The 144,179-nt window shown below is 44.8% G+C and overlaps 1 long non-coding RNA gene across 2 annotated transcripts; it reads right to left on the reverse strand.

Moving 5' to 3' along the window:
- Positions 1–64,585: 64,585 nt before the first annotated feature.
- Positions 64,586–120,426, reverse strand: LOC142740620 (uncharacterized). Of its 2 annotated transcripts, none has more exons than XR_012880820.1 (3): positions 120,361–120,426; positions 106,458–106,602; positions 64,586–64,836 (listed from the first exon to the last, which is right to left on the reverse strand). It is a non-coding gene; the product is annotated as an uncharacterized LOC142740620 (long non-coding RNA). The 2 variants fall into 2 exon arrangements; XR_012880819.1 differs by lacking the exon at positions 120,361–120,426 and adding an exon at positions 119,367–119,446.
- Positions 120,427–144,179: the final 23,753 nt, after the last annotated feature.

A 144,179-nucleotide genomic window follows, 5' to 3' on the forward strand; every position in this document is an offset into this window, starting at 1 on the left:
CACGTGAAGACAATCATCATCATCAACTCACATGATTTCCTGGACTATAAGAAGGCCCCAGCCCTTCTGATCCTATATTATTTCTTAAAAAAGCGTTTTTAATTAGCAAAAGTAGTAAAACATAAACAAATATATAAATTTGGCATCACTGTAATCGTACCGACCTGCACAGTAAAAAACAGTGGAAGAATTGCTAACAGTTTTCTTTCCACCCCCCCCCATTTTTTAAAAAAATACTTTTTATATACACCGCACAAGGATACCATTAACCCCTCCCCAACATCCACCGTATATACCATGTTCCAAATTATTATGCACATTGGATTTAAGTGTCATACACATTTAATTATTAGTTTTTCAATTAAACTCATGGATGGTATTGTGTCATAGGGTATGTTCACACGGCCTATTTACGGACGTAATTCGGGCGTTTTAACCCCCGAATTACGTCCGAAATTACGGCTTGAAAGCGTTGACAAACATCTGCACATTGAAAGCAATGGGCTGACGTTTGTCTGTTCACACGAGGCATATATTTACACGTCGCTGTCAAAAGACGGCGCATAAATAGACGCCCGCGCCAAAGAAGTGTCATGTCACTTCTTCAGACGTAAATGGAGCCGTTTTCCATGGACTCCATGGAAAACCAGCTCCAGTTACGTCCGTAATGGACGCTGCGTTCAAGCGCCTGCACATGCCGTTACGGCTGAAATGACGGGGCTGTTTTCTCCTGAAAACAGCCCCGTAATTTCGGCTGTTACGGACGCTGCCGTGTGAACATACCCTTAGGGCTCTTTGGATCATTGTAATCAATGTCAGACACCTGTGATAATTAGTTTGCCAGGTATGCCCAATCAAAGGAAAACTACTTAAGAAGGACGTTCCACATTATTAAGCAGGCCACAGGTTTCAAGCAATATGGGAAAGAAAAAGGATCTCTCTGCTGCCGAAAAGCGTGAAATAGTGCAATACCTTGGACAAGGTATGAAAACATTGGATATTTCAAGAAAACTTAAGCGTGATCATCGTACTGTGAAAAGATTTGTGGCTGATTCAGAGCACAGACGGGTTTGTTCAGATAAAGGCATAATGAGGAAGGTTTCTGCCAGACAAATTAATAGGATTAGGAGAGCAGCTGCTAAAATGCCATTGCAAAGCAGCAAACAGGTATGTGAACCCGCTGGTGCCTCTGGAGTCCCGCGAACCTCAAGGTGTAGGATCCTCCAGAGGTTTGCAAGTGTGCATAAAGCTATTATTCGGCCACCCCTAAACAATGCTCACAAGCAGAAACGGTTGCAGTGGGCTCAGAAATACATGAAGACTAATTTTCAAACCGTGTTATTTACTGATGAGTGCCGTGCAACCCTGGATGATCCAGATGGATGGAGTAGTGGATGGTTGGTGAATGGCCACCATGTCCCAACAAGGCTGCGACGTCAGCAAGGAGGTGGCGGAGTCATGTTTTGGGCTGGAATCATGGGGAGAGAGCTGGTAGGCCCCTTTAGGGTCCCTGATGGTGTGAAAATGACCTCTGCAAAGTACGTAGAGTTTATGACTGACCACTTTCTTCCGTGGTACAAAAAGAAGAACCGTGCCTTCCGTAGCAAAATTATCTTCATGCATGACAATGCACCATCTCATGCTGCAAAGAATACCTCTGTGTCATTGGCTGCTATGGGCATAAAAGAAGAGAAACTCATGGTGTGGCCCCCATGTTCACCTGACCTCAACCCTATTATTGAGAACCTTTCGAGTATCCTCAAGCAAAATATCTATGAGGGTGAGAGGCATTTCACATCAAAACAGAAGCTCTGGGAGGTTATTCTGACATCCTGCAACGATATTCAAGCAGAAACTGTCCAAATACTCACAAATTCAATGGATGCAAGAATTGTGAAGGTGATATCAAAGAAGGGGTCCTATGTTAACATGTAATTTGGCCTGTTACGTTTTTTTTGATTGAAAGAGCTTTTGATTTCTGTAAATATGAACTCCTGATGCTGCAAATTCAACAAATTACCATTTTAGTTCTCTTTACAACCTTTAAAATGTTTTTCTCTCTGTTGTGCATAATAATTTGAAACAGTGCATTTTGAGTTTTTTACTTCTAAAAAAAAATCTGTTATCATTAGGAGATTTGTTCAATAAAATTCGCATTATACTCCAATGGTTGATGGCTTGAAGATTATACTGACTGTCATTTGCATCGACTATTTAGGAAAATCAGCGAAAAATAACATTTGCATAATAATTTGGAACGCAGTGTATATGGCGCATGCCGGGTGGGGGAGTATGGAGCGACACTTCCGGGTAATGAGTGGGATCCCGCTCTAACGTGATCCCGCTCGTTTAACCCATTAAATGCCACGGTCAATAGCGACCGTGGCATTTAAATGACTAAAAACAGGGGGGCGACCCCCTGTAGCGTTCCAACGGCCCCCATGGCGAGATTGGGGGGTGCCGTTAGTTGGCATGGCAGCCTGGGGGCCTGATGAAGGCACCCAGGTCCGCCATCTTTGTACTCCTTCCTCCAGCAGGGCTTCATAGGAGACTGTCAGAATCTCGATATAGTGCAATACCTTAGTATTGCAGTATATCGTGAAAGCAGTCTAACGATCGCTGGTTAAAGTCCCCTAGGGGGACAAGTAAAAAAAGTAAAAAACAGTAATATAAAGTTTTTTTTAATAAATAAAAAAAATAAAAAAATTAAAAGTTAAAAAAAAACCTTTCCCATTTTCCCTCAAGCATAATGTAAAAAAAATAAAAAGCTAACATAACTGTTATCGACACGTTCCTAAAAGTCTGAACTATTACAATATAGCATTATTTAGTCCACACGGTGATCGCTGTAAAGAAAAAAAAAAGAAAAATATCAGAATTGCTGTTTTTTGGTCACTTCATCTCCCACAAAAAATTAAATAAAAAGTGATCAAAAACCCTTATGTACCCCAAAATGGTACCAATAAAACTGGCTATATGCCTATTAGGCTATGCCATTGACACGTCCTAATAGATTGCCTGCCAAAGCATTATATCTGCGATCTAAAGATCGCATAGTGAAGTCCCCTAGTGGGACTAAGAAAATAATAAATGTTAAATAAAAATTATTAATAAAGATTACAGCAAATTAAACAAAAAACATTTTTTTCCCATAAAAAGTGCTTTTATGTAGTAAAAGTGTAAAAAAAAAATAAAAGTACACATATATGGTATCGCCGCGACCATAATGACCCAAACAATAAAGTTAATATGTCATTTAAAACGCAGGTGAACGCCATAAAATAACACAAAAAACAATGGCGAAATTGAATTTTTTTTCCATTGTCCCCCAAAAAGTCATAATAAAAGTTAATCAATAAGTCCCATGTACCCCAAAAAAGTACCAATGTAAACTACGTCTCATCCCACAAAAAACAAGCCTTCATATCACTACATTGATGGAAAACGTAAAATGTTTTAGCTCTTTGAATGCGACTATAGAAAAAAAAATGCTTCGTCATTAGGGCCTAAAATAGTCTGGTCACTAGGGGGTTAAACAGAATAATTAAACATGTATTGCCAGCAGAACGCAGTGATGAAAAAACATAAGAAATCCATGCGTCCTCAATGTCCAAAATAGCTGTGTCCTGAAGGGGTTAGTTAGTAATGTACAGTATATTTAATGTATAAGTAATGTCCTTAGTGTACAACCTGACATACATCAACTTTATGCGTCATTTACCACTTTTAAGACTTCCAAATTCCCCTGTAATATATTACTATCCTATTGAGTTTCTACTGTGTTAATAACCCTACACTGCTTGGCACAGGGGTGGGATTAAAATTTTTAACAACAGGTTCCCTGTTTTCCAGACGAGGATATGCAGGGGGGGGGAGTTCACAGTGTTTTGCGGTGTATCGCGCTATTGAAAATTATTCTAATAATAAAATAAAACAATTATTATATTCCAAATACCCGCTACATTAAAGTGGACTCTAAATAAAGAGATTCCCTGTCCAGAATGTTTTAGTGTGGATTGGCACACTATTTTTATAATTACATAATCATACAGACCTACCCACACATTATATTAAACTCATCCATTATGTATAGGCCTATATGTGCACATTCAATATGCTAAGCGTGCTCAGCCCATTTACTTAGGCTGTGCACATGAGAAGAGTGGAGGACAGTGCGGCATGCGCAGTAAGCCGCGACAACTCTCCCAGCTAATGCACAGATACGGTGCCTGGAGCAAGCTCAGTACATATATACAGCACCAGAACAAAGCTCAGTGCATATATACAGCACCAGAACGAAGCTCAGTACAAATATATAACACCAGAACCAAGCTCAGTACATATATACAGCACCAGAACAAAGCTCAGTACATATATATATTGTTTTGAGCTTGGTTCTGGTGCTGTATATATGTACTGAGCTTGGTTCTGGGGCTGTATTTATGTACTGAGCTTTGTTCTGGTGCTGTATATATGTATTAAGCCTTGTTGTGGTGCTGTATATATGTACTGAGCTTTGTCCTGGTGCTGTATTTATATGCAGAGCTTAGTTCTGGAAATGTATATATGTTTTGAGCTTCTCTTTGGTGCTGTATATATGTACTGAGCTTGGTAGTTATGATGAATATAACTCCAGAACCAAGCTCAGTACATATATACAGTATATACATCACCAGAACCAAGCTCAGTACATATATACAGCACCAGTAAAAATACAGTTAAGTACAGAGATAATTTGCAAATTTTGTTTAACCCCTGCCATATAAGTTTGTACGACATAAAACTACAGCTCCCAGTATAGCCAGAACGATGGTAAGGATATGCTCGGAGTTGCTGTTTCACAAAAAAGAACGATACACACATCATCTCGCTGCAGATCATACAGTACTGAGCAGTCACAGGGAGAATAAACATTTACATTTAGTGACTCACCGGTGACGAATCTTCTCAGATATTAGTCGTTCTCTTTACTTTTCCATCTGGTCCAGAACTCTATGATGCCTCCTAGCCATGACCCATTTCTGCGGAAATGGGTAAATTTGCTGCGCAGGTGTCTTCGGAAGCTCACTTTTCAACATTTTTGCACCTATAAACAAAGAGCAAATTCTTATGGTACCACACTCTATGCCCACAAATATAATAGTATCATTCACTGTGTCCCCGAATATAATAGCGCTAGACACTGCGCCTCTGAATATAATAGTAACATACACTGTGCCCCTGAATAAAATAGTGTCAAACACTGTAAAGTAATCCACCACACACAGTGCCCCCTGTAGATAGTGCCCCTCATAGAGCTCTCTGTAGATAGTGCTCCCAGTGGAGCCCTCTGTAGATAGTGCTCCCAGTAGAGCCCTCTATAGATAGTTCTCCCCATAGAGCCCTCTGTAGGTAGTAGCATTCCCTGTAGATAGTGCCCCCTGTAGCGTTCCCTGCAGACAGGGCCCCCTGTAGCGTTCCCTATAAATAGTGCCCCCTGTGGCATTCACTATAGCGTTCCCTGTATAGTGCCCCCTGTAGCACTCCCTGTATAGTGCCCCCTGTAGCATTCCCTGTATAGTGTCCCCGTAGATAGGCCCCCATGTGGTGTTCCCTGTGGATAGAGCCCCCTGTGGCGTTCTCTGTGGATAGAGCCCCCTGTGGCATTCCCTGTAGATAGAGCGATAGAGCCCCTTGTGGCGTTCCCTGTAGATAGAGCCCACTGTGGCGTTCCCTGTAGATAGAGCCCCCTGTGCCGGTCCCTGTAGATAGGGCCCCATGTGGCGTTCCCTGCAGTTAGAGCCCCATGTGGCGTTCCCTGTAGATAGAGCCCCCTGTGGCGTTCCCTGTAGATAGAGCCCCCTGTGCCTTTCTCTGTAGATAGAGCCCCCTGTCGTAGTCCCTGTAGATAGGGCCCCATGTGGCATTCCATGTAGATGGGGCCCTATGTAGAGGGAACGCCACATGGGGCCCTATCTACAGGGACCGGCACAGGGGGCTCTATCTACAGGGAATGCCACAGGGGTCTCTATCTACAGGGAACGACACAAGGGGCTCTATAAAGGTGATAGAGTTTAGACACTCTATGGGCCTCACTAACGACCTGGCATTTATCGCTTGTAATGGCCCCACATTTTACCCCTTAGTGACCAGCCTATTTTAGGCCCTAATGACCAAGCAATTTTTTTCATTTTTCCATAGTCGCATTCAAAGTGCTCTAACTTTTTTATTCTTCCGTCAACATAGCTGTATGAGGACTTGTTTTTTGCGGGATTAGTTGAACTTTTTAATGGCACCATTTTGGGGTAGATATCATTTTTCGATTAACTTTTACAAATTTTTTTTTTTTCGGGGGAAAAGAAAAACATCAAAAATTCCAACATAGTTATATGCGTTTTAAATTCATGCCGTTCACTGTGCGACATAACTAATGTTACCTTTTTTCTATGGGTCAGTACGATTACGACGATACCACATATGTGTAGGTTTTTTTATGTTTTACTGTTTTTGCACAATAAAAACACTTTTTAACTAAAATTATTTATTTTTACATCGTCGCATCCCAAGAGCCGTAATTTTTATTATTTTCCGTCAATGTAGTTATATGAGGGCTTGTTTTTTGCAGGACAAGATGTAGTTTTGATTGGTACTGTTTTGGGGTATGTGGGACTAATTGATTACATTTTATTATGACTTTTTATAGGGCAATGGAAAAAAATAGCAATTTCGCCATTATTTTTTGCGAGTTTTTTTACGGTGTTCACCTTGCGGTTTAAATGACATATTCTAGAACGGAGAACAAAAAACATGGCGCCACATAGTGCAGGTCACACGGTGTATAGAGAAAGCAGAATAGGTGGTATGAACTCACCTATTACAGTTGTGCTATAGCAGGCACAACACAGGTACAGGCAATGGATATGTGATGCAGCTGCAGCTAGGTTCAAAAGCTGGAAAGGGGATCGCTTAAAGTAACAGATAAGGGAATAGAAAAAATTGGAACCACAATGAAGCGCTGCTAACACCAGGATGGAGTAGTGCAGAATTTATGTTTAACCCCTTAATGACCAGCCTATTTTAGACCTTAATGACCAAGCCATTTTTTAAGATTTTCCATCGTCTCATTCAAAGAACGCTATAACATTTTTATTTTTGCGTCAACATAGCTGTATAAGGTCTTGTTTTTTGCGGGACAAGTTGTAATTTTTCATAGCACCATTTTGGGGTACATAGAATTTATTGATTAACTTTTATTAACTTTTTTTTGGGAGGGAATAGAAAAAAATCTGCAATTTCGCCACACTTTTTTGCGTCCTAAATTTACGCCGTTTACCGTGTGGTATAAATAACACAATAACTTTATTCAGTGGGTGTTTGTGATTGTAACGATACCAAATTTGTATAGTTTTTGTATGTTTTACTACTTTTACACAGTGAAAACACTTTTTTTCAAAATTATTTGTTTTTGTGTCACCATAACTCTTTTATTTTTTTTATAAGTTTAAATAACGATAGACAGCAGTGTTAGGGCATGAAAAAAACGCCAAAATGGTGTCAGACAGCCTCCATGACATCATCACAGGTCAGATATAAATAAAATAAAAAACACACACAAAAAAGAACAACACATACAGTGAAGGAAATAAGTATTTGATTTTGTAAGTTTGCCCACTGTCAAAGACATGAACAGTCTAGAATTTTTAGGCTAGGTTAATTTTACCAGTGAGAGATAGATTATATAAAAAAAATAAAAGAAAATCACATTGTCAAAATTATATATATTTATTTGCATTGTGCACAGAGAAATAAGTATTTGATCCCTTTGGCAAACAATACTTAATACTTGGTGGCAAAACCCTTGTTGGCAAGCACAGCAGTCAGACGTTTTTTTGTAGTTAATGATGAGGTTTGCACACATGCTAGATGGAATTTTGGCCCACTCCTCTTTGCAGATCATCTGTAAATCATTAAGATTTCGAGGCTGTCGCTTGGCAACTCGGATTTTCAGCTCCCTCCATAAGTTTTCGATGGGATTAAGGTCTGGAGACTGGCTAGGCCACACCATGACCTTAATGTGCTTCTTTTTGAGCCACTCCTTTGTTGCCTTGGCTGTATGTTTCGGGTCATTGTCGTGCTGGAAGACCCAGCCACGAGCCATTTTTAATGTCCTGATGGAGGGAAGGAGGTTGTCACTCAGGATTTGACGGTACATGGCTCCATCCATTCTCCCATTGATGCGGTGAAGTAGTCCTGTGCCCTTAGCAGAGAAACACCCCCAAAACATAATGTTTCCACCTCCATGCTTGACAGTGGGGACGGTGTTATTTGGGTCATAGGCAGCATTTCTCTTCCTCCAAACACGGCGAGTAGAGTTAATGCCAAAGAGCTCAATTTTAGTCTCATCTGACCACAGCACCTTCTCCCAATCACTCTCAGAATTATCCAGATGTTAATTTGCAAACTTCAGACGGGCCTGTACATGTGTCTTCTTGAGCAGGGGGACCTTGCGGGCACTGCAGGATTTTAATCCATTACGGCGTAATGTGTTACCAATGGTTTTCTTGGTGACTGTGGTGCCAGCTGCCTTGAGATCATTAACAAGTTCCCCCCGTGTAGTTTTCAGCTGAGCTCTCACCTTCCTCAGGATCAAGGATACCCCACGAGGTGAGATTTTGCATGGAGCCACAGATCGATGTCGATTGACAGTCATTTTGTATGTCTTCCATTTTCTTACTATTGCACCAACAGTTGCCTCCTTCTCACCCAGCGTCTTACTTATGGTTTTGTAGCCCATTCCAGCCTTGTGCAGGTCTATGATCTTGTCCCTGACATCCTTAGAAAGCTCTTTGGTCTTGCCCATGTTGTAGAGGTTAGAGTCAGACTGATTAATTGAGTCTGTGGACAGGAGTCTTTTATACAGGTGACCATTTAAAGAGGCTCTGTCACCAGATTTTGCAACCCCTATCTGCTATTGCAGCAGATCGGCGCTGCAATGTAGATTACAATAACGTTTTTATTTTTAAAAAACGAGCATTTTTGGCCAAGTTATGACCATTTTCGTATTTATGCAAAGCCTCATTTGCATAAATACGAAAATGGTCATAACTTGGCCAAAAATGTTCGTTTTTAAAAAATAAAAACGTTACTGTAATCTACATTGCAGCGCCTATCTGCTGCAATAGCAGATAGGGGTTGCAAAATCTGGTGACAGAGCCTCTTTAAGACAGCTGTCTTTAATGCAGGCACCAAGTTGATTTGGAGCGTGTAACTGGTCTGGAGGAGGCTGAACTCTTAATGGTTGGTAGGGGATCAAATACTTATTTCTCTGTGCACAATGCAAATAAATATATATAATTTTGACAATGTGATTTTCTTTATTTTTTTTAATATAATCTATCTCTCACTGGTAAAATTAACCTAGCCTAAAAATTCTAGACTGTTCATGTCTTTGACAGTGGGCAAACTTACAAAATCAGCAAGGGATCAAATACTTATTTCCTCCACTGTAGCAAAAACAGTAAAATACATTTGGTTTTTAAGATGTATCTATCTTTAAAAATGACTACTAAAAAATACCTATAAAAAATACATTAGTGGGAGGAATAATCTGTTAAAATTTAATGAAAATAAATAAACTGCGGAACGGTAATCCAAACATGCAATGAAAAAACATCATGGGAATAAAGAGTACTAATTAAACACTAATATATGGCATATATATTAAATTAAAAGCAAAACCAAAAGAAATATAAGTGGTTAATACTAACGGCTAGTACCAGGCAACAGTTCGCAGGCAGGCAGACTCAATTAAGCGTCCCTGGCATCATAGCAACACCAATCGGCTGTCAGCCGAACTACGGTGGCTCATGAGGAAGGGGATGCAGAGACTGAGGGAGACAGCGTTCGTACATCCCTATCTTATCGGAAACAGAGCAACATCAGGTAAGTAAACACACTTAGATGTAGCAGGGGGCAGATTGTGAGAACTACTGGGTGTGGTGAGAGCAATTAAAACGGAGTAGCCGTAAGGAGTGGGTAATACAACCAAAATAGTAAAACATGATGGATTAATTGATTATTACTAATTATTACAACTGGAATCAAAAGACATTTGGATTCACACATAGCAAATGCAATTTACGGATCAAAAATTAAAAAGATGATAAGAAGTATTAAAAGTAATCAAACCATAGTTAAAAGTATCAGCAAGATCATTAAGTACCCCTGGGCTTAAAGTGGCCATTTTAAAGATCCAATATTTTTCTCTTTGTTTTAGGCCTCATGCACACGAACGTAAAAACTCCCGTAATTACGAGCCGTAATTACGGCCTGTAATTACGGGCCCATAGACTTCTATTGGCCACGGGTACCTTCCCGTATGCTTACGGGAAGGTGCCCGTGCAGTTGAAAAATATAGAACATGTCCTATTTCAGGCCGTAATAACGGCACGGGCAGGCCCATAGAAGTCTATGGAGCTCCCGTAATTACAGGTGGCTATGTGTGTGAACCCGTAATTACGGGAGCGTTGCTAGGCGACGTCAGGGGATAGTCACTGTCCAGGGTGCTGAAAGAGTTAACTGATCGGTAGTAACTCTCAGCACCCGGGACAGTGACTACCGCTGGAGTTAATATTATTAAAAGTTATCTTACCCAGAACTCTTCTTCTTCTTCCTCCAGTCCGGCCTCCCTGGATGACGTTTCATCCCATCTGACCGATGCAGCCAATCACAGGCCAATCACTGGCTGCAGTGGTCACATGGACTGCCGCGTCATCCAGGGAGGTCGGACTGGATGTCAAGAGAGGGACACGTCACCTAGACAACCGCTTGGTAAGTATGAATTTCCTTTACTTTTACTGCGGAAAGGGCTGTCCCTTCTCTCTATCCTGCACTGATAGAGAGAAGGGCTGCCGATTAATGCAGTGCAATTTTGCAGTGAAAACTTGCCTGTAAATATGGGTGGAATACTGGTGACACCGGACCGTAAATACTGGTGCAATACGGGTCGAATACGTGTGACCAAGGACCCGTATTTACGCCAGTATTTACGGGAGGACAAAAATACGTTCGTGTGCATGAGGCCTTAGTCTTACGTATCTATCCAGTATATCAACACTAATCTGTTCGATCGGAGTGATAGAGATGACATTAAAATTGCAATTATGTGCTCCCGTAAAGTGTCTAGAGACACTTTGTTTAAGAAAACCAATGCGTGTATTAAAACGATGCTTATTAATTCTGCATCGTAGAGTCTGTACCGTCCTCCCTATATATTGTAATTTGCAGGGGGCATTCCAGTAGATATATAATAAAATCACTGCCACAATTTAAGAAGGTTTTAATAGGAAAACTCTCACCATTGAGGTGTATGTTTTGGTTTGGTGGCTAATATTAGCACAGCATAAACATCTACTATGATTACAACGGTAGGATCCTTTGAGTAATGGAAACATGCTCGTACTTTTAGTATTTATTGAGCGCAATCTGCTGGGAGCTGATATGTTTCATAATGTCTGGGACCTTCTAAAGGTAATCAGTGGAGCGTCAGGGAGCTCATCTTTCAAATAAGTGTCGCTTTTGAGTATATGCCAGTGTTTATTAAGCGTGGTTCTTATGATTTTATTACCACTATTGAAAGCTGTTACAAAATTATGTTTACCAAACTTGGACTCATCTCTAACCAAGGGGGGTGCATGAATACATGAATCCTGGGAAAGTATCGTCGCTCTTTTTTGAGCGCCTTTAATGAGGTTAATCTGAAAACATTTTTCTTTAAATCTTTTGGACAGTATTTTACATTCCTGAAAGAAATGCTCATTAATGGAGCAATTCTTACGGATACGTCTGTACTGTCCAAAGGGTATATTTTTTAGCCGGGCAGGGAGATGAGCACTTTGAAAATCCAGATAACTGTTGACATCCGTAGTTTTGAAGTATGTATGTGTAACTAATGATCCGTTAACGTCTTTGCTAATGGCGAGATCTAGGAAATTAATATGAGTGGGAGAAAAAGAATGTGAAAAAGAAAGGCCATGGTCATTATTAATTAAAAATTGGATAAAATTATCAGCTTCAGCAGAGGTACCATTCCATATAAAAAATGAATCGTCTATATAACGTTTATAAAATAAAATATTGCTTGTAAACATAGGGTTAGCTAAAATATATCGCTCTTGAAAATTCACCCATATAGAGGTTGGCGTACAATGGTGCAAAGCGAGAGCCCATGGCTACGCCTCTGACCTGTTTGTATATGGAACTATGGAATGTGAATACATTGTGATGGAGAATAAATTTTATACAGTCAGACAGAAATGTTATTTGGTTATTGGGTATCGAGGGATTGGAGATCAAAAATGATTCGATAGTGGCAATTCTCTTATCATGGGCAATGTTTGTGTAAAGAGATGTGATGCAGCTGTTAAAAAGTTGAGGGTATGTTCACACGGCCAAATTTCAGACGTATACGAGGCGTATTATGCCTCGTTTTACGTCTGAAAATAGGGCTACAATACGTCGGCAAACATCTGCCCATTCATTTGAATGGGTTTGCCGACGTACTGTGCAGACGACCTGTTATTTACGAGTCGTCGTTTGACAGCTGTCAAACGACGACCCGTAAATTTACTGCCTCGGCAAAGAAGTGCAGGGCACTTCTTTGCCACGTAATTTGAGCCGTTCTTCATTGAAATCAATGAAGCACGGCTCAAGGTTTACTAGCGTCTCAGACGCCTCGTAAATTACGAGGAGGAGCTTTTACGTGTGAAACGAGGCAGCTGTTAACAGTCTGTCTTTTCACACGTAACTGCCTCTCAGCGTGTGAACATACCCTAAGGGATAAGAGATTATTAGTAGTGTTGAACAGACGTAATTCTCTGATGAGCTGCGTTGAATCTTTAAGATAGGAAGGTAACGTCAAAACAAAGGGCTGAAAGTGTAAATCGATGAAGTATGATAAAGTGTTAGTTAAAGATCCAATTCCCGAAATGATAAGTCGGCCATGGGGGGAGGTGGAAGATTTATGGATCTTGGGTAAGTGGTATAAAAATGGGACAGAAGGAAAAGAAACGGTCAAAACGTTTTTTTCTTTTTTGTTTATTAGACCGTCAATGAAGGCTGTATCTATTAACATGTTATAATCTGAAGTATATGATGGTAGTGGATTGTGTTCTGATTTACAGTAGAATGTTGTGTCAGACAACAAACGAAGAGCTTCATTCAAATAAGTCGTTCTATTCTGCACCACAATTCCTCCACCTTTGTCTGCAGTTCTAATGACTATAGCATTATTCATCGCTAATGTCTTAATAGCTTTTCTTTCCGAGGGATTCAAATTGTCAGTTGGAAAATTGTATGTATCTAAAGTTTGAAGGTCATTATTGACTAGTGTTGGGAATGTCTCTAAAGCCGGCCCACGATGGTAGGTGGGGTAGAAGTTTGATTTAGTATGTACATCAACAGAAAGAGCTTTGGTGTTAATGTTAAGTGTTGGATCATTAGTAGAGGAAGTGGGAGTAATTAAAAAATAACGCGAAAGTGTACGTTTCCTGATGAACCTGTTTAGGTCCATAAACAGTTCAAAGCTATTGGGCCGGGATTTAGGACAAAATGATAAGCCTTTAGACCGTAGATTGATTTCATTGGAATTGAAAGTATAATTTGACAAATTTTTATCGTGTTAATTTGTTATTTTTGGGTTTTACAAGTGGTTTTAGATTTATTCCTTCCTCCTCTACATCCTCTGCGTTGGTGTCTATTTTCCTTTTGGTTTAAATTTTTGGGATTGTTGGGAAAAAAAAAGTTATCGGCTGAATTTTTGGACTTTTTATTATGGGTAATAGTAGGGTTGTGGTTTGAGATATTGCCCCTGAAAATTACAATATATAGGGACGACGGTACAGACTCTACGATGCAGAATTAATAAGCATCATTTTAATACACGCATTGGTTTTCTTAAACAAAGTGTCTCTAGACGCTTTACGGGAGCACATAATTGCAATTTTAATGTCATCTCTATCACTCCGATCGAACAGATTAGTGTTGATATACCAGATAGATTCGTAAGACTAAAACAAAGAGAAAATTATTGGATCTTTAAAATGGCCACTTTAAGCCCACTGGGGTTCCTGCTGAAACTGCCCTTGACTGACACTTTTTTAACTATGGTTTGATTACTTTTAATACTTCTTATCATCTTTTTCATTTTTGATCCATAAATTGCATTTGCTATGTGTGAATCCAAATGTCTTTTGACTGCAGTTGTAATAATTAGTAATAATCAATTAATCCATCGGTCATGTTTTACTATTTTGGTTGTATTACCCACACCTTACGACTACTCCGTTTTAATTGCTCTCACCACACCCAGCAGGTCTCACAATCTGCCCTCTGCTACATCTAAGGCCTGATTCACACAAACATGTTAAACGTCCGTGGGGCGGCCGTTGAAACAGTGGCCGTCCCACGAACCTATGTAATTCATTGTGGCCGTTCACACAGCCGTTGTTTCAATGGACCGTGTAAAGGGTCCGTGCGAAAATAGGACATGTCTTTCCTTTTCACGCATCACTCATCCCTCCATAGACTCTCAATTATGGTGGATGTGTGACATCGCGTCCCGCAGCTCTCAGCACGGATGCACCTCGGACGTGAAAAACTGCAGTTTTTCATGTCCGAGATACGCAGCACTCGTGTGAATCAGGCCTAAGTGTGTTTACTTACCTGATGTTGCTCTGTTTCCAATGCTGATAGGGATGGACAAACACTGTCTCCCTCAGTCTCTGCATCCCCTTCTTCATGAACCACCGTAGTTCGGCTGACAGCCGATTAGTGTTGCTAAGACGCCCAGGACGCTCAATTGAGCGTCTGCCTGTGTATCTCCGTAGCTGCCTGTGAACTGTTGCCTGGTACTAGCGGTTAGTATTAACCACTTATATTTCTTTTGGTTTTGATTTTGGTTTAATATATATGCCATATATTAGTGTTTAATTAGTACTCTTTATTCCCATGATGTTTTTTCGTTGCGTTGCTTGTTTGGATTACCGTTCCGCAGTTTATTTATTTTCATAAAATTTTAGCAATCAGATTATTCCTCCCACTGATGTATTTTTTATAGGTATTTTTAGTAGTAATTTTTAAAGATAGATGCATGTATACATCTTAAAAATCAAATGTCTTTTACTGTTTTTACTATGTGTGTTTTTTTAAAATTTATATCTGACCTGTCATGATGTCATGGAGGCTGTCTGACCCCATTTTGGCGGGGTTTTCATGCCCTAACACTGCTGTCCATCATTATTTAAACCAGTGTCTGTTTCTTCACTGTTTCTGACCTGATGAAGACGCCGGTGCGCCGTTGAAACGCGTAGTCCTTATCAATAAATGGATTCTTAAACATAAATTCTCCACTACTCCATCCTGATGTTAGCAGCGCTTTATTGTGGTTCCAATTATTTTTATAAATTACATATTAACTTTATTGTTTGGGTCATTATGGTTGTGGCGATACCATATATATGTAGTTTTATTTCTTTTTTACACTTTTACTAAATAAAACCACTTTTTATGGAAAAAAATGGTTTTATTTATTTTTTTACTGTAATTTTTATTAATAATCTTTATTTCACATTTATTACTTATTTTTTTAGTCCCACTAGGGGACTTTACTATGCGATCTTCAGATCGCTGCTATAATGCTTTGGTATACTTAGTATACCAAAGCATTATTGCCTGTCAGTGTAAACCTGACAGGCAATCTATTAGGACGTGTGTCATGGTGCGGGCTGTGGACCCACTGGGCCGTACCACGTAGCGGAAAGGCAGCTGGCCAACCAGGTACAATACAATGTTTATAGCCCAGAAAGGGTACCTGTGGCAATGTAGACAGTAGTGGTGATTCAGGCTTAAGATAAGACTCCGGCAGCAGGTAGACACCCAGTGGATGTAACACAGTAGATGCATCAGAAGACACAGCTCGACTTCAACTCTAGACGGCACAGAGGCACGGTAGCACAGGATACAGGGCACAGGTAGCAGGAACGGGTAACACTGGGAACTGGAAAACACTAGGAGACCGTTTGCAAGACAAACTTTAGGTACACAACAACATTCAGGCAATGATCAAGAGGGCAGAGCCCTTTTTATATTCCAGCAGCATTCTGGACTGATGGCAGATCTACTGCAATAGTGCGCGCACTGGCCCTTTAAGGCCGTGCACGTGCGGGCGCGTGCACCCTGCGGGAGACAGTCTCTGAAGCAGGAAGTGAGTGCCGGCGTCTCCCAGGATGGAGATTCCACCGAGAACTCACATGTCCATGGCCGTCAGAGGGTAAGTCAGAACGACGGGCCGCGTCCATAGACGTTACAACGTGCCTCTGGCGTGTCCTAATAGGCATATGCCCAGGGCAGACCTGGGGGCCTTTATTAGGCTCCTGGCTGCCATGAAACCCCATCGGAGGCCCGAAATTTAATTTGCGGGTCACCGATGGGTGACAGAGGGAGCTCACTCCCTCTGCAAATTATTTAAATGCCGCGGTCGGTAATGACTGCGGCATTTAACGGGTTAAACGGTCGCGATCAAAGTAAACTTCGATCGTGGCCAGTGGAGCAGGAGCCCGGCTGTCATCAGACAGCCGGGTCCTGGCTCCAGCCTGCACGGGACACCCGTGCAGGGCTTAGACTGGGCCGCCGTGAAAAGGCGGCGTCCTAGCCTAAGTCCCCTTTGTGACCACCGTGAAAAGGCGTTAAGGGGTTAAGTTGCAATGAAGTTTAAGATAATCTTTCAATAGACACTTATAATGTAGGGATATCAACTTTCTCATACCCCCCGCATAAGCTTCTAGATCCAGAAATTATCTATGTGTAGCAGATTTTATATGTACCAGTTGACTTCCTATTAACAGCATACCAAATTTGTAAATTTTGATAAAAGCTACTATGTGATAGCACATAATCCTGTTTTTTTTTGTGAAAAGGATTTATCATCTAAAAAAGATGTGACATAACATTCTCCCCCTGCTCGTCCATGCTTTGAATTTAGGGAGTTCATTAATCTCTGGGTAAAGAAGGTTTGGCCATATGGGTGTAAACTCTGTATATCACATTATGTTTGTTAAAGGCCTGTCCTTACAAGATATCTGATGTACGTCGAATAGGGTCGGAAGGCTATTAGAAAAACATTTGTAAAAAAACAGCAGGAAAGTTATGGGCAGTACCCAGCAAAAAGTGTACAATAGATCCGATGAAGACTTCTAATATCTTTAGAATTTATATCAGGACACATATGACCTAATATTTATTGAGTTACCCTATCAGTCCTGTGGAAATACTATGGTCTTTGGCACTTGGATACTCAAGTAATGGCACATTGCCAAATCTTGTCTAAATCCAAACTTTTGAGGGTCTCGATTGCTAAGTAAAGGTGCTCAAAATAGAACATTTGCCTCCTGAATATGCCAGCAAAAACATCTTCTTATTGCCTGGAAAATCTAAATCATCTGTCCCTTTCCCTTAAGGAAAAATGTCCCCTTAGAATGATCTTGTTCTTGTTTCATCACATGTTTAAGTGTGAAATTCTGCCTAATACAAAATGTACTAACTCTTACGACACAAGTTTGGCCCAGCACCTAGAACTTTATTTATGATGTCATTAGGAATTTGATATCCTACTGATCTTTCTGTTATGCTTTTTTGGCATTCTGAAATGTTGGCACCCTGCTAAACTGCCTACACCCTAGATGCCTGAGCTGATACATTTCGCAGCCAGTAAATCAATCTCACCAGGCTTGACATTTTTAAAGTGACCGTCTATATGTATATGAAACAACTCTTAGCTTTGCTGTTGGATGTTTACAATCTTCTCTTGAGACCCTGAGCCGGTTGTAATGAGCTTGCAGATTTGTTCTTGCCTGTGACTCATTGTACTATTGTTTTTGGTTGTATTGTACGCACATGTTAGCATTGCTGTCATAGTTAAGAGGACAACCTACATTGTGTCATATGTAGGGGTGAGGCAGCCGAAAAAGAAAAACAGGTGCGTCCAGCTAATAAAGGTCTTCAAGACGTAAGAACAACTATGAAATGTATACTTTATGACCAAACTAAATAAATACTTATGTGATCTAAAATAAAGTACTCAACACAAAACAAATGTGAAGAAATAAAGTAAAACAATGTGTTAATAGAATAAATGTGTTTTTAATTTAATATTTTTAACATTCAAACATATAATATGCATAGAATATTAAAAAATTATTAAGAATAAACTCTTAAAGGGGTAGTCTCAATATGGCAACCTCTATAGTGTAGCAGTCTTCAGAAATCCCTGACCATCAACTGTTATAGTCGGGGGCAGGGCCGCCATCAGGGGGGTATTAGGGGTACTGATTTGAGGGGCCCGGCCAAACCTAATTGAAAGGGGGGCCCGGCAACTGCCGCGACTTGCCTTTGGTAGGAAAAAACAGGCCCTTGCAAAGGGGCCCGTTTTTTTCACCGAAAGAATGTCATGAGCTGCGGGCCCCCCTCTCATGGGGGCCGTCAAACACCGCCGACCGATCACGCGCACCCGCAAACTCCCTCAGAATTTTTAGGCAGATTTTGACCTGCCCATACTATCTTGCTGCGTTTCTTTGCTACGTTTTTTGCCCGCGGCGATTGAGGACAGCAGACAAAAAACGCAGCGAAAAATGAATTTTCTGCCTCCCATTGATTTCGATGGGAGGTCAGAGGCGGAACAGCGGCAAGAAAGGACGTGCTGCTTTTTCTTTTTTCCGCGACTGGCTCCCATTGATTTCAGATAAAATCAATGGGAGGCGGTTTTGGAAGTTGTTTGGTGCTGATTCTGACGCAGTGTCCGAGTCAATATCAAGGCCCAAAAACTCTGTGAACTGGGCCTTATTGTTAGGGCTTATTCAGACGAACGTGTAATACATCCGTGCAAGGCGCGTGATTTTCACGCACCTCGCACGGACCTATGTTACTCTATGGGGCCGTGCAGACTGTCAGTGATTTTCACGCAGCGTGTGCCCGCTGCGTAAAACTCACGAATTGTCCGATATTTGTGCATTGTTCGCGCATCACACACCCATCGAAGTCAATGGGTGTATGTGAAAATCACGCCCAGCACTCCCGCAGCAGTATAAACTATGAATGAAAACAGAAAAGCACCACTTGCTTTTCTGTTTACAAACATACAAACAGAGTGTCGTAATGATGGCGGCTGCGTGAAAATCACGCAACCGCGCATCATACGCTGCTGACACACGGAGCTGTTATGTACCTTTTGCATGCGTAAAATGCCACATTTTTTGCGCGCGCAAAAAGCACACGCTTGTGTAAATCCGGCCTTTGGGTAGGAACACACTAGGCATGAACACTGCGGATTTTATGCAACACATTTTATTGCGGAAAATCGGCAGCGTATTACAGTCGCAGCAGAGGGGATGAGATTTGAACAAATCTCACCCACACGCTGCAAAAAAAATTGACCTGCAGTGTGGCTTTTTAAGCCGCAGCATGTCAATTTATTCTGTGGAATCGCTGCTCCTCTGTTGCGGAAATGCTGCGGTTCTGCCGCAAAAATCACAAATGAGAAAAAAAAAGGTACTTTTTTAAATTTATAAAGAAGTTTAGACTTACCCCGGCCGTAGTCCTGGTGACACGATCCTCTATTCTTAGCGCAGCCCGGCCTCCTGTCATGACGTTTCATCCCATGTGATTGCTGCAGCGGTCACATGGTCAACAGCGTCAACCCAGGAGGCGGGGCTACGTTCAGAAGAGAGAGATGCGTCACCAGGACTCCGGCCGGGGTATGTCTAAACTTTTTCTTCCCTGCAGGATTCCCGCAGCGGACATGCCTCATGAAACCTGGGCCACTATTTGGTGCGGTTTTGCTGGCAGAATTCCTTGCGGCTACCGGGGCGGATAAGCTGTGTAGTTTTACTCAGCGTATCCGCCTAGTGTGTTCCTACCCTTATGATGTCGCTCCTGGAGCTGCTGCCTGTCTCTAAATAGGCAGTTGGTCCAGTAGAATTTGCAATTATTTTTTTCTGTGAACCAGCTTAAAAAAATACAAAACTTTTGTGTTAGGGCCCGTTCACATCACCGTTCGCTTCCGTTCCGGGGTTCCGTATGAGGTTTCCGTTGGGTGAACCCCGCAACGGAAAGTGAAAGTGACAGCACAGCTTCCGTTTCCGTCACCATTCCGGTTTTCGGTTTTCCGACGGAATCAATAGCGTAGTCGACATCATAAGGGTAGGAACACACTAGGCGGATATGCTGAGTAAAACTACACAGCTTATCCGCCCCGGTAGCCGCAGGGAATTCTGCCAGCAAAACCGCACCAAATAGTGGCGGAGGTTTCGTGAGGCATGTCCGCTGCGGAAATCCTGCAGGGAAAAAAAAGTTTAGACTTGCCCCGGCCGTAGTCTTCTGAATGTAACCCCGCCTCCTGGGATGACTCTGTAGACCATGTGACCGCTGCAGCAGTCACATGGGATGAAACGTCATGACAGGAGGCCGGGCTGCGCTAAGAATAGAGGATCGCGTCACCTATACTACGGCCGGGGTAAGTCTAAACTTCTTTATAAATTTAAAAAAGTACTTTTTTTTTTCTCATTTGTGATTTTTGCGGCAGAACCGCAGCATTTCCGCAACAGAGGAGCAGCGATTCCACAGAATAAATTGACATGCTGGGGCTTAAAATGGCACACTGCAGGTAAATTTTTTTTGCAGCGTGTGAATGAGATTTGTTCAAATCTCATCCAGTCTGCTGCTACTGTTATACTCTGCAGATTTTCCGCAATAAAATGTGTTGCATAAAATCCGCAGTGTTCATGCCTAGTGTGTTCCTACCCTAAGGCCGGATTTACACATGCGTGCGCTTTTTGCGCGCGCAAAAAATGTGCCATTTTGCGCATGCAAAACGTCCATAACAGCTCCGTGTGGCAGCAGCGTATGATGCGCGGCTGCGTGATTTTCACGCAGCCGCCATCATTACGACACACTGTTTGTATGTTTGTAAACAGAAAAGCAAGTGGTGCTTTTCTGTTTTCATTCATAGTTTATACTGCTGCGGAAGTGCTGGGCGTGATTTTCACATACACCCATTGACTTTTATGGGTGTGTGATGCGCGAACAATGCACAAATATCGGACATGTCGTGAGTTTTACGCAGCAGACACACGCTGCGTGAAAATCACTGACAGTCTGCACAGCTCCATAGAGTAACATAGTTCCGTGCGAGGTGCGTGAAAATCACGCGCGTTGCACGGATGTATTACACGTTCGTCTGAATAAGCCCTAATAATAAGGCCCAGTTCACAGAGTTTTTTGGCCTTGATATTGACTCGGACACTGCGTCAGAATCGGCACCAAACAACTTCCAAAACCGCCTCCCATTGATTTAATCTGAAATCAATGGGAGCCAGTCGCGGAAAAAAGAAAAAGCAGCACGTCCTTTCTTGCCGCTGTTCCGCCTCTGACCTCCCATCGAAATTAATGGGAGGCGGAAAATTCATTTTTCGCTGCGTTTTTTGTCTGCTGTCCTGAATCGCCGCAGGCAAAAAACGTGGCAAGATAGTGTGGGCAGGTCAAAATCTGCCTCAAAATTCGGTTCCAGGCAGTCGCGGGTGCGCGGGCGGTCGCGCACGCTCGCAAGTGCGCACGCGCGGGAGTTTGCGGGTGCGCGCGATCGGTCGCACGGGCGGTGTTTGATGGCCCCCATGACGAGAGGGGGGGCCCGCAGCTCATGACATTCTTTTGGTGAAAAATACAGGCCCCATTGCAGGGGCCTGTTTTTTTTCTACCAAAGGCAAGTCGCGGCAGTTGCCGGGCCCCCCTTTCAATTAGGTTTGGACGGGCCCCTCACATCAGTACCCCTAATACCCCCCTGATGGCGGTCCTGGGTAGCATGATATAGCGCTGGACGGAGTACCGTTAACAGGCGGTGCCACGGTAGGGGGGCCCAGAAAATTTAGCTGTATGGGGCCCTGAAATACCTGATGGCGGCCCTGGTCGGGGGTAGTACCTTTTGACCATACATACAGATGGTCACCCTAAAAAGGCATGTAGACAGGGCCCCTTTAAGTAAATATATAGGTTATACCTCTAAATGAGTCTTTACAGATTTTCAACTAAATCCTGTCAATATACAGACCAACCATTAAATAACATTATACACATTTCAATCACATTAGTCAATCATTTATTCATAAAATAATCTAGTTTTCAGCAAGTGGTATGACCCGCTTGAGTAGCAGTGACATCAACCAAATATTTACAATGGCGTGAATTCTTTACTTGGAGGACTTTTGGCCCGTTGGCCCTTAAGGAATTTCTTCAACACACTCTATTGCAGTTTCTTCCACAATGTTTGGAATATGCTCTGTAGTTTTCCTCATTTATTCCAAAATAAGATATTTAAGGTTTTTGTTTTGCTGGAAGACTGACTTTCGTCCTTTAATTCTCAAATGGATAGGTTAGCACTCTTCTGTAGGATTTTCTGGTACAATCCAGAATTCATAGTTCCATCAATATTGAAGGCTTTTTTGGCACAGCGGCATAAAAACAAACCCAATCCATGACATGCCTAGGGTTCGAATAATGTTCTTATGTTAGATTGCAATGTGAATTTTTGACGAATCCATCTAAGGGGTGGGTTAATCTCTCTTGGAGCCCAAGGGAGGACCATGAAGTGTTGAATTTAAATTTAATGGCTGTGTGTTATCTTTTAATCCATAATTGTGCCCCACAATCCTTAATGGTGCTTTATGGGCCTGCTTACTCTGCTTACCCCTTGTCTTGGTCCAGATCCAAATAACTTTCTATCAAATTTTAAATGTACAGCAATATTCTTCTTGAAGTGTAGCCATTCCTGATAGTAATGGTTTACCTGATAATAGACTTATGAACATTGACATAAGTCAGTGCAAGACAAGCCCGTACATACAATAATATCCTGAGGTTCTCTTTTGATCTCCTGGAGTATTATATTGAATGACCACTTGGTAAGAGTAGCAAGGCTCCTGCATTTTCACTTTTTGTATGCTAAATGCTAATTGACTAGTTGATTAGGGATGTCGACATTGTTTTAAAAGCTTTTTCCAACATGAGGAGCATTGTTAACTGTTCCCAAACCTGTGTAGTGAAAAAGCATTAAGGTTAGGTAGTAAAGAATCGGGTTTATCTGCATACAGGGATGTTTCCATCTCGGACATTTATGGCACATCTACAGAATATGCCATAAATGTCCGATAGATGCTGGTCCCACCTCTGGGAGTACCGAAAACAGCAAAGCACAGCATGCTATGCTGTTTCCCTAGCTTTTGAGTTCCAGAAACAGTGTAGTTCGCTGTGCTACGCTATATCCGTAACTCCCTTTTACTTCTTAGGGAGTTTTGTAAACAGTGTAGCTCAGCAAGCTTGGCTGTTTTTAATTACTTCCAGCCTCTTCTTGGATTCAGTAGCAGATATCAGAAGTGGACATGAAACTCTGAAATAACCTATAGTCAGAGTTGGATCTATCTACAGGCCCAGTAGACCCGTAGACCTGGGCTTATAGGCAGCCCTGGGAAAAAGCTCAGACTGAAGTAAATATTTACATATGAATAAACGGAACAATCTTTGGATTTTGGACCTCTGCACATTTATCGAGCAATGTCTCAAGGACACTCTGCGTGACACCACTTTATCCATGGCTTATGCTATTAAAAGGGCCCACAGGGTTCCAGCCGGTCCACTACCTGCAGGGGCTCCCGGTCGTCCATTCCTAGCCCGCTCACTTAGCAGCAAGGACCTTGATGCAATTTTACAAGCAGCCCGGAATATGGGAGAGATTCTCTACCAGAATGCGACCATCTCTAATTTTCCTGACTTTCCTGCGGCACTTCAAATGACCTCTTTTCACAACTTAATTGGAGATACTCCATTGCGGTGTAACAATGTCCTGAAACATTTAGAAGTTCTTCCTGAGGTTCCCTATTGGTCGCAACTTGGAGTTAAGCTATTATCTGACCTCTATGATTATGATGAACCTCTCTTATTCAAACAACACCAAAAAAAACCCAAATATTAGATAACCTATCACAATTCTATAGTTTATTACAGCTGGAAACGCTTTTACTAGCAAAGAAGGCTATCGGATTGAGATCGATCGAAGGCCTCCGAGATGTTCTACCAAAGGGGAATTGGTAAATATTGTATTTTCATTTGAGAGAATTGTCTTTATTCATGGAAAATGTCCACACAAGTTCCAAAAAGTAAAAGGTGCGTGGTGCCATTAATCACTTACAGCTTAGCCAGCAAAAAATGTAATCTCTTTAATTTAAGATCATCTTACCCAGAGATCCTAGTCCATGTCATCTTGCAAATAGGGTGTATACCTACCCTATGCCTCTCCTTACTCCCTTGAACAGGTGATGTTTCTTATCTCGCTGTACTTCCATGGATCCTTTACAATATTTATGAGAGTATGTGTAACACCCATGGCCACGGACTGTCAGGACTATTCACCTCCTGATGTCCGCAGCCATGGATCAGTGAGCACTGGTCCGCATCTCCTCAGGAGACACCATTGCTCACTTCCACTTCACTCTGCTGTGTCCCGTAGTGTGCGCGTGCACGCTCTTGCCCGGTCTTAAAGGGCCAGCGCATGCACCTGAATTTGATACCGAATTAGGCCATACTCACCCTGGACTATAAGAAGGGCCCTGACCCTTCCTGCATTGCCTGAGCGTTGTTGTCGTTTACCTATGTTCAGCTTTGCAAATGGTCCCTTTAGTGTTTTCCATTTCCCAGTGTTCTGGTTCCTGCTACCTGTATCCTATATCCCATGCTATCTTGGTCCAAGTGCCGTTTAGAGTTGGAGTCGTGTTGGGCTGTGTACTACACCTTCCTGGTTACACCGCACCTGGTGTCTGCCTGCTACCAAGGTCCCATCCGAGCCTATCTTCGCTACTTTCTGAAGTTACCACAGGTATCCCTATCTGAACTATAGACTTTGACTTGGTATCCTGTTGGCCAGCTGTTATACCGTCAAAGCGATACGGCCCAGTGGGTCCACGCACCGAACGTGACACTATGATAAGTGCTTCTCTTTTGTAAATTGAAATATAATACTTTTGTGTAATTATTTTGTATTTGTGTGATTCTCTTTCAATAAAATGAGCATACAAAAAAACACAAAAACAATTGGCTAAAAAGGACTTTTCTGTCTTGCTAGGAGATCTACTTCCCTATCCACTTGTTTTTATGTTTATGTTATTTGGACAAAAACAATTGAAGACAGTTCTAAGTGCTGTAAGATGGTGCCCATGGGGTTGCCACTTTTTAGCCCCATACTGCAGGTATGAAAGTATAGACCGGTCATCATAATAGTGTTCAATCGGATACCCCTCAATACTGATACTATGGAATTACTCTATAATATCTCATTGTGGCTTCTATAAAAGTCATGACTTCCAATCGGGAACATGCTCATTTAAAGGGGTTGTCCGGAAATTATTATTGATTGCCTATCCTTAGGATAGGCCATTAATATCAGATCGGTGGGGGTCCAACTCCTGGAACCCTCGCCGATTAGCTGATTGATGGGTCCACGGCGACGAACACTACGGCCTTTTTAGAGTTTACAGGCACATCCGGAGCGGCTGTGCCTGGGATTGCAATTCCGTCCCCATTGAAGTAAATGGGACTCCCAGGCACAGCAGTGACTGATATGGCTGATTTATGTACAAAAATTACCTAACCTTTGGTATATGCAAAAAATTATAGTATCAACACTTGCAATAAAAACAACAACAATTTGCCCATCAATAAGGAACTTAACCCCTTCAAGACTGAGCCTGTTTTATCCTTAATGACGAAGCCGATTTTTCAAATCTGACATGTGTCACTTTATGTGGTAATAACTTCGGAATGCTTTTACCTATCCAAGCGATACTGAGATTGTTTTCTCATGACATATTGTACTTTATGTTAGTGAAAAAAAATTGGTCGATAAATTCAATATTTATATGTAAAAAAACACCAAGATTTGGAGAAAATGTGCAAAAATTTGCATTTTTCTAAATTTAAATGTATCTGCTTGGAAAACAGATAGTAATACCACACAAAATAGTTACTAGTTTACATTTACCATATGTCTACTTTATCTTTGCATTGTTTTTTGAACATTCTTTTATTTTTCTAGGACGTTACAAGGCTTAGAACTTTTGCAGCAATTTCTCATATTTTCAAGAAAATTTCAAAAGGCTATTTTTTTATGGACCAGTTCAGTTCTGAAGTGGCTTTGAGGGCCTTATGTATTAGAAAGTCCCCATAAATCACCCCAGTTTGAAAACGTCATCCCTCAAAGTATTCAAAACAGCATTCAGAAAGTGTTTTAACCCTTTAGGCGTTTCACAGGAATTAAAGCAAAGTAGAGGTGAGATTTACAAATGTCATTTTTTTTTTTGCCAAAATTAATTTGTAATACATTTTTTTCTGTACCACAGAAGGTTTTACTCGAGAAAAGCAACTCAATATTTATTGCCCAGATTCTGTGGTTTTTAGAAATATCCCACATGTGGCCCTAGTGTCCTAATGGACAGAAGCAAAGGAGCACCTAGTGGATTTTAGGGCCTCCTTTTTTTTAAATATATTTTAGGCACCATGTCAGATTTGAAGAGGTCTTGTGGTGCCAAAACAGTGAAAACCCCCCAAAAGTGACCCCACTTTGCAAACTACACCCCTCAAGGAATTTATCTAGGGGTGTAGATAGCATTTTGACCCCACAGTTTTTTTTATTACATTTATTTGAATTAGTATGTGAAGATGAAAATCAACTTTTTTTCTCATATAACTTAATTTTTTCAAATTTTTACAAGGAATAAAGGAGAAAAAACACCCCAACATATGTAAAGCAATTTGTCCCTATTATAGTAATAACCCATATGTGGTAATAAACTGCTGTTTGGACCCACAGCAGGGCTCAGAAGAGAAGGAGCACTATTTGGATTTTGGATTTCTGATTTTGCTGGAATAGTTTTCAGTGCCGTGTTTGCAATGTACTGGAGGGACCAAAACAGTGGAAACCCCCCAAAAGTGACCCCATTTTGGAAACTATACCCCTCAAGGAATTTTTCTAGGGGGAAAGTTAGCATTTTGACCCCACAGTTATTTTGCTGAATTCATTGCAATTAGCCTGTAAAGGTAAAAATATTCTTTTTTTCTGAAATAACTTAGACATTTTTAATTTTTACAAGGAATAAAGGAGAAAGCGCACCCCAACATTTGTAAAACAATTTCTCATGATTATGTAAATATGCCATATATGGTAATAAACTGAGGTTTGGACCCACAGCGGTGCTTAGAAGCGCTATTTGGCTTTTGGAGGTCAAATTTAGCTGAAATGGTTTTCGGGTGCCATGTAGAATTTGCAAAGCCCCTGAGAGACCAAAACAGTGGAAACCTCCCAAAGGGGCCCCATTTTGGAAACGACACCACTTAAGTAATCTATCTAGGGGTATAGTGTGCATTTATACCCCACAGGTCTTTTGCAGAATTTATTAGAATTAGGCCGTGAAAATGAATATCAACAATACTTCCACTAAAATGTTGAATTTTTTCAATTTCACAAAGGTTTAAGGAGGAAAAAGCTGCCTAACATTTGTAAATCAATTTCTCCAGAGTACGGCAGTACCCCACATGTGGTCATAAATATTTTTTCATTAGAAAGTAATTAACCCTTTCCAGACTGATCCATTTTTGCTTTTTTATTTTTGTTTTTCCCTCCCCGCTTTCCAAGAGCCATAAGTTTTTATTGGTACCATTTTTTGGCACATACAACTTTTTCAATACTTTTTCTAAAAATTTTTGGTAGAGACAAGGTGACCAAAAAAACATCGATTTTGCAGTTTTAAAAGTCTTTATTTTTCACGGCGTTCACCGTGCGAGTTAAATAATGCTATATTGTAATAGTTTGGACTTTTACAGACACAGCGATACCAGTTTTGGTAAAAAGTAATAGGGGGGTGCTGCCCCTTATTTAAACAATTTCTCTCTTCTCTCACAGAATATATTCTGTGAGAGAAGAGGGAACAAACCGCCGCTATTTTTACTTTGTTGAATAACGGCGATCACGTGACCGGCGACCGGACAAAACGGTCCTCGGTCTGTGCTCCGAGGCCTCAGCTACCTCCGTAGCTGAGTCTACAGAGTTTAAGCACCTCCCGGTGGCGGTATCTTATGCCAAAGCGCCGCCGTGAGAAGGCGGCGCTCTGGCATTAATAACCTTAATTGCCGCCGTGAAAACATGTATAGGTGGTCATTAAGGGTTTAAGCTTGCATAATACATTCTGAATTGCAAAAGTACACTAAGGTGAGAATGCAGGAAAATATAATGTTGCTTTTTTCCAGAGGTGAAAGGATATGTAAACTTTTCAGCTATTTTTTTTTAAATTGGTCTAATGCATCTATAAAACAAAATGCAGACCTATGCTTTGCCGGGCCGTTTCCGGGGAGGAATTCAGGATTGAAATCTAGAGGGCGAAAAAAACACAAACAATGGTACCACACGCGCTTTCAGGTTTGAAGGTTTTAGACCACTTGATCTATTTCAGCAGTTTTAATGGCCTTTTAGATATTCTAGACCAGGGGTCTCAAACTCGGCCGGGTAAGTGGGCCACATATAGAAAAAATGGGAAGTTAACGGGCCGCATTACTTTAAAATTTGATACAATACAAAATTATTGTTAATCAATTAGTTGTTTGAACTACTATAACACTATATTACTATAATAATAATACTACATTACTATAATAATACCACTAGGTTTAAAATTTGAGAGATTTCTCCACGTGCTTAATTCAACAATCCAGTTTAAGTGTCGCTAAATGCAGTCTGGCGGGTCAGTTAGCAGTGTTTGGCAGACACACATGTCAAGATTGGGCAGCCCCTTTTCAGTGCCACAGTGCCCTCTGTGGATGCTGCCACAGTGCCCTCTGTGGATGCTGCCACAGTGTCCTCTGTAGATGCTGTCACAGAGTCCTCTGTAGATGCTGCCACAGTGCCTTCTGCAGATAATGCCACAGTGCCCTCTGCAGATAATGCCACTGTGCCCTCTGCAGATAATGCCACAGTGCCCTCTAGATAATGCCACAGTGCCCTCTGTATATAATGCAACACACCCCTAGATAATGCCACAGTGTCCTCTTTAGATGCTGCCACAGTGCCCTCTGTAGATGCTGCCACAGTGCCCTCTGTAGATGCTGCCACAGCGCCCTCTGTAGATGCTGCCACAGTGCCCTCTGTAGATGCTGCCACAGTGCCCTCCGTAGATTCTGCCACAGTGCCCTCCGTAGACGCTGCCACAGTGCCCTCTGCAGATTCTGCCACAGTGCCCTCTGCAGATAATGCCACACACACCCCAAGTAGATAGCTTCATTGTGGCTCCCTCTAGAAGTGGAATCCCCAGCCAGAGCGTTTCCGACGCTTTGGCTGGGGATTCCTCTACTGATGGAGCCCCTGACGTCACTGTCCATACACAGTGATGTCAGGGGAACCTCCTGGACTGGAATGTAATATCAGGGGCAACCCCAGAGCTGGAGTCCCGGAGCAGAGCACTAGTATAGGCTCTGCGCCTGATCTCTGGGGAAGCCATTAATACCAGTGTCCATATATGGACAGTGATGTCAGGGGCTTGCCCAGAGCTGGAATCCCGGAGCAGAGCCGCTTCTAGCTCTCTGCCTGGGATTCGAGCTCTGCTCCTGACATCACTGTCCATATATGGACATGGAAGTCAGGGGCAACCCCGGAGCTGAAGTCCCGGGCAGAGCGCTAGTAGGTTCTTCCTGGGACTCCAGCTGTGCTCCTGACATCACTGGCAACAACAATGTCAGGGAATTCCACAGAGATCCGGAGCAGAGCCGATACTAGCGCTCTGCCCGGGACTCCGCTCTCGGGAAGACCCTGACACACTGTCCATATATGGACAGCGATGTCAGTGAATTCCACAGAGTCCCGGAGCAGAGCCTATACTAGCGCTCTGCCCGGGACTCCGCTGTGGGGAAACCCTGACAACACTGTCCATATGTGGACAGCGATGTCAGAAGATTCCACAGAGTCCCAGAGCAGAGCCTATACTAGTGCTCTGCCTGGGACTCCGCTCTGGGGAAGCCCCAGACATCATGTGTCCAAACATGGACACCGATGTCAGAGAATTCCACAGAGTCCCGGAGCAGAGTCGATACTAGCGCTCTGCCCGGAACTCCGCTCTGGGGAAGTCCCTGACACACTGTCCATATATGGAAAGCGATGTCAGGGAATTCCAGAGTCCCGGAGCAGAGCCGATACTAGCGCTTTTCCCGGAACTCCGCTCTCGGGAAGCCCCAGACATCGCTGTTCATATGTGGACAGCGATGTCAGGGAATTCCAGAGTCCCGGAGCAGAGTCTGTACTAGCGGCTCTGTGTCCCGCGGGCCGCAGATGACAGCCCCAGGGGCCGCATGCGGCCCGCGGGCTCCGTGCTTGAGACCCCTGTTCTAGACAATCTTGTTAGACACATGTAAGGCCCCATGCACATGACAGTGTTCGTCCGTGTCAGCCATTTCCCGGACACACTTGAGCAACAATATATTGGTTCCTAGCCAATGTTAACAGCAATTCTTGACTTTGATCCTTTTACTTGTATTTCTATTTCACAGTAGTGGGTGACAGTAGCAGCTGGTCAGAACTTGGGCTTTTCAGCCATCACAGTGGGCTGCAGCAGCAAATCAGGTTCGTTACACACTAACGGGATTCATTATTCTATTTCCATCTGTTCCTTTGATGCAGGGGGAAAACTCCTGCTATGTGGGGGGCTCTGTACATCTAGCTCTCTGGCCTAGACAGTATTTCTTGCTGTAGCAGGGACCTCTTTTCATACATGTGGCACATGCCACACTTCCACTCCTTTCTTACCATCCCCCTTTTATCTACATTCCTGAGTGGTACTGCTTATAACACAACCCCTGCATGCAGCAATGCTGATAACTCTTGGGAAAGATTAGGAAATATTAATTTCCAATCATGCATCATGGGACCTAACTGTAACATCCATGCCCATGGGCTGTCGGGTTTACTCACACCTCGACGGCCGCAGGCATGGTCTGGTGAACGCTGGCCCACATCTCCTCCACAGGAGATGCCAGTGCTCACTTCCGCTCCACTCTGTTCGTGCCCGATCTTAAAGGGCCAGTGCACGCACTTGAATTTGATACAGAATTAGGCTATACTCACCCTGGACTATAAGAAGGGCCCTGACCCTTCCTGCATTGCCTGAGCGTTTTTGTCATTCACCTACGTTCTCATGAAATATTTGTTTAAAGAGAACCTTTGACCTCCCCATACATGTGCATCTGAGTGCACTCAGATATGGACAGTGTTACAGCAAGAGCTGGAGAGAGAGTGTGCGCGCAAACGCTCTTACTCTCACTCTTCAGCTTTCAAGATTAGTGTTCTGCCGAACTGGCAAGGGGGCGTGTCACTGCTACGGACAGTGTAAGAGCTGTGGAGAGGAGAGTGCAATCTCATCTCTTCAGCTCTTGTGAGAGATCAGTATCGTATTGTCTGCCGAACTGGCAAGGGGGCATGTCTCTGCTACGGACAGTGTAAGCGCTCCCCAGCTCTTACAATGTCCGTAGCAGAGACACGCCCCCTTGCCAGTTCGGCAGACAAAGTACAAGACTAATCTCTCACAAGAGCTGAAGAGATGAGAGCGCGCATGCGCGCTCTCCTCTCCACAGCTCTTACACTGTCCGTAGCAGTGACACGCCCTCTTGCCAGATCGGGTGAAAAGACTGCAATCGCACACTGTAGCACTGTCCATATCTGATTGGACAGTGTCACAGCCATAGTAACACTCCCCCTTGCCAGTACACTGTTGACTGTTGACTGTTCAGGGGGTTATTTAAATATCGGGCGCCAAATATAACGGCACCGATATCTAAATAATGGAGGGAGGTAGAAAAAAAATGTAAAGTGCCCCAGGGTTTGTGCAGCCCTCCCCATTACATGCTGCACTCAGCTGCACATCTATGGGGAGGTCAAAGGTTCTCTTAAAAAGTACATTCGTTCAAGTTTGCTCCCAGATTCCTCGGACCCTTTGAGATACTACAACAGATAAACCCTGTCTCCTATAAGTTCAGCTTCCTCCTACCCTCAGAATCCCCAACTCCTTCCATGTGTCCCTCCTGAAACCGGTGGTCCTGAACCACTACAGTCCCACAGTTGATCCCAGCGATTCATCGGATGTGTTTGAGGTGAAGGAGATCCTGGACTGCAAAATGGTAAGAGGAAGGACTTTCGATTTGGTAGACTGGAGAATGTTTGGTCCTGAGGAGAGGTCCTGGGATCCAGAAGAGAACCTCAATGCTCCTACTCTAATTAAAAAGGTCTTCTCTCGCTCAGGTCCCAAGAAGAGGGGGCGTAAGAGGGGGGATACTGTAACATCCATTGCCGCGGACTGTCGGGATTACTCACCCCTCCACGGACGCAGCCATGGTCTGGTGAGCGCTGACCCGCATCTCTTCCCCAGAAGACGCCAGCGCTCACTTCCGCTCCACACTGCTGTGTTCCGTAGGGCACGCGCGCTCATGGAAAACATCAGTAATTAGGCCCTGCCCCTTTGTTCATTGCCTGAGCGTTGTTAGTATTCCCATGTTAGTCCTTGCAAATGGTCCCTTAGTGTTTACCCGTGCCCTGCTACCTGTATTCTGTATCCCATGCTGTGTTATTGTTCCTGAGCCTGTTAGTGATTGGAGCCATGTCCTGCTGCTCCTGTTGTCATCCGCCACGTCTGGCACAACCTGCTTCACCTGCTGTCATCTGCCACGTCTGGCGCAACCTGCTGCACCTGCTGTCATCGGCCATGTCTGGAGCAACCTGCTGCACCTGATGTCATCCGCCACGTCTGGTGGAACCTGCTGCATCTGCTGTGATTCGCCATGTCTGGTGCAACTTGTTGCAGCTGCTGTCATCCGCCACGTCTGGCGCAACCGGCTGCACCCACCTCCATCCGTGTTAAAGCCTCTGCCACTGTCTCCACTATTCAGGTACCCTTGTGTGGGACTTTGTACAAATTGGGTGCTCTGTAATTTGGCCAGCTGCCTCCCCGCTAAGGCGTTGTGGCTTAGTGGGTCCACATACCCACACACTGTGACACTAACAATATAAAATAAACGGTATCTAAATATGGTTACTACAATGTACCCTACAAGAGTGTCACCATGTCAACTAGTAATTATAACATCTACCAGTTACTAAAATGCATTCACATACTCAGGGAGCTTCAGTCTTGTTAGGGCCCAACTACATAGGATAGAGTGGTAAAGTTTTAATAAAGCAATCATATCCTGTTCTTATATATGGAATGTATATTATATGGAGGCACTGTAAATGCAAGAGTGCATAAAAATATCTTCTGAAGGTTGATGGTATGGCCAGGGAATGTGTGCTTCTACATAAAAGCACAAAGGTTAGAAATGTTTATTTGCTCCAGAAGCATTAGAGATAATGGACATGTACACACACATAGAGAGATGGATATATATATATACACTACCGTTCAAAAGTTTGGGATCACCCAGACAATTTTTCATGAAAACTCACACTTATATTTATCAAATGAGTTGCAAAATGACTAGAAATATAGTCAAGACATTGACAAGGTTAGAAATAATGATTTTTATTTGAAATAATAATTTTCTCCTTCAAACTTTGCTTTCGTCAAAGAATGCTCCATTTGCAGCAATTACAGCATTGCAGACCTTTGGCATTCTAGCTGTTAATTTGCTGAGGTAATCGGGAGAAATTTCACCCCATGCTTCCAGAAGGCCCCTCCCACAAGTTGGATTGGCTTGATGGGCACTTCTTGCGTACCATACGGTCAAGCTGCTCCCACAACAGCTCTATGGGGTTGAGACCTGGTGACTGCGCTGGCCACTCCATTACAGGTAGAATACCAGCTGCCTTCTTCTTCCCTAAATAGTTCTTGCATCATTTGGAGGTGTGCTTTGGGTCATTGTTCTGTTGTAGGATGAAATTGGCCCCAATCAAGCGCTGTCCACAGGGTATGGCATGGTGTTGCAAAATGGAGTGATAGCCTTCCTTATTCAAAATCCCTTTTACCTTGTACAAATCTCCCACTTTACCAGCACCAAAGCAACCCCAGACCATCACATTACCTCCACCATGCTTGACAGATGACGTCAGGCACTCTTCCAGCATCTTTTCAGTTCTGCGTCTCACAAATGTTCTTCTGTGTGATCCAAACACCTTTTATGAAGCTGCCAGTTGAGGACCTGTGAGGCGTCTATTTCTCAAACTAGAGACTCTAATGTACTTGTCTTGTTGCTCAGTTGTGCAGCGGGGCCTCCCACTTCTCTTTCTTCTCTGGTTAGAGCCTGTTTGTGCTGTCCTCTGAAGGGAGTAGTACACACCGTTGTAGGAAATCTTCCGTTTTTTGGCAATTTCTCGCATGGAATAGCCTTCATTTCTAAGAACAAGAATAGACTGTCGAGTTTCACATGAAAGCTCTCTTTTTCTAGCCATTTTGAGAGTTTAATTGAACCCACAAATGTAATGCGCCAGATTCTCAACTAGCTCAAAGGAAGGTCAGTTTTATAGCTCCTCTAAACAGCAAAACTGTTTACAGTGGTGCTAACATAATTGCACAAGGGTTTTCAAGTGTTTTCTAATCATCCATTAACCTTCTAACACAGTTAGCAAACACAATGTACCATTAGAACCCTGGAGTGATGGTTGCTGGAAATAGGCCTCTATACACCTATGTAGATATTGCATTAAAAACCAGACGTTTGCAGCTAGAATAGTCATTTAGCACACTAACAATGTATAGAGTGTATTTCGAATTAATTTAATGTTATTTTCATTGAAAAAAACTGTGCTTTTCTTGCAAAAATAAGGAAATTTCTAAGTGACCCTAAACTTTTGAACGGTAGTGTATATATATACATATATATATATATATATATATATATATATATATATATATATATATTATTTTTTTTTTAGATATATACTAGTTGTAGCGTCCAGGTTTTCTCAGCTCCCAACGCCCGCAGTCATGGATCAGTGAGCGCTTTCTAGGAGATGCCAGCGCTCACTTCTGCTGTGTCCCGTAGGGTGCGTGCGCACGCTTGTGCCCGGTCTTCAAGGGCCAGCGCGCGCACATGTGAAACAATCATCATCATCAACTACACAATCCCTGGCCCTGCCCTTCTGATCCTTGCCTGAGCATTGTTAGTGTATCCCAAGTCTGTCTTCTAAATGGTCCCCTAGTGTTTTCCCGTTCCAGTTGTTACCCATGCCCTGTTAACCGTATACTGTATCCCGTGCTGTGTTCTCATTTCTGAGCCTCTTCGTGTTGGAGTCGTGTCCTACTGCACCTGCTGTCATTTGCCTCGTCCACTGTCGTCTGCCACGTTCAGTGTCTTCTGACACATCCACTCTCTTCTGCCATGTCCAGTGTCGTCTACCACATCTCGTACTGTCCGCCACATCTGGCGCAACCTGCTGCGCCTACCTCCATTCGTGCTGAAGCCACAGCCACTGTCCGAACTGGTTCAGGTACCCGTGTGTTATGAACTGCAATAGACTTTTGTATAGACTGTGACTAGGCCAGCTGCCTTTCCGCTACGGCAGGGCGGCCTAGTGGGTCCACATACCCTGTGATCGTGACAGCACGCTCAGGCCACGGAACCCGCTGGCCAGCCCAAAACCCCAGTCCAGAAGATACACTCGGAGATTCATGACATACGCACTCGTCAGGATCAACTCCTTGAGGTGGTAAATACTATCATGGTCCGTCTGGATCAGCTCACTGTTCCTCCTCCATTTCCTCCTCCAGAGGCTGTTGCTGTGCCACTGCCCATTGCTCCCCCTGTTTGTTCCGGATCCACAGTTCCTCTGCCTTTTCCTCGCTGTGACGGTGATCCCAGAGTAATGGCTCTTGAGAGCTAGAAACGCGTCAGAGGGAACGTATGTTTTATGTTTCTTGTCCACTGTTTGCTGTTCAGTCTTCCGCTGGCTATCTATTTTAACCAATAAAGAGGATTTTTTCATGTTCCACAAGGAGTGCTGAACCTTTTCCTTCTGGATTGTTGTTTCTACAGCGTGGAGATCGCTGTTTTCTTTGTGCACCTAGGAGGGTGAGCTGACATTTCCATATATTTCCTATGATCCCAGAGCCTGTAGACGATTTATTAACCAATGAACGGTTCATTTTAGGCTAAGGGCTCATCGCTTCCCCCTCCGAGGAGGCCAAAGTAGCATTTATTATCTCCCTCCTCGCTGGCAAGGCCCTCGCATGGGCGAACCAAATCTTGGAACAACAAGGACCTGTACCCTCGGACCTAGCCTTGTTCCTGCAGTCCTTTCGTGCCATGTTCGAGGAGCCAGGACGAACAGCCTCTACCGCAGCCACTCTGTTGACCCGCAAGAAGGTTTCACAGTAGGGGAGTATGCTATCTCCTGCCGTACCCTGGCAGCAGAGCTGGCATGGAACAATGAGGCACTGGTGGTGACCTTCTGGCAGGGACTGTCCTCTCACATCAAGGACGAACTGGGGGCCCGCGACCTTCCTTCTACCTTGGATGCCCTCATCCTGTTAGCCACTCGGGTTGACATGAGAATCCGGGAGCACACTCAAGGGGTTCGACAAGAGAGCCGGCGTCACAGACCAGCACCCTCGGTCCAGAGACCACTATTGCCTTCCCCTAGTGCGCTACCTGAAGAACCCATGCAGGTAGATCGAGTCCGGTTGTCTGGACAAGAGAAGCAGCACAGACGCTCCTCTGAACTATGTATGTATTGTGGCCTTAAGGGTCATTTTGTGCGCCAATGCCCTCAGAAACCGGGAAACTCCAGTACCTAGGGTTGGTTGGAGAGGCAACTCTAGGTGGGACGTCTCCAAACGTTAAAACTTCTTCCAAATGATCAATTCCTGTGGCCATATTCTCCGGAGAGACGTCACATTCCTCCTCTGCCTATCTTGACTCCAGAGCAGCTGCTAATTTCATCCAGCAGGATCTACTGGATCGTTTACATCTACCCACAGTTCTTCTGGAAAAACCCCTGGCTGTTGCCTCTGTGAATGGTCTACCATTGCCCGATCCGATAATGTTCATCATGGAGCCGTTGACACTACGGGTCAGAGCTCTTCACTCATGGCCTCACCTACACGCCCCGGTTCTTGAGAAATGGCCATAGCCATTGCCTGTCACAAGTTCGTCCTGTTTTGCCCCCTCTGCCTCAGTCACTCTCCGATCTACCATCTCAGTATGCTAGTTTTGCGGATGTCTTCAGCAAGCGAGAGGCTGAGACGTTACCTCCACATCGTAATTATGACTGTCCCATTGAACTGGTTCCAAATGCTTCTCTTCCTCGTGGATGGGTATATCCTCTCTCCTTGCCAGAGACTTTATCCATGTCAGCCTATATCAAGGAAAATTTGGAGAGGGGTTTTATACGAAAATCTTCCTCTCCGGCCAGGGCCGGGTTCTTCTTCGTTAAGAAGAGAGACGGATCTCTTCGACACTGCATTGACTACCGTGGTCTCAACCAGATCATGGTCAAGAACAAATACCCGTTGCCACTTGTATCCAAGCTGTATACGAGGAGCCAGAATTTTTTCAAAATTAGACTTGCGTGGGGCTTATAATTTGATTCGAATCCGTCAAGGGGATGAGTGGAAGACGGCGTTCAATACCCGAGACGGGCACTACGAATAACTGGTGATGCCCTTCGGACTGTGTAACGCTCCCGCAGTCTTTCAGGAATTTGTCAATGATATATTCTGAGATCTCCTCTATGTCTGTGTTGTAGTTTATCTCGATGATATTTTGATTTTCTCCCCAGATCTGATGACCCATCGGAGGCATGTCCATCAGGTTCTACTGCGACTAAGGGGGAATCGCTTATATGCCAAGTTGGAGAAGTGCGTCTTTGAAAATAAGTCTTTGCCCTTTCTGGGCTACATCATCTCGGAGCAAGGTCTTAAGATGGATCCTGAGAAACTAAAGTATGTCCTGGAATGGCCACGTCCTTAAGGCCTGAGGGCCATACAGTATTTCCTGGGATTCGCCAATTTCTACCGGCAGTTTATTCCAAACTTCTCATCTCTGACGGCTCCCATCTCTAACCTTACCAAGAAGGGTGTGAATGCCAAGGTGTCGACTCCAGAGTCCGCATTTATTAGCCTCAAGAAAGCCTTCACTTCAGCCTCGATCCTCCATCATCCAGACGTATCTCGGCAGTTTTCATTGGAGGTGGACGCTTCTTCTGTTGCTGCAGGTCAGTTCTGTTCCAGAGGAGCTCCAAAGGATAGTCAGTAGTATGTGGCTATTACTCGAGACTTTTCTCTTCTGCAGAGCGCAATTACTCTATTGGGGATCGGGAGCTACTGGCCATCAAATTGTCTCTGGAGGAGTGGAGACATCGGGCTAGAGGGCGCAGCTCACCCAATCTTGGTCCACACCGACCACAAGAACCTCACCTACCTCCAGTCCGCTCAACGACTAAATCCCTGTCAAGCCAGGTGGTCGCTGTTCTTCGCCCGTTTCCAATTCGTGCTTCACTACCGTCCCGCTGACAAGAATGTGGGGGCCAATGCCTTGTCCAGGTAATTTGAGACGGATGACACGGTGGAGTCCCTTCAGAGTATCATAGACCCGTCCTGCATCGTCACTGCCAACCCTTTGCAGGTTAGGGACATCCCTCCGGGGAGGACTTTTGGTCAGTTGGCAGACAGGAGAAGAATTCTCCGCTGGGGACACCGCTCTAAACTGGCTTGGCACACTGGTATTCATAAGACCCGGGACCTGATTGCTCGTCACTTCTGGTGGCCCACGCTACCCAAAGATGTTGTGGACTTTGCCTCTTCCTGCAATGTGTGTGCTTCTAACAAGGTTATTCACTCCAGGCCCGCCGGCCTGCTCCAACCTCTGTCTGTACCCAATGCCCCCTGGCAGCACATTGCGATGGACTTTGTCACAGACCTTCCTCCCTCAGCAGGATGCAACACTGTCTGGGTGGTGGTGGACCCGTTCTCGAGATGGCACATTTTATCCCGCTGACCGGCCTGCCTTCTGCTCCTCGACTGGCGAGTCTCTTCATTCAGCACATCTTCCGCTTACATGGCTTGCCCCTTCACATTGTGTCCGATCGGGGGATTAAATTTACCTCGACGTTCTGGAGAGCCCTCCATAAACTCCTAGATGTGAGATTGGACTTTTCCTCGGCCTATCACCACCAGTCCAATGGGAAAGTCGAGAGGATCAACCAGATCATGGAGAATTATCTCCGTCACCTTATTTCCTTGCAGCATGATAACTGGGTACAGCTCCTTCCAAGGGCTGAGTTCTCGTATAACAACCACACAAGCGATTCCATCCCTTCCACTCCATTTTACATTGTCTACAGTCAACATCCTAGAGTCCCTCTTCCTGTCTCGACTACATCTCAGGTACCCGCTGCTGACTCTGCATTTGGGGACTTTCTGCAAATCTGACAACAGACACGGTCCTCTATTTTGCTGTCAGTCGATCGCATGAAACGAAAAGCTGATACAAAGAGAAGAGAGCCGCCTCAGTATCTTCCAGGTACCAAAGTCTGGCTCTCCTCATGGAACATTCGTTTCAAGGTGCCTTCATACATGTTTGCTCCCAGGTTCCTCGGTCCTTTTGAGATTCTGCAACAGATAAACACTGTCTCCTATAAGCTGCGGCTGCCTCTTACTCTCAGAATCCCCAACTCCTTTCATGTGTCCCTCCTGAAACCAGTGGTCCTGAACCGCTACAGTAAGACTTTCAGTTCCACAGTTGCTCCCAGTGGTTCTTCTGATGTATTTGAGGTGAGGGAGATCCTGGACTGCAAAAGGGGAGGAGGAAGGACTTTCTATTTGGTGGACTGAAGAGGGTTTTGTCCTGAGGAGAGGTCCTGGGAACCAAAAGAGAACCTCAGTGCCCCTGCTCTCATTAAGAGATTCCTCTCTCGCCCTGGTCCCAAAAAGAGGGGGCGTAAGAGGGGGGATACTCACCTCCCGACGCCCGCAGCCTAGGAGACGCCAGCACTCACTTCTGCTCCGGTCCGCTGTGTCCCGCGCGCAAATGTGAAACAATCATCATTATCAATCAAGGGACTGGCGCAGGGCAAATGTGGTGCCTATTTTCAAAAAGGGCTCTAGGTCTTCCCCGGGTAATTATAGACCAGTAAGCTTAACATCCATCGTGGGGAAAATGTTTGAGGGGCTATTGAGGGACTATATACAGGATTATGTGACAATAAATAGTATTATAAGTGACAGCCAGCACGGTTTTAGTAAGGACAGAAGTTGTCAAACTAACCTAATCTGTTTTTATGAAGAGGTGAGCAGAAGTCTAGACAGAGGGGCCGCTGTGGATTTAGTGTTTTTGGACTTTGCAAAGGCATTTGACACTGTCCCCCATAGACGCCTAATGGGTAAATTAAGGACTATAGGTTTAGAAAATATAGTTTGTAATTGGATTGAGAATTGGCTCAAGGACCGTATCCAGAGAGTTGTGGTCAATGATTCCTTCTCTGAATGGTCACCGGTTATAAGTGGTGTACCCCAGGGTTCAGTGCTGGGACCACTATTATTCAACTTATTTATTAATGATATAGAGGAAGGGATTAATAGCACGATTTCTATTTTTGCAGATGACACCAAGCTATGTAATATAGTTCAGACTATGGAAGATGTTCATGAATTACAGGCAGATTTAAACAAACTAAGTGTTTGGGCGTCCACTTGGCAAATGAAGTTTAATGTAGATAAATGTAAAGTTATGCATCTGGGTACCAACAACCTGCATGCATCATATGTCCTAGGGGGAGCTACACTGGCGGATTCACTTGTTGAGAAGGATCTGGGTGTACTTGTAAATCATAAACTCAATAACAGCATGCAGTGTCAATCAGCTGCTTCAAAGGCCAGCAGGATATTGTCGTGTATTAAAAGAGGCATGGACTCGCGGGACAGGGATGTAATATTACCACTTTACAAAGCATTAGTGAGGCCTCATCTAGAATATGCAGTTCAGTTCTGGGCTCCAGTTCATAGAAAGGATGCCCTGGAGTTGGAAAAAATACAAAGAAGAGCAACGAAGCTAATTAGGGGCATGGAGAATCTAAGTTATGAGGAAAGATTGAAAGAATTAAACCTATTTAGCCTTGAGAAAAGACGACTAAGGGGGGACATGATTAACTTATATAAATATATTAATGGCACATACAAAAAATATGGTGATATCCTGTTCCTTGTAAAACCCGCTCAAAAAACAAGGGGGCACTCCCTCCGTCTGGAGAAAAAAAGGTTCAAGCTGCAGAGGCGACAAGGCTTCTTTACAGTAAGAACGGTGAATTTATGGAATAGCCTACCGCAGGAGCTGGTCACAGCAGGGACAGTAGATGGCTTTAAAAAAGGGTTAGATAATTTCCTAGAACAAAAAAATATTATCTCCTATGTGTAGAAATTTTTCCTTCCCTTTTCCCTTCCCTTGGTTGAACTTGATGGACATGTGTCTTTTTTCAGCCGTACTAACTAACTATGTAACTATGTAACATGATCTCTGGACTATAAGAAGGGCCCTGCCCTTCTGATCCTTGCCTGAGCATTGTTAGTGTATCGCAAGTCTGTCTTGCAAATGGTCCCTTAGTGTTTTCCTGTTCCAGTTGTTACCCGTTGTAACGTCTATGGCCGAGGGCCGTCATTCAGACTTACCCTCTGACGGCCCTGGCCATGGACTTCTGTGTTCTCGGTGACATATCCCTCCAGGGAGACGCCGGCACTCACTTCCGGCTTCTGGGACTGTTTCCCGCAGGGCGCTCGCACCCGCGCGTGCACGGCCTTAAAGGTCCAGTACGCGTCCAGCTGTCATTAGTCAATAATTAGCCCAGAATGCTGCTGGACTATAAAAAGGGCTCTGCCCACTTGATCCTTGCCTTAGCATTGTTGTTTACCTAAAGTTTGTCTTGCAAATGGTCTCCCAGTGTTTTCCAGTTCCCAGTGTTACCCATTCCTGCTGTGTGTACACTGTATCCCGTGCTGTCATGCGTCTGTGTCCTCAGAAGCCAAAAAACCGCAATGCCTTGTATTGTTTGGAGAGACAACCCTGTGCAATACTGCATTTAATAGAGAACTCTTATAACGGTTCTCACCAGGTTGTTTGTGGATCCTCTGTGTCGTTTGGGAGATGGTGCTTGGAACCCAGGGCTACACTTGGCACAGTGGGTAGAGGCGGTCGGATGGTAAGGCAGAAGTCAGGACAGGCAGCAGACGTCGTAACAGGTATGGATAGCAATGGGTCAAGGCAGGCGGCAGGCGTCGTAACGGGTATGGATAGCAATAGGTCAAGGCAGGCGACAGGCGTCGTTACGGGTATGGATAGCAATAGGTCAAGGCAGGCGGCAGGCAAGGATAGTCAAGTTCAGGCAGAGGTCAACAACGGGAAATCCAGACAAGGCAGAAGGGAAGGAAACAGGGAACCTGGGTACAGGGAAACTCACTGGGAGCTTGGATGAACAATCATGGATGAGAGGAAGTAGGATCCTTAAAAAGGAAGTCTTTGGAATTAAGGCGTGCGCTGGCCCTTTAAGAAAGGACGAGTCAGCGCACGCTCCCTCTAGTGGCTGCAGCCGCGCATCGAGGATGACGGCAGCGGAGGGAGGTAAGGGATGCACTTACCTGACGCCGCCCAGGGCCAGCAGAGTGTCCGGATCGGTAAGTGGAGCTCGGGATGAGCCTGCGGTAATGGAGGGTGCAGGAACCAGAGCAGAGGCTGTGGGGAAGGCGTGGAATGGCGCGGCAGCCGTTACAACTCTCCTTCAAACTGTTCATTCCTGTGACCATCGTCGTTGGCGAGAGGTCCCATCCAGTATCTACCTACCTGGACTCTGGCTCTGCAGCCAATTTCATCTGCCAAGGCCTTGTGGATCTTCTTCAGTCGCCCACTGTTCTGCTGCAAAGGCCGTTGATCGTTGCCTCGGTAGATGGACTGCCTTTGCTTGACCCAGTTTTGTCTGTAACGAAGAAGTTAATACTCCAAGTGGGAGATCTTCACTCTGAACTCATCTCCCAGTTTGTCCTGCCCAAGGCCGTTAACCTCGTGCTGCTGGGTTTGCCTTGGCTCCGTCTACACGCCCCAGTCCAGGATTGGAACTCTGGAGAGGTTCTCCAGTGGGGCCCCAAGTGTCTCAACCGTTGTCTGGTGCAGGTCCATCTACCTCAGTCTCCTCCACATCAGTCACTGGCAGGGTTGCCTCCTTGTTACTCTCTGTTCTCAGATGTCTTCAACAAGAAGGAAGCAGAGACATTGCCACCACATCGAGCGTATGATTGCCCTATCGACTTGGTTCCTGATTCGTCCCCTCCTCGCGGTAGAGTATACCCTCTCTCCTTTCCTGAGACCCAGTCTATGTCTGCCTACATTAAGGAGAATCTGGAGAGAGGCTTCATACGTAAATCCTCATCCCCGGCCGGAGCCGGGTTTTTCTTTGTCAAGAAGAAGGATGGATCCCTCCGACCCTGCATTGACTACAGAGGCCTCAATCAGATCACGGTGAAGAACAGGTACCCATTGCCTTTGATTTCGGAACTGTTTGATTGCATACTGTGGGCAAATTTTTTTCTAAGCTAAACCTACGGAGGATTTACAATCTAATCCAGATTCATCAGGGTGACGAATGGAAGACTGCATTTAATACACGTGATGGACGAATATCTGGTCCTGCCATTCGGCCTGTAACGCCCCCGCGGTGTTTCAAGTATTTGTCAATAAAATTTTTCGTGATCTCCACTATGTCTGTGTTGTGGTGTATCTCGATGACATTTTGTTTTTTTCCCCAGATCTTGTGACTCATTGGGAGATGTCTGCCATGTGTTGCTTAGATTAAGGGAGAATCATCTTTAACTGGTTCCCGACCGCTGGCTGTGTTTTTACGGCCAGCGGTCAGGGTCCTTAAAACCCGAGCCATAGACTTTTTACGGCTCGGGTTTTAACTTGCTGCCCACGCGATCGGGCAGCTGAATTTCGGGTCTCCGGCTGTCAGTGACTGCCGGGGACCCTGAGGAGAGGATAGAAGCAGCTTTCGCTGCTTCTGTCTTCTCTGATAACTTGTACACAGCACTCAATGAACGCTGTGTATAGGAATAGAGGCAGCGGCCGCGCCGCTGTCTCTATTGCTCCCGGTGTTCATGTGACTGGTCACATGATCGCCGGGTGCCGTTACTGACAGACTGCTGCTGGGTCTAACTAGACCCAGCACAGCCCTATTAGTGACAATCGTCACTATGAGAGGGCTGATTATCCTTGTAACTGGGGCTGCTGTGCAGCTCCAGTTACAGTGGAAAAGGTGGTGTAAAAGAAAGAAAAAATATATATAAGTTCCCAAAAGGTCTTTTTTGACCTTTGAGGGACAGACCATAGTAATAAAAAAGTACAAGTAAAGTAAAGTGCAAAAAAAAATGAACAATAAATACACATAAAATACCCATCTCAAAAAAACGTTCCCCTTCCGCCAATCATTGTTGTAACGCTGGCGCAGTCCCAATTACCCTAATTATGAATAAACAAAACAACTCATACAGCACGTGTGGGGCTAGATGCTTACGGTATAGCATACTACCCTGGTATAGAAAGGAGGCAACTCCCATATATAATGATAGACACTAGAGACACAAAGGAGCATACTAGCCAATAGTAAAAGAAAATAAACTTTATTGGACATATAGAAACATATATAAGAGATAAAAAGGTACAGAGCTGGACATGAAGACTCTGAATAATTACACTGTAGCACAGCTAACAAGACTCTCTCTATATTACGGATATTGGGTAGTGTACAACATATGAACTAGGGTGGATGGACTGATGTTATCATGAAGCAAGTCAATTTACACCAACATTGTAGGACAGCAATATAGTAGCTATGCTCGTAAAGGTAAGTGTCATGAAAACAGGTAATGTACGACCTACAAGCAACGCAACAATCTAGAAACAATACACAGACCATCAGTCATATAAGATAAGTAAGTATGAGGACTGCAACCTAAGTAGGCCAAAAGTCCACCCACTGATACGATAACTTACCCATAGTAGACGATAACTTAGAGAGTCAGGCTAGTGTGAGACGAAAACCCCAACGCGCGTTTCGCGATGTGCTTCCTCAAGGGGTGTGAAGTGTCTAAAGAGGTAACGAGTATAAATAGAGCAAGCCCCAGGTGAATTGAATGTGACTCAGTCCAAGTAGATTCCGGCGCACGTCATCTGCCGAGACCGGAAGTGAGGCATGCCCCACTTCCAGCCCCCAGCGCTGGAGCGCACACCGAGGATCCCCGACGCGTACAGGAATCCCAGGCATGCGCAGTGCGCTACAGGGGGCAAGGAAGGGGGACGGCCACAGACCAGCGTCGCGCAGACGACGGGCGCTCCTGATTGGACAGAGAACACCGAAGGAGAAGGAAGGTATGTATCGATGTCCCACTACTTAAAAGTCGGCAGTATCAAAATCTCTCTAGTGCAATCAGGAACTACAATAAGTTTAAAATAAACAAATGTCAAATGCACGCTGTTACATGTACAGTATCAAAGACTCAGTAAGAAAAGAGATATATATTAACCCCACAGACCTATTAATAAAGGTGAAGATATGTAGCTAAATGTGAATTCATAAGATCCACGACATATTGGACATATGAGGGGAAGTAATGTTAAAACCATAAGGGGTGATTGAATTAAAAAGTGCAGTGAATTGCATACACCCATGGATGACATTACAGACATATAAAATCCATGAAGATTATATAAATTTAAATATATTAACAAAAAACGGAATTATCAATCCAAGAAAGATAGAAAAGAAAAAACCATGTGATGACAGATTATACACAAATAAAAACAATATAAAGAAATATTATAAATATAAATATGCTACAAAAAGCAGAAAAAAATAATAATCACATATATGAGCCATTGTATATAACATGCACTATGCAAACAAAGATAATGTTGGAAAAAGGACATGTAGTAAAAGAGATTATTTGATCCCCAACAAAGGTGGGGCTACGGATAGCCAGGAGTTCTTCTCCCTCCGTGTTCCAAAATAAATGCAAATCAGGAAGGACGAGTTCTCATCACAGGGAGCTGTCAGAACTATGGTATAGCGAGTACCTATATGATTAAGAAAAACAGACACAAACAATTAAAATCCAAGTTAAAAACCAGTGGAAGTGGGAGATTCTAAAGAAAAGAGGTGAAATTGAGTTGTTCGTTAAGACCGACGGGTGTCATGGATCCCACTTTAACAATCCACATACACTCCTTTTGGGCTAGAACCTTCCTCAGATTACCCCCTCTGATGCCGCAATGTACACGTTCAATACCACGGATCATCAAAGAGACAGGATTGCAATTGTGGTATTGTTTAAAGTGTCTAGGCAGCGTTTTAAGCTGTCCAAGATCACTTATTGTTTTCGCACCAGAGATGTCACGAACGTGTTCCCTGGTACGAATCCTCAGCTGCCTAGAAGTCAAGCCAACGTAGATCTTTGGACATGCACATAGTGCATAGTACACTACATATGTAGAGCTACAGGAGATGTACTCCCTGATTTTAAAAGTTCTTAATCCATCAGCTGTTGAAAAGTCTTTGGCTCTACTAATATTAGGGCACGCCACGCATCCACCACATGGATAGCATCCAATAGTGGGTTCACGTGGACCGAAGGGATTAGTATGTTGGGGCACATAGTGACTCCTAGTAAGAAGATCCTTAAGATTTTTACTCCTTTTGGCCGTCATCGTGGGTTTTAGGGGGAGACATTGTGCTAGGCTCGGTTCTGATCTAAGGATCGACCAGTGATGTCCAAGGATTGACCTTATTTGGTCCCATTGACTATTGTAAGTAGTAATGAAACGTACATTATTGTCTACAGGTCGATGTGTTTTAGTTCTTAAGAGGTCACATCGCGGTGTTCTCCTGGCCCTGTTGTACCCTGATTTAATGAGATGTGTACTGTACCCTCTGTCAGTGAATCTAGATTTTAATTCGTCTGATTGGCGCTCGAAAAGTCTGTCTGTGGAGCAGATCCGCTTAATCCTGAGAAACTGCCCAACCGGGATAGCTTTAACTGTTGGACGTGTGTGAAAAGATGATGCATGCAGGAAAGAGTTGACTGATGTGGATTTACGGTGAACATCCGTCTGGAGAAATCCATCGCAGTCAGCGAAAATCTGAACATCCAAAAAGTCTATTTCTATGTGCATGTCCAAAGATCTACGTTGGCTTGACTTCTAGGCAGCTGAGAATTCGTACCAGGGAACACGTTCGTGACATCTCTGGTGCGAAAACAATAAGTGATCTTGGACAGCTTAAAACGCTGCCTAGACACTTTAAACAATACCACAATTGCAATCCTGTCTCTTTGATGATCCGTGGTATTGAACGTGTACATTGCGGCATCAGAGGGGGTAATCTGAGGAAGGTTCTAGCCCAAAAGGAGTGTATGTGGATTGTTAAAGTGGGATCCATGACACCCGTCGGTCTTAACGAACAACTCAATTTCACCTCTTTTCTTTAGAATCTCCCACTTCCACTGGTTTTTAACTTGGATTTTAATTGTTTGTGTCTGTTTTTCTTAATCATATAGGTACTCGCTATACCATAGTTCTGACAGCTCCCTGTGATGAGAACTCGTCCTTCCTGATTTGCATTTATTTTGGAACACGGAGGGAGAAGAACTCCTGGCTATCCGTAGCCCCACCTTTGTTGGGGATCAAATAATCTCTTTTACTACATGTCCTTTTTCCAACATTATCTTTGTTTGCATAGTGCATGTTATATACAATGGCTCATATATGTGATTATTATTTTTTTCTGCTTTTTGTAGCATATTTATATTTATAATATTTCTTTATATTGTTTTTATTTGTGTATAATCTGTCATCACATGGTTTTTTCTTTTCTATCTTTCTTGGATTGATAATTCCGTTTTTTGTTAATATATTTAAATTTATATAATCTTCATGGATTTTATATGTCTGTAATGTCATCCATGGGTGTATGCAATTCACTGCACTTTTTAATTCAATCACCCCTTATGGTTTTAACATTACTTCCCCTCATATGTCCAATATGTCGTGGATCTTATGAATTCACATTTAGCTACATATCTTCACCTTTATTAATAGGTCTGTGGGGTTAATATATATCTCTTTTCTTACTGAGTCTTTGATACTGTACATGTAACAGCGTGCATTTGACATTTGTTTATTTTAAACTTATTGTAGTTCCTGATTGCACTAGAGAGATTTTGATACTGCCGACTTTTAAGTAGTGGGACATCGATACATACCTTCCTTCTCCTTCGGTGTTCTCTGTCCAATCAGGAGCGCCCGTCGTCTGCGCGACGCTGGTCTGTGGCCGTCCCCCTTCCTTGCCCCCTGTAGCGCACTGCGCATGCCTGGGATTCCTGTACGCGTCGGGGATCCTCGGTGTGCGCTCCAGCGCTGGGGGCTGGAAGTGGGGCATGCCTCACTTCCGGTCTCGGCAGATGACGTGCGCCGGAATCTACTTGGACTGAGTCACATTCAATTCACCTGGGGCTTGCTCTATTTATACTCGTTACCTCTTTAGACACTTCACACCCCTTGAGGAAGCACATCGCGAAACGCGCGTTGGGGTTTTCGTCTCACACTAGCCTGACTCTCTAAGTTATCGTCTACTATGGGTAAGTTATCGTATCAGTGGGTGGACTTTTGGCCTACTTAGGTTGCAGTCCTCATACTTACTTATCTTATATGACTGATGGTCTGTGTATTGTTTCTAGATTGTTGCGTTGCTTGTAGGTCGTACATTACCTGTTTTCATGACACTTACCTTTACGAGCATAGCTACTATATTGCTGTCCTACAATGTTGGTGTAAATTGACTTGCTTCATGATAACATCAGTCCATCCACCCTAGTTCATATGTTGTACACTACCCAATATCTGTAATATAGAGAGAGTCTTGTTAGCTGTGCTACAGTGTAATTATTCAGAGTCTTCATGTCCAGCTCTGTACCTTTTTATCTCTTATATATGTTTCTATATGTCCAATAAAGTTTATTTTCTTTTACTATTGGCTAGTATGCTCCTTTGTGTCTCTAGTGTCTACCAATTACCCTAATATAGACATGTAATATATTAAAATTTACGGTAGACAATGACAATCACAAATAAAAGGTCTATTTTAGGGTAAAATTATGTTATTACCAAAAAAAAAAAACTGAAGCTTATGTTTTTACTATTATTTTCAAACTATATGAATAAAAATTCTAAAATAGCAAAAAGGATGTGTATAAAAATGCTAAAAAAAAAGAAACCTGCGTTGTCTATGGAAAAAAATGTCGCAAAAATCACGTCGTTAGCCCAACAAATAAAAAAGTTATAGCCATTTAACTAACACGTGATAAAAAGGGCTAAACGGTGTCTGGTCCTGAAGGCTCAAAATAGCTCGGTCCTGAACTGGTTATGCCAAGCTGGAGAAGTGCGTGTTTGGAAAAAAAGTCTCTACCCTTCCTGGGCTATATCATCTCTGATCAGGGCCTCAAAATGGATCCTGAGAAGGTAAAGGCTGTCCTAGAATGGCCTCGCCCCCAAGGCTTAACAACGCTTCCTGGGATTCACCAACTTCTACCGGCTGTTCATTCCCAACTTCTCTTCATTAACAGCTCCCATTTCCACCCTCACTACAAAGGGCATGAATGCCAAGGTGTGGACTCCAGAAGCAGAAGTCGCATTTAAAACCTTAAAAAAGGCCTTCATGTCAGCCTCTATTCTTCATCACCCTCATGTATCCCTACAGTTTTCATTAGAGGTGGATGCTTCCTCTGTTGGTGCCGCTGCACTTTTGCTCCAGGTTCGAAAGGCAAGACTGTGGTATGTGGCTACTATTCCAAGCTGTTTTCTCCCGCAGAGCACAACTACTCGATTGGGGATCGTGAGTTACTGGCCATCAAGCTGGCCCTGCAGGAGTGGAGACAACTACTGGAAGGCGCAGCTCATCCTATCCTGGTCTACACGGACCGCAAGAACCTGACGTATCTACAGATGGCTCAATGGCGGAATCCTCGTAAAGCCAGGTGGTCGTTGTTTTTTGCTCAGTTCCGGTTCGAACTCCATTACCGACCTGCCGACAAGAATGTGAGGGCCGATGCCTTGTCTAGGTCGTTTGAAACAGAGGACACCGTGGAGTCCCCAAAGAATATTGTTGACCCTTCCTGCATCTATTCTGTTAACCCTCTGCAAGTTAGAGGGTATTCCTCTGGGAAGGATTTTTGTACGTCTGGCAGACAGAGGAAGAATCCTTTGCTCGGGTCACAGTTCCAAGCTGGCAGGTCACGCGGGTGCCCGTAAGACCCAAGACTTAATTGCCCGTCAGTTCTGGTGGCCCACGCTGCCCAAAGATGTCATGAACTTTGTCTCGGTGTGCGCAGCAAACAAAGATGTCCATTCCAGACCAGCCGGTCTGCTCCAACCACTGCCTGGGCCTGGTTCCCTCTGGCAGCATGTTGGTATGGACTTTATCACAGGTCTGCCTCCCTCTGCGGGATGCAGTGTGATCTGGGTGGTGGTGGATCGATTTATTAAAATGGCTAATTTTGTTTCCCTGACTGGTCTGCCTTCTGTTGCTCAACTGGCCGACCTCTTCGTTCAACACATCTTCCGTCTGCATGGCTTGTCTCTCCATAATGTCTCGGATCGAGGGGTCCAGTTCACCTCGAAGTTCTGGAGAGCACTCTGCGGTGTAAAGTTGGACTTCTCCTCGGCTTATCATCCTCAGTCCAATGGACAAGTCGAAAGGGTTAACCAGATTATGGAGAAATATCTGTGGCACTTTGTCTCCAGACGGCATGATGACTGGGTGCAGCTGCTCCCGTGGGCTGAGTTCTCCTATAATAACCATACTAGTGAGTCCACCACCTCCAGTCCATTCTTCATCGTCTATGGCGAACATCCTCATATACCTCTTCCTGTCTCTACTATGTACCAGGTACCTGCATCTGACTCTACCTTCAGGGACTTTCTGCAGATATGGCAACAGACACGATCTTCTATTCTGCTGGCGGTGGACCGCATGAAGAGAAAGGTCCAGTAGGCGTCCAGCTGTGATTAGTCAATAATTAGCCCAGAATGCTGCTGGACTATAAAAAGGGCTCTGCCAATTTGATCCTTGCCTGAGCATTACTGTCTACCTAAAGTTTGTCTTGCAAATGGTCTCCCAGTGTTTTCCAGTTCCCAGCGTTACCTGTTCCTGCTGCCTGCACCCTGATTCCCATGCTACCGTGCCTCTGTGCCATCTTCAGTGAAAGTCAAGTCGTGTCTTCCGCTGCATCTACTGTGCCATCTACAGTGAGAGTCAAGTCGTGTCTTCCGCTCCATCTACTGTGCCATCTACAGTTAAAGTTAAATGTGTCATCGCTGCTGTCTACATTGCCTCAGGTACCCGTTCTGATCTATAGACATTGTTCTGTACCTAGTTGGCCAGCTGCTATCCCACTACGCGGTACGGCGCAGTGGTTCCACACCCCGCACCGTGACACCCGTGCCCTGTTACCCGTATCCTTTATCCCATGCTGTGTTCTTGTTTCGAAGCCTCTTAGTGTTGGAGTCGTGTCCTACTGCACCTGCTGTCGTTTGGTACGTGGCAGATGACACTGGACGTGGCAGAAGACACTGGTTGTGGCAGAAGACAGGACGTGGCAGTGTCTTCTGCCACGTACAGTGTCTTCTGCCATGTCGAGTGTCGTCTGCCACGTCTCGTACTGTCCACCACATCTGGCGCAACCTGCTGCACCTACCTCTATCCGTGCTGAAGCCACAGCCACTGTCTGGACTAGTTCAGGTACCCATGTGTTACGAACTGCTATAGACTTTTGTATAGACTGTCACTAGGCCAGCTGTCTCTCCGCTACGGCAGAGCAGCCTAGAGGGTCCACATACCCTGTGATCGTGACACTAGTCCTTCTTAATGAATTAGAATATCATCAAAAAGTTAATTTATTTCAGTAATTCAATTAAAAAAGTGAAACTCATATATTATATAGATTCATTACACACAGAGTGATCTATTTCAAGCATTAAATAATTTTTAATACCGAAATGTTGGCCTACTGAAAAGTATGTACAGTATGTGCTCTCAATTCTTGGTCGGGGCTCCTTTTACATGAATTACTGCATCAATGCGGGGTGGCATGGAGGTGATCAGCCTGTGGCACTGCTGAGGTGTTATGGAAGCCCAAGTTGCTTTGATAGCGGCCTTCAGCTCGTCTGCATTGTTGGGACTGGTGTCTCATCTTCCTCTTGACAATACCCCATAGATTCTCTATGGGGTTTAGGTCAGGCGAGTTTCCTGGCCAATCAAGCGCAGTGTGGGCAGGTGCCAAGTCCTGCTGAAAAAAGTAAATCAGCATCTCCATAAAGCTTGTCAGCAGAGGGAAGCATGAAGTCCTCTAAAATTTCCTGGAAGACGACTGCATGGACTCTTGACTTGATATAACACAGTGGACCAACACAAGCAAATCACATGGCTTTCCAAATCATCACTGACTGTGGAAACCACACCTGACCGCAAGTAACTTGGATTGAGTGCCTCTCCACTCTTCCTCCAGACTCTGGGACCCTGATTTCCATATGAAATGCAGAATTTACTTTCATCTGAAAACAGGACTTTGGACCACTAAGCAACAGACCTGTCCTTTTTCTCCTTAGCCCAGGTAAGATGCTTCTGACGTTGTCTATCGGTCATTAGTGGCTTGACACAAGGAATGCGACTGTAGTAGCCTATAACCTGGATACGTCTCTGTGTGGTGGATCTTGAAGCACTGACTCCAGCCGCACTCCACTCCTTGTGAATTTCCCCCAGATTCTTGAATGGCTGTGGTTATCCCTGTTGCTTGTGCACCTTTTTCTACCACACTTTTTCCTTCCTATCAACTTTCCATTAAAATGCTTGGATTCAGCACTCTGTGAACAGACAGCTTCTTTAGCAATGTCCTTTTGTGGCTTACCCGCCTTGTGGAGGGCGTCAATGACTGTTTTCTGGACAACTGTCAAGTCAGCAGTCTTCCCCATGATTCTGTAGCCTACTGATCCAGACTATTGGACCATTTAAAGGCTTAGGAAGCCTTTGCAGGTGTTTTGTGTTGATTAGCTGAATAGAGTGTGTCTAGAATCTTCAACTTTTACCCAATATTCAAAATTTTCGGAGAGACTAAATTTGGGGTTTTTATTAACTGTTAGCCATAATCTTCAACTTTAAAAGAAAAACATGCTGTAAATAGATCACTGTGCAATACGTCTATATAATATGATTTTCACTTTTTTACTTGAATTACTGAAATAAATTGACTTTTTGATGATATTCTAATTCATTGAGAAGGACTAGTATATATATATATATATATATATATATATATATATATATATATATATACAGTGAAGGAAATAAGAATTTGATCCCTTGCTGATTTTGTAAGTTTGCCCACAGTCAAAGTCATGAACAGTCTAGAATTTTTAGGCTAGGTTAATTTTACCAGTGAGAGATATATTATATAAAAAAAAATAAAAAAAATGACATAGTCAAAATTATATATATTTATTTGCATTGTGCACAGAGAAATAAGTATTTGATCCCCTACCAACCATTAAGAGTTCAGCCTCCTCCAGACCAGTTACACGCTCCAAATCAACTTGGTGCCTGCATTAAAGACAGCTGTCTTACATGGTCACCTGTATAAAAGACTCCTGTCCACAGACTCAATTAATCAGTCTGACTCTAACCTCTACAACATGGGCAAGACCAAAGAGCTTTCTAAAGATGTCAGGGACAAGATCATAGACCTGCACAGGGCAGGAATGGGCTACAAAACCATAAGTAAGACGCTGGGTGAGAAGGAGACAACTGTTGGTGCAATAGTAAGAAAATCGAAGACATACAAAATGACTGTCAATCGACATCGATCTGGGGCTCCATGCAAAATCTCACCTCGTGGGGTATCCTTGATCCTGAGGAAGGTGAGAGCTCAGCCGAAAACTACACGGGGGGGGGGGAACTTGTTAATGATCTCAAGGCAGCTGGGACCACAGTCACCAAGAAAACCATTGGTAACACATTACGCCGTAATGGATTCAAATCCTGCAGTGCCCGCAAGGTCCCCCTGCTCAAGAAGGCACATGTACAGGCCCGTCTGAAGTTTGTAAATGAACATCTGGATGATTCTGAGAGTGATTGGGAGAAGGTGCTGTGGTCAGATGAGACTAAAATTGAGCTCTTTAGCATTAACTCAACTCGCCGTGTTTGGAGGAAGAGAAATGCTGCCTATGACCCAAAGAACACCGTCCCCACTGTCAAGCATGGAGGTGGAAACATTATGTTTTGGGGGTGTTTCTCTGCTAAGGGCACAGGACTACTTCACCGGATCAATGGGAGAATGGATGGAGCCATGTACCGTCAAATCCTGAGTGACAACCTCCTTCCCTCCACCAGGACATTAAAAATGGCTCGTGGCTGGGTCTTCCAGCACGACAATGACCCAAAACATACAGCCAAGGCAACAAAGGAGTGGCTCAAAAAGAAGCACATTAAGGTCATGGAGTGGCCTAGCCAGTCTCCAGACCTTAATCCCATCGAAAACTTATGGAGGGAGCTGAAGATCCGAGTTGCCAAGCGACAGCCTCGAAATCTTAATGATTTACAGATGATCTGCAAAGAGGAGTGGTCTAAAATTCCATCTAACATGTGTGCAAACCTCATCATCAACTACAAAAAATGTCTGACTGTTGTGCTTGCCAATAAGGGTTTTGCCACCAAGTATTAAGTCTTGTTTGCCAAAGGGATCAAATACTTATTTCTCTGTGCACAATGAAAATAAATATATATAATTTTGACAATGTGATTTTCATTTTTTTTTAAATATAATCTATCTCTCACTGGTAAAATTAACCTAGCCTAAAAATTCTAGACTGTTCATGTCTTTGACAGTGGGCAAACTTACAAAATCAGCAAGGGATCAAATACTTATTTCCTTCACTGTATATATATATATATATATATATATATATATATATATATATATATATATATATATATATATATGTATATATATATATATATATATACAGTCCAGGGTGGATGAACACAGCACTCCAAATGCAACAAATCAGGCCATGTGCTCGTTACCTGGGGGTGAATCAATTCCCCAATATCCAGATAGAGAGAAATGTAGAGCGTAGTAACGGCACCAGGACTTCAAGATGGATGAAAGCAAAAGTGGATTTATTTCACCTCAACACAGCAACGTTTCGGTTCAACAGGAAGCTTTCTCAAGCCATGGCTTGAGAAAGGTTCCTGTTGAACCGAAACGTTGCTGTGTTGAGGTGAAATAAATCCACTTTTGCTTTCATCCATCTTGAAGTCCTGGTGCCGTTACTACGCTCTACATTTTTCTCTATATATATATATATATATATATATATACACACATATATATATATATATATATATATATATATATATATATTGTGACAGGACCAGGGGAAAAGTAGTGGATGGAGTGTACATCTCACCCAGGTTCCTGTCATATACATTTTGAAACAGCCGGGGAATTGAGCTAGAAGGAAAGTGTGTTTTCCTTGCTCAAGGGTTTTCTGGAAAACCTGTGTAAAAGGGCCTGGTTGTTGGAATAGGGAGAGTTGGGAGGGTTCCTATTTCACTAGCCACTTCAAGTATTGCATTGTGGCTAATTACCTGCACAGCTGAGGTGTGCTTTAAACCAGAGGCAGAGTTCACAGTCTCCCTCTGCTCCTGGGAAAGCTGGATGTGAGTAAAGCAACAGTGGTGTTGTGTTTGGGAGTTGGAGCTCTAGGCTCAGCTCTTTGTAGTTAGGAAATGCATGTTTAGTTAGTGGCCAGACGGCCTAGGATTTACTTTATGTATTCATTTGTTTTCTGCTACGGCTTTTTTACCTAATAAAACTGGCTGAGGCCAGTAGTACCACACTGTGACTGGACTGTAGTCTGTTCTTACCGTGCCAAAAGTGCCTGTCTACCCCAGGAGACAGCGATACGGTGGGCGGCCCCTTACAAAATAAGTATATATATATATATATATATATACACTACCGTTCAAAAGTTTGGGGTCACCCAGACAATTTTGTGTTTTCCATGAAAACTCACACTTATATTTATCAAATGAGTTGCAAAATGACTAGAAAATATAGTCAAGACATTGACAAGGTTAGAAATAATGATTTTTATTGGAAATAATAATTTTCTCCTTCAAACTTTGCTTTTGTCAAAGAATGCTCCATTTGCAGCAATTACAGCATTGTAGACCTTTGTCATTCTAGCTGTTAATTTTCTGAGGTAATCGGGAGAAATTTCACCCCATGCTTCCAGTAGCCCCTCCCACAAGTTGGATTGGCTTGATGGGCACTTCTTGCGTACCATACGGTCAAGCTGCTCCCACAACAGCTCTATGGGGTTGAGATCTGGTGACTGCGCTGGCCACTCCATTACAGATAGAATACCAGCTGCCTGCTTCTTCCCTAAATAGTTCTTGCATAATTTGGAGGTGTGCTTTGGGTCATTGTCCTGTTGTAGGATGAAATTGGCTCCAATCAAGCGCTGTCCACAGGGTATGGCATGGCGTTGCAAAATGGAGTGATAGCCTTCCTTATTCAAAATCCCTTTTACCTTGTACAAATCTCCCACTTTACCAGCACCAAAGCAACCCCAGACCATCACATTACCTCCACCATGCTTGACAGATGGCGTCAGGCACTCTTCCAGCATCTTTTCAGTTGTTCTGCGTCTCACAAATGTTCTTCTGTTTGATCCAAACATCTCAAACTTCGATTCGTCTGTCCATAACACTTTTTTCCAATCTTCCTCTGTCCAATGTCTGTGTGCTTTTGCCCATATTAATCTTTTCCTTTTATTAGCTAGTCTCAGACATGGCTTTTTCATGGCCACTCTGCCCTTAAGGCCAGCATCCCGGAGTTGCCTCTTCACTGTAGACATTGACACTGGCGTTTTGCGGGTACTATTTAATGAAGCTTCCAGTTGAGGACCTGTGAGGCGTCTATTTCTCAAACTAGAGACTCTAATGTACTTGTCTTGTTGCTCAGTTGTGCAGCGGGGCCTCCCACTTCTTTTTCTACTCTGTTTGTGCTGTCCTCTGAAGGGAGTAGTACACACCGTTGTAGGAAATCTTCAGTTTCTTGGCAATTTCTCACATGGAATAGTCTTCATTTCTAAGAACAAGAATAGACTGTCGAGTTTCACATGAAAGCTCTCTTTTTCTAGCCATTTGGAGAGTTTAATCGAACCCACAAATGTAATGCTCCAGATTCTCAACTAGCTCAAAGGAAGGTCAGTTTTATAGCTCCTCTAAATAGCAAAACTGTTTACAGCGGTGCTAACATAATTGCACAAGGGTTTTCAAGTGTTTCTAATCATCCATTAGCCTTCTAACACAGTTAGCAAACACAATGTACCATTAGAACACTGGAGTGATGGTTGCTGGAAATGGGCCATTATACACCTTTGTAGATATTGCATTAAAAACCAGACGTTTGCAGCTAGAATAGTCATTTAGCACATTAGCAATGTATAGAGTGTATTTCTGATTAATGTTATCTTCATTGAAAAAAACTGTGCTTTTCTTGCAAAAATAAGGAAATTTCTAAGTGACCCTAAACTTTTGAACGGTAGTGTGTATATATATATATATTTGTTATTTGTACATCTTATAGATGATATGGTTATATGTTGTATAACCAGTTTTGTTAGCCTGCCAACTCTTTGCTTTATTTCACTGCTGGAAGTTCCTCCACTAAGCAGCTGGGGTTCTTCTGAGGACAACTAAAGGCCAATTGTGAACACATTCTGTACATCTTCTCACAGTAGTGTTACTCATTGCAAGGCTGGGAAATACCATGAAATACAATCATATGTTTTAAATAATCTGCTGCAAAAGCTGACAGAACATAATGAATGCAATAATCAGATATTTCTGAAAGTTTTACCAACGTTGTATTTTTCTGTCTGCCTGTAAATAATATTTGTATTATCAATGCTGCAATAAAAGGAGGTAACATGTCTGTATGTAATTGGCCACAACATGGTTAATTTCTGGAGACTATAAACCTTTGGAATTAGCCAGAGCGGCGGCCAAGAGTTTTTATTGTAGTTCCGGATCTACTGGACGACAAATTAAAGCAGGGACCAGAACTAAGGGGTTGTCACTGGAAGAAGACTGTGTCATATTTAACACCTAAGCTTGGTCTCTGCAACTTTAAAAAATGGGCAAATAGAAATCACCTCATCCAGGGCTTTAACCGTACCCATGTAGCGTAAATATTGCGGAATTTCCATGCGGATAGTCCACAGCATTAACGCAAGATAAATGAACATGCTGCAGATTGAGAATTCACAACGCAGGTCAATTTCGCCACAAATTTTCTGCTAATTTTTTTACAAAGTGTTTAATCCGCTGCTACTAATATGCTGCAGAGTTTTTGCAAGGAAATTCCGCTGCATTTATGCAATGTGGGCAGGAGCTCTTATGGATCATAGTGAGGTGGAGAAATGGACAATCACGTATTTAACCCCTTCCCGCTTTGGCCACTTTTGAGCTTCCTGACAGCCTCATTTTTCAAATCTGACACTTTTCACTTTATGTGGTAATAACTCCAGAATGCTTTTACCTATTCAAGCGATTCTGAGATTGTTTTCTCGTGACACATTGGACTTTATGTTACTGGCAAAATTTGCTTTCAGTATTAATTGTGAAAAAAAAAAAAAATGTAGTGAAAATTTTTTGCATTAGCATTTTTCTCAATTTTAATGTATCTGCTTGTAAAACAGGCAGTTATACCACACAAAATTGTTGTTAATTAACATCCCCCATATGTCTACTTTAGATTGCCATAGTTTTTTGAACATCATTTTATTTTTCTATGACGTTACAAGGCTTTGAACTTTAGCAGCAATTTCTCACATTTTCAAGAACATTTCAAAAGGCTATTTTTACAGGGGCCAGTTCAGTTGTGAAGTGGCTTTGAGAGCATTATATATTAGAAACACTAAAAACTTCACCCCTCAAAGTATTCAAAACAGCATTTATAAAGTTTCTTAACCCTTTAGATGTTTCACAGGAATTAAAGCAAAGTAGAGGTGAAATTTACAAATTTCATATTTTTTTGCAGAAATTAATTTTTTATCAATTTTTTTTGTAACACAAAGTTTTACCAGAGAAATGCAACTCAATATTTATTGGCCAGGTTCTGCAGTTTCAGGAAATATCTCACATGTGGCCCTGGTGTGCTAATGGACTGAAGCACCGGCCTCAGAAGCAAAAGAGCACCTAGTGGATTTTGGGGCCTTATTTTTATTAGAATATATTTTAGGCACCATGTCAGGTTTGAAGGGCTCTTGCGGTGCCAAAACAGTGGAAATCCCCCAAAAGTGACCGCATTTGGGAAACTACACACCTCAAGGAAAATATCTAGGGGTATAGTGAGCATTTTGACTGCACAGTTTTTTTTACAGAAATTATTGTAAGTAGGCCGTAAATGTAGGTTTAGCAATTTATTTCTCATTTCCACAAGGACTAAAGGAGAAAAAGCACCACCAAATTTGTAAAGCAATTTCTCCCGAGTAAGACAATACCCCACGTGTGGTCATAAATGGCTGTTTGGACACACGGCAGGGCTTAGAAGGGAAAGAGCGCCATGTCCTGTTGGGTTCGGGGACCCACTGGACCGTACCACCTTGGCTGTACGGCAGTTGGCCAACAGGGCGCAGAAAAGAGTCTATAGTTCGTATAGGGTACCTGTGGCAGCTCGGACAGTAGCAAGGCAGGCTCGACTGGGAGTAGGCAACAGGCAGACGTGTGGCGTGGTGTAGCAGGACAGGCTTGGTATGCAGCACAGCACGACTACAGCTCAGCACGGCACTTGACCAGGATAGCACGGGATACACGATACAGGTACAGGAAACACTGGGAACTGGAAGACCCTAGGAGACCATTTGCATAGACAAACTAGGATATGACAAACAACGCTCAGGCATGGGAGGAAGGGGCTGGGACCTTCTTATAGCCCATGGTGCTCTGGGAGCAATCGGCTCAATCTCCCACCTGCGTGCACTTTGGCTTCTTAAGTCTGGACTGAACTCGCGAGCGCACCCTGGTGGTCACTGTGGAAACGGACGGCCATATGAGCAAACATCTCTGGAGAGAAGGGCGTCGACTGTATGGAAGGAGTTCGTGGTCAGCGACCATGGACGTTACACACCATTTGGCTTTTGCAGCTCAAATTTCTCAGGAATTGTTTGCGGAGGCCATGCCACATTTGCAAAGCCCCTGAGGGGACAAAACAGTGGAAACCCCCCACAAGTGACCCCATTTTGGAAACTACACCCATTGAGGAAATTATCTAGGGTTATAGTAAGCATTTTGACCCCACAGATTTTTTGCAGAAATTATTGTAATTAGGCCGTGAAAATTAAAATCTAAATTTCTCCCAAGTAAAACAATATCCCATATGTGGTCATAAATTGCTGTTTGGACACACGGCAGGGCTTAGAAGGGCTAGAGCGCCATTTGGAGCTCAAATTTAGCAGGAATGGTTCGCGGAGGCCATGTCACATTTACAAAGCCCCTGTGGGGATAAAACAGTCGAAACCCCCCCCACAAGTGACCCCATTTTGGAAACTACACCCATTGAGGAAATTATCTATGGGTATAGTGAGCGTTTTGACCCCATAGGTTTTTTGCAGAAATTATTGGAATTAGGCCCATAAAATGAAAATCTAAATTTTTTCAAAGAAAATGTAGGTTTAGCAAATTTTTCTCACTCCCACAAAGACTAAAGGATAAAAAGCATGACAAAATTTGTAAATCAATTTCTCCAGAGTAAAACAAAACCCCACATGTGGTCATAAACAGCAGGGCTTAGAAGGGAAAGAGTGCTCTTTGGCTTTTGGAGATCACATTTAGCAGGAATGGTTTGTGTAGGCCATGTCGCATTTGCAAATCACCTGAGGGGACAAAACAATGAAAACACCCAAAAAGTGACTCCATTTAGGAAACTAAACCCCTTGAGGAATTCATCTAGGGGTGTAGTAAGCAATTTGACCCCACGGGTGTTTCATAGAATTGGGCAGTGAAAATAAAAACAATCCTTTTTCTTCAATAAGTCGTAGCTTTAGCTCAAAATTTTTAATTTTCTCAACAAATAAAGGAAAGAAAAAAACACAACCTTTGTAAAGCAATTTCTCCGGAGTACGGCATTATGTGGTCATAAACTGCTGTTTGGGCACACGGCAGGGCTCAGAAGGGAAGGAGCGGCATTTGGCTTTTGGAGTGCAGATTTTGCTGGATTGGTTTCTGGGCGCCTGTGGGACCAAAACACTGGAAACCCCCCAGAAGTGACCACATTTTGGAAACTACACCCCTCAATGCATTCACCTAGGTGTGTAGTGAGCATGTTAACCCCACAGGTGTTTTGTAGAAATTAGTGTGCACTCGATGTTGCAATGTGAAAATGGGATTTTTTTCCCATAGACATGCCAATATGTGGTGCCCAGCTTGTGCCATCATAACAAGACAGCTCTCTAATTATTATGCGGTGTTTCCCGGTTTTAGAAACACCCTACATGTGACCATAATCTTTTGCCTGGACATTTGACAGGGCTCAGGAGTGAAAGAGTACCATGTAAAATTGATGCCTAATTTGGCGATTTACAAAGTATTGGTTCTCAATTGCAGGGCTCAGATGTGAAATAATAAAAAGTGACCCCATTTTGGAAATTACACCCCTCAAGGCATTTATTAAGGGGTGTAGTGAGCATTTTCACCACACAGGCCTTTTCCATAAATGAATGCGCTGCAGATGGTGCAAATTAAAAATTACTTATTTTTCCCTAGATATGCCATTTCAGTGGCAAATATGTCATGCCCAGCTTGTGCCACTGGAGACACATACCCCAAAAATTGTTAAAAGGGTTCTCCCGGGTATGGCGATGCCATATATGTGGATGTAAACTGCTGTTTAGGCACGCTGTAGGGTTCAGAGGGGAGGGAGCGTCATTTGGCTTTTGGAGGGCGGATTTTGCTTGGTAGTAGATTTGTTTGACTTTTGCTGGTGTTTCCGTTTATAATGTGGGGCATATGAAAGCTGGGCAGAGTATATCAGGGGCATAGTCAGGTGGTATAATAATGGAGTAAAAAAACAATAAAATAATCCATAGATGTGTGTTACGCTGTGAAGCAATTCTTTCTGCACAGGCCGGTGTCGCACTGATAAATGTCCTTTCTTATCCCCTTTTTGGTCCACACTCCGCACCTTTGCAGTTTGGGGAATTTTGCTAGGAAAGTGTTGTCCTGGTATAATACAGGCACCGTCGCTTCCAGCGGATATGTTTTGGGCTCTACTATTCCTGGTTCCCTAATTTTATGGCCTTGATAAATCGCCTCTTGAAACAGAAGAAATGTTCCCCTGGGACCTGCACAACTGCATATTTTTTATTTCCTGACTTATTGGAGCCTTAACTAATTTAATTTTTTCATAGACGTAGTGGTATGAGGACTGATTTTGCGGGACGAGCTGTAGTTATTATTGGTACCATTTTGGGGTACATGTGACTTTTTGATCACTTTTTATCCTATTTTTTGGGAGGCCAGGTAACCAAAAAAACACAATTCTGGCATAGTTGTTTTAGTTTTTTTAAATAGCATTTACTATGCATTATAAATTACATGTTAACTTTATTCTGCGGGTCAGTCCGATTCCGGCGATACCTAATTTATGGCACTTTTGTTATGTTTTCAAACTTTTATTTTTTTTACTTTTTTTTTTAATATACTTTATATTACACTTTTTTTCAAGTCCCACTAGGGGACTTGAAGGTCCTCCCGGCGGGGCCTAATTGGCTTCCGTAATGGCAGAGCAGGAGGCCATTGTGTCTCCTGTTGCCATAGCAACAGTCGGCAGCCCTGATTGCATGTCAGGGCTGGCGATCTGCTAGCAACCGCTTATATGTAGCGATCACTTTATCTAAGGGGTTAATGGCAGAGATCGGAGTTAGCTCCTGTTCCTGCCATTCCAGGTGGATGTCAGCTGTAACATACAGTTGACATCCACCGCTGATGACGCCGGCTCAGCTCCTGTGCAGGCGCCATCTTGCCGGCGGCTACGGAAGCCGTTCAGTCTCCGCCGGGCGGGTCCTGAATGGCTTCCGTGCTAGGCACACCAGGAGGCCAGTATTGGGCCTCCAGTTGCTATTGCAGCCACCGAAACACCTTCAATATTATTGCCGGGGTTCCGATGAGCTGCAAACACCTTAAATGCAGCGATCGTGTTTGAGCGCTGAATTTAAGGTGTTAATGGCGGGGATTTAAGCTAATTTGGGTCCACGCTATTACAGTCGGATGTCAGCTGTAAGATACCGCTGACATCCGGCGATGATGGCACCGACTCAGCTTTTGAGCCGGTGCCATGCATTTTGCGTATGGATACGGCAAATTGCGGGAAGCACTATCTTTCCATGGCATACCCATACGGCAAACATCGGGAAGGGGTTAATATTTATGGTCCCCCGGGTTAGCTTACTGGCCAATCATGAACACCACATTTGCCTAATGTCTGGGTATCTCTGAAGAACCCGAACCAAGGACTATGAGCATAAATATATGACGGACAATAAAAAGTGGTTCACATTGTGGGGGTCAGATCCAAGTCTGAGGTTTGAATCCCTTGTTCTTCCTATCCCCAAGGAAGAATTGTGAGTGTTTAGGTCTTTCAGTTACTTCTCTATTTTGTTTTGTAACCATTATGCATGTTTTTTTTTGATCATCTTATTGACCCTTTTTGTACTTTTATAAGTACTTTACCTTTGCTATTATAAAACATTAAACTTAAATTAGTTTTATCCTTGTATGCTCTACAAAATCCATTATATGCTCTAAAAAATCCATTGCCTTTCTTAGAGTGTGTTAACCCTTTGATTGCTGAAGAGCAGTGTGTTTATTAGGTACCTACCAGTCCAGATTTCGATAGGTAGTGGCAGTGAGTTGTATATCTGGGGTGTGTGAACTGTGTTGGGTGTGATTTATGCTCCATTTGCAACCTGAGATAAAGGTGAGTGAAAGATTAAGTGAGTGAAAATAGATTAACCCCTTACATCATGTGCTGCGAAGGTGTGCACGTTACATACCCTATTTATATTCTAGTGTCTTATATGGCAAATTGTTGTAGCTCATGCTCATGAGACACTGAACGCTGAGCACTTGAGCATCAACTTTGTACAATTAGGAACAGGTTCTTTTTAACCCTTTCAGAACATTTCACCATATAGTAGAACAAAAACATATGCTTGTGGGCCTGATGAAAGGTTCTCTTAAGTAGGTAAAATATTTCTTACTACAATATAATTGGTGGGTGAGTAACAATGGATTTACTGAATGATTTACAAGGAGACCAATGTTAAACACATAACATACTGGGAGAACAATGCTTGTTGGAGTCACTGCTAAAATATAGTAGTTTTGCATAAGCTGATAAGAAAAAACAAGTTTTATATTCTAGTGTTTGGCAACTCCAGTCCTAAAGTACCACCAACAGGTCATTATTTGAGGATAGCCCATAGACGCCAGTGTCAAGTCCTGATGCGGGTATCCACACCATAATTTTTCACGAGTATTCCAAAGATCTAAGGATTGTCCACGCTCTTCTTCATTGCAACATCGACCGTGTAAAGCTGAAAATAATTTAAGGTTTATTACCAAATACAAATAATCAATGAATGGAGATCTTTAATATTATCATGACGCATTGTAACATTCGGCAAACAGATTTAAGGACTACGGTATCCCATACCCCTTTGATCACTGCGAAAACGGCACCTAACTTGAAAGATAAGTTGATTAAATGTTACTTTATGAGGCCAACTATTCACATTGGAAGGAGTGGTACCTACACAGGCTCCTTTCCCTGAGGAGACTGTAACATCTGTCAATATATGTTCCAATGACTATATTTATTAAGCCTGGGGATGGTATGCAATTCAAACTTAGAAGAAATATTATGTTAAATGCAAAACATCCAATGTTCTATATGCTTTAGTTTTGTTCTTGCCCTAATATTTATTTTGGGTAAACTTCACAGGAGCTGCGGAAAAGGGTTCAAATACACATTTCCACCATTCAGGCAGAAGAAAAGAGCACAATGGGAATTTTGTGAGTACAATAATTGCTCTTATAACCTTGACAGTGATGGGATACATGTCATGTTTTTAGCACTGTGCTAGTCTTTTATAAGTCTACACTAGATAGCATATAGCCTTCAGCCCTACCCAACAGAGATTTTGTTCTTCCTTGACAAAGGAGGGTAAGATAGTGTAGGTAGGGAATTGGGACTTATTAACAAAACTGGGGGTGGAACGGAGGGAGAGGCTAGAATATTTAATAGGGATGTTTAATTAAAAAAAATTACTCAAGCCCTAAATTGGATGCTGACCAATGCTAGAATCCTAACAAATAAAATTGATGAACTGGAATAATTAATTTTAATGGAAAAGTATGACATAGTGGGGATAACTTAGACATGGCTGGATAATAGCTATGACTTGGTAGTTAACGTACAGGATTACACTCTGTTCAAAAAGAGCGGGAGGGGATTTCCTTTATATAAATTACTGTCTAAAGCCCACTCTAAGAGTTTACACTATATTGATAAAAGTATTGGGACACACCTCTTAACCATTTAATTCAGGTCTTTCATTCAGTCCCATTGCCACTTGTGTATAAAATCCAGCAGCCAAGCAGGTGCCTTTCCAAACACTTGTGAAAGAATGGGTCGTTCTAAAGAGCTCACTGAATTCCAGTGTGGTACTGTAAGAGGAGGCCACCATTGTAACAAGTCAATTCATGATTTTTCTAGATATTCCACGATCAACTATTGTTATGGCAAAGTGAAAATGTTTAGAAACCACAACAACTCAGTCCCGAAGTGGCAGACCATGTAAAGTTATAGAGCGGGGTACTGAAGCGCATAGTGCATAAAAGTCGCCAACACTCTGCGGACTCAATAACTGCAGAGCTCCAAATCTCCTCTGGCATTCACATCTGCACAAAAACCGTGCACCATGAGCTTCATGGCATGGGTTTCCATGACCGATCAGCTGCATGCCAATTTACATCTGCAAGCATAATGCCAAGTGTCGGAGGGATCAATGTAAAGCCTGCTGCCACTGGACTCTGGAGGACGAGTCTGTGATTGGCAGAACTACGTTACCTTACTGATTGCATTGTGCCAACTGGAAAGTTTGGTGGAGGAGGGATAATGCTATAGGGTTGGGGGTTGGCCTAGGTCCCTTAGTTCCAATGAAGACATTTTGGACAATTGTATGCTTCCAACTTTGAGGGAACAGTTTGGGGAAGGCCTTTTTCTCTCTCTATTCTGTTTCAGCATGACTGTGCCCCAGTGCACAAGGTCCATAAAGGCATGGTTAGAGGAGTTTGGAGTCGAGAAGCTTGACTTGCCCGCCCAGAGCCCGACCTGAACCCGATCTAACACCTTTTGGTATGAACTAGAACAGAGATTGCGAGTCAGGCCCTCTCGTCCAACATCGGTGTCTGACATCACAAATGCTCTTCTGTATGAGTGGGCAAAAATTCCCAGAGACACACTCCAAAATCTTGTAGAAAGCCTTCCCAGAAGAGTGAAAGCTGTTTTAGCTGCAAAGAGGAGACCAACTTCATATTAATGTCTATGGATTTAGAATGGGATGTCATAAAAACTCCTGTAGGTGTAATGTGTAGGTGTCCCAATACTTATGTCCATATAGTGTATATGTGAGGGAAATGAACATGTGGAGTCTCTATGGGTAGAAATACATAGGAGTTTGCTATAAGCCACCAAATATAATAAAATCCACAGAAAATCTTCTGCTAAGGCAAATAGATGAGGCAGCAAATCCCAATGATGTTGTTATTATGGGTGACTTCAACTACCCAGATAGGGAAACTGAAACCTGTGGCTTTAAAAGAAAACAGGTTTCTGTCAATAACTGAAGATAATTAACCTTTCCCAACTAGTGCTGGACCCAACTAGAGGGAGAGCCCTATTGGATTTAATATTATCCAATAGACCTGACAGACTAACGGAGGTGCAGGTTGTCTGTCACTTAGTATAAAGCAGGGGTCTCAAGCACGCAGCCCTGCTCAGAGACTCTGGAATTCCCTGACATCACTGTCCACATATGAACAGCAATGTCAGGGTCTTGCCCAGAGCGGAGTCCCAGGCAGAGCGCTAGTATCGGCTCTGCTCCGGGACTCTGTCGAATTTCCTGACATCGCTGTCCATATATGGACAGTGTGTCAGGGTCTTCCCCAGAGAGGAGTCCCGGGCAGAGCGCTAGTATCGTCTCTGCTCTGGGACTCTGCGGAATTCCCTGACATCGGTGTCCATGTTTGGACACACGATGTCTGGTGCTTCCCCAAAGCCGGAGTCACGTGCAGAGCACTAGTATAGGCTCTGCTCCGGAACTCTGTGGAATTCCCTGACATCACTGTCCATATGTGGACAGTGTGTCAGGGTCTTCCCCAGAGCGGAGACCCGGGCAGAGCGCTAGTATCGGCTCTGCTCCAGGACTCTGTGGAATTCCCTGACATCGGTGTCCATGTTTGGACACACAATGTCTGGGGGTTCCCCAGAGCCGGAGTCCCGGGCAGAGCGCTAGTATAGGCTCTGCTCCGGAACTCTGTGGAATTCCCTGATATCACTGTCGATATGTGGACAGTGTGTCAGTGTCTTCCCCAGAGCGGAGACCCGGGCAGAGCGCTAGTATCGGCTCTGTTCCAGTACTCTGTGGAATTCCCTGACATTGGTGTCCATGTTTGGACACACGATGTCTGGGGGTTCCCCAGAGCCGGAGTCCCGGGCAGAGCGCTAGTATCGGCTCTGCTCCAGGACTCTGTGGAATTCCCTGACATCGGTGTCCATGTTTGGACACACGATGTCTGGGGGTTCCCCGCTCTGGGGTTGACCCTGACATCTCTGTCCATATATGGACAGTGATGTCAGGAGCAGAGCTGGAATCCCAGGCAGAGTGCTAGAAGCTGCTCTGCTCTGGGACTCCAGCTCTGGGCAAGCCCCTGACATCACTGTGGCAGCATCTGCTGAGGGCACCATGGCAGCATCTGCGAAGAGCACTGTGGCAGCATCTTCATAGGGCACTGTGGCAGCATCTACAGAGGCCACTGTGGCAGCATACGCAGAGGGCACTGTGGCAGCATACGCGAAGAGCACTGTGGCAGCATCCACGGAGGGCACGGTGGCAGCATCTACGGAGGGCACTGTGGCAGCATACGCGGGAGCACTGTGGCAGCATACGCGGAGGGCACGGTGGCAGCATCCGCGGAGGGCACTGTGGCAGCATCCGCGGAGGGCACTGTGGCAGCATCCACGGAGGGCACTGTGGCAGCATCCACGGAGGGCACTGTGGCAGCATCTACAGAGGGCACTGTGGCAGCATCTACAGAGGGCACTGTGGCACCATGTACAAAGGACACTGTGGCATTATCTAGGGGTGTGTTGCATTATCTACAGAGGGCACTGTGGCATTATCTAGGGGTGTGTTACATTATCTACAGAGGGCACTGTGGCATTATCTACAGAGGGCACTGTGGCCTTATCTAGGGGTGTGTTGCATTATCTACAGAGGGCACTGTGGCATTATCTACAGAGGGCACTGTGGCAGCATCCACAGAGGGCACTGTGGCAGCATCCACAGAGGGCACTGTGGCAGCATCCACAGAGGGCACTGTGGCAGCATCCACAGAGGGCACTGCGGCAGCATCCACACAGGGCACTGCGGCAACATACACAGAGGGCACTGCGGCAGCATCCACTGAGGGCACTGTAGCTCTATCTAAAAAGGGGCTGCCCAATCTTGACATGTGTGTCTGCCAAACGCTGCTAACTGAGCCGCCGGACTGCATTTAGCGACACTTAAACTGGAAAACTGGATTGTTGAAATAAGCACGTGGAGAAATATCTCAAATTTTAAACCTAGTGGTATTATTATAGTAATGTAGTGTTGTTATTATTATAGTAATATAGTGTTATAGTAGTTCAAATAACTAATTTATTAACAATAATTTTGTATTGTATCAAACTTGAAAGTAATGCGGCCCGACCACTTCACATTTTTTGTATATGCGGCCCACTAACCTGGCCGAGTTTGAGACCCCCGGTATAAAGTGACCATAATATAATAAACTTCCACTAGTCTTTCAATAGAATGTTTTGTCGAGGAATCACAAAAACACTAAACTTCAGGAAAGAGAAATTCGATCAGATAGAGATTCCCTCAACGTTATTGACTGGGACAATATCCTTCAAAATAAAAATAAAAAATACAGATACTAAATGGGATATTTTTAAAAGCATCTTACATTTGCATTGTAAGAGGTAAAAGGGTTACGAACAGAAAAAACAAATGTGGATAACTAAAAATGTAAAGGGTCAATAATTAACAAAAAGAAAGCACTTCTAAAACAGGAAGGCAGTGAGGAAACACTAAAAAAATAATTATTGACAAAACAGATCAAATTAGCCCTGAAATGTTCTTAAATTATATAAAGTATTAAAAAAGGTTAAAACTGGAAACTTTGGACATTTAAAATGTAACGAGGGAGAAATTGTGAAGGGGAATGAGGCATATACACCCATGTCCTAAGTACAGTAACAGATAGACCCTTATTTCTGATATTGAAGGATTCAATAATGACCGGGTCTTTTCCACATGACTGGCACATAGCAAATGTCATGCCAATATTAAAAAAGGGGTCAAAAAAAGGGCCCGGAAACTATAGGCCTGAAAGTTTTACCTCTATTGTGGGTAAAATGTTTGAAGGTTTTTTTAAGAGATGCTATCCTGGAGTATTTCAATCAGAATAAAGGTATCTGCCACGATCCGTGGGTGTGTGGACCCACTTGGCCGCTCCGCCGTAGCGGAGTATCAGCTGGCCAAACAACATAGTACCCAATCAATACAAAAGTTCAGTACAAGGGTACCTGAATACAGTCACAGTGGCTAGGCACAGATGAAACTTAGACCCAGAGGATGCCACACGTGGTGGAGGATATAAGGCGTGGCAAATTACACCAGACGTGGTGTACGACAGCAGGTGTGACCAATGGCACAACACGACTCTAACACTCAATAGGGCTCAGGAACCAACACAGCACAATATACAGGAACAGGTAGTAGGGCACGGGAACACTGGGAACAGGTTATCACTAAGGGACCATTTGCTAAGACTAACATGGGAAAACACAATGCTCAGGCAAGGAGTGAAGGGGCAGAGCCCTGTTAATAGTCCAGGTTGATAATGGGCTAGTTATTGATAACTTACATGTGCGTGTGCTGGCCCTTTAAGGCCGGGCACGATCGTGCGCGTGCACCCTATGGGAGACAGCCGAGCGGAAGTGAGTGCTAGCATCTCCTAGGAAGGAGATGCCAGCCAGCACTCACAGATCCGTGGCCACGGCCGCCGAGGGGTGAGGAGGAACAGAAGTCCGTGGCCGTGGACGCTACAGTATCCCCCCTCTTACGCCCACTCTTCTTGAAACCAGAGTGGGCGTAAATTCCTTAATGAGGGTAGCGGCATTAAGGTTCTCTTCTGGCTCCCAGGACCTCTCCTCAGGACCAAACTCTCTCCAGTCCACCAAATAGAAAGTCCTTCCTCATACCCTCTTGCAGTCCAAGACCTCCTTCACCTGAAACACATCAGATGAACCGCTGGGAGCAACTGCAGGTCTAGGAGTCTTACTGTAGTGGTTCAGGACCACAGGTTTCAGGAGGGACACATGAAAGGAGTCGGGGATTCTAAGGGTAGCAGGCAGCCAAAGCTAATAGGAGACAGGTTTTATCTGTTGTAGTATCTCAAAGGGTCCGAGGAACCTGGGAGCAAACTTGTACGAAGGCACCTTTAAACAAATATTTCATGAGGACAGCCAAACTTTGGTACCTGGAAGATACTGAGGCGGCTCTCTTCTTTTTATATCCGCTTTTCGCTTCATGCGATCGACTGCTAGCAGAATAGAAGACCGGGTCTGTTGCCAGATTTGCAGAAAGTCCCCAAATGTAGAGTCAGCAGCGGGTACCTGAGATGTAGCCGAGTTAGGAAGAGGGCTTCTAGGATGTTTACTGTACACAACGTAGAATGGTGTGGAAGTGGTGGACTTACTTGTGTGATTGTTGTATGAGAACTCGGCCCATGGAAGAAGCTGTACTCCGTCATCATGCTGCATGGAGATGAAGTGACGAAGATAATTCTCCATGATCTGGTTAATCCTCTCGACTTGACCATTGGATTGGGGATGGTAGGAAGAGGAAAATTCCAACTTCACATCTAGTAGTTTACAGAGAGCTCTCCAGAATCTTGAGGTGAACTCATCAGACACAGTATGAAGGGGCAAGCCATGCAAGTGGAAGATGTGCTGAATGAAGAGATTAGCCACTCGAGCAGCAGAAGGTAGGCCAGTCAGCGAAACAAAATGAGCCATCTTGGAGAACCGATCCACCACCACCACCCAGACGGTATTGCATCCCGCTGAGGGAGGAAGCTTTGTGACAATGTCCATTGCAATATGCTGCTGGGGGTGTTTGGCACTGGCAGAGGTTGGAGCAGACTGGCAGGCTTGGAGTGAGCAACCTTGTTCGAAGCACACACACAGTGCAGGAAGAGACAAAGTCCACAACATCCTTGGGCAGAGTGGGCCACCAGAAATAACGAGTTATCAGGTCTTGAGTCTTACGAACACCCGGGTGTCCAGCCAGTTTGGAGCTGTGTCCCCAGCGAAGGATTCTCCTCCTGCCTGCCAACTGCACAAAAGTCCTCCCCGGAGGGATGTCTCTAACTTGCAGGGGATTAGCCGTTATAATGCAAGACGGGTCTATGATACATTGCGGGGACTCCACAATGTCCTCTGTTTCAAGTGACCTGGATAGGGCATCGGCCTTCACATTTTTGTCAGCAGGATGGTAGTGGAGCACAAATTGGAAACGGGTGAAAAGCAGCGACCACCTGGTTTGACGGGGGTTTAGCCGTTGAGCCGACTGGAGATAAGTGAGGTTCTTGTGGTTGCTGAATATAAGGATGGGATGAGCTGCGCCCTCTAACAGATTTCTCCAATCCTCCAGAGCCAATTTGATGGCCAATTACTCTCGATCCCCAATAGAGTAATTGCGCTCAGCGGAGGAAAAAAAGGCTTGAGTAATAGCCACACACCACTGCCTTTCCTTTGAAGCTTCTCTGGAACAGTAGTGCCCGTGCACCAACAGAGGAAGCGTCCACCTCCAATAAGAACGGCCCCTAAGCAGCAAGTGATGGACTCAAAATCAGCTTCAAATGGGGTGGTCCTCTGCTAGACCTTTGAGCCCATTATTGTGTGAGAACTTCAGCCCATCAGAGGATCCTCTAGTACTCTAGTGTGCCAGTCCGACCATTTTAACAGATCGGAAAACAGATTACAAACTGATGGGAAAAAAAAGATAGAAAAGTCATTCGTTTTTCACTCCATCGAAAACCATTAGAAACAAGAGGTTGATGACCTGCAAGTGCAAGTGTATTAAGAACTGAGTTTTGTTAGGATTTTAATTCTAGTAAGGGTATGTACACACAGAGTTTTTTGCAGGCAGAAAATTCTGCCTCAAAATTCCGTCTGGAATTTTGAGGCAGATTTTGATCTGCCTGCACGCCATTTGCCGCGTTTTTCGTGGCGTTTTTCAACCGCAGCCATTGACCCCCGTGGGCAAAAAACTCTGCGAAATACGTTTTCTCTGCCTCCCATTGATGTCAATGGGAGGTCAGAGACACAAACGGCCGGAGATAGGGCATGTCGTTTCTTTTTCCCGCAAGACGATTTTTCCGCTCGCGGGAAAAAAAACGCCTCCACCTCCCATTGAAATCAATGGGAGGCTTTTTCGGCCATATTTTGGAGCGGTTTGCGCGTCAAAAAACTCTGGGTGAACTGGCCCTAATAGAGCTCAGTTAAAAGGTTGCAGGAGGTTTGTTGATTTGCTAGGTGGTAATTTCTTTCAGTCATGACAAGTATATAATGCCTTCATAAATGCTACATTACATTGTAGACTACATGTTACTGTACTTACTATGATGTGATACTGTGACAATAAATGCAGAAAGTCAAGATTAAATCTCACGTATACGTAGCGTGTAAGGAAACACAGATAAGTATTCGCAGATTGTTGCTCAATAGCGCAGTGGCCTCAGCTTACTCTTATATAAGCTGGTTTCAGTGACTCATAGGAATGTTCTGTATAATATGACATACAGTCACGATGACACATAATAGTGGTAAGACAATCGCAGTAACCTGACTACAGTATTCCTAGTCATATGTATGTATGTATAATGCTTATGTGTAACATGTGGCCCACACCCTTTGCTTTTAGAATAAAAAATCCTAATGTACTGAATATTTATAGTCGTATAGAAAAAATGTAAACACAAGTGACATAACGAGAATGAAGTAGTTACATAACAGTAGGGTGTCATTCTTACGTGAAACCACAAGGCTAGTCATAATGCTTGGAGCATACCGGTATAGTCATCTGTCGGTCATTAAAATATGTTTAGATATCTTTGGTTAGCATATGAAAAATTGTACAGACCTACTACCGAATAACTTTATCGACAGCATACTTGCTGTAACAGTAATATAATTTTTAAGGCTGAAAAAACGTAAGTCCATCTTGTTCAGCCTATTATTTTGCAATGTTGATCCAGAAGAAGGCAAAACCCTCATGAAGCAAAAGTCAAATTTCACATTTTTGGAAAAAAGTCCTTACAAACTCCCAATATGGTAATCAGAATAAATCCCTGGATCAATGTCCAATCTACAGTAATCTAATATCTTGTAATATTATTACCCTCAAGAAAGGCATCCAGTCCTCTTTTGAACTCTTTCAGTGAATTTACCGGAACAACTTCTTCTGGAAGAGAGTTCTAAGGTGTCACTGCTCTTACAGTAAAGAACCCGCTTCTATGTTTGTGTAGAAACCTTCTTTCCTCTATATGTAGATACCCCTTGTCATAGTTACAGTCCTGGGTATAAATAGATCATGAGAGAGATCTCTGTATTGACCTTTGATATATTTATACATAGTTATTAGATCACCCCTCAGCCATCTTTTTTCTAAATTAAATAACCCTAATTTTAAGAATGTTTCTGGCTACTGTAGTCAACCAATTCCATTTTTTACTTTAGTTGCCCGCCTTTAAAGGGAATGTGTTGCCAGCAAAACATGTTTGTTTTTTTTTTAATTAAACATTTAGTGTGTAGGTGATTAAACATTGTTCACATTTTTTTTTTTTTTTCACGAGTCAGGAAATATTATAAATTAGATTCTAATTTATAATATTTCCCATTGCTGGTCACTAGATGGAGCTATTCCCAAAATTGCAGCATTGCATGTGGTAAAGCAACCATATTGCTTTTTGCTGCAAAATTGGGAAAAAAGCACTCGCTCTAGTGAGCTCTGAGAATCCCCCCCTCCTTTATCCTGGTTAGTGCCGGGATAAACGAGGGGATTGAACGGTCTAACCTCCTACACTGTGTGTCGCCATTTTTTGAGCTAACACACAGTGTAGTAGGTTTACATACAGTAGTAAACACACACAAACACGAACATACATAGAAATCTCTTACCTGCTCCTGCCGCCGCGGCTCCCTCCGGCCCGTCCGCTCCGTCTGCTGCCGCTGGTCCAAGTGCACAAGTCCGGAAGCCGCGTCCGGAAGTAGTAATCTTACTGTCCGGCCGCGACTTCCGGTCCACAGGAAAATGGCGCCGGACGGCGCGCATTTCAAATTGGACTGTGTGGGAGTGGCGCATGCGCAGTTCCCAAACAGACGGCGTACACAGAAGTGGATGGGACGGGCCCCGTTCGCAGTCCCTATGGGACTGTGGCTGCCGTATTCCATGTCTGTATGTGTCGTTAATCGACACATACAGAAATGGAAAAAAAAGTGGAAAAATAGAAAAAAGTAACACACAAACACACAAATAAATAAAAACGTTTTTAATAAAACACTAACATTAAACTGACATGAAAATTTTTTTTGTGGTGACACTGTTCCTTTAAAGCCGCTCAAGCTTTGCTATGTCTTTCTTGTGCACTGGTGCCAAAAATTGTACACCGTATTCTATACGGTGTATAAAGTGGTTGAACTATGTTCTCACCCTATGCATCTATACCCCTTTTGATGCAACACGTGGTCTTAAAGGGAAGGTGTCACAAAAAAAATTCTTTTATATATGTTATTGCTTTTAGTATGTCATTAAAATACATTTTATTTATTTGTGTTTTTGTGTTGTGCATTTTTCTTTTTTCTTTCTTTTACTTCTCTATGGGGGCTGCCATTTTTTTTTCATCTCTGTATGTGTCGATTAACGACACATACAGAGATTGAATACGGCACATACATCCCCATAGAGAATGCGAACGGGAGCCGCTCCCACACAGACCAAAAGGAAGGTCTTCGGCAGAGCAACATCATGCGCCATTTTCATGTGGACCGGAAGCTGCGGCCGGACAGTAAGTCGACTACTTCCGGTCGCGGCTTCCAGCCATATGTTCAGACGCAAGGACTGGGAGTGGAGGCGGCGGAGGCAGTGGCGGCGGCGGCGACAGCAGCGGCAGGAGCAGGTAAGTTATGTTTGTGTATGTGATGTGTGTGTATGTTCGTGTTATACTGTGTGATTACCACTGTAATCCTCCTACACTGTGCATTCGCTCAAAAAATGGCGGCACACAGTGTAGGAGGTTTGAACATTCAACCCCCTCCTTTCTCCTGGCACTAGCCAGGATAAAGGAGGGGGATTAATTGAGCACACTAGAGCGAGTGTGTCTTCTCCAATTTTGCAGCATAAAGCAAGGAGGTTGCTTTACCACATGCCAATGCTGCAATTTTTGGAAGTGCTCCGTCTAGTGACCAGCACATGGAAATGTTATAAATTAGAATGTAATTTATAATATTTCTTGACTTGTGAAAAAATTAAAAAAATTAGAACAATGTGTAATCATTTATATACTAACTGTTTAACTAAAAAAAAATTATAATAATTTTCTAGTGACACATTCCCTTTAATTGCCTTGGCAGTAGCTGCCTGACACTGGTTGCTACAGTTAAGTGCTTTTCCATGTCAGCATTGACCAGTGTTTTACAATTTAGTATGTAATGGTGCCGGCATGAATTTCCCTTCCCAAGTGCATAACCTTACATTTATTACCGTTAAAACTCATTTGGTACTTCTCTGCCAAAGACTCCAACTTCTCTAGATGCATTTGTTATAGAATACTGTCCTCCTTTGCTTTAATTATTTTACAGTTTAGTAGGAGCTGCAAAAAACTATATTTTACTGGGCCATCCCTCTACAAGGTCATTAATAAATGTATTAACCCCGTCGTATACAACTTTCAGATTTTCATTTCCGTTTTTTTCTCCCCACATTCCAAAAGCCATAACGTCTTTATTTTACCGTCAATATATTACTATGAGGGCTTGATTTTTGCGGGACGAGTTGTAGATTTTTGTAGCACCATTTATTTTGCCATATAATGTGCTAGGAAATGGGAAAAAAATTATATGTTGGGTAGAAAATGCAAAAAACAGTGATTCCTCCATGGTTTTTTGCGCGCCGTTTTTACGGAATTCACTGTGCAATTAAAACAACATGTTAACTTTATTCTGTGGGTCAATACGATTACGGTGATACCAAATATATACCTAAGTGTAAAAAAGAAAATTTATTTAATGTCTCCATATTCCGAGAGCCATAACTATTTTTATTTTTCCGTCGATTAAGTGGTATGAGGGCTTATTTTTTTAAGCTGTAGTTTTTAATAATACCATTTTGGTGTACATGCGATGGTTTGATCACTTTTTATTTAACTTTTTGTGGGAGATTAGGTGGCCAAAAAACAGAGATTCTGGCGTTTACTATTTTTTTGTACGGTGTTCACCGTGCGGGTTAAATAATGATATATTGTAATAGTTCAGACTTTTTCGGATGCGGCGATATCAATTATGTTTATTTTTTTATTTTTTTACTATGCTCTAGGGGGAAAATGGGAAAAGGTTGTTTTTTTAAACTTTTAACATTCAAATTTTTTTTTTACACAAAAAAACAACTTTATTTAACTCATTTATACTTTTTTTATTAGTCCCCCTAGGGGACTCCAACCAGCGATCGTTAGATCGCTTGCACGATATACTGCAATACTAATGTATTGCAGTATATCGTGATTCTGACAGGCAATTATTAAGCCCTGCCGGAGGCGGGGCTTACTATGTGCACAAAGATGGCGGATCTGGGGCCTTCATTAGGCCCCCAGGCAGCCACAGCAACCATCGATTGCGTTGCGGGGGGGGGCACGATGAGCTGTTAGAGGGGGTCGCCCCTCTTTCTAACGATTTAAATGCTGCGGATCGCCGTTCCTACTCACCCCATGGATCTGTGGGTGCTGGCCATCATCTCCTTCCTAGGAGACACCAGCACTCACTTCCACTCCGCTTGGCTGTGTCCCGTAGGGAGCGCGCGCACGCTTGTGCCCTCCCTTAAAGGGTCAGTGCGCACATGTAAGTTATCAATAATTAGCCGGAGATCACCCTGGACTACAAATGGGGCTCTGGCCCTTCACTCTTTGCCTGAGCGTTGTTGTGTTTTCCCAAGTTAGTCTTAGAAAATGGTCCCTTAGTGTTATCCTTTTCCCAAGTGTTCACATGCCCTACTACCTGTTCCTGTATCCTGTGCTGTGTTGGTTCCTGAGCCCTAACGAGTGTTGGAGTCGTGTTGTGCCATCGGTCATGCCTGCTGTCGTACACCACATCTTGTGTCATCTGCCACGCCTGATATCCCCCGCCACGCCTGATATCCTCCGCCACGTGTAGCATCCTCTGCCGTCTAAGTTCCATCTGTGCCTAGCCACTGCGACTGTCTGAACTACTCAGGTACCCTTGTTGTGCTGGACTTTGTATTGATCAGGTACTCTGTTGTTTGTCCAGCTGCTACTCCGCTACGACAGAGTAGGCTAGTGGGTCCACATACCCACGGATCATGACAGTATGCTTAGGCCATGGACCCTGCTGGTCAATCTAAGACCATGACGACATCACAAGCTATGCAGGCAGGCATGCAGGACCTTCAGTCACGACAAGACCAACTCCTCCTGGCGGTGAACGCCATTGCACATCGGCTGGATTCGCAAGCCGCAGTCATCACAGCACCTGTTCCTGTCGCTCCTGCTGTTCCTCCTGCTATACCTCCGGTCAGTACCGGTGCCGACCCCAGATGCTCCCTGCCACTACCACCTCGCTATGATGGAGCCACGAGGACCTGCAGGAGATTTCTGAATCAGTGCCAGATCCACTTCAGACTACATGGAAATTACTTATTTTCTGATGACGCAAGGATTGCCTTTGTAATCTCTCTCCTTACTGGCAATGCCCTGGCATGGGCGATCCCCATTTGAGAACGTCAGGGACCAGAGACCCATGACTTACAGTGTTTCTTACAGACTCTCCGTACTATATTTGAGGAACCTGGGAGAGTATCTTCTGCTGCTAACCCTACGCCAGGGAGACATCTCCGTGGGAGAGTATGCCATTCAGTTTCGTACCCTGGCTGCAGAACTAACCTGGAACAACGAGGCCTTGGTGGCTACATTCTGGCAGGGACAGTCTTCTGGGATTAAAGATGAGCTTGCCGCTCGTAATCGGCCACCTACCCTGGATGATCATAGTATCCGGCGAGAAGACGCACCGGGTCTGTGCCTATCTGGATTCAGGATCGGCAGCAAACTTCATCCAGCAAGACCTAGTGGATCATCGCCAGTTGCCCACTGTTCCTCTGGAGACGTCTTTGGCTGTTGCCTCGGTGAATGGTCTTTCTCTGCCCAATCCGATCATGTCTGAGACCAAGCCACTGAAGCTCCAAGTTGGAGCCCTTCATACTGAACTGATTACCTTCCTTGTCTTGCCTAAAGCTGTCAATCCGGTTCTACTGTGTCTGCCTTGGCTCCAGTTGCATGCTCCAGTCCTGGATTGGAATTTCCGAAGAAGTTCTCCAATCGGGTCCCAAATGTCCCCACCGCTGCCTGTTACAGATCCATCCCATCCAGTCTCCTCTGCCTCAGTCATTAGCGGGATTACCTACTCATTTTTCCCAATTTTTAAACGTCTTCAGCAAAAAGGAGGCTGAGATGCTTCCTCCACACCGGTCTTACGACTGTCTGATAGAACTGGTTCCAAATGCTTCTCCTCCCCGTGGACGGTTATATCCCCTCTCCTTGCCAGAGACTCAGTCCATGTCGGCCTATATCAAGGAGAATCTGGAGAGGGGATTCATACGAAAGTCTTCCTCCCCGGCCGGGGCCGGGTTCTTCTTTGTTAAAAAAAAAGACGGATCTCTTCGACCCTGCATTGACTACCGTGGTCTCAACCAGATCACGGTCAAGTGGACAAATAGCCGTTGCCACTAATATCTGAACTGTTTGACCGTATACGAGGAGCCAGGATTTTCTCTAATCTAGACTTGCGTGGGGCTTACAATTTGATCCGAATCCGTCAAGGTGACGAGTGGAAGACGAAATTCAACACTCGAGACGGGTACTACGATTACCTGATGATGCCCTTCGGTCTGTGTAACGCTTCCAGGAATTCGTCAATGATATCTTCCGAGATCTCCTCTATGTCTGTGTTGTGGTCTATCTCGATGATATTTTGATTTTCTCTCCAGATCCGACGACTCATCGGAGGCATGTTCGTCAAGTTCTGCTGCGATTAACCCCTTAATGACCAGCCTATTTTGGACCTTAATGACCACGCTATTTTTTACGTTTTTCAATCCTCGCATTCCAAGAGCTATAACCTTTTTATTTTTGCGTCGACATAGCTGTATAAGGTCTTGTTTTTTGCGGGACAAGTTGTATTTTTTAATAGCACCATTTTTAGGTACATATTATTTATTGATTAACTTTTATTAACTTTTTTTTGGGGGGGGGAATAGAAAAAAATCTGAAATTTCGCCACTCTTTTTTGCATCCTAAATCGACGCCGTTTACCGTGTGGTATAAATAACACAATAACTTTATTCAGCGGGTTGTTACGATTGCAACGATACCAAATTTGTATCGTTTTTGTATGTTTTACTACTTTTACACAGTAAAAACACTTTTGTTTCTAAATTATTTGTTTTTGTGTCTCCATATTTGAAGAGCTGTAACGTTTTTATTTTTTCGCCGATGCGGTTGTATGAGGGCTTTTTTTTTGCGGGATGACCATTTTGGAGTAGATGCGACTTTTTGATCACTTTTTATCACATTTTTTTTAAGTCAGTATTCACAGAAAACAGCAATTTTTCCATAGTTTTTTATTAATTTATTTTGTTTTTTTAATAGTAAAGCATTTTGTAAGGGGAAAAGCTGGGTTTTTCATTTTTTTCACATTTTTTTTAAAATTAACTTTATTAAACTTTTTTTTCACTTTTTTACTAGTCCCATTAGGGTACTATAATATGCGATTCTGCGATCGCTATTGTAATACACTGCAATACTTTTGTATTGCAGTGTATTACTACCTGTCCGTTTAACACGGACAGGCATCTGCTAGGTCATGCCTGCGGCATGATCTAGCAGGCATTCGCTCCAGGCAGACCTGGGGGCCTTTATTAGACCCCCGGCTGCCATTGGAGACACAAACACTCGGCGATCGTATCGCCGGGTGTCGGTGGGAGAGAGAGGGAGCTCCCTCCCTCTCTCCAAAACCACTCAGATGCGGTGCTCACTATTGAGCACCGCATCTGAGGGGTTAAACGCGTGAGATCGATACTAATATCGATCTCACACGGCAGAGCAGGGACGCTCCCAGCCCTCAGCTGCCTCTAGCAGCTGAGAGCAGGGAGATTTGACAGCTCCCTGCTCTGTAAACTTATTCCGATGCCATGACGTAAAAAGTCTATGGCATCGGAATAAGGCCCGTTAGTGACCGACGTAGAAAGACGATGGGCCGGTCACTAACGGGTTAAGGGAGAATCGTTTGTATGGAGAAGTGCGTCTTTGAACAAAATTCTCTGCACTTCCTGGGCTACATCATCTCGGATCAAGGTCTCAAGATGGATCATGAGAAAGTAAAGTCCGTCCTGGAATGGCCACGTCCTCAGGGCATGCGGTCCATACAGCGTCTTTTGCTATTTGCCAACTTCTACCGGCTGTTTATCCCAAACTTGTTATCACTGACGGCTCCCATCTCTACCCTTACCAAGAATGGTGTGAACGCCAAGGTATGGTTTTTGTTTATAAAAATACTCTTACAATGTATTAATTCTATGTCCGGTGTGCAGAAAATAACCGCAACATTTAAAATACAGTGAACAGTGGCCATGATGGAAGGCCCTCAGAAGAATCTCCTCTGGTGAGCCCAAGGTACCCCAGTGCCACACTGTATTTTGGTAAAATATCATCCATTTCTAACCTTTGTTTTCCTCATTTTTTTCTACCTGCTTTTTAAGCCAGTGAAGTTATTTTTCCTTCTTTCCATAAAAAAACCCCCCAGTATGAAATAGGATAAATACAATTCTATAGGATCTGTAAAGGGACTCCAATCTTAAAATGGGACCAATGCATCCTAAAAAGATTGACGAATGGTTTGGATGGAGACAACTGCCAATATTGAGACGCATCATATTCCATATAACCATTAAAGTATATTTGCTGTGCTACCTTATATATTTCCTTACTATTTGATATATATATATATATATTTCTTTTCCTTGTCTCATCATCACTGCCACCAGACTCTCCAGAGCAGCATGTGTGCACACCATGCAACATCTTAAGGGTGCAGGCACATGTCAGCTGGTTGGCACTCGGTCTATGGCTGAGTACCTCTGATTTTTTAAACCTGCTCAGGAAGTGGGTGCAGCAAGGTTTCTTGGTTCCTGATAGTTTGTAAAAGTTTTTATGGTTTAATGTTTCGGCTTTGACCCGGACTAGTTCCTGTCTTATCCTGTTGCATGAACTCTGCCGGCCCTGAGCTTGGATTTGTACAACCATGGATTTGTTTACCGATTCCGATACCTCACTTTGGAAGCATCATCTGCATGAAGTCAGCGATTAATATTGGAGACTACTGCAGGAAGCATGTAATATTGTTGAAGGAGATGAAGACTTTGATGTATAGTTTTGTTGGGAAAGATTCAATATGGCTTGGGATTTACGGATTTAAATCACTGTTCTTAGCATAAGGGTCTATGGTGGCCTGACTCTGATTGACAGTTATCTATGAGTAGGACCACCCACTGGATTCATAAGCACATAGAGCGCAGGGATTTAAAATCAATAAATTATTAAGTTATTCTGAGTCATTTCCCACAAACTATATATTAATCTGCTTAGTTCTTCCTGCTCTATAAAATACTGTTGGCCGGATAGTATGTTTAACATGACAAATTCGCTATGTGAGAGTCCACCACCTTATAAATACACGTGAGTTTATGCTGCCTCCAAAAATTGACATTCTTACAGGTTTCATCCATTGGTCAAAATGATAGGATTCTAAACTCTAACTTTACTAATTCCCCCAAAACGTGAAAACTCAGTTAGAACGAATTGTTAATGGATTATCAACACGTACAGTAAAAATAAGTCCTGTCTATTAAAAAAAAAAAATACTGACTACCCCCAGCACAGATGTCTTATTTAAAAAAAGTTCTCTCATAATTCTGATTGAAATAAATTGTGTGTCCCACCAGTATGCTGCATATCAAACACAAGGGAACAAGGACAGCATGTACAGTACAAAGGATCAGCTTTTGTTTTGTTGTAAAAAGGAGAAAATATTCCAAAAAACATTGGAGGTTTCATGTGTTAGTTCCCTGAAACTGGAGACAATCATCTTTATGTTAAAATGTGCGAATGTTCTTCATGTCGTGGTCACACAACTATTTATATTCTCGAAACAATATATGTAAAAGATTGATGAAGTGATGACTAAAATTCAATACAAAGAATATACCTGTAACTTATCACATTCCAAGATTTGGTGCTCTTCCAAAGGCTGTGTCAAGTTGGGTTGGGAAGTGGTAGCCTCTGATGTCATTTAGGTTCCATAAATGCAAAGAATTCCTGTATTCCTTATCTGATCTCCTGCACGGTTCCTGGTGTCCATATAGTGGTCTTGATCATGGTTTTGATTTCTGACTTCTAGATCCTGATTAAATCGTTTAATATGGTGTTGTACTGTCCCTCTCCTGATTCCAGTTCTAGTAATACGTATTCTACATCTATTGAGCAGCCATCAATATCACAGATAGTACACCAGGACTAACACCTGAAAGTCTTGTTTTAAACTTTTTAAGGATTAAAGGTGAAGACAAGATATACTGTAGAGTCTGAATCTTATTTTAGCCTACATAAATCAGCTTGTGGTATACTATGCAGTTGTGCTTTGCTTTATAGATAAAATGCCACTCGGTGTAACAACTAATCAATATAAAGAGACATCTGGAAAGAGACAAATCCTCTGACAGCAGCGTAAATTGTTACTACCATTTTAAAGTGACGTTCACTAATCTGTTTAGCAATAATTATTCATCAAGTGTTAATATTAAATATAATCTCCTATATCCAAATCATGTTATAACAAATAAAAAAAATCAACTTTAATAATATTAAGTCCGAAACAACCAATACTTTATTTCCAGTAAAGACACCAGCCTAATAAATATGGGTAAAACCCATATGAAATATCCAAAAATAATCCAATGATGGTAGATACCAAATACTTGACTAAAGTAATAGTGACTTCTTAAGGCCAATGTTTATAATTGACGGAGACAACTAATTCTCTATGAAAATATTTACTTAAACCTCTATGCTTATGTCACAGTGGGTGTGCAGACCCACTGGGCCGTACCAGCATAGCGGGATAGCAGCTGGCCAAACAGGATACCAAAGCAAATTCAATAATTCAAATAAGGGGACCTGTGGCAATACAGACAGTAGCGATGGCAGGCTTGGTTGGGACCTTGGCAGCAGGCAGACACCAGGCGCGGTGAAATACAGCAGGCGTAGTATGAGACACAACACTCTCTACGGCACAGGAACAAGTTAGCACGGGATACAGGATACAGGTAGCAGGAACAGGAACACTGGGAACTCGAAAACACTAAGGGACCCTTTGCAAAGACTAACACGGGTAAACACAACACTCAGGCAATGAGGGCAGGGCCCTTATAGTCCAGTGTGATCAGTGGCGTAGCTATAGGGGGTCGCAGCGGTCGCAGTTCCGACTGGGCCCCTAAGCCTGGGGGGCCCACGGGGCCCCCGTTGCCATACAGCATGCTGATTAAATAAATTTTCTGTGCCGTGAAGCCGGCACTTCTTGGTTACGGTCACATGGTACTTAGTGTACCATTTGACCGCGACGTCACGTGAGGTGCGTTCCAGCCAGCGTGGAAAAAGCCGGTGCGGAGGACTCCAGGTGAGCTGCAGAGTCTGTATTGTAATGTAATGTGTTGTATTGTGTTGTCTTGTAATGTATTGTGCTGTCTATGTTTGAGGTGGAGAGAGGGGGCATGTTAAAATACAGCCCCCTCCTCTCTCCACCGCAAACTGCACAATACAACACATTACAAACTGTGGGTCGCATCCCCCTGGGGGTTGTGTGAAGACCTCCGGGGGGTCGCGAGTCACTCACTGAAGTCCCAGTTCTATTCAATGCTGGAGCAAGGAGCTGACGGCTCCTTGCTCCAGCATTCACTGTGCCCTGAGCGGCTCGACGCAGGCAGGTGGGATGTAGCAACATCATCGCGCCTGTCTGCACCGAGTCACTCATAGCACAAACCGGAGGAGGAGAAGGATCCTCCGCCTGGCGTGGGAATGGGGATAGGTAAGTAATTATGTTATTTTTCTATTATGCACATATGGGGGCATTATACTGTATGGGGGCCTTTATGGCGGGGGGCATTACACTGAATGGGGGGCTGATATGATGGGGGGCATTATACTGTATGGGGGCTGATATGGCGGGGGGCATTATACTGAATGGGGGGCTGATATGGCGGGGGCATTATACTGTATGGGGGGCTGATATGGCATGGGGCTGATAAGTTGGGGGGCATTATACAGTATGGGGGGATTATACTGTATGGGGAACTGATATTGGGGGCATTATACTGTATGGGGGGCTGATACGGGGGAATTATACTGTATGGGGGGATGATATGGGGGAATTATACTGTATGGGGGGGCTTTATACTGTATGGAGAGTGGATATGGGGGCAGTATACTGTATGGGGAGCTGATATGGAGGGGCATTATACTGTATGGGGAGCTACTGTATGGGGAGCTCATATGGGGGCATTATACTGTATGGGGAGCTCATATGGGGGCATTATACTGTATGGGAAGCTGATATGGGGGCATTATACTGTATGGGGAGCTGATATGGGGAGCACTGTATTTGGTAAAATAGTTTTTTTTAAAGTTAACTAGAAAGGGCAGAAATGCCAAATCACCACAAACAATCTACAATAAATAAAAAATAAACAATCATATAAATAAATAAATTGATAACTAGATGGTGTCACGATCTGTGTTTATGTGGCCCACTGGGCCGTACCGCCAAAGCAGGATAGCAGCTGGCCACACCGTGTACCAGGTAAAGTCTATAGTCCGAGTAAGGGTACCTGTGGTAGTTCAGACAGTAGCGATGGTTAAGCTCGGATGGGACCTTGGCAGCAGACACCAGGCGTCGTGTAACAGAGCAGACGTGATCGGTGGCACAACACAACTCCAACTCTCTAAGGCACAGAAACAAGGTAGCAGGGGATACAGTTAGCAGGAATGGAAACACTGGGAACTGGAAAACACTAAGGGACCATTTGCTTGACTAACACAGGTAAACACAACGCTCAGGCAATGAGTGAAGGGGCAGGGCCCTTCTAATAGTCCAGGGTGATTAGACAATTCTAAACATGTGCGCACGCTGGCCCTTTAAGGCCGGGACTGCGCTCGCGCACGCACACCCTAGTGGTCACTGCAGGCCAGGACGGCCGCATGTGCTGTCATCTCTGGAAGGAAGGCGTCGGCAGGATGAGAGAAGTCTGCGATCTGTGGCTGTGGACGTTACAGATGGCTATTGCTTAGGTAGATTCAGGGGCATAACTAGGAAACACTGGGCCCCATAGCAAAGTTTTGACTGGCCCCCCCTCTTCTCCCCTGGGTGTCACACACAGCCCACCTAGTAGATAGTGTCCCCCTGTAGATTGTGCCATACAGCCCCCTGTAGACAGTGCTATACAGCCCTCCCTTGTAGATAGTGCCCCCAACTCCCCCTTTTAGTTAGTGCCATACAGCCCTCCCTTGTAGATAGTGCCCCCCAATTCTGCCGTGTAGAAAGTGCCCTACAGCCCCCCTGTAGATAGTGCCCCCCCATGTCCCCCTTGAAGATAGTGTCATACAGCCTCCCCCTTGTAGATAGCGCCATACAGCCCCCTGTAGATAGTATCATACAGCCCCCCCCCCGCTGTAGTTAGTGCCATAAAGCCCCCTGTAGATAGTGCCATACAGCTCTTCCCCTGTATAGTGCAATACAGCCCCCTGTAGATAGTGCCATACAGCCCCCTCTTTAGATAGTGCCATACAGCCCTCCCCTATATAGTGCCATACAGCCCTCCCCCTGTAGGTAGTGCCATACAGCCCCCTTGTAGATAGTGCTATACTGCCCCCCTGTTTATAGCACCCCCACCTCTCCCTGAATAGTGACATACAACCCCCCTGTAGATAATGCCATACAGCCCTCCCCCTGTATAGTGCCATACAGCCCCCATGTAGATAATGCCATACAGCCCCCCCTGTAAATAGTGACATACAGCCCCCCTGTAGATAGTGACATACCGACCTCCCCCTGTATAGTGCCATACAGCCCCCCTGTAGGTAGTGCCATACAGCCCTCACCTGTAGATAGTGCCATACAGCCCTCCGCCTGTAGATAGTGCCATAGAGCCCTCCTCATAAAGAAACCCTGTAGATAGTGTCATACAGCCCCCGGTGTAGTTAGTGCCACACAAATCTCACCCTGTATAGTGCCATAAAGCCCCCCTGTAGAAAGTACCATGCAGCCCTTCCCCTGTATAGTGACATACAGCACTCCCTGTATTTGGTGCCATACAGGCCCCCCTGTATAGTGCCATGCAGCCCCCCCTGTAGATAGTGCAATACAGGCCCCCTCTATAGATAGTGTAGATAGTGCCATACAGCCCTCCCCTGTAGATAGTGCTATACAGCCCTCTGCCTGTAGATAGTGCCATACAGCCCTCCCCATAAAGACCCCCTGTAGATAGTGCCATTCAGCCCCCCTGTAGATAGTGTCATACAGCCGCCCCCGCCGCTATAGTTAGTGCCACACGGATCTCACCCCTGTATAGTGCCATAAAGCCCTCCATGCAGATGGTGCCATACAGTCCCCTGTATAGTGCCATAAAGCCCCTGTAATGTCCGTGGCAGCGGGCTGTCAACTCCAACCTCCCCCTGACAGTCGCAGCCACGAGTCGGCAAGTGCTGGCCCTAGCCTCCTCTTCAGGAGATGCCAGCGCTCTCGTCCACTCACCTCAGCCGGATCCCATAGGGTGCGCGCGCGCGCTCGCACTTAAAGGGGCAGCGCACACCGGACTTCGTTGACGAACTTTGACCTGTGAGTACCCTGGACTATAAGAGGGGTCCAGCCTCCTAGTTCTATGCCTGAGCATTGTTGTGTTCCCTAGTTTGTTTACGTGATGGCCTTCTAGTGTGTTTCCTGTTCCAGTCCCTGTCCATGTACCTATACCTGTTTCCAGTTCCTGTTCCTAGCAATGCATTCATTCCTGGTCTAGCACTGAGCTTTGCCAAAGTCGTGCCGTGCTGTATCCACGTCTGACCTACTTCACCTCGCGTGACGTCCGCCTGCTACCTAGTCCCAGCCGAGCCTGCCCTGCTGCTGTCTGAGCTGCCACAGGTACCTATAAACTCTCACCTGCTCCCTGTTGGCCAGCTGCCTTACCGCCAAGGCGGTACGGCCCAGTGGGTCCACAGAACCTTCGTGACAGCCCCCCTGTAGTTAGCACCCCCACCTACCCCTTGTAGATCGCGCCATACAGCCCCCCACATAGATAGCGCCATACAGCCCCCTTGTAGATAGTGGTATACAGCACAACCCCTGTAGATAGCACCCCCTAAACAAATAAAACAAAAAAACATTTATACTCAACCTAATATAGCGACCAACGGAGCTTTGCCAAAGCATCAACGCTGACTGAATTCTTCCGTAGGCTGGCATGATCCAGTGACATCATCATGCTGGCCTGCGCAGAGATCCTGTCCCTGTGCCTCATAGACTGCAGGCCGATCGTGGCCTGTAGCCTAGTAAATGGCAGAGCAGGGAGATACCTCCCTCCTCTGCCATAGTGTTCAATAATATCTGCATTATAAGGACGAAGATACTATTGAATGTGGCATCGCTATCGCTGTAGCAACCATACTGGCGGGCAGCATGCGCCCCCTTATGCCACGGGCCCCGTAGCAGCCGCTACAAGTAGATTAATAAATTGACTTTTACTTAAAATTTCGGGCCAGTTCACCACCTTGAAAATCAGATACATACTATGGCTGGGAGGGCAAAAACACTTAATATTAAGAAGGCCAATTTCCCCAGGATGAGGGCTGCAATTCAGGATATAGACTGGGAAGAACTAATGTCAAATAATGGTACAAATGATAAATGGAAGATTTTCAAATCTACTTTGGGTAAATATAGTGCAAAATTTATTCCTATAGGTAACAAGTTTAAACTAAAATTAAACCCCACATGGCTTACACCTTCTGTAAAAAGGGCAATACATGACAAAAAAAGGGCATTTGAAAAATACAAATCTGAGGGTACAGCTGTAGCCTTTTAAAATTATAAAGAGCGTAATAAAATCTGTAAAAATGCAATAAAATTAGCAAAAATACAAACTGAAAGGCAGGTGGCCAAGGATAGTAAAACAAATTCCCAAAACTTCTTCAAGTATATAAATGCAAAAAAAGCCACGGTCTGAACATGTAGGACCCTTAGATAGTGGTAATGGGGACTTGGTCACAGGCAGGGGCGGATTATAATGAGTGCAATCGGGGCCCGAGGCTGGAAAGGGGCGAAGTTCGCCACGGTTCTCCCTTACCGGCTGTTAAAATTACAGCCGGTTCAGAGGACCGGAGTGAAGCGGGACCTCTCACCCAACCAGTGGCGTAGCTATAGGGGCCGCACTACATCAATAAAAAGTTACTATAGTAACTGGAGCCGCGGGCTCGCTACTATAGTAACTACAGTACCTACCTGCCTGTTTCCGGCGCGCAGCGCATGACGTCACAGTGTATAGTACTATTATATTCAGGAGTACAGTGTATAGTATTATTATATTCAGGAGTACAGTGTATAGTACAGTATATATATGTACTGAGCTTAGTTCTGGTGCTGTATATATAGATATATATACATATATATATATATCTATATATACTGTGCTTGGCTCTGAAGTTATATATATGTACTGAGCGTGGTTCTGGCATTGTATATATGTACTGAGCTTGGTTCTGGGGATGTATATATATGTACTGAGCTTTGTTCTAGTGCTGTATATATGTACTGAGCTTGGTTCCGGTGCTGTATTTATGTACTGAGCTTGGTTCTGGGGCTGAATTTATGTACTGACCTTGGTTCTGGGGCTGAATTTATGTACTGAGCTTGGTTCTAGTGCTGTATATATGAACTGAGCTTGGTTCTGGTGTTGTATATATGTACTGAGCTTGGTTCTGGGGCTGTATATATGTGCTGAGCTTGGTTCTGGGTCTGTATATATTTACCTTCTCTTAAGGTAAAAGTATATGTTTAATCTACTTTTACCTTAAGAGAAGGTAAATATATACAGTAAAAACTAAACCCAAAAAACCATGGAGGAATCTCAGTATCTTCCAATTCACCCATTATATGGTACTTTACATGATGCCAATAAAAACTATAACTCCTCCCGCAAAAAAAATAATCCTTCACACACCACTCCATTGACGTAAAAATAAAAAAGTTATAAAGCTCCTGACCACTTCAGTGTCTCAAAGTATTCTGCTTTCTTTCTTCTATATGGCTCATTCTGCTTTTACAGCTAAATTAAAACCGTGCCAGATCTGTGGCCGCCTAAACAAAAATCTGCAAATATATACGGTACAGCGTCTTCGGAGTTCAGAGGGGGGGGGGGGCCAGACCTGAAAAAGTGCCCGGGGTCCATGGTACCCTTAAAGGGAATGTGTCGTTAGAAAAAAAAAAATAGTTTTTTTAGTTAAACAGTTAGTAAATACACGATTAGACATTGTAGTAATTTTTTTAATTTTTTCACAAGTCAGGAAATATTATAAATTAGATTCTAATTTATAACATTTCCCTGTGCTGGTAACTAGAGGGAGCAATTCCCAAAATTGCAGCATTGGCATGTGGTAAAGCAACCACATTGCTTTATTCTGCAAAATTTGAGAAGACACACTCGCTCTAGCGTCCTCAAACAATCCCCCCTCCTTTATCCTGGCAGGTGCCAGGAGAAAGGAGGGGATTGAATGTTCAAACCTTCTACACTGTGTGCCGCCATTTTTTTGAGCGAATACACAGTGTAGTAGGCTTACATACAGTGGTAATCACACACTAAAACACGAACATACACAAACATAACTTACCTGCTTCAGCCGCCGCCGCTGCCGCCGCTCCCTTCGCTCCGTCCGCTCCTAGTGCTTGCTTCTAATCACAAGTCCGGAAGCCGCGACCGGAAGTAGTCATCTTACTTTCCCGACGCGGCTTCCGGTCCACATGAAAATGGCGCCGGATGTCGCTCGGCCGAAGACCTTCCATTTGGACTCCCACACAGACGGCGTACACCATAGTGAATGGAACGGCTCCTGTTCGCATTCTCTATGGGGATGTATGTGCCGTATTCCATCTCAGTATGTGTCGTTAATCAACACATACAGAGATGAAAAAAAAATGGCAGCCCCCATAGTGAAGAAAAACGTAGAAAAAAAGAAAAGTAAAACGCAAACACACAAATAAATAAAATGTATTTTAATAAAACACTAAAAGCAAATTAATATAAAAAAAATTCATTTTGCGACACCCTTCCTTTAATCCGGCCCTGGTCACAGGGGAAGAATAGGAGGCAGAGATACTAAATGGGTTCTTCAGCTCTGTATATATAACAGAAGAAAGAGCAGCTGTGCTATTGATTCCATCAAAAAAACGGAAACCTAACGGAATCCAAATACCCTGCCTGCCTCCTATGTTAATACATCTTACCCTATGTCCGAGGGGAGTCGCTGGAATCCATACAATATACTGTATATCTACCTGTATCCATTAGCCAGGATAGGAGCACTTAATCTGGTAGGGGCAGGGTTGCCCAGGAGGCATGGCAATAGACGTCAGGACAAGGTGTTTTGTACAGTCAGAATTATTTTACCTCTTACTGAGCTTCCAGGACCAGTGGACGACTTCTATGTGAACCATCCGGAAACACATATTGACCAACTGGCCTGTTGTGCACTGGTGGCACCGTGAGTGGAAATAAGTACAAAATGTAAGTAGAGGTAATGACTTTGGTACTGAGCCATCAACACCCATGCCCAAAGAAAGCTCAGTCATGATTAAATACACATGAGACTGAATTCAAAGTGTGCAGATGCATTTACTAGTGTCAATGATGCATGTAGAGGTGTTATTATTATTATTATTATTATTATTATTATTATTATTTAATAATGATACTACAGTAATAATAATCTTTATGTGTCGCTGCATCCAATAAATGTCTCACAGTTAATGTGTCCTCTGCCTACTCATTAATGGACAGTTTTTTAATAACCCAGCACAACCCATTTCCCCTGTGGCACTTCTTATCCCCTCTCCCACTGGCCACAGCATTCTCCCATTTGTTCCCCTTTCTATTGGCAGAAGAATTCTATCTTTTCCCATCCCTCCCCATTACTAACAGCGTTCTGCCCTTCCTACTCCTCCCTATTGGTAGCAGCATTCTCCTCCTTTCCCACCCCTAAATATTAGTAGAAGCACTCTCCCCCTTCCTACTCCACGCTATTGGTAGCAGCATTCTCCACATCAGGGGTGTAACTAGGAAAGACTGGGCCCCATAGCAAACACTTGACTGGGGCCCCCCAGGTGCCACACGCAGCCCCCCTTATAGATAGTGCCCCTGTAGATTGTGCGATACAGCCCCCCTGTAGACAGTGCTATACAGCCCCTGCTGTAGACAGTGTCACACCCCATTTGTAGATAGCGCCTCCAACCTCCCCCTTGTAGATAGTGCCATACAGCCCCCTGTAGATATTGCCATAAAGCCCCCTGTATATAGCGCTATACAGCTCCCCCTGTATATAGTGTCACACAGCCCCCTCCTTTGTATATAGTGCCACACAGCACCCTTAGTAGATAGTGCCACAGAGCCCCCCCCCTTAGTAGATGGTGCCACACATGGACCCCTGTAGATTGCACCACACACAGCCCCCTGTAGATTGCGCCACAGCCCTCCCCCTTGTAAATAGTGCCATATAGCCCCCCTAGTAGATAGTGCTGCACAGTCCCCCCTTAGTAGTGCCACACAGCCCCTTGTATATAGTGCCACACAGCTCCCCCATGTGAATAGTACAACACAGCTCCCCCTTGTGTAAAGTGCCACACAGCCCTCCCTTGTGAAGAGTGCCGCACAGCCCCCCAAGTAGTTCAAGGTAATGGCGCATCCGAGAAAGTTGTATCAGTCAGGGGGATGTCAATCAAATATAGAAAGGTGGGTTTGGAGGCAGAACTACGTGACTCTTCAGGATATCGGCACCGACCCATGACCTTTTAATGAATAATTAGCATATAGTGTGCGCAGTTTTAATGCATCTGAAAAAAACATACATTTGGAAATATTGTCTGGTCATGTATTACAGCATAGTGGCGGTTCCAAAGTTTAAAACTACCAGACAGTTTCCCATGAAATATACAATGAATTGAAAACAATTCCATCTGCCCTGAAATTTTGTTGTTATAAATATATCTTATATAATTACAGCTCCAGAACCAAGCTCAGTACATAAATACAGCAATAGAACCAAGCTCATACATATATACAGCACTAGAACCAAGCTCATACATATATATAGCACTAGAACCAAGCTCATACATATATTGTCACAAACAAATACACGGTAAACAGTGAGGCCCCAAACCTCTGTCCCTACCTAATTGTACGACCCGACCTAAACGCCGACGCACAACTGTGCGGCGTTCCCTATACTAGTACAAGTGATACTGACAAATGGATAAGGCAAAGACAGTACGAAATAACAAAGGGTCACCTGGAAACTACATGGAGGGAGAGGCAGGACAATTGTGCCGCGGACAAGTCTGGGCGCAAAAGGCGGAGTCAGGCAGGCAGGGTCAAACCGGGAAAGTGCGGAAAAACAAAAGTTAGAAGGCAAAGAAAAGTCAGGAGTCCAGCCGGGGAAAGGGGTCACAAAGGACTCAAAATGCAAGTCGCTCAGGAGAGTCTGAAACAAGGGAAAGCACCAGGCTAGATAACGCTCCAGGCTGAACTAAATAAGGAGAGGACGGGAGCTCAGGAACATCAGCCAGGCTTTAAAGTGGCCTGTCGTTCCTGAGTTCCTATTGGCTGCAGACTGCCTCAGTCTGCCAGGCCGGGCGACGCCCGAGCGAGTAACTCTCGACATCCTGGAGACCAAGGGAGCCGCAGGAAGGGAGTATGTAACAGTACCCCCTTTTTATGAAGGGCCACTGAACCCTCCACCCCCGAATCAGGTTTATTCGGAAATTTTTTATGAAAGTTTTTTATGAGGGTCCGAGCGTGGATATCTCGGACTGGGACCCAAGTCCTCTCCTCAGGACCATATCCTTTCCAATGGACCAGCTACTGGATAGACCCCTGAACTTTTCTACTGTCCAGCATCCTGGCCACCTTGAACTCCTGTCCCTCGGGTGTCGATACTGGGACGGGAGGTTTCCCTATGGGAAGGATGGGGGAACAAATCTCTTCAGAAGGGAGGAATGAAACACATCATGGATGCAGAAGGAGTGGGGAAATTTTAAGTGGAAGGAGACCGGGTTGATTCTCTCCTTGACCTCATAAGGACCGATGTACCTTGGGGCAAAATTTCTGGAGGGTACCCTCAGTCGGAGGTTCTTGGAAGATAACCAAACCCGATCTCCCACCAAGAAATCAGGAATAGCCGAACGCCTTTTATTCGCTTGAGGCCGCTGACAGTCCTGGGCTGCCCTGAGATTACTCTGGACCTGGTCCCAGATTACACTCAAGTTCCCAGTGAGAAGCTCCACTTCAGGGTTATCTGATACACATTGGGAAAATTAAGAAAACCAGGGATTAAAACCATAATTAGCAAAGAATGGAGAAACTCCTGACGATGGGCTGATGTGATTATTGAGGGTAAATTCCGCAAGCGCCAAAAACCTGAACCATTTATCCTGAGTAGAGATGAGCGAACCGGGAAAACCGAACCCGGTTTCGATCCGAACTTCCGGAAAAGTTCGGTTCGCAGCGAATCCTAACTTCCCTGGGTTCGGCCGAACCCGTTTTGACCGAACCCGGCTACATTTTGTCGCCTGCCACATGTTACATCTAAAATGGAGGATTTCACAAGATCACCTGACATTAGGCTATCCCATAATGCCTTGCAAACGGCTCTCCCAGCCAATCGGGAGGCAGCATAGGGGCGGGCTCAAGCCTGCAATAAAAGTCTATGCACGGAGCTCAGCGGCCATTTTACAGACAGGAGCTGTAGGGATAGCATCTCTGTGCAGTAAGGGAAAGCTTTAGGAATCTAAAAGGCAGGAATCCAGCAATCGAAGGGGCTCATCCACTACTCACTACTCAGCCAGTGTGTGAATACACTTTTATAAGGGGCTCATCCCCGTTGCATCCAACTTGCAATACATGCAGGCTTTGTAGTACTACAACGCCAAGCATTCCCTGAGTCAGTGCACAGTGGCTGATAGAAATTCTCATTCATTGCCATTTGGCAAGCCAGTGTCAGTGTGTGAATACGCTTTTAGAAGGGGCTCATCCCCGGCCGTTAACATAACAAACAAATAACAATACAACTTGCAATACAGGCAGCCTTTGTAGTAGTGGTAGTAGTACTACAAGGCCCAGCATTCCCTGAGTGCACTGCGGCGTGGCTGATAGAAATTCTCATTCATTGCCATTTGCCAAGCCAGTGTCAATGTGTGAATATGCTTTTAGAAGGGGCTCATCCCCGGCCATTAACATAACAAACAAATAACAATACAACTTGCAATACAGGCAGCCTTTTTTAGTAGTGGTAGTAGTACTACAAGGCCCAGCATTCCCTGAGTGCACTGCGGCGTGGCTGATAGAAATTCTCATTCATTGCCATTTGCCAAGCCAGTGTCAGTGTGTGAATACGCTTTTAGAAGGGGCTCATCCCCGTCCGTTAACATAACAAACAAATAACAATACAACTTGCAATACAGGCAGCCTTTGTAGTAGTGGTAGTAGCACTACAAGGCCCAGCATTCCCTGAGTGCACTGCGGCGTGGCTGATAGAAATTCTCATTCATTGCCATTTGCCAAGCCAGTGTCAGTGTGTGAATACGCTTTTAGAAAGGGCTCATCCCCTGCCGTTAACATAACAAACAAATAACAATACAACTTGCAATACAGGCAGCCTTTGTAGTAGTGGTAGTAGCACTACAAGGCCCAGCATTCCCTGAGTGCACTGCGGCATGGCTGATAGAAATTCTCATTCATTGCCATTTGCCAAGCCAGTGTCAGTGTGTGAATACGCTTTTAGAAGGGGCTCATCCCCTGCCGTTAACATAACAGACAAATAACAATACAACTTGCAATACAGGCAGCCTTTGTAGTAGTGGTAGTAGCACTACAAGGCCCAGCATTCCCTGAGTGCACTGCGGCGTGGCTGATAGAAATTCTCATTCATTGCCATTTGCCAAGCCAGTGGTGGTGGTGGTAGTGGTGGTGGTGGATGTGGTACTACCTCTTTACGGTACTCTGCCGTGTGGCAATTTTTCTGTACCTTCCTGGAGGACGAAAACATGGCACAGTGCCGTATCTGCAAGCAGAAAGTAAGGCGTGGGCAGGGCAGCAATGTAGGAACTACCACTCTACATAAACACATGGAGCGGCATCACAAGGCCATGTGGGACAATCGACATGCCCCACCATCATCATGTACATCTAATGAAGACCCCTCTGCCGCTGCTGCTGCTGCTCCGAGTCCCTGTCATCTAAGTAGTATCCAGGCCTTATCCACCATGTCGTTGTCATCATCATCATCACTGTCATATAGTGCTCCTCCTACGTCCCGTCAGTTATCCATTACGGAATCGTTGTCCAATAAGCAACAATATATACCCAGTCATCCACTTGTCGTGCAGCTTAATTCACACCTGGCTAACTTGTTGGTTCTGCAGTCGCTGCCGTACCACCTGGTCGACTCCGCCGGCTTCAAGCAATTGATGGCGTGCGCTCAGCCTAGGTGGTGAATACCTAGCCGACATTACTTCTCCAAAACAGCTGTCCCTGCCTTGCACAAGCATGTGGAGGAAAAGGTGTGCCAGTCCTTGCAATTATCCGTGTGCAGCAGGGTACATGCCACCGTCGACACGTGGAGCAGCATCTATGGGCAGGGACAGTACAAGTCTTTCACGGCCCACTGGGTCAATATTTTGCAGTCCGATGCACCACCGCAGCAATGCCAGTCATTACCACCTCCACGCTTGTATCTTTCTGGTTCAACTCCGGACACCAGGCGCCTACCATCCTCCTACTCCTCCTCCTCCTCCTTGCCTTCCTCCTTGGAGGTCTTCCCGTCCCCGACAGGACACAGCATATCTTCCACTCCTCCTCCCTCCTCTTTTCATAGGTGCAAGGTGAAGCGCCACAACGCTGTCTTACACCTGCTGAGCCTGGGCGAGAAAAGCCACACAGGGCAGGAGCTGCTGCTGTGCATCAAGGATGAAATCGCGCGCTGGCTGCCTCCTCTGAAACTCACACTGGGCAATGTTGTCTCTGATAACGGGAAGAACGTTGTGGCTGCACTGTGTCTAGGTCACGTGACACACGCTCCTTGCATGGCACATGTGATCAATCTGGTCATAACACGCTTCTTAAAGTCATATGTTGGTTTGAAGGGTGTGCTGGCCATGTCCAGGAGGGTTTGCGTTCGCTTTAGACGTTCGTATGCATTTAAGCACGCCCTCCTGGACTTGCACCGTCAAAACAATCTCCCAGAACACAGCCTGATTTGCGACGTTCCAACACGCTGGAATTCCACCCTGCACATGTTGGACCGTCTGTACGAACAGCGGAAAGCCGTGAATGATTTCCTGATGCAGCAGACGAGCTCAGCATCGAGCTCAGGCACTGGCAGCTGGTTAGAGACGCATGTCGCGTTTTGAGGCCCTTTGAAGAGGCCACACGATTTGTGAGCCATGACGCTAGCGGAATGAACGATGTTATGCCGCTGATATTCATTATGGAGCAAACGCTCACAGCGATGATTCAGCAAAGGATGGAGGAAGGATCACATCTGGCTATGGATGTTGAGGAGGAGGAGGAGGAGGATGAGGATGAGGAAACAGGACCTGAAGAGGAGCTGGATTTGGAGATGGAATCACAGGAAGGGATAGGGGACGAGCCAGCCGAACAACATGACAGTGATGGTGATGACGAGTCTGATGACGACCTTGATGATGGACAACCATGGCAGTATGGGGTGGAGATGGAACCAACCGGGCCCTCTGAAACGCTGGCCAGGATGGCGAGCTGTATGCTTCGTTACTTGCGCGCTGACTGTCGTATTGTTAGCATGAAGCAAAGAGATGAGTACTGGATAGCCACACTTTTAGACCCTCGGTATAAAGCCAGAATGGGGGAGTTTTTTGCGCCTTCCGAGAGGGAGGCAAAATTGGCTTATTATCGAGAGAAGCTATGCAGCCAGCTTGTCACGGCTTTCAAACGGCAAACACCTGCTGCAAGCATGTCTGACCGGGGGGCCACTCTCCGCTCCCTACTGTCTCATCGTTCCACCGCCTCTGGCAGAGCTACCTCTGCAATAGGTGGCAGCAGCAGCAGCATCAGCAGCAGCCAATTCAGTTTGGAAAATATGATGACAACATTTTTACATCCAATACCCCGACCTGACACACATCGTAGTCACCAAAGGGATGTTCACCATCACCAGGTGCAGCACCTAAACAACCAGGTTCACTCGTACCTGGACTGTGCCCCTTTCTCTGTCAGAAATGCTGATCCCAGACCCCATGGACTTCTGGGTCAGCAGATTGGATCATTGGCAAGAACTGGCCCAGTTTGCCATGGGTGTACTGTCTTGTCCACCCTCCAGTGTAGCGTCAGAGAGGGTATTCAGCACGGCAGGGGGCTTCGTCACCCCTAAGCGAACAAAATTGTCCGCCAACAGCTTGGAAAATCTCACGTTTCTGAAAATGAATCAAGCGTGGATCGGTGAGGATTTTAAAACCCCTGTGCCTGATGCCACTGATTAGATCTGACATTGCTGCTGCTGCTGCCGCTGCCGCCTGCTACTTCCGCCTGCTACTACGGGATTCTGTCCTGTCCACTCTTTTTTTAATGTGCTGCTGCTACTACTACTACTACCACCCTTGCTGTCTGTGTTGGCTACCACCAATACACCTCCACTGCCGTCTGCTACAAGCAGGCCTGAGGCTTGCCCCACCACAGGGCTTTGTCCTGTGACTGTCGTCCAGTCTCTTTTTTTAATGTGCTGCTACTACTACTACCACCCTTGCTGTCTGTGTTGGCTACCTCTACTACCACCAATACACCTCCACTGCCGTCTGCTACAAGCAAGCCTGCCCCACCACAGGGCTTTGTCCTGTGACTGTCGTCCAGTCTCTTTTTTTAATGTGCTGCTACTACTACTACCACCCTTGCTGTTTGTGTTGGCTACCTCTATTACCACCAATACACCTCCACTGCCGTCTGCTACAAGCAGGCCTGAGGCTTGCCCCACCACAGGGCTTTGTCCTGTGACTGTCCAGTCTCTTTTTTTAATGTGCTGCTACTACTACTACTACCACCCTTGCTGTTTGTGTTGGCTACCTCTACTACCACCAATACACCTCCACTGCCGTCTGCTACAAGCAGGCCTGCCCTACAACAGGGCTTTGTCCTGTGACTGTCGTCCAGTCTCTTTTTTTAATGTGCTGCTATTACTACTACCACCCTTGCTCTCTGTGTTGGCTACCTTTACTACCACCAATACACCTCCACTGCCATCTGCTACAAGCAGGCCTTCCCCACCACAGGGCTTTGTCCTGTGACTGTCATCCAGTCTCTTTTTTAATGTGCTGCTACTACCAGTCTACCACCCTTGCTGTCTGTGTTGGCTACCTCTACTACCACCAATACACCTCCACTGACGTCTGCTACAAGCAGGTCTGAGGCTTGCCCCACCACAGGGCTTTGTCCTGTGACTCTCCAGTCTCTTTTTTTAATGTTCTGCTACTACTACTACCACCCTTGCTGTTTGTGTTGGCTACCTCTACTACCACCAATACACCTCCACTGCCGCCCGTCTGCTACAAGCAGGCCTGAGGCTTGCCCCACCACAGGGCTTTGTCCTGTGACTGTCCATTCTCTTTTTTTAATGTGCTGCTACTACTACTACCACCCTTGCTGTCTGTGTTGGCTACCTCTACTACCACCAATACACCACCACTGCCGTCTGCCACAAGCAGGCGTGCCCTACAACAGGGCTTTGTCATGTGACTGTCGTCCAGTCTCTTTTTTTAATGTGCTGCTACTACTACTACCACCCTTGCTGTCTGTGTTGGCTAACTCTACTACCACCAATACACCTCCACTGCCGTCTGCTACAAGCAGGCCTGCCCCACCACAGGGCTTTGTCCTGTGACTGTCGTCCAGTCTCTTTTTTTAATGTGCTGCTACTACCAGTCTACCACCCTTGCTGTCTGTGTTGGCTACCTCTACTACCACCAATACACCTCCACTGCCGTCTGCTACAAGCAGGCCTGCCCCACCACAGGGCTTTGTCCTGTGACTGTCGTCCAGTCTCTTTTTTTAATGTGCTGCTACTACCAGTCTACCACCCTTGCTGTCTGTGTTGGCTACCTCTACTACCACCAATACACCTCCACTGCCGTCAGCTACAAGCAGGCCTGAGGCTTGCCCCACCACAGGGCTTTATCCTGTGACTGTCCAGTCTCTTTTTTTAATGTGCTGCTGCTACTACTACTACCACCCTTGCTGTTTGTGTTGGCTACCTCTACTACCACCAATACACCTCCACTGCCGCCCGTCTGCTACAAGCAGGCCTGAGGCTTGCCCCACCACAGGGCTTTGTCCTGTGACTGTCCAGTCTCTTTTTTTAATGTGCTGCTACTACTACTACCACCCTTGCTGTCTGTGTTGGCTACCTCTACTACCACCAATACACCTCCACTGCCGTCTGCTACAAGCAGGCCTGCCCCACCACAGGGCTTTGTCCTGTGACTGTCCAGTCTCTTTTTTTAATGTGCTGCTACTACTACTACCACCTTTGCTGTTTGTGTTGGCTACCTCTACTACCACCAATACACCTCCACTGCCGCCCGTCTGCTACAAGCAGGCCTGAGGCTTGCCCCACCACAGGGCTTTGTCCTGTGACTATCCAGTGTCTTTTAATGTGCTGCTACTACTCACCCTTGCCAATAAAAAGGGTAAATTTTTTGAGGGCTTGTCAAAAGCCATTGCTTGTTGCTTTTACATCCATGTATGGAAGAACCCCGGCAGGCATCTGCCAATAAAAAGGGTCAATTTTTTGAGGGCTTGTCAAAAGCCATTGCTTGTTGCTTTTACATCCATGTATGGAAGAACCCCGGCAGGCATCTGCCAATAAAAAGTGTAAATTTTTTGAGGGCTTGTCAAAAGCCATTGCTTGTTGCTTTTACATCCATGTATGGAAGAACCCCGGCAAGCATCTGCCAATAAAAAGGGTCCATTTTTTGAGGGCTTGTCAAAAGCCATTGCTTGTTGCTTTTACATCCATGTATGGAAGAACTCCGGCAGGCATCTGCCAATAAAAAGGGTCAATTTTTTGAGGGCTTGTCAAAAGCCATTGCTTGTTGCTTTTACATCCATGTATGGAAGAACCCCGGCAGGCATCTGCCAATAAAAAGTGTAAATTTTTGGAGGGCTTGTGAAAAGCCATTGCTTGTTGCTTTTACATCCATGTATGGAAGAACCCCGGCAGGCATCTGCCACCATAAAGGGTCAATTTTTTAAGGGCTTGTCAAAAGCCATTGCTTCTTCTTTTACCACCTTATATGTATGAACCCTGGCAGGCATCAGACGCCTAAAATGGTTAATTTTTGTACCTTTTTTAACAATGCATTAAGCATACAACATGCACAAGTGCAGTGGTTTCTGTTAGTTATCACTGTGTCCTATCCGTTTTCCTATAGCCATACATGTTGGCGTAACTTTGACACTAACTTTGCCTTAAAGACAGCTCAAAAGTACTTGGATACACTCATGAGTGACCTAAGTGTGTTATACAGGGCTTCTAGGGCTTTTAAACAGTGTTATACACGATTTTTAGGGGCTTTCTTGTATTACAGGTTTGGTCAGAACTAGTTCGGTCCGAATCGAACTTTTTCACGAAATTCGGCGAACCTGCCGAACCGAACTTTTCATAAGTTCGCTCATCTCTAATCCTGAGCATCGGCCACGAAGCATCTGAGATACTGTTCCAGAGACTGATTGGTCCTCTCAGTCTGGCCATTAGTTTCTGGATGGAAAGCCGATGAAAAGGACAAGTCTAGTCCTAACTGCTTGCAGAACGGCCCCCAAAACAACTATACAAATTGGACCCCCCTGTCAGAGACGATGTTAACAGGTACCCCATGCAAATGTATAATATGTTTAATAAAGAGGTTAACTAGCTCTTTAGCATTGGGCAATTTCTTCAGGGGAATGAAGTGGGCCATTTTACTAAACCGGTCTACCACTACCCAGATCACCGACTTGCCCTGTGACGAAGGGAGATCGGTGATAAAATTCATGGCTAGATGGCTCCAGGGTCCTTGGGGCACAGGCAAAGGACACAACAAGCCTGCAGGTCGGGATCTGGGAGTTTTAGACCGGGCGCAGGTCTCACATGGGACCACGTAGGCTCGGACATCCTGTAGCAGCCCTGGCCACCAGAAACCATGGGTGACAAGGTCCCTGGTACCAGAGATGCCTGGGTGACCTGACAGGACTGAGTCATGACACTCCTGGAGGAGCCTCAGCCGGAGGTGTAACGGTACAAACAGTTTGCCCTCAGGAAGGGCTTCAGGGGCAGAGTCCTGACTGGCCGTGACCTCTGTGGTCAGGTCAGAGTCGACGATTGCCACTACCGCACCAGGAAGCAATACTCCTTCGGGTTGGGTCTCAGGCAGAGGGGTGGCCAGAAAACTACGGGACAGAGCATCCGCTTTAATATTCTTTGAACCAGGCCTGTAGGTAACAACAAAATTGAACCTGGTAAAAAATAGAGCTCATCTAGCCTGTCTAGGGTTGAGTCTCCTGGCTGATTCTAAAAAGACGACATTTTTATAGTCAGTGAGGACAGTGACCGGATGTCTTGCCCCTTCGAGAAAATGGCGCCATTCCTCCAAAGCCCATTTGATGGCCAGCAGTTACCGATTACCCACATCATAATTTTGGTCAGTGGAAGAGAACTTACGGGAAAAGGCGGCACAGGGTCGGAGGTGAGTGTGAGACCCTGAGACAATACTGCTCTCACACCCACCTCGGAAGCATCCACCTCCACAATAAAGGGTTCAGTTTGATCCGGTTGGATTAGTATCGGGGCGGAGGAAAAGCACCCCTTAAGGAGCTCGAAGGCTCGGACCGCCTCCAGAGACCAGTGGAGGAGGTCCGCACCTTTGCGGGTGAGGTCGGTAAGGGGTTTGGCGATTACAGAAAACGTCTGTAGTAATTTACGAACCCTAAAAAACCTTTGGAGGGCTTTCAGGGAAGCAGGCCGGACCCATTCAGATACCGCCTGGACCTTGGCAGGATCCATATGGAAATCCTCAGGGGTAAGGATGTGTCCCAAGAAAGCCATCTCAATGTACCAAAAATACATTTTTCAAATTTAGCGAACAAATTATTCTCCCTGAGAATGTGGCGGACACTTCTGACATGTTTGACGTGCAAGTCCCAGTCTTTGGAAAATGCCAAAATGTCCTCCAAGTATACCACCAAGAAGAGCCCCAGATAGTCTCTAAAAATATAATTTACGAAACTCTGGAACACAGCTGGCGCACTACATAGACCGAAGGGTTTCACCAGGTACTCAAAGTGCCCTTTGGGGATGTTAAAGGCAGTCTTCCACTCATCGCCCTTACGAACTCTAATCAGGTTATAGGCCCCCCGCACGTCAAACTTAGAGAACCATTGGGCCCCCTGAACCGGATTAAAGAGATCGGGGATGAGCGGAAGTGGGTGTTGGTTCTTTATGGTAATATTGTTAAGCTGATGGTATTCGATACAGTGTGGGAGCCCCTCATCTTTCTTCCCCACAATGAAGAAACCAGCACCTACAGGTGATGAGGAGGGGCGGATGTACCCCTTGGCCAGGCTCTCCTGGATATACTCCCTCAACTCTTCACTCTCATGGCAAGATAGATTAAAGATTCTACCTTTGGGGAGCTTGGCTCCAGGTACCAGGTTGATTGCGCAATCATGTACTCGATGAGGAGGTAACTCTTCAGAGGCTTTTTTAAAAAAGACATCACTTCACTGAAGTCCTGAATAAATTCAGGAAGAGTGCTCCCCTGCTCAACGAGACTGACCCTTAAGGTGGACATACAAGATGACAAACACTTCTTACCTCAACAAGTTCCCCTGTCACCCAATCAAAGATGGGGTTATGCTTGCGCAACCAGGGGAGACCTAATAAAATCTCGGTGGGTAGCCCCTTAAGGACAAACATAGTACATTCCTCAAAGTGAATTGAACCAATCTTTAAACAAAACACAGGGGTAGACTGAAAAACGTGCCCGCAAGCTAACGGGGTGGAGTCTATCCCTATAAGGGGAATAGGAACAGACAATTCAATAAGGGGTAAACCAATCGACAAAGCAAAACTGTGGGAAATAAAATTGGCAACGGGCCCTGAGTCCACAAACGCAGAACTAATCCCAGTCTTGCCCAAAAATTACACTTGGGCTGGCAACAAGACCTTATTAAAACGAACGGGAAATACCTGTGCGCCTAAGTGATCTCCCCAATGACCACTTAGACGCGGAAGTTTTCTTTATGCATTTGGGACAGTTGCTGAGTAGATGGTCCATGTCTCCACAGTAGAAGCATAAGGCATTTTTGCGTTGGGATTCTCTGCGAACTTTCGGATCTCCTGTGAGCCCTATTCTCCATCTATTCCTCCTGGCAGTCAGCTGAAGAAGATGGCACCGGGACAGCGCGAGACCTAGGAGGAGCGACTGGAGTAAGAGGACTGGACCGTTCCTGCCAACGCTCCCGGATTTGTCGGTCGAGACAGACAGCGAGATTCATAGGTTGATCTAGGGAGCCGGGGGGGGGGGGTAACCTACTAGCAGGTCTTTCAGGACGTCAGTCAGTCCTAGCCTGAAGTGGTACTTCAGGGCTGAGTCACCCCAGGTAGATTCCACTGACCACTTCCTAACCTCAGAGCAGTACTCCTCTAATGGCCTCTTACCCTGACGATGTCCCCCTAACTGAGTTTCAGCATACGCTGTCCTGTCGGGTTCATCATAGAGATGTCCCAGGGTGGAAAAGAAAGCGTTGACAGAGGAGTGTTGGGGACTAGTGGGAGATAAGGAAAATGCCCAATCCTGGGGGTCCCCCAGCAGACGGGATATGATGATCCTCACATGTTGAGACTCAGAGCCAGAAGAATGGGGCCGTAACTGAAAATAAAGCATGCAGCTCTCACGAAAAGATGCAAAAAATTTTGATCGCCAGAGAAACGATAGGGTAACTGGATTTGGGGTTCCAGCACAGGTGCGGGAGGGTAGGCTGCCACAGTTAACACAGGGTCGGCCACCTGTGGGGCATGCTCCTGCTGGTAGACTCTCTGGGCCAGATCCTGCACCAATTGGGTGAGACCCTGCATTTTGCTTTGTAACACTACCAAGGGGTCCATCGCAAACAAAGCCAGACAACAGGGAAGAGCAGGTAAAGGGCCTGTAATTCTGTCACAAACAAATACACGGTAAACAGTGAGGTTCCTGTTCTTCCCAAACCTCTGTCCCTACCTATTTGTACGACCCGACCTAAACGATGGCGCACAACTGGGCGGCATTCCCTATACAAGTGAAACTGACAAAACAGATAAGACAGAGACAGTACAAAATAACAAAGGGTCACCTGGGAAGTACACGGCGGGAGAGGCAAGGCAATTGCGCCACAGACAAGTCCAGGCACAAAAGGCGGATTTAGGCAGGCAGGGTCAATCCGGGAGAGTGCGGAAAAACAAAAGTCAAAAGGCAAAGAAAAGACAAGAGTCAAGCCGGGCTCAGGGGTCACAAAGGACTAAAAATGCTAGTCGCTCAGGGGAGTCTGAAACAAGGGAAAGCACGAGGCTAGATAACTCTAATTACAGGGAAAGTCCTACTACCCCAGGCTGAACTAAATAAGGAGAGGGCGGGAGCTCAGGAACATCAGCCAAGCTTTGATTGGCCTGACGTTCCTGAACTCCCATTGGCTGCAGACTGCCTCAGTCTGCCAGGCCGGGCGACGCCCGAGCGAGTGACTCTCGATGTCCTGGAGACCGAGGGAGCCGCAGGAATGGAGTACGTAACATATATGCGGCATGAGAGCCAAGCTCAATACATATATACGGCACGACAGCCAAGCTCAATACATATATACAGCACCAGAACCAACCTCAGTACATATATACAGCACCAGAACAAAGCTCAGTACATATATACAACACCAGACCAAATACAGCTCAATTTAGTGCAACCCCTGCCGCAGAGGTTTGTACGGCGTAAAACTACAGGTCCCAGTATGGCTCGAACAATGGTAAGAATATGCTAGGAGATGCTGTTTCACAAAAAAAAAAAAATCATGCCACCCATCATCTCGCTGCAGATGACTACAGAACTGATTACAGGCAGAATAAACATTAACATTAACATTAAGTGACTCACCGGTGGCGTCTCAGATTCTAGTTTTTTTCTCTTTTCTTCTCCCTCCGGTCCAGACCTCTATGATGGAATTCTCCTGGCCACTAAACATTTCTGCAGTTTTCCGCTCAAATGTTTTCTGCTTCTCACTTTTAAAATATTTCTGCACCTATAAACAAAGATAAAATTCCTTGATTATAATAGTACCATACATTGTATCCCACACACACAAAGTGCCCCCTGTAGATAGTGCCCCCATAGCCTCCCTAGAGAGTGACCCACACAGTGCCTCTGTAGATAGTGCCCACATATGGACTCCAGAGCTGGAAGCAATAGTGCTAACCACTGAGCCACCGTGCTGCCCTACATAAAGCTTCCCCTATAGATAGTGCTCCATGTATAGCCCACCTCTGTAGATAGTGCCTCACATATAGCCCACCCCTGTAGACAGTGCCCTACATATAGCCCCCCTGTAGATAGTGCCCCACAAGTAACCCACCCCTGTATATAGTGTCCCACATATAGCCCACCCTATAGATAATGCCCTACAAATAGCTCCCCCTATAAATAGTGTGCCACATATAGCCCACCTGTAAAGGATCTGCCAGACACAGCTTCTGTATCAACGCCCATAGGTAATCAGTCTGCACCTGTGTAAAGATAGGGGTAGGGAAACGGACAAGTGAGCCCTAATCTACCCGCCACTCTGTCCCTGCCTACTTGCAACGACCCACCCTAGGCGATGGGGTACAACTGGGCGGCGGTCCCTACGCTCAGTAAGTGCACGAGACAAACAGACAAGGTTACACAAAGCTAAGGGAAATGGGGCAGTGCCCACGGCAACACCGTGAGCAACAAGAGAGGTGAACGAGCCAAGTCAAACCAGGAGTGTACGAGGTACCAAACGCAGAGCAGGAGAGTAGTCAGTAAGCCAGGGTCAGTATGGAGCAGGATCAAATAGTCAGGAGCTGTATCTGGGCCAGGACACCACACAAGAAGAATCACAAGCAAAGGAGGAACAGGAAAGGCAGGTATAAATAGACAGAGGGCGGGAGCTAGCTGAGTCTGGCCAGGCTGCGATAGGCTCTCCCACTCCTAAGCCTGCCAGCCTGAGTGGTGGAAGCTGGAGTCAGTCTCAGAGACATAGACTCAGGTGCCGACTGATTACCTATGGCCGTTAACCCCCGAAGCTGTGCCTGGCAGATCATTTACAGTACCCCCCCCTTTTATGAGGGGCCACCGGACCCTTTCTAAGTGGACCTGGTTTATTGGGGAAACGAAGGTGGAACTTCCTGACCAATACCCCAGCGTGAACATCCCGGGCGGGTACCCAAGTCCTCTCCTCAGGCCCGTATCCTCTCCAATGGACCAGGTACTGGAGGGAGCCTTGGACCATCTTGCTGTCCGAAATCTTGGCCACCTCGAATTCCACCCCCTCAGGGGTGAGAACGGGAACAGGAGGTCTCCTCGAGGGAGCCAAGGACGGGGAAAGGCGTTTAAGGAGGGAGGCATGAAACACGTCGTGTATTCGAAAAGATGGGGGCAACTCCAGTCGGAAGGAGACAGGATTGAGGACTTCAATGAACTTATACGGCCCAATAAACCGGGGAACAAATTTCTTGGACGGGACCTTAAGGCGCAAGTTCCTAGACGATAACCACACCAGATCCCCGACCATAAACAAGGGGTTAGCAGAACGTCTTCTATCAGCCTGAGTTATTTGTACGCTCTGGGACGCCTCTAGGTTCTTCTGAACTTGGGCCCAGACTGTGCACAGTTCCCGATGAACGACCTCTACCTCGGGATTGTTGGAACTACCAGGTGAAACGGAGGAGAACCGTGGATTAAACCCAAAATTACAGAAAAAGGGGGAGACCCCTGACGAGTTACTGACCCGGTTATTGAGGGAAAATTCGGAGAGAGGAATGAATGAAACCCAATCATATTGACAGTCAGAGATAAAACACCTTAAATATTGTTCTAGAGATTGATTAGTCCTCTCGGTTTGGCCATTAGTTTCAGGATGGAAGGCAGAGGAGAAGGACAGATCAATCTCCAACTTTTTACAGAAGGCTCTCCAAAACAATGAAACAAATTGTACCCCTCTGTCCGAAACAATATTGACAGGGACCCCATGGAGACGCAGGATGTGTTTGACAAACAAGGTAGCTAACGTCTTGGCATTGGGTAGTTTCTTGAGGGGCACAAAGTGGCACATCTTACTGAAGCGGTCTACTACAACCCACACCACCGACTTGACTTGAGATGGAGGCAAATCGGTGATAAAATCCATGGAGATATGGGTCCAAGTTCTCTGGGGAATGGGCAAAGAACGTAGTAAGCCCGCTGGTCGGGACCTGGGAGTCTTGGACCTAGCACAAACCTCACAAGCGGCGACGTAGGCCTTAACATCTTTAGGCAACCCAGGCCACCAATAGTTTCTGGCAATGAGGTGTTTGGTACCCAGGACGCCTGGATGACCAGATAGTGCGGAGTCATGGTTTTCCCTAAGTACCCTTAGCCGGAATTGCAGGGAAACAAACAGCTTGTCTTCAGGAAGGTTCCCGGGAGCTGCACCTTGATCAGCCGCAATTTCTGAGACTAAATCAGAATCAATAGAAGAAATGATTATACCAGGAGGCAGAATACAAGCAGGATCTTCCTCTGAAGGGGGGCTGGCCATGAAGCTACGCGACAGTGCATCGGCCTTAATATTTTTAGACCCAGCCCTATAGGTAACCAAAAAGTTGAATCTGGTAAAAAATAGCGCCCATCGAGCTTGTCTAGGGTTTAGCCTCCGGGCAGATTCTAGGAAAACCAGATTCTTGTGGTCTTTAAGGACCGTTACCTGGTGCCTAGCCCCCTCCAGGAAGTGGCGCCACTCTTCCAATGCCCATTTAATGGCTAAGAGTTCGCGGTTGCCAATATCATAGTTACTCTCAGTGGGCGAAAACTTCCTGGAGAAGTAGGCACAGGGACGGAGATGGGTGAGGGACCTGGTACCCTGGGACAAGACAGCCCCACTCCCACCTCGAATGCGTCAACTTCCACGAGAAATGGCTCCATTTGGTTGGGCTGAACCAGCACCGGGGCCGAGATAAAGCACTTCTTAAGGACCTCAAAAGCCTGGACAGCATCAGGAGGCCAGTGGAGGAGATCAGCACCTTTGCGAGTGAGGTCCGTAAGAGGCTTAGCGATGACCGAGAAGTTAGCAATAAATCTCCTGTAATAATTAGCAAACCCCAAGAAACACTGTAATGCCTTCAGGGAGGCAGGTTGGACCCATTCCGCCACAGCCTGGACCTTGGCGGGGTCCATGGGGAATTCATGAGAAATGAGGATTTGACCCAAAAATTGTATCTCCTGTACCCCAAACACACATTTCTCGGTTTTCGCAAACAGTTTGTTTTCCCGAAGGACCTGGAGCACCTTCCTGACATGCTCAATGTGGGAGGACAGGTCCTTGGAAAACACCAGTATGTCATCAAGGTACACTACAAGAAAAACCCCCAGGTAATCCCTTAAAATTTCATATGAAATTCTGGAAGACCGCAGGAGCATTACACAACCCAAAGGGTATGACGAGGTATTCGAAATGACCTTCGGGCGTGTTAAACGCAGTCTTCTACTCATCCCCCTCTTTGATGCGGATAAGGTTATACGCCCCCCGTAGATCAAACTTAGAGAACCATTGGGCCCCCTGAACCTGATTAAAGAGATCAGGAATCAAAGGAAGGGGATACTGGTTCCTTACAGTGACCTTATTCAAGTTACGGTAGTCAATGCATGGCCTAAGACCACCATCCTTCTTCCCTACGAAGAAGAAGCCAGCACCTACCGGAGAAGTAGAGGGGCGAATGTAACCCTTGGCCAGGCATTCCCGGATATACTCTCTCATGGCTTCACATTTGGGACAAGAAAGATTAAATATCCTACCCTTAGGGAGCTTAGCTCCTGGTACCAATTCGATATCGCAATCGTATTCTCTATGAGGAGGTAACACTTCGGAGGCCTCCTTAGAGAAAACATCAGCGAAGTCCTGCACAAACTCAGGTAGCGTGTTCACCACCTCAGGGGGAGAAATAGAATTAACAGCAAAACATGACGTCAAGCATTCATTACCCCATTTGGTAAGCTCCCCAGTATTCCAGTCAAACGTGGGATTATGCAACTGCAACCAGGGAAGGCCTAAAACCAAATCGGACGATAATCCCTGCAGCAACAGTACAGAGCACTGCTCCAAATGCATGGAGCCAACAAGGAGTTCAAAAACAGGGGTATGCTGTGTAAAATAACCATTAGCAAGAGGAGTGGAGTCGATACCAACTACCGGAACAGGTTTAGGCAAATCAACCAAAGGCATAGCTAGAGACATAGCAAATTCCACAGACATGATATTAGTAGAAGACCCTGAATCCACGAAGGCACTGCCGGTAGCAGACCTACCACCAAAAGAGACCTGAAAGGGAAGCAAGATTTTATTACGTTTCATATTTACGGGAAATACCTGTGCGCCCAAGTGACCTCCCCGATGATCACTTAGGCGCGGAAGTTTTCCGGCTGCTTATTCTTACGCCTAGGACAGGTTTTCACTTGATGCTTGTCATCCCCACAATAGAAGCAGAGACCATTCTTCCTGCAGAACTCTCTACGTTGTTGGGGGGACACGGAGGCCCCGAGTTGCATAGGAACCTCCGAGTCTTCCGTGGAAGAGCGAAGCAACGGGACCTCGGGAGGCATCATGGGGGAGTCAGAGGGGAAAACACAAAAACGTTCAAGTTGTCGTTCCCTGAGACGTCGGTCAAGTCGTACCGCTAAAGCCATAACCTGGTCTAGGGAGTCAGAAGAGGGATAGCTAACTAGCAGGTCTTTCAGGGCGTTCGACAGACCCAACCTAAACTGGCACCTTAAGGCAGGGTCATTCCACCGAGAAGCTACGCACCACTTCCTAAAGTCAGAACAATACTCCTCAACAGGTCTCTTACCCTGACGTAAGGTCACCAGCTGACTCTCGGCAAAGGCAGTCCTGTCAGTCTCGTCATAAATGAGTCCGAGAGCAGAAAAGAAACGATCAACGGAGGAAAGTTCAGGGGCGTCAGGAGCCAAGGAGAAGGCCCACTCTTGGGGCCCTTCCTGGAGCCGGGACATAATTATACCCACCCGCTGGATCTCAGAACCTGAGGAGTGAGGCTTTAAGCGAAAGTAAAGCCTACAACTCTCCCGAAAGGAGAGAAAAGTCCTCCGGTCCCCTGAGAACCGGTCAGGCAACTTGAGGTGGGGTTCAAGGGGTGAGGTGAGGGGCACTACCATGGTAGTGTCAGGCTGGTTGACGCTCTGAGCCAAGGCCTGGACCTGTAGGGAGAGACCCTGCATTTGCTGGGCCAGGGTCTCAAGGGGGTCCATAGTAGAGACAGGGACCAGGGTAGACTAGGTAATAGGCTTGTGATTATGTAAAGATAGGGGTAGGGAAACGGACAAGTGAGCCCTAATCTACCCGCCACTCTGTCCCTGCCTACTTGCAACGACCCGCCCTAGGAGACAGGGTACAACTGGGCGGCGGTCCCTACGCTCAGTAAGTGCACGAGACAAACAGACAAGGTTACACAAAGCTAAGGGAAATGGGGCAGTGCCCACGGCAACAACGTGAGCAACAAGAGAGGTGAACGAGCCGAGTCAAACCAGGAGTGTACGAGGTACCAAACGCAGAGCAGGAGAGTAATCAGTAGCCAGGGTCAGTATGGAGCAGGATCAAATAGTCAGGAGCTGTAGCTGGGCCAGGAAACCACACGAGAAGACTCACAAGCAAAGGAGGAACAGGAAAGGCAGGTATAAATAGACAGAGGGCGGGAGCTAGCTGAGTCTGGCCAGGCTGCGATAGGCTCTCCCACTCCTAAGCCTGCCAGCCTGAGTGGTGGAAGCTGGAGTCAGTCTCAGAGACATAGACTCAGGTGCCGACTGATTACCTATGGCCGTTAACCCCGAAGCTCTTCCTGGCAGATCCTTTACAACCTGCTTCTATGTCTGTGAGACTGACTCCATCTTCCACCATTTAGGATGGCAGGCTTAGGAGTGGGAGAGCCTATCACAGCCTGGCCAGACGGAGCTAACTCCCGCCCTCTGTCTATTTATACCTGCCTTTCCTGTTCCTCCTTTGCTTGTGATTCTTCTCTGCTGGTTTCCTGGCCCTGCTGCAGCTTCTTGAACTACTGACCCTCTGCTTGTTATTTACCTTGGCTTTACTGACCACTCTTCTGGTCTGCGTTTTTGTACCTCGCTCATCTCCTGGTTTGACTCGGCTCGTTCACCTCGCTTGCTGCTCACGGTGTTCCCGTGAGCAACTTCCCCATTTCCCCGGCTTCTTTGTACCCTTGTCTGTTTGTCTGTCGTGCACCTATTGAGTGTAGGGACCGTCGCCCAGTTGTACCCCGTTGCCTAGGGCGGGTCGTTGCAAGTAGGCAGGGACTGAGAGCGGGTAGATTCGGGCTCACCTGTCTGTCTCCCTACCCCGACATGACATAATCACAAGCCCATATACCTAGTCTACCCTGGTCCCTGACACTACTATGGATCCCCTTGAGACCCTGGCTCAGCAAATGCAGGGCCTCTCCCTACAGGTCCAGGCCCTGGCTCAGAGGGACAACCAGCCTGATGCTACCATGGTAGTGCCCCTCACCTCACGAACCCCACCTCAATTTGCCTGACCGGTTCTCAGGGGACCGGAAGACTTTTTTCTCCTTTCGGGAGAGTTGTAGGCTCTATTTTCGCTTAAAGCCCCACTCCTCTGGTTCTGAGAGCCAGCGGGTGGGTATAATTATGTCCCGGCTCCAGGACGGGCCCCAAGAATGGGCCTTCTCCTTGTCTCCTGACGCCCCTGAACTTTCCTCCGTTGATCTTTTCTGCTCTTGGGCTCATTTATGACGAGACTGACAAGACTGCCTTTGCCGAGAGTCAGCTGGTGACCTTACGTCAGGGTGAGAGACCTGTTGAGGAGTATTGTTCTGACTTTAGGAAGTGGTGTGTAGCTTCTCGGTGGAATGACCCTGCCTTAAGGTGCCAGTTTAGATTTGGTCTGTCGAACGCCCTGAAAGATCTGCTAGTTAGCTATCCCTCTTCTGACTCCCTAGATCAGGTTATGGCTTTAGCGGTACGACTTGACCGACGTCTCAGGGAACGACGACTTGAACGTTTTTGTGTTTTCTCCTCTGACTCCCCCATGATGCCTCCCGAGGTTCCGTTGCTTCGTTCTTCCACGGAAGACTCGGAGGTACCTATGCAACTCGGGGCCTCCGTGTCCCCCCAACAACTAAGAGAGTTCCGCAGGAAGAATGGTCTCTGCTTCTACTGTGGGGATGACAAGCATCAAGTGAACAAATGTCCTAGGCGTAAGAATAAGCAGTCGGAGGAAGTTCCGCGCCTAAGTGACCATCGGGGAGGTCACTTGGGCGCACAGGTATTTCCCGTAAATATGAAACGTAATAAAATCTTGCTTCCCTTTCAGGTCTCTTTTGGTGGTAGGTCTGCTACCGGCAGTGCCTTCGTGGATTCAGGGTCTTCTGCTAATATTATGTCTGTGGAATTTGCTATGTCTCTAGCTATGCCATTAATTGATTTGCCTAAACCTGTCCCGGTAGTGGGTATCGACTCCACTCCTCTTGCTAATGGCTATTTTACACAGCATACCCCTGTTTTTGAACCCCTTGTTGGCTCCATGCATTTCGAGCAGTGCTCTGTACTGGTGATGCAGGGATTATCGTCCGATTTGGTTTTAGGCCTTCCCTGGTTGCAGTTGCATAATCCCACGTTTGATTGGAATACTGGGGATCTTACCAAATGGGGTAATGAATGCATGACGTTATGTTTTTCTGTTAATTCTATTTCTCCCCCTGAGGAGGTGAACACTCTACCTGAGTTTGTTCAGGACTTCGCTGATGTTTTCTCTAAAGAGTCCTCCGAAGTGTTACCTCCTCATAGAGAATACGATTGCGCAATTGATTTGGTACCAGGAGCTAAGCTCCCTAGAGGTAGGATATTTAATCTCTCTTGTCCCAAACGTGAAGCCATGAGAGAGTATATCCAGGAATGCCTGGCCAAGGGTTACATTCGCCCCTCTACTTCTCCATAGGTGCTGTCTTCTTCTTCGTAGGGAAGAAGGATGGTGGTCTTAGGCCATGCATTGACTACCGTAACTTGAGTAAGGTCACTGTAAGGAACCAGTATCCCCTTCCTTTGATTCCTGATCTCTTCAATCAGGTTCAGGGGGCCCAATGGTTCTCTAAGTTTGATTTACGGGGGGCTTATAACCTTATCCGCATCAAAGAGGGGGATGAGTGGAAGACTGCGTTTAACACGCCCGAAGGTCATTTCGAATACCTCGTCATGCCCTTTGGGTTGTGTAATGCTCCCGCGGTCTTCCAGAATTTCATAAATGAGATTTTAAGAGACTACCTGGGGGTATTTCTTGTAGTGTACCTTGATGACATACTTGTGTTTTCCAAGGACTGGTCCTCCCACATTGAGCATGTCAGGAAGGTGCTCCAGGCCCTTCGAGAAAACAAACTGTTTGCTAAAACCGAAAAATGTGTGTTTGGGGTGCAGGAGATACAATTTTTGGGTCAAATCCTCACTCCTCATGAATTCCGCATGGACCTCACCAAGGTCCAGGCTGTGGCGGAATGGGTCCAACCTGCCTCCCTGAAGGCGTTACAGTGCTTCCTGGGGTTCGCTAATTATTACAGGAGATTTATTGCTAACTTCTCGGTCATCGCTAAGCCTCTTACGGATCTCACTCGCAAAGGTGCTGATCTCCTCCACTGGCCTCCTGAGGCAGTCCAGGCTTTTGAGGTCCTTAAGAAGTGCTGTATCTCGGCCCCTGTGCTGGTTCAGCCCAACCAAATGGAGCCATTTATCGTGGAGGTTGACGCGTCCGAGGTGGGAGTGGGGGCTGTCTTGTCCCAGGGTACCAGGTCCCTCACCCATCTCCGTCCCTGTGCCTACTTTTCCAGGAAGTTTTCGCCCACTGAGAGTAACTATGATATTGGCAACTTCGAACTCTTAGCCATTAAATGGGCATTTGAAGAGTGGCGCCACTTCCTGGAGGGGGCTAGGCACCAGGTAACGGTCCTTACCGACCACAAGAATCTGGTTTTCCTAGAATCTGCCCGGAGGCTAAACCCGAGACAAGCTCGATGGGCGTTATTTTTTACCAGATTCAACTTTTTGGTCACCTATAGGGCTGGGTCTAAAAATATTAAGGCTGATGCACTGTCGCGTAGGTTCATGGCCAGCCCTCCTTCGGAGGAAGATCCTGCTTGTGTTTTGCCTCCAGGTATAATCATTTCCTCTATTGATTCTGATTTAGTCTCTGAAATTGCGGCTGATCAAGGTTCAGCTTCCTGGAACCTTCCTGAGAACAAGCTGTTTATTCCCCTGCAATTCCGGCTAAGGGTACTTAGGGAAAATCATGACTCCGCACTATCTGGCCATCCAGGCATCCTGGGTACCAAGCACCTCATTGCCAGAAACTATTGGTGGCCTGGGTTGCCTAAAGACGTTAAGGCCTACGTCGCCGCTTGTGAAGTTTGTGCTAGGTCCAAGACTCCCAGGTCCCGACCAGCGGGCTTACTATGTTCTTTGCCCATTCCCCAGAGACCTTGGACCCATATCTCCATGGATTTTATCACCGATTTGCCTCCATCTCAAGGCAAGTCGGTGGTGTGGGTTGTAGTAGACCGCTTCAGTAAGATGTGCCACTTTGTGCCCCTCAAGAAACTACCCAATGCTAAGACGTTAGCTATCTTGTTTGTCAAACACATCCTGCGTCTCCATGGGGTCCCTGTCAATATTGTTTCTGACAGAGGGGTACAATTTGTTTCATTGTTTTGGAGAGCCTTCTGTAAAAAGTTGGAGATTGATCTGTCCTTCTCCTCGGCCTTCCATCCTGAAACTAATGGCCCAACTGTGAGGACTAATCAGTCTCTAGAACAATATTTAAGGTGTTTTATCTCTGACTGTCAATATGATTGGGTCTCATTCATTCCCCTCGCCGAATTTTCCCTTAATAACCGGGTCAGTAACTCGTCAGGAGTCTCCCCCTTTTTCTGTAATTTTGGGTTTAATCCACTGTTCTCCTCCGTTTCACCTGGTAGTTCCAACAATCCCGAGGTAGAGGTCGTTCATCGGGAACTGTGCACAGTCTGGGCCCAGGTTCAGAAGAACCTAGAGGCGTCCCAGCCATACAAAAGACTCAGGCAGATAGAAGACGTTCTGCTAACCCCTTGTTTGTGGTCGGGGATCTGGTGTGGCTATCGTCAAAAAATTTGCACCTTAAAGTTCCGTCCAAGAAGTTTGCTCCCCGGTTTATAGGGCCGTACAAGGTCATTGAAGTCCTCAACCCTGTCTCCTTCCGACTGGAGTTGCCCTCGTCTTTTCGAGTACACGACGTGTTTCATGCCTCCCTCCTTAAACGCTGCTCCCCGTCCTTGGCTCCCTCGAGGAAACCTCCGGTCTCTGTTCTCACCCCTGAGGGGGTAGAATTCGAGGTGGCCAAGATTGTGGACAGCAGGATGGTCCAGGCTCCCTCCAGTACCTGGTCCATTGGAGAGGATACGGGCCTGAGGAGAGGACTTGGATGTTCACGCTGGGGTATTGGTCAGGAGGTTCCACCTTCGTTTCCCCAATAAGCCAGGTCCACCTAGAAAGGGTCCAGTGGCCCCTCATAAAAGGGGGGGTACTGTAAAGGATCTGCCAGACACAGCTTCCATAGGTAATCAGTCTGCACCTGCTTCTATGTCTGTGAGACTGACTCCATCTTCCACCACTCAGGATGGCAAGCTTAGGTGTGGGAGAGCCTATCACAGCCTGGCCAGACGGAGCTAGCTCCCGCCCTCTGTCTATTTATACCTGCCTTTCCTGTTCCTCCTTTGCTTGTGATTCTTCTCTGCTAGTTTCCTGGCCCTGCTGCAGCTTCTTGAACTACTGACCCTCTGCTTGTTATTTACCTTGGCTTTACTGACCACTCTTCTGTTCTGCGTTTTTGTACCTCGCTCATCTCCTGGTTTGACTCGGCTCGTTCACCTCGCTTGTTGCTCACGGTGTTCCCGTGGGCAACTTCCCCATTTCCCCGGCTTCTTTGTACCCTTGTCTGTTTGTCTGTTGTGCACCTATTGAGTGTAGGGACTATCGCCCAGTTGTACCCCGTCGCCTAGTGCGGGTCGTTGCAAGTAGGCAGGGACTGAGGGTGGGTAGATTAGGGCTCACCTGTCTGTCTCCCTACCCCGACATTACACCACCCCTGTATATAGTGTCCCAAATATAGCCCACCCCTGTATATAGTGCCCCACATATAGCCCACCCTGTATATAGTGTCCCACATATAGCCCACCCCCGTATATAGTGTCTCACATATAGCCCACCCCTGTAGATAGAGCCCTACATATAGCTCCCCCTGTATATAGTGCTCCACATCCCCACATATAGACCCCCCATGTAGATAGAGCCCCCACTATAGATAATGCCACTCATAATTTTAGTACAAAAAAATAAAAAAACTTTACATACTCACATGATCCCGTTCCCGCGCTGTCCGTTGGCAATGCAGATATGTTCTCTTCTGAACAGGTCTGCTGGAGCTGAACAAGCGGAGCATCGTTAGAAGGGGCTGATTGGCAGGGCAGAATGACTTGCCCCGTCATTCAGCGTCTTTCAACCACGGAAGCGGCGTGATGACGTCATCGCGCTGCTAGCATCATTGAAAGGTGCTGATTGGCGGGGCAAGTTATTGTGCCCCGCCAATCAGCGTCATTGTAAGGCGCCGAATGGTCGGGCAGGTACAATTACTGCAAGAGGGGGTGGCTGTTGGTAGCACCGGGGTCCCCTCCAATGCTTGCGACGCCACCAGGCATGAGAGGGCCCCCGCCGCCTGGTCCATAAATATTAGAGACTCAGCAGCGCAGGCCCCATAGTAGCGTCACTACTGCTGTAGCAGCCTTAACGGCTGCTAGCGGTGACACCGGGCGTATGGGGGGGTGTGAGCGGGTGGCACAGGCTCCCGCATGCCACAGGCACCGTAGCAGCCACTACGCCTGCTACAATGGTAGTTACGCCACTGCTCCACATCCTCCCTTCCCCCACTGGCAAATGTTTTCAATCCCTTATCACCGCTTCTCCCACTGGCAGCAGCAGTTTCGATATCTTATCCCTCCCAATGACAGCAGCAGTTTCCCCATGTTCACCCCTCCATTACTACAGAGCAGCGTCTGTAGAAGGTAAGAAGGTAAAAGGTGACGCTGGAGGTGGAAGGAAGAGTGTCAGGAGTCTCCAGGCCTCTCTCTTACCTCCTCTTCAATGCCTTTCTAGTCTCCAGCCTCTGTGATGAGGACCTGTGCACTCAGGATCTAGTGACCATGATGTCACTGCAGATCCTTAAGCCATAGAAGCTACGCTCGTACAGCAGGGCAGGCAGCATCATTGCAGATGTCCCAGCCCTGCAGTCAGAAAAGTTAGAAAACAAAATCCGGGGTGCGGGGGCCTCTTTTCAGAGCACTGTGGTGCTCCTTGGCTGACAAAAAAGTGCCGGGGTGGCACCCTGGCTTTCCATGGCTCCACTACACAACTGGTGTTACAATCTTAATAGTTAGAAAAAATTTATTGCAGAACAGTAAACGTGTCACCATCTCAGAGTAGTTGTTTCCAACCACCTTCTATACTGCACGGGTATGTCTGGTCCATTCCACCCAAAGCCACTCTTGTAATAAGTAACGTAGATCACCCAAAAGACTTATACCACAAAAGAAAGCTTCTTTATGTATACCCGCTCGTGATACAGCGGTAGAAGCTTCAACTCCCATAGCACTAACTGCATTAACAAAGTCTTAAGGGCCGGTACTAGATTTTTATTATTCACCGAATCCCAAGCCCCTGTAAAATCAAACTAACCAACAGCAGCTGGAATGGACAGTTCTTCCGATGGAACAGGAACGGTCTCCGGCACTAAATCTGGAACCGCGCTAGCCCGACCTGCTCCGCGGAATTACCGTCTGGTCGACCGAGCAGGCTCCCGCCTCATACTGCATCTTCTAAAAGCCCTGACAACATTCGAGGAACTACAGGAGCTCACGTCTGAGGTAGACGGAGAACGCCGCCTAGATGATATTGAACAACGAGATCTGCTGCTTCTCCTTGAAGATCTAGATCTATAGCGAGAACAGTGGTGTTTTCGCTCAGCAGCCCTGCACCGACTAGGCCGGGTAGAGCTCTGGGAGGAGGCCCACGAGTAGTAGCGATGGCGGCCACGGGACCTCCTAGGAATATCAATCAGTGGCATAGATAGCGGCACGTGCTCTGCTGCGGAATGCTGCCCTGATTCTGAGGCACCAACAAATGGCAGATCAGGCTCCTGAACCTGAGCAAGAACCAGTTCAGACACTGGTAAAACTAAGGGGGCCTGAGTTGGTGAAGGAGGGAGGGGATCCTCAGAGGTAGAGGAAGAAGCAGGATTATTCCCCATTATGATAACACTGTTTTGCAGTGAGGAGGTAACAGCAGCAGGATGGAAAGGCTGCACTGTAGCAGGAGAGGTAGCATTTTGGCGGGAAACGGTCAAACCGGAAGTGGGTGGAGCTAACGGAGTGGGTGGAGCTAACGGACGCGCGATCGGAAGTGCTACAGCGACGGCCGGCGGGACCCCGAGCTATGGCATTAGAGGTATGATTACTGCCTCACCGCATGTTAGAAACAGAGGGAATATGGCCCAGCCTTACAGGAGGACGGGTTCGCCGAGCGGTCCATCTGCCCGCTCTATTAGCATCACTACCCACTGCAGCAGTAGAAGGTCCCTGGAGCTCAGCTACGAGATGGGACAAAAAGTTCTCTCCCTGAGTCTCATAATGAGATCTCAGAACTGAGATAATATGTCTCTCGTCGGCCATACCTGATGTGAAGCAACTCCTGTAAAAAGGCAGCCGGAAAGAGGAAGAACAGCTCGTTTCCTCTGACTATGAGACAGTGGGAGAAACCATTATCAGCATACCAAGAGGATGGGGAGGGTGAATACCATTAATTAACAAAAGCAGGGTGTATACATAAACCCCCCTATCGCTTGGTACATCCTTTTGGGAGAATAACACAGCGTGGATCTACATCAACCAAAGCGGCAGGGAATTTAACCCCTTAACCATGTAAAGCCTGACATCTCCAGTCACGTGCATCTTCCTTATCCAGTATGATGCCCTACAGGTCCATTCCTCCCAAAGCCACTCTTGTAATAAGTAGCGTAGATTTGTCTGAGCGGGAATTTTTTTTAAAGTCTTCATCAGGATAAATCACGCACAGATAGGGTGTGAGAAGACAAATTTCATGTTAGCTAAGTTTAGAGAATAGGTGGTGGCTGAAATTTATGGTCTGTCAATTGACAATGTACTGGTAGTTCAAAAAGGAATAATTCACTGTATTTTAACGATATATATTATGCTCCCACAAATATGAACAATTGGAAATTCACTGAAGTGATAAATGAGTAAAATATATAACTTTTATTTTATAGCTATCTAAAAACAGGGGTACAATCACCACTGTGTAAAGCCCAACCGTGTATTAAAAACGTATTAAACAAAATACTCCAAGTCCTAATTCGTTTGCGAACCCTCTATGACTGGGTATATAACATAGATATCAAATTATGGAATCAGTGTTTGAACATTGGTGTAGCAGTGGTTTAGACCCTCGTACACACAGGAGCCTGCGTTAACCGCACCTGAATCTCCAAATGTACAGATGCACAACAATGCCACTGCCCCTACACAAAATTCCCTCACTTCACCCGACCCTACGCGTTTCTATACTTATCATCAGGGGTCTGTCAGTCTGGCCAGGATGCCAGCGATATCTCTTCAGCAGCAGGTATTCTACTGCACAACACGGAAGCATGCACGCATAGATGTCAGCGGCATGCTTCACTCAGGGACTCTGAGTCACTATGAACTGAATACTCCTCCCCCTGGCCTCGGCGGCATACTTCGAACCAGCCAATCACAACAGCCCACCACATCCGTGACGCTCAACCATGTGACTCCCGGCCGTCAGCTGACATACCCGGAAGAAACACTGTAAACACCACAGAGCGTGCAGACTAAAGGGGAGGCTGTAGAAGCATCTGTTTACCGCACTCAGCCTATTCCTATTCAAGGATGGAGTATAACAATGTTAGGTTGGATATATATTGCGGATCAGCTCAAAACCGCAATTGGACTACCACGATAGAAGCACCTACCCTGGAAATACACATTGTATGAATGAACGATATTAATGCCCACCACACTTAAGACATTAGAACCACTCCTGGACTGAATTACCAAGCCTATAACTATTGAATGATATACTGCAAGTAACTGTGCTTGGACTAGGATTAAATTGCAATGTGTATTTCTAAATCTTTGGGCATCCACATTTTGCATAGTAGACCACATGAGTCGAACTGCATGCGATATAGTGCAAGATTTTAAAGAGGCGTCCATTGACGGAATTAAAGGTTGTTGTCCGTGCTATATTAGCACATGCTACACAGTCCCCGCACGGATAGCAACCCTGAATAGGACCACGTTTTGTGAAGGGATTTGGTTGTACAGGTATATAGTGGCTTTTTACCAAAATGTCTTTGAGATTTTTGCTCCTTCTGGCCGTCATCTGAGGTTTAACGGGTAAAGTGGTCGCTAGAGCAGATTCTGTGTTTAGAATAGGCCAATGTTTTTCTAATATCGATCTCATGACTTGCCACTGGTTGTTGTAAGTGGAGATAAATCTGATTTTATTATTGGCTGGACTGTTCTTTTTTGTTCCCGTCGAGTGTAGGAGTTGTTTTCGTTCTGTATTTCTGGCCCTATTATATCCCTGTTTGATGCTTCTCTGGCTATAACCCCTATCAAGGAATCTATCTTTAAGGTCTCGAGACTGATTTTCAAATTTCTCATCAGATGAGCAGATCCGCTTCATCCTTAGGAACTGACCAACTGGGACAGCCTTTATCGTGGAGTATGGATGTGATGTCGAGGCGTGTAGAAGGGAATTGACTGACGTCTTTTTTCTAAAGACGTCCGTCTGCAAAGTTCCCTCCTCATCTGCCTCAATGGACACGTCTAAGAAATCAACCTTTCGTTTATCAAGGGTGTATGTCAATTTTATGTTAAATGAATTCACATTTAACTCCTGCATAAACTCAGTCAGCTGTGTTTCTGTCCCTTGCCAGATCATAAGTATATCGTCTATGTAACGTAGCCAGCACAGCACATGGTCGGCGGCGCAGGCGCCGCCACCCTGCAGAACCTGCCGCTCCCAAAAACCGAGGAACAGGTTAGCGTATGACGGCGCGCACGCCGCGCCCATGGCCGTGCCTTGCTTTTGTACATAGAACACATCCTTGAAGACGAAAAGGTTGTGTGTGAGAATATATTCAAGAAGTTCGATTATCAAATCACACACCTGACTGTCCCAGTTGCTCGTCCCCAAGAAAAAGCGGACCGCACAGATGCCATCATGATGCCGAATGCTAGTGTATAGCGACTCCACGTCGGCCGTCACAAGGAGCATGTCAGGTTCAAGACAGATCCCATCTAGTCTAGTAAGTACGTCAGTAGTGTCTTTCACGTACGAAGGTAGACACTCGACCAAGGGTTTCAAATAAAAATCTATAAATTTACATATAGGGTCACACAACCCCCCTATCCCTGACACAATGGGTCGGCCCGGTGGTTCAACTACATTCTTATGAACTTTGGGAAGTAAATAGAAAGTAGGGATTTTAGGGTACTGGACCACTAGTCCATCAAAGATTTTTTTTCGGGATTATCCCTTTTTCTAGGGCCAGGTTCAGTAGTTTCCCTAATTCTGAGGAGAAAGTGCCAATAGGGTTATATGTTAATCGTTGATAGGTCTGTTTCTCCCTCAATTGGCGGAATGCCTCTTTTTCGTACAACTTAATTGGCCAGATCACAATGTTCCCCCCTTGTCCGCAGCTTTATATACCACATCATCATATGTTTATAATTCTTTTAAGGCTAGTCTTTGGGCTGCCGTGAGATTATCAAATTGTTTGTTGATGGCGATTTGTTTGAAATCTTCCATCACTAATTTGGTGAAAATTTCAACTTGTGGACATAGGGACAAGGGGGGGAACCTTGTTGATCTTGGAACAATTGATGTTGGAAACCCACCTTGTTCAGGGGGGATCTGTTCCTGTAATAGTTCCTCCAGGGCTGACAAGGTTTCTTTTTCCATAGCGCTATTCAATCCCACATCTAATTCTCCCTTGCTGTGGAGTTTTCTCAGAACCAGTTTGCGTGAGAATAGCTGAAGGTCTTTTAATGCTGTGAAATAGTCAAATAGATTGTTAGGGGAAAACGTGAGTCCCTTACTCAGAACATGGGATTGTGTGTCAGAGAGGATGTGCGCAGAAAGATTGATTACCTCCAAGAATTTTGATTTTTTTTCCCTCTTTGATATGGGGATGGGGTCTTTCGCTTTGATGCTTGTCTTTCTTTGTTCCTCCATGGCAGAATTGGGTCCTGCCTGTTCAGGCTAGTTTCCCCATTCCATCTGTTACCAGATCATCAGAGGTCTGCGAAGATAGAGACCCTGATCTCGAGCGGGGCCCTAGTCGGGATTTTCCCTGTCGCCATCTATAAACTCTGCCATGTTGGAAGTCTTGTACATCTCTCTGAAATTTCTTAGTTTTAAGGGAACAGATCTCCTGTTCCCACTTAACAAATTCCTTCTCTAGATCTATATTTAATTTCTCAAGTGCTTCACTTGAGAGATCTTTTTTGAGGACCAATTGTATTTCCTCCACCTCCTTCTCAATAGATCCCAGGGATACCTGATTGGATTGGACCAATAGGTCCATATATCCTCGTGAGCATGTTGTAGAGAGTGTCTCCCATTTATCTTTAAAATTATCTTCTTCCATGTGGAAGGAAGGGAACACTTGAATTCTGAGATCCCTAGGAACAAGGCCCTTACTCAGATATCTCTCGAGAAAGGCCTTGTTCCACCAAATCTTTGTTCTTTGTTTGAGCAAATCTTTAAATCTACCGATTGATGTTTGCGTATCTTTCCCACCACTATCTAAAAGCACGTTAAAATCATCTTTAAAAACCTCGTTGAGTTGCGAGAGCCAAGATTGGTCTCGCAAGCGAAAGTCCATATTAGGCCTGGAGCCAGAAGCTGTGAAAAACACAGAAAGATACACAATTAAAAACCAAAAAGGTCTCACAGGTATGGTAATTTGGCTAGGTATCACCCGCAAGGCGAAATGTTCTACCTCCAAAAATGTCACTATAAACTAGCGAAAACTCCACAATAACATTAGAAACCAAGAGGAAAAGGAGTCATAGACTATAAGTACACAAGAAAATATAATTTTATTGTTACACTCAAAAAATACAAATATATATATAAAAACACAGGTACACAACGAGGTGTATAAAATAGAAAGAACCACTCCTGGAGTGAATTACCAAGCCTATTACTATTGAATGATATACTGCAAGTAACTGTGCTTGGACTAGGATTAAATTGCAATGTGTATTTCCAGGGTAGGTGCTTCTATCGTGGTAGTCCAATTGCGGTTTTGAGCTGATCCGCAATATATATCCAACCTAACATTGTTATACTCCATCCTTGAATAGGAATAGGCTGAGTGCGGTAAACAGATGCTTCTACAGCCTCCCCTTTAGTCTGCACGCTCTGTGGTGTTTACAGTGTTTCTTCCGGGTATGTCAGCTGACGGCCGGGAGTCACATGGTTGAGCGTCACGGATGTGGTGGGCTGTTGTGATTGGCTGGTTCGAAGTATGCCGCCGAGGCCAGGGGGAGGAGTATTCAGTTCATAGTGACTCAGAGTCCCTGAGTGAAGCATGTCGCTGACATCTATGCATGCATGCTTCCGTGTTGTGCAGTAGAATACCTGCTGCTGAAGAGATATCGCTGGCATCCTGGCCAGACTGACAGACCCCTGATGATAAGTATAGAAACGCGTAGGGTCGGGTGAAGTGAGGGAATTTTGTGTAGGGGGCAGTGGCATTGTTGTGCATCTGTACATTTGGAGATTGAGGTGCGGTTAACGCAGGCTCCTGTGTGTACGAGGGTCTAAACCACTGATACACCAATGTTCTAACACTGATTCCATAATTTGATATCTATGTTATATACCCAGTCATAGAGGGTTCGCAAACGATTTAGGACTTGGAGTATTTTGTTTAATACGTTTTTAATACACGGTTGGGCTTTACACAGTGGTGATTGTACCCCTGTTTTTAGATAGCTATGAAATAAAAGTTATATATTTTAGTTCAAAAAGGAAAAAATATTGTTGGGTTGCTTTTAGTCCTCAATTAGCCCTCAAGGAAATTGTGTGGTCTGTGGCTCACATGTAATATTCCTAGTTCTGCTACATTCCTCCCAAACTTAGTTACAGACATTGTTCCCACACACTGACCATATACTGTATCATTCACTGAACTTACAGTACGTAACATGAAGAGGTTACTTACCTCCTCTGGCAAGTCTTACGGAAGCAATGACCTTTATTTAGAGACAAACATGAAGAAAAAGAGACATGCTATGAAAAACTTTACCTGATTTTTGATGTTTACGACCCACACTAACTTACTGGTATAACTGCCATGAAGCACTGGATTACTACCAAATTCACATACCCTTCATTTTCAACCACTATTTTGATCTCAGATTTAGAGTTCATGCTCATGGCCACATAACACTACATATACTGAGTTGTACGAAGCCTTAATAGGGCACCCTTAGACTTATATGGGGCCCTACTATATTTCTGTGCCATCGTACAGCTTCCCAAACAGGACTGCGTAGTGTTCATTACGCCTAAAAGTACTTGTGCCGTCATGTACAGTGGGTGTTGCATAAGCTTTTGCAAATTTGATAAAGTCAGCGGCAGGGTAGGGTTATTGCTTTATCAAAAGTTTCAGACATCTTTCTTGATATGAAGTGAAACAAGGTACATACTTTCTAAGAATAGAAAATTGAGCACTTATATTTATTCACTTGACCATGAGGTTAGATATGTGTATAAATATGATCACGACTGTAAATCTTCGCACTAAATTCCAGCAGCCCCCCGATTAGATATACCGGGCAGGAGGCTCATTTAGGGGTTGCTTGGATGGATTAGGAACATGTCTAAATTTGTACTAGTTTTCTAAAATCAAACATGAAGAGCTATAATCTAATTCAGGACTAAACTGTGACTACAATGTAACCATGGCATGCAAAAATGTTCAATGTCAAAAATACCATATCCAGACCATATATGACCTTCAGCGACTGGGCATATCAGTATTGTGTTAACTTTGTCTAATCCAGTACACATTTATGGGTTTAGTTCATACCGTATTATGATCATTTTGTTAAAAGGGTCCCCTGACAATAAGCTGATCACATTGTGAACAACTGCTGGGATCCCAAGCAATCAGCTGTAATCCGTGCGGGAACATGAAAGAAAATGTTCTATTTCCCTCGAGTACCACCTCAGGTGAACTGAAGTATTACACAAATCCAATTTAAATGGTCTGTCTGTATAAGGCCTCATGCACACTTCCATCACCGTTTTCACGGCCGTTTTTCACGGATCCGTGTGTCCGTGATTGGAATAGTGTGCTTCCCGCGTGTACACTTCCGTGTTTCGGTTTCCGAGAGGAGACTGAAAGCCGTTCACACTATGTACACGATGTTGTGAGTGCCGCACATGCTATTCCCTGTCCAGCGTTACTCACTGTCCAGGGTGCTGAAAGAGTTACTGCCGATCAGTGCAGCCCTTTAACTCTTTCTTTAATAAACAGATTTTTATTGATCCAGTATACATCTAATCATTACATACAGCAATGAAACATTGCAAACAAAGCATTGGGATAAGGATCACATTTTTTACAGAAAAAAACAAAAAAGAAACATACAAACAAACAAACAAAACTCCGGATCCAGACACAACAAATTGACCACATATTCGACTAAGGTAATCATAAGAGTATGTCGGAGTAAGTAGGGTCAGTCCATTGATCCCATAAGGAAGTACGAGCGTAGGAACCTTGAATAGAGGCTAAAGCGCGTTCCGTAACACAATTATTGTTAACATATAAAATCACTTCACTCATACTAGGCACTTTTGTAGATTTCCAGTATTTTGCAATCAATATTTTTGCAGACAGCAATACATGAAAAAGTATGTTTCTGACACCCGGAGAGAAATCCACCAATCCCACATGCAGTAGGGCTAGAGCAGGAGCGAGCTGAATGTCAACCCCTAAAAGAGATCATAAGAAATGTTCTACTTGCTGCCAAAAGCTGGACAATACTGTACACTCCCAGAAAATGTGGAGGATGGTACACTTAGAAGTGAGGCACCTCCAGCACCTATCTGATGATGTTGGATATATTCGCGACAAACGACTAGGAGTGTAATACCACCTATACATTATTTTCCTAGACGCTTCCAAATGTGTAGCGCACTTAGAGAGAGAGCAAGCTAGATTGAAAGTGGCTTCCCAATCCTGCGTACTTATAGGGATTCCCAGATCTCTCTCCCAATGCCCCAGACAAGGATATTCCTCCCGAAGCAAACCCTCACACAATACCTTATAAATTTTTGATATCCCTTTGCATGTTTTATCCAGATTAGTGAATGACAATTCAAAAGGCATTTTAGGGGAATCAATCAGAGGAGGCAATGTACTCAACAAGTGACGTATTCTAAGGAATTTATAGAAGTCCATACGGGGTATGTTATACTTCAGACATATATCATTAAATGCCATTAGATGAGTTCGCTCCATAATGTCAGAAATACACTCAATGCCGGACAACAGCCAATTTTGGATATCAATATCAGGTATCAGAAGCGGAAGCAGTCGAAGAGGAAGATCAGAAAATCTCACCGGGATTATAGGGTCAATAACAGTAAATTTTTTCCAGACCTGGAGCCCTGCATCAATCGTTAAAAAAGAAGATTTAGATATTTTAGCACCAGTGGACAATAGCCACATGCGCGCTTCTACAGAAGATCCATCAAGTAATTCCTTTTCCATAGAAATCCAATGTTTCATAGGAACTTTAGTCTTCCACATTCTGGCTTGATCCAAAATTGCTGCATAATAATAATGAGCCAAGTTCGGGAGACCCAAACCCCCTTTAATAATTGGCTGGTATAATACCTCCGCAGCTACTCTAGGGCGGGAGTTTTTCAATATATATTTATTAATTATACCTTGGAGTCTTTTAAGATAAGATACCGATAGCAGAATAGGTAAATTTCTAAATAGATATAGTATTTTTGGGAGGATCATCATCTTAACCGCAGAGATTCTCCCTACCCATGATGCCTCATACTTCATGTACTTGGATAAGTCTGCTTCTATCGCAGATACCAATGGTATATAATTATATTTATATAAAAGAGAGGTGGGGTAGATAAGTTGTATTCCTAAGTATGAGAAAGAGTGCTCAACCCAAAAAAACGGAAATTTCTTCCGGAAAGAGTCCAAAAGAAGATGAGAAATATTCATACTCAAAACCATAGACTTGGTAACATTAAGCTTATAATACGAAACTGCACTAAAAGCCTCCAATATCTTAGTGACCTCTAATAGAGAGGTCTCAGGGTCAGATATAGCAATGAGCACATCATCCGCAAATAAGCCAATTTTATGAGATATATCCCCCACCGTTATCCCACTAATAGCAACAGATGACCTAATGGAAGTAGCCAACGGCTCCATCACCAAGGTAAAGATGAGTGGAGATAAAGGACACCCTTGTCGAGTCCCATTGGTTATGTTAAAAAAATTTGATGTACATCCAGAGGTAAATACCAATGCAGAGGGAGAAGAATATAGGGCCATTATATTATGATGCGCCGTACCATGAATTCCAAATGCCTCTAGAAGTAACCGCAAATATCCCCAATGGACCCAATCGAAGGCCTTCTCCGCGTCCAAGGAAAGAAGCAGAGAAGGCGTCCGATCTCGCTCCACCAAGCCCAACAAGTCCACAAAACGCCTTGTGCTATCAGATGAGAGCCTCCCCTTTACAAATCCCACCTGATCCTGATGTATCAAATCAGGCAAAATGCCGGCTAGGCGTTCCGCAATTATTTTAGCAAACAATTTTAAGTCTGTATTCAGCAATGATATAGGTCTGAAGTTACCCTGTTTGTCCGGAGTTTTCCCCGGTTTAGGTAAAACAACTACTGTAGCTTTTAACATTTCCACAGGGAAATTACCACCTTGCTGTACATCAATAAACAGATTCAATAAATGGGGTAGGAGAAGAGAACCACATTTTTTGTAGTAGTCTACCGTGAGACCATCAGGGCCAGGAGCCTTATGAGGTTTCAAGGACTTTGGAGGATTTCAGTTTCAGATATACAAGCAGAGAGCATCTCCAACTGATGAGAGGTGACTGAAGGCAAATTCATGTCCTGTAAAAAGGAAGAAATCATGGACACAGAAGGCTGTGGGGTATCTAAATTATCCTTGAGATTATATAGATCTGCATAGTAATCTGCCAGTACATTTGCTACGCCTTGAGGATCAAATACCTTTTCATTCTTACTATTATAAAGGAAAGAAATCCTAGATTGAAACAAAATGGTGTGTAGAAAAGGCAGATCCAGCACTCAAATGTATAAAAAATTCGATTTTTATTTAGGTCATTTAAAATAGGGATAAAACAACAATCCCGGGACCACGCTTACGCGTTTCAGACCACTAGGGTCCTTAATCATAGAATGCTATGATTAAGGACCCTAGTGGTCTGAAACGCGTAAGCGTGGTCCCGGGATTGTTGTTTTATCCCTATTTTAAATGACCTAAATAAAAATCGAATTTTTTATACATTTGAGTGCTGGATCTGCCTTTTCTACACACCATTTTGTTTCTATAAGCCTGCTGTCGACACAGGATCAAGCTCAGGAGGATCTACGAGCACCTACAGCTCTTTGGATTTTTTATGCCTACATCGGTATTTATCAAGCTTCACCAAAACGCATTGGAATAACGCAATCTAGTACGAAGGTTATGAGGTGAGCAAAACTTTTGGTAAAACTTTTTTCACTTTTCACTTTGTTAATCCTAGATTGAGCCGATCTCTGTTTGAGATGTGAAGCTAATAAGGCGCTGGTTTTATTGTTAAATCCATAATAACGTGCCTTTACCTTTCTCAAGGACTGCTCATATTTATAAAGGTCAAGTTGGTGGAGTTGATTCTGTAAATTCTTGAGCAAAGCAGCCCTGTGTGGACAGTAAGACAGCTTGTTGGAAGCACTTAATTGAGTGATGTTGGATGACAACTGAAATCTCAATTCATTTTTCTGTCTTTTATCTCTAGCTGCAATACTGATAAATTGACCTCGCATATAAGCTTTGTGTGTGCACCAAAGCGTAGCCGAGGACACGTCGGCAGTATCATTGAGCAAAAAAAATTCTTGCAATAAATCAGCGGATTTGTTAGCAAATTGAGGGGCAGATAGAAAATAATTGTTAAGTCGCCATTGGTTCGCAGGAGGAGTACTATATCTTTCTGCAATGGATAAATAAATGGGCGCATGATCGGACCAATCGATATTACCTATTTTTGTAGATATTATTCTACGAAACAAAAAAGCATCCGAAAAAACATATCTATCCGTGAATATGTCTTATGTGGATGAGAGAAAAAGGTGTAATCTTTCTCTGAAGGATGCTGGAGCCGCCACACATCTAATAGCATTTCTTTTTGAGTAATATTGTACAAGTCCGGTTTATCTGATCCTGAATGAGCTGAGGAGTCTAGTGCGGGCCACATTGTTTTATTAGTCTCCCATAAGTAACACGGAACCTGACCGATGCTTATTGAGAAGTTTAAACATTGATTGAAAAAAACGTAACTGTTTTTGGTTGGGTGCATAAATTGCGACCAGAGTGTAGGTAATATTATTAATGTCACATATCAATATCACAAAACGCCCATATGGATCTATATGGGACTCCCTAAGTATAAAAGCCACAGAGTTTCTAATCGCAATTGCGACTCCCCTTTTTTTGTGATAAGCCGGGGAGGTATATATATTTGCAAATTGCTTATGGTGCAACCTACTTACATCTACCTGATTTAAATGGGTTTTCTGCAAACAGACGATATCCGCATGGGACTGTTTTGCCTCTTTCCATACCATAGAACGTTTAAACGGACTATTAAGTCCTTTAGTGTTAAGCGAAACTACCTGTAGCACCATTTTAAGACATGAAATGCATCTGCTAAAAGACAATTACCAGAGACCCACTGATTTACTACATGTCTGAGATAGAGATTTCCAGAGCAGCTTTGACCTGCACTGTATAGACCGGAGTTAACAAAAACAGACATACAACAATTAAACAGTATCCTGAGAGGGAGGACATCAAACCCTAAGGTGAGATGTAGAGGGGGGAAGGTGAAACACATCAATTGCAGTGTATCACCGTGAAACATACCATGGCATTTAAGAAAATACAGCAAGGATATACAACAGACAGTTATGTCATAGCCCTTTCTGAAGTACAGAGAATATTCTGCAATAACCTTTAGGCCCTGTTCACACCGAGTTTTTTTCTTTTTTTTTCTTTTCTCGGACGCGGAAACCGCAAAGGAAAAAGCCCGAAAATGCCTCCCATTGATTTCAATGGGAGTTGGATTCGTTTTCTTTACCGCGAGTAAAAAAAAAAAAAAAAAAAAACCCTCGCGGTAAAAAGAAGCGTCATGACCCATCTTGAGGCGGTTTCTGCCTCAAAAACACCACTTCAATCAGTCAGAAAGAGGAAAAAAAAACCGCCTCAGAGTGTTTTGACGAGTTTTTGTCAAACCACTGTGCAAAAAAACGTCTGGAGCAGTTTTTGCAGGAGGAATTTTCCTCCTGCAAAAAACTCAGTGTGAACACAGTCCTAGGAATCATATCAGAATTTATCCAGACATACAAGAGGCAGTCAGTCAGGATCTTTAGTTTCCCATTCCTTCTCCAATCTAGGTAAGGATCTGGATCTTAGCGATTTAGGAAGGGAAGCAATCGGAGATAAATGCCATTCCTGAAGCAGTTGCAGAACTTTGGCTGGATTGTTCGCAATCACTTTCTGACCATCTTTAGTGATAATGAGCTTGACAGGAAATCCCCAGCGATATTGAACATTGTGCGATCTTCCGTGTTTCGGTTTCCGAGAGGAGACTGAAAGCCGTTCACACTATGTACACGATGTTGTGAGTGCCGCACATGCTATTCCCTGTCCAGCGTTACTCACTGTCCAGGGTGCTGAAAGAGTTACTGCCGATCAGTGCAGCCTTTTAACTCTTTCAGCACCCTGGACAGAGACTACCGCTGGACAGGGAATACCATGCGCGGTGCTCACAATATAGATTAATGGTTCATTTAAAAAAAACGTGCAAAAAAAAAAGTTACTACTTACCCAGAACTCCCTGCTTACCTGCTTCTTCCACAAGTCCGGCCTCCTGAGATGACATTTCAGACCATGTGACCGCTGCAGCCAATCACAGGCTGCAGCGGTCACATGGACTGCAGTGTCATCCAGGGAGGTCGGACTGGATGTCAGAGGAGGAACGCGTCACCAACACAACGGCCGAGGTATGTATGAACTTATTTTTCTTTCTATCGCTGCGTTCCAGCACTGATCAGCAGCCTCTTCTCTCTATCAGTGCTGACAGAGAGAAGGGGCTGCCGTTTAGTGCAGTGCAGTATCTGTCTGTATGTGTACCTCTGCCCGCCCGGCCGTTGCTAGGCAATGGCTCCGTCACACACGGACGGCACACGGATGCCTTCCGTGTGCCTTCAGTTTTTTTGACGGCCCCATCGACTTGCATGGGCCTCACGGTCACAGAACCTCAGACCAAAGTAGGACATGCTCTACTTTTGTCGGAACGGAGAAATGGGGCCGTCAAAAAAACTGAAGTGTGCATGGCCGCATTGAAATGAATGGGTCAGGGTGCTAGCCGTCAGGAAAACGGCTAGCACCCTGAAGGAAAAGACTGAAGTGGGCATGAAGCCTAATGCATGGAGATAGAGCGAGAGATGCTCTTTGTAGCTGCTTTTTATTCTGGCTAATAAATGAGGATCCTGAACAGGATTAAAATTTTCAAAACCAGACAAGCCCTTTAAGTGGCTCACAGTAAAACTCACAGTTAAGAGCATCACATCCTGTCTCCATATCCACATGCAAACAATTAAGATGAAATGGTGCTGTGACAAAATGGATCTTCATGGCCCTGCTTCAATGCCCCATGGCATCAAAGGTGGGTCTAGCAGGCTGCCTTTTAGCATTGCATGCTTCCTATGCTGCAGCAGAGAGGCCACAGGCAGCACACATCATATAGCTTACCCTAACTGAAAGTGGTTTGTTCAAATACAGCAAACCCTTTTTTTTGTGTGAACCATTGGCCAATAAGAAATAATTTGGGACAGATTAATATAAATGGTTCTTTCATAAAGGATAAAAGAAGATGGAAATGTGGTCAGAAAAGACAACAGATAACCGGCTATATGTGGTCATATCTTCTAGATACAATGTATTCGGAAAGTCTTCAAACCCTTTCAATTTTTTCACATCTTGTTATGTTGTGGCCTTGTGCTAAAATGCCAAATGTGACATAATGACAAAGGGAAAGCAAAATGTTAGTAAGCTTTGCTAATTTATTGACAAATCTTGCATTGACTTAAGTATTCAGACCTTTTACACAGTACTAAGTGGAAGCATCTCTGGCAGCGATAACAGCCTCCAATATTCTTGGGTATGATGCCACAAGGTTTGCACACCTGGATTTGGGGATTTTTTGCCATTCTTCTCTGCAGAGCCTCTCAAGCGCTGTCAGGTTGGATGGGGACAGTCGCTGGACAGACATTTTCAGGTCTCTGCGGAGATGCTCGATAGAGTTCAAGTCAGGGCTCTGGGTGGGCCACTCAAAGACATTCACAGTTTTCTCTAAGACACTCCTGTGTTGTCTTGGCTGTGTGCTCAGGGTCATTGTCTTGTTGGAAGGTGAACCTTCGGTTCAGTTTGAGGTCCAGAGCACTCTGGATCAGGTTTTCATTAAGAATATCTCTGTACTTTGCTCCATTCATCTTTTCCTCAACCCTGACCAGTCTCCCTGTCCCAGCAGCTGAAAAACACCCCCACAGCATGATGCCGCCACCACCATGCTTCACTGTAGGGATGGTATTGGACAGGTGATAAGCAGTGCCTGGTTTCCTCCAAACATGACGCTTAGAATTGAGGCCAAAATGTTCAATATTGGTTTCTCACAGTCTGAGTCCTTTAGGTGCTTTTTTGCAAACTCCAGGCGGGCTTCATCTGTCTTTTACTGAGGAGAGGCTTCTTTCTGGCCACTCGGCCATAAAGCCCAGATTGGTGGAGTGCTGCAGTGATGGTTGACCTTCTGGAAGATTCTCCCATCTGCACACAGGATCTTTGGAGCTCAGTCAGAGTGACCATTAGGTTCTTGGTCAAATTTATTACTAAGGCTCTTCTCCGCCGATTACTTAGTTTGGTAGGGTAGCCAGATCTAGGAAGAGACCTGGTTGTTCCAAACTTCTTCCATTTAAGTTCTTTCCTCCTCATGGCTTGGTTTTTGCTCTGATATGCATTATCAGCTGTGAGACCTTATATAGACAGGGGTGTGTCTTTCCAAATCATGTCCAATCAAATTAATTTACCACAGGTTGACTTCAATGAAGGTGTAGAAACATTTCAAAGATGAACTAGAAAAATGGGAGGCAGTCAAAAGTATGTTTGCAATCAGAAAAGCACCACGTGCATTTCTGTTTACAAACATCGAAACAGAGTGTCATAATGATGGCGTCTGCGTGAAAATCACGCAGCAGCGCATCCTATGTGTTGACTCACGGAGCTGTTAAGTGGACAACTGGGCGTGTTTTACTATATGACCAAGTGGGCGTTGTGGAGAGAAGTGTATGACGCTGACCAATCAGCGTCATACACTTCTCTCCATTAATTTATACTGCAGATAGCGATATAGCTATATCACTATGTGCAGTCACATAAACATACTATAACGCAACTCAATGAATATACATTACCTCCAGCCAGGACGTGACGTGTAGTCATTCTCCTGACCACTTCTGTAGCGTCTCTGTGATTTACAGCACAGCACAGCGAGATCTTGCTGTGAATGACAGTTTACAGCGTAATCTCGCGAGACTATGCCTGCTATGCTGTAACTCACAGAGACGATACAGAAGTGGTCAGGAGAATGAATACACATCCCACCCTGGCTGGAGGTAATGTATATTCATTGTCAGGACACTGCAGTAGCGTTATAGTGTGTTTATGTGACTTCACATAACGATATAGCTATATCGCTATCTGCTGTGTAAATAAATGGAGAGAAGTGTATGACGCTGATTGGTCAGCGTCATACACTTCTCTCCACAACGCACACTTGGTCATATAGTAAAACAAGCCCAGTTGTCCATTGAGAAACTCATTAGCATAAAGCTAATATAGGTCATAACTCCGTCAAAAATGATCGTTTTTCTAAATAAAAAAACACTGCTGTAATCTACATTACAGCGCCGATCACATCATGTACAATATAGGGAGTTTATAATCTGGTGACAGAGCCTCTTTAACTGGATACATAGTAGCAAACCTTCCGCTGTGAGAAATATTAGGTCTATAGGTTTTCAACTTCTGCATGTTAACAGGAATGTTTCTATTCATTGACTTCGAGCAAAGATGAAAATGTTCAGTAATTGAATCACAAAGGGGGAAAATTAACAACGTTCCCATGCCAATTTTGAGGCGTAGAAATGTTCCAAATGGCCCAAAAGTTGCAAAAATTGCAACTTTCGAGTTGCTTCCCTTGCGCTCCCCACTTTTTAAAAAGTGGGCAAACTTAGTGGAAAGGCCTGTCTACTCGCCCCATCGCAATTACTATAGTTTACGCCGGAGACCGTGTAGCATGGACAGTCGAAGATGCAGCAAATTTATAAAGATGTGTGTGCCACTTAATAAATTTGTTTTTATTAAGACTGGTGCAGTCTTAATATATATCCCCCAAAGTATATTAGAAAATTGCTTAGTGCAACAAAACTCCCAAACTCCCATCTAGGACATTTATAGCATACCCACAGGATATACCATAAATGTCTGATACAGTGGATCACAGCTTTTGGAACCGCAACTTTCTCCAGATCGGGGGTCACCTAACTTCTATCCCACCTGTCGGATGGCTGCCACATCTAGGCAGAGAGTCAATAGAGATGTGGCCCAGATTTATGGAAACAGGCGAGCTTGCTGTGTTACACGGTTTCCATAGCTCCCATTCACTTTTATGGAGTTACAGAAACAGTTGAGCACAGCAAGCTTGACTTTTTCCATAATTCCAGGCCTTCCCTTTATTGATTTTCCACTTGGTTGGTGGTCGCCTCACCAAGTGGGATGAGGGTCGGATGAGCCCCAATTTGGAGATAGGTGCAGGTCCCAGAGTTGGGACACGCATCTATTAGACATGTATGGCATATTCCTCGGATATGCCATACATGTCTTGAAATAACCCTTTAAGTAAAAATGAAAATCCGTAGTCTTCGGATTTGTGGTGATGTTATAGCGTCCAGTACTGAGTCTTATAAGCATAAAATCGATTCTATTACATGAATAAATAAGACGTCGGTAATCACAGTCCCTCTACAATGTCATGTCTCCAAAACTGAGGCTCAGTGGACTCATCACAATTACCATAAATCAGACTGGTGAATGAAATAGAGCACTTTATTAATGTAGCAGAACAGACTTGGATAAGCAGCCGCCCTGTCTGTTTCCAATTTTCATAGTGAGGTTAAGTAGCGTGAGATAAAATTGTTTTCTTTACAGAAACTGGCAGAGAAAAAGCATTAAACGCAGGATCTAAAAATACCTCTTCTTTCTGAACTGGCCAGTCATCAAGTACGTTTTTAGATCTAGCAATTGATGTCATTGACAAATTGATAGTGTGGTGCGGTATACAATCCATATAGGGGGACAGTGGCGTAACTACCGCCGTAGCAGCAGTAGCGGCATGAGGGGGCCCGTGTCGCCCGCCGGCACGGGCCCCCACCATGGCCGGAGGCTCCGCTAGCAGCCGCTATGGCTGCTACAACGGGACGCCACTGAACAGTACGGCAGAGCAGGGAGGTATCTCCCCGCTCTGCCATTAAGCAAAAGACATGTATCCCCTATCCACAGGATAAGGGATACATGTGTGATCGGCTGCAGCGATAGGGAGAACGGGGGACTGAAAGTCCCCTGAAGTTCTCCATCACAAACCTCGGACTTCCGGGGTCTGTGTCGGCAGCTCCGGAGAAATGAATGGAGCGCCGGTCCCGCTTGTGCGCATGCATGACCAGCGCTCCATTCATTTCTACAGAGCTGCCGACACAGACGCCGGAAGTCAGAGGTTAGTCATGGAGAAGTTGGGGGACTTTCAGTCCCCCGTTCTCCCTATCGCTGCCAGCGATCACACATGTATCCCCTATCCTGTGGATAGGGGATGCATGTCTTTTATTAGGACACACTGTAGGTCGAATTTTTTTGGGAGGGGGGATGCTGTATGGCGTTCCCTACAGGGGACGACGACGCTGTATGGTGTTCCCTACAGGGGGGGGACGCTGTATGGCGTTCCCTACGGGGACGACGACGCTGTATGGCGTTCCCTACGGGGACGACGACGCTGTATGGCGTTCCCTACGGGGACGACGACGCTGTATGGCGTTCCCTACGGGGACGACGACGCTGTATGGCGTTCCCTACAGGGGGGCGACGCTGTATGGCGTTCCCTACAGGGGGGACGACGCTGTATGGCGTTCCCTACAGGGGGGACGACGCTGTATGGCGTTCCCTACAGGGGGGACGACGCTGTATGGCGTTCCCTACAGGGGGGGATGCTGTATGGCGTTCCCTACAGGGGAACGCCATACAGTCCCCCCCCTGTAGGGAACGCTATACAGTCCCCCCCTGTAGGGAACGCCATACAGCCCCCCGTAGATAACGCCATACAGCCCCCTCTGTAGATAACGCCATACAGCCCCCTCTGTAGATAACGCCATACAGCCCCCTCTGTAGATAGTGTCATACAGCCCCCTCTGTAGATATCTACAAAGGGGGCTGTATGGCGTTATCTACAGGGGGGGTTTGTAAAAAAGGCACTATCTACAAGGGGGGGGGGGTTGTGTGACACCCGGGGAGGGGGGGCCCCAGTCAAAAGTTTGCTGTGGGGCCCAGTCTTTCCTAGTTACGCCCCTGTAGGGGGCCTATGTACTGATACTTCACTTCCTGCTTCAAACTACTTGAGGGAACATTATGTCTTTTTTTAGGCTGGTCAAATGTTGCCGCCTTTGTAGCTAACATGCCTATTGTGTCATACGTAATTTGAATGTTTCCTCTTATAAAGCCTATCCACTAGAAATACACATAAGTAACCTTATTAAACTCTTCACTAGAAATGTTCCAATATCAGCCTACATACATTGCCATACTTACTTAACCCCTCGAGGAACAGACCATTTTAACCTTGAGGACTAGAACAATTTTTTTATTTTTCATCTTTGCATTCCATCATTCCTAACCTTTTAATTTCTTTGTTTGACGTGACTGTATGAGCCTTTTTTTTTTTTTTTGACGACTTGTACTTTATGTTGGTGCCAATTTTCGATGCATATACCTTAGCATTTGATTTGTATTCATTTTTATTTTGGCTAAATTACAAAAGAAAAGCAATTCAGAAGCAGTTTTTATTGTATTTTTTTATGACATACATGATCATCATGTAATGCTATAAAATATATAAATGTTATTACTGTCGTGACAACACCAAATATGTTTGTATTATTTAATGTTTTGGGAATTTTACTTAATAATGTTTATAAATTGTAAAAAAAAAACACACACACTTTTTTTTACCATTTATTTGACATTAATGTTTTTTATTCATTTTACTTTTTTAATCCCATAGGGAATTTTTTCATCTTGATTGTGATTTTTTTTTAACTATAATGTACCGGCATATACAACAGGAAATATGGTCAGACATCTCTGGGGTCCTTCAATAGACCCTGGGCTGTCTGCCTATGCTAGGTATGGGCCTTGATCACATCACAGGAATTCCCTGTGATGCGATCACACGGGGGGGATTTCCTTTTGAATGCCTCAATCAGCACTGATTGCGGCATTCAGAGGGTTAAACAATGAAGATCATAGGTTTATCTGTTCTCCATCCTTAGAGCGGGATTGCATCTGTGTGTTACAGCTGTTTCCCCGCTCCGGATTGCATGAGCGCAATTAGCAGGTCGAGAATAATGTAGCAACTGCCTGCTGCTCAGGACAAGAATACTAAGGGTACGTTCACACGGCCTATTTTCGGCCATTTTTCAGAGGCGTAAATGGCCAAAAAATCGGAAGCAGAACGCCTCCAAACATCTACCCATTGATTTCAATGGGAAAAACGGCATTCTGTTCTGATGGTCCGTTTTTTTACGCGGCCGTTTTGAGAAACGTAAAAAAACAGCCGCAAAAGATATTGGGATATTTTTGGAGCCGTTTTTCATAGACTCTATTGAAAACAGCTCCAAAAACGGCCAGAAAAAACGTCGAGAAAAACGCAGAGAAAATTGCAAGTGGCTTAAAAAACGTCTGAAAATCAGGAGCTGTTTTCCCTTGGAAACAGCTCCGTATTTTCAGACGTTTTTGAGTTTGCGTGTGAAAATACCCTCACCCTGCGTTCTCAACGAGTTAAAAAAATAATTAAATCAGCAAATAACTGTGGTATGGATCTGTAGTATTACAATAACGTTATCCCATGAAGGTTTTCATACCTCCATGTGACGCCGTATATTCACAAATATTTTTTTATATGCAGTCTGTGTGCCACTGTATGAAAGATGCTGGCCTATTCCATTGGATGCCAAGTGGAAGCCAATATTCATCCATAGAAGCGAATGAAGATCGAAAAATATGAATCGTATGTAATGATCAGTGAGAAAGCTATGTAGGGTACAAATAAGCACTGTTTTTCACTCTTAGGGTATGTTCACACGCAGTGTTTTCAGACGTAATTCGGGCGTTTTACGCCTCGAAATACGCCTAAAAAAAACGCCCCTATTACGCCTACAAACATCTGCCCATTGCTTTCAATGGGTTTTACGGTGTTCTGTTCCCACGAGCCTTCATTTTACGCGTCACTGTCAAAAATACGGCGCGTAAAAAGACACCCGCGAAAAATAAGTGCATGTCACTTCTTGGGACGTTTTTGGAGGCGTTTTTCATTGACTCCATTGAAAAACAGCTCCAATAACAACATGTCTCCTGGCAACATAGCAAGGTGTAACGGATGGGGCTATGCAATGTCACACAGGTATCTGTGGGACGTAACATATCCCCATGCGCATAAAATAAACACAATAGCATGTCCCCTAGCAACATATCAAGGTGTGACGGATGGGGATATGCGATGTCACACAGGTATCTGGGGGACATAACACATCGCCATGCGTTTAAATTAAACACAATAGCATGTGACATTTGACATAATTGTATACTTACGGCCCAATGTCCATCACAGCTTTCAAGAACTGCAGTTGCTGGGTGTAGACATATGGCCTTTTCTTCATCTCTCCTTCCCCGCTGTGGCCTTTGGACACCATCTCGCGCAGAAACTGGTCGCGGCAGGTGCTCCATCGTGACTTAGCATTGGCCACTGTGTGAGGAAAAAAAAACACAGATTTTTAGTATACATTTAATTTAAAAAAAGGGTGATTGCAATAACATTTGGGGGGAGGGGATGGCAACTAACCTAGTTTGTGGCGCTCTCTCATCCTTCACTGACTCCCATTTCTCCGGGTGGAGGGACTTAACCACCTCGTTCCAGACTTGTTCCTTAACCACAGTGTCTTTGTACTCCTCCAGGCGTTTGTCCCATATCACTGGGTAGTCTTCCACAAATAAAATGAGGCTCTCCACCTGCATTTTTATGAGTGCCATTTTTTGATCAGATTCTCTTCAGCTACTCTGCTAAGAAATGGAGGCTGTGGCCTGCAGACAAGGAAATCCCCTGACGTCGCCTAGCAACGCTTCCGTAATTACGAGTGCACACACGTAGCCATCCATAATTACGGGAGCCCCATAGACTTCTATGAGCCTGCCCGTGCCGTAATTACGACCTGAAATAGGACATGTTCCATATTTTTCAACGGCACGGGCACCTTCCCGTAAGCTAATGGGAAGGTACCCATGGCCAATAGAAGTCTATGGGCCCGTAATTATGGCCGTTTTTACATTTGTGGGCATGAGGCCTTACCAAATATATGTTACCTAGAAGTAGGGGACAGATGGAAAACTGATGGAAGCTAAACTGCAGGATCAGACTCCATAGGGTTTGTAGTCTGTATCCATGGAAAAACATAGGTCTACATGGAAGCTGTAGACATGAAATTCTTATTATAAAGTGCTTATAGTTACATAGTTAGTACATAGTACGGTTGAAAAAAGACAGAAGTCTATCAAGTACAACCAAAGGATGGGAGAAAGGGAAAGGGTATGGGAAACAAGAATTCTATAAATTGACATAGGCGCTGATATTATATTGTTCTAAGAATTTATCTAGGCCTTTTTTAAGCCATCTACTGTTACGTCTGTGGCCAGCTCCTCAGGTAGGCTACTCTACAGATTCACCGTTCTTATAAAAAGCTTTCCAGTCATAAGAAATTGATGGCTAAGGATAGGCCATCAATATCTGATCAGTGTGGGTCCGGCTCCCAGCACCTCCGCCGATCAGCTATTTTGAAGGGGCCGCGGCACTCATGCGAGCGCTGCTTCCCCTTCATTCCTATCACTGCTTGTACTGTAAATAGCCAACACACTTGTAGTGGCGGTTCACAGTATTACAGCTTTCTCCAATTTACTTAACGAGCACGCATGGCCAAACTGGGACATAAAATCAGCCCTGGCATTTAAAAGCACACAAACCCACCTACTGTCCATGCAACATGTTTGCGCAGTTGTGGGCCCCCCTTCCAGTTATACAAAATCATTGCATATTGTTTCTGATCCTCCTTATTGCCTTCCTGTTGTGCTACTCAGATATTTCATAAATCAGTACATTTCACAAAACGTCTAAATTGGAACAGCATGTGATGGTCAGAGTGTATACACCGGTCGCAACTCTCAAACAGGAACGGTGTCTGATTATCCATCATAGCAGCTGGAATGGGGACCTGATGTTGATGAGTCAATGGTGGCGATACCCATAAATTCAATTTCTAGTTCTAATTAAAATATTTCAGAAATATTAAAAGTGTAATTACACATTCAAAAATATTTCAGTTATCCGTGCTGCCCAAAATGAATTTCATAAATAAATTAGGGACACATTATATGATGGTAGTGTACCATGTATACAATTTATTTCAAACATATATTCTTAAAGGGTAACTAAACTTTGAAAATAAACATTTGACATGTCATAGTGACATGTCAGAAATTCTGATTAGTGGGGGTCCGAGCACTGAGTCCCCCACCAATCGCTAAAACAAAGTGTCAAAAGCGCTGTGCTGCTTAGTTTCTGATCGGCTTTCTTCGGAAAGCCAAGAGAACGATGTACAAGCTCCTAGACTTTCTATTGAGCCTATACACCACTAGGTTGGCTTTCCAAGAAAAGGTGATCAAAAAGCAGCACAGCGCTCACCTAAGCGCTTCTACCGCTTCGTTTTAGCGATCAGTGGGGGTCTCAGTGCTCAAACCCCAAACTGATCAAAACTTCTGCCATGTCACTATGCAATAAATTGTATACGTTGTACACTACCGCGATATATTTAATATGTCCCTAACTTATTTATGAAATTAATTTTGGGTATTAAGGATAAATGAAGTATAAGTTAAATTATTAGGTGGATGAAATTAATATTTCAGTAATCCGCACTGCCCAAATTCAACATATTCGAAATAATGCCGCTATGTACTGTAACAATGCAGTCATATATAGTGTACACATAAATAATGTCCCTAAATACTATACACAAATAATGGCGCCATATGCACTGTAAACATAAATAACGCCACTATATACCGTACACATGAATAACACCATCATATATACTGTAGGCATGAATAACGCCATCATATATACTGTACACATGAATACTACTATATATACACTACCGTTCAAAAGTTTAGGGTCACTTAGAAATTTCCTTATTTTTGCAAGAAAAGCACAGTTTTTTTCAATGAAGATAACATTAAATTAATCAGAAATACACTCTATACATTGTTAATGTGCTAAATGACTATTCTAGCTGCAAACGTCTGGTTTTTAATGCAATATCTACATAGGTGTATAGAGGCCCATTTCCAGCAACCATCACTCCAGTGTTCTAATGGTACATTGTGTTTGCTAACTATGTTAGAAGGCTAATGGATGATTAGAAAACTGTTAAGGATCTGCCAGGCACAGCTTCTGTATCCACGCCCATAGGTAATCAGTCTGCACCTGCTTCTATGTCTTTGAGACTGACTCCATCTTCCACCACTCAGGATGGCAGGCTTAGGAGTGGGAGAGCCTATCACAGCCTGGCCAGACGGAGCTAGCTCCCGCCCTCTGTCTATTTATCCTGCCTTTCCTGTTCCTCCTTTGCTTGTGATTCTTCTCTGTTGGTTTCCTGGCCCTGCTG

Source organism: Rhinoderma darwinii, chromosome 2 (assembly GCF_050947455.1).
Source record: "Rhinoderma darwinii isolate aRhiDar2 chromosome 2, aRhiDar2.hap1, whole genome shotgun sequence".
Lineage (NCBI taxonomy): Eukaryota > Metazoa > Chordata > Amphibia > Anura > Rhinodermatidae > Rhinoderma > Rhinoderma darwinii.